The sequence below is a fragment of the Amorphotheca resinae genome (assembly GCF_003019875.1).
Source record: "Amorphotheca resinae ATCC 22711 unplaced genomic scaffold M430scaffold_12, whole genome shotgun sequence".
NCBI classification, from domain to species: domain Eukaryota; kingdom Fungi; phylum Ascomycota; class Leotiomycetes; order Helotiales; family Amorphothecaceae; genus Amorphotheca; species Amorphotheca resinae.
The window spans coordinates 62,152-189,360 of NW_020194482.1; the positions used below are offsets into that span (position 1 = coordinate 62,152).

General features: G+C 48.7%; 51 protein-coding genes across 51 annotated transcripts in view; 28 read left to right on the top strand and 23 right to left on the bottom strand.

The window, feature by feature from the left end:
• Positions 1-12,972: 12,972 nt before the first annotated feature.
• Positions 12,973-13,695, bottom strand: M430DRAFT_30853 (hypothetical protein; the record flags this gene model as incomplete). Its single annotated transcript, XM_024865986.1, has 1 exon — positions 12,973-13,695. The coding sequence occupies one exon, from the start codon at positions 13,693-13,695 to the stop codon at positions 12,973-12,975; it is 723 nt and encodes a 240-aa protein (XP_024717234.1).
• A 1,338-nt stretch (positions 13,696-15,033) lies between these two features.
• M430DRAFT_37095 (hypothetical protein) lies at positions 15,034-16,170 on the top strand. The gene has a single exon (XM_024867051.1). It carries the CDS (start codon positions 15,101-15,103, stop codon positions 15,974-15,976), a length of 876 nt encoding a protein of 291 aa, XP_024717235.1. The 5' UTR covers positions 15,034-15,100; the 3' UTR covers positions 15,977-16,170.
• Positions 16,171-16,602: 432 nt separating this feature from the next.
• Positions 16,603-17,802, bottom strand: M430DRAFT_108780 (glycosyltransferase family 25 protein; the record flags this gene model as incomplete). Its single annotated transcript, XM_024861233.1, has 3 exons — positions 16,603-17,406; positions 17,458-17,676; positions 17,749-17,802. The coding sequence occupies 3 exons, from the start codon at positions 17,800-17,802 to the stop codon at positions 16,603-16,605; spliced, it is 1,077 nt and encodes a 358-aa protein (XP_024717236.1).
• A 669-nt stretch (positions 17,803-18,471) lies between these two features.
• On the top strand, positions 18,472-18,810 carry M430DRAFT_22319 (hypothetical protein; the record flags this gene model as incomplete). Its single annotated transcript, XM_024864674.1, has 2 exons — positions 18,472-18,712; positions 18,767-18,810. 2 exons carry the CDS (start codon positions 18,472-18,474, stop codon positions 18,808-18,810), a joined length of 285 nt encoding a protein of 94 aa, XP_024717237.1.
• Positions 18,811-20,021: 1,211 nt separating this feature from the next.
• M430DRAFT_22321 (hypothetical protein) lies at positions 20,022-21,962 on the bottom strand (the record flags this gene model as incomplete). The annotated part of the gene is made up of 3 exons (XM_024864676.1): positions 20,022-20,739; positions 20,808-21,330; positions 21,392-21,962. 3 exons carry the CDS (start codon positions 21,960-21,962, stop codon positions 20,022-20,024), a joined length of 1,812 nt encoding a protein of 603 aa, XP_024717238.1.
• A 753-nt stretch (positions 21,963-22,715) lies between these two features.
• M430DRAFT_109331 (hypothetical protein) lies at positions 22,716-24,399 on the top strand (the record flags this gene model as incomplete). Its single annotated transcript, XM_024861271.1, has 4 exons — positions 22,716-22,886; positions 22,933-23,312; positions 23,360-23,788; positions 23,841-24,399. The coding sequence occupies 4 exons, from the start codon at positions 22,716-22,718 to the stop codon at positions 24,397-24,399; spliced, it is 1,539 nt and encodes a 512-aa protein (XP_024717239.1).
• A 1,065-nt stretch (positions 24,400-25,464) lies between these two features.
• M430DRAFT_146398 (hypothetical protein) lies at positions 25,465-26,371 on the bottom strand (the record flags this gene model as incomplete). Its single annotated transcript, XM_024863006.1, has 2 exons — positions 25,465-25,982; positions 26,135-26,371. 2 exons carry the CDS (start codon positions 26,369-26,371, stop codon positions 25,857-25,859), a joined length of 363 nt encoding a protein of 120 aa, XP_024717240.1. The 3' UTR covers positions 25,465-25,856.
• A 236-nt stretch (positions 26,372-26,607) lies between these two features.
• M430DRAFT_127710 (hypothetical protein) lies at positions 26,608-27,563 on the top strand. The gene is made up of 2 exons (XM_024862035.1): positions 26,608-26,938; positions 27,021-27,563. The coding sequence occupies exons 1-2, from the start codon at positions 26,691-26,693 to the stop codon at positions 27,391-27,393; spliced, it is 621 nt and encodes a 206-aa protein (XP_024717241.1). The 5' UTR covers positions 26,608-26,690; the 3' UTR covers positions 27,394-27,563.
• Positions 27,558-29,733, bottom strand: M430DRAFT_61349 (hypothetical protein). The gene has a single exon (XM_024868920.1). The coding sequence runs from the start codon at positions 29,722-29,724 to the stop codon at positions 27,616-27,618; it is 2,109 nt and encodes a 702-aa protein (XP_024717242.1). The 5' UTR covers positions 29,725-29,733; the 3' UTR covers positions 27,558-27,615.
• A 1,093-nt stretch (positions 29,734-30,826) lies between these two features.
• Positions 30,827-33,216, top strand: M430DRAFT_37100 (hypothetical protein). Its single transcript, XM_024867052.1, has 3 exons — positions 30,827-31,164; positions 31,256-31,463; positions 31,511-33,216. The coding sequence occupies exons 1-3, from the start codon at positions 30,886-30,888 to the stop codon at positions 33,121-33,123; spliced, it is 2,100 nt and encodes a 699-aa protein (XP_024717243.1). The 5' UTR covers positions 30,827-30,885; the 3' UTR covers positions 33,124-33,216.
• A 688-nt stretch (positions 33,217-33,904) lies between these two features.
• M430DRAFT_127715 (hypothetical protein) lies at positions 33,905-35,687 on the top strand. The gene is made up of 3 exons (XM_024862036.1): positions 33,905-34,205; positions 34,332-34,948; positions 35,004-35,687. Exons 1-3 carry the CDS (start codon positions 33,914-33,916, stop codon positions 35,547-35,549), a joined length of 1,455 nt encoding a protein of 484 aa, XP_024717244.1. The 5' UTR covers positions 33,905-33,913; the 3' UTR covers positions 35,550-35,687.
• Positions 35,688-36,043: 356 nt separating this feature from the next.
• On the top strand, positions 36,044-38,388 carry M430DRAFT_30863 (hypothetical protein; the record flags this gene model as incomplete). Its single annotated transcript, XM_024865987.1, has 4 exons — positions 36,044-36,394; positions 36,464-37,272; positions 37,320-38,082; positions 38,131-38,388. 4 exons carry the CDS (start codon positions 36,044-36,046, stop codon positions 38,386-38,388), a joined length of 2,181 nt encoding a protein of 726 aa, XP_024717245.1.
• A 906-nt stretch (positions 38,389-39,294) lies between these two features.
• On the top strand, positions 39,295-39,908 carry M430DRAFT_61352 (hypothetical protein; the record flags this gene model as incomplete). The annotated part of the gene is made up of 3 exons (XM_024868921.1): positions 39,295-39,303; positions 39,359-39,486; positions 39,581-39,908. 3 exons carry the CDS (start codon positions 39,295-39,297, stop codon positions 39,885-39,887), a joined length of 444 nt encoding a protein of 147 aa, XP_024717246.1. The 3' UTR covers positions 39,888-39,908.
• A 1,628-nt stretch (positions 39,909-41,536) lies between these two features.
• On the bottom strand, positions 41,537-42,055 carry M430DRAFT_181289 (hypothetical protein). Its single transcript, XM_024863797.1, has 2 exons — positions 41,755-42,055; positions 41,537-41,697 (listed from the first exon to the last, which is right to left on the bottom strand). Exons 1-2 carry the CDS (start codon positions 41,986-41,988, stop codon positions 41,638-41,640), a joined length of 294 nt encoding a protein of 97 aa, XP_024717247.1. The 5' UTR covers positions 41,989-42,055; the 3' UTR covers positions 41,537-41,637.
• Positions 42,056-46,089: 4,034 nt separating this feature from the next.
• M430DRAFT_53531 (hypothetical protein) lies at positions 46,090-47,571 on the top strand (the record flags this gene model as incomplete). The annotated part of the gene is made up of 1 exon (XM_024868389.1): positions 46,090-47,571. One exon carries the CDS (start codon positions 46,090-46,092, stop codon positions 47,569-47,571), a length of 1,482 nt encoding a protein of 493 aa, XP_024717248.1.
• A 1,625-nt stretch (positions 47,572-49,196) lies between these two features.
• Positions 49,197-51,016, bottom strand: M430DRAFT_146413 (hypothetical protein). The gene is made up of 3 exons (XM_024863007.1): positions 50,636-51,016; positions 50,459-50,579; positions 49,197-50,403 (listed from the first exon to the last, which is right to left on the bottom strand). The coding sequence occupies exons 1-3, from the start codon at positions 50,902-50,904 to the stop codon at positions 49,270-49,272; spliced, it is 1,524 nt and encodes a 507-aa protein (XP_024717249.1). The 5' UTR covers positions 50,905-51,016; the 3' UTR covers positions 49,197-49,269.
• A 165-nt stretch (positions 51,017-51,181) lies between these two features.
• On the top strand, positions 51,182-51,971 carry M430DRAFT_37103 (hypothetical protein). Its single transcript, XM_024867053.1, has one exon. It carries the CDS (start codon positions 51,346-51,348, stop codon positions 51,610-51,612), a length of 267 nt encoding a protein of 88 aa, XP_024717250.1. The 5' UTR covers positions 51,182-51,345; the 3' UTR covers positions 51,613-51,971.
• On the top strand, positions 51,956-53,402 carry M430DRAFT_146415 (hypothetical protein). Its single transcript, XM_024863008.1, has 5 exons — positions 51,956-52,290; positions 52,344-52,460; positions 52,526-52,660; positions 52,718-52,768; positions 52,816-53,402. The coding sequence occupies exons 1-5, from the start codon at positions 52,122-52,124 to the stop codon at positions 53,256-53,258; spliced, it is 915 nt and encodes a 304-aa protein (XP_024717251.1). The 5' UTR covers positions 51,956-52,121; the 3' UTR covers positions 53,259-53,402.
• Positions 53,403-54,345: 943 nt separating this feature from the next.
• On the bottom strand, positions 54,346-54,903 carry M430DRAFT_73453 (hypothetical protein; the record flags this gene model as incomplete). The annotated part of the gene is made up of 1 exon (XM_024869535.1): positions 54,346-54,903. A coding segment is annotated over one exon (558 nt), but the record flags the coding sequence as incomplete, so codon positions are not given.
• Positions 54,904-55,357: 454 nt separating this feature from the next.
• Positions 55,358-55,733, bottom strand: M430DRAFT_37105 (hypothetical protein). The gene has a single exon (XM_024867054.1). The coding sequence runs from the start codon at positions 55,712-55,714 to the stop codon at positions 55,544-55,546; it is 171 nt and encodes a 56-aa protein (XP_024717253.1). The 5' UTR covers positions 55,715-55,733; the 3' UTR covers positions 55,358-55,543.
• A 106-nt stretch (positions 55,734-55,839) lies between these two features.
• Positions 55,840-58,835, bottom strand: M430DRAFT_82743 (hypothetical protein; the record flags this gene model as incomplete). The annotated part of the gene is made up of 2 exons (XM_024869608.1): positions 55,840-58,504; positions 58,690-58,835. Coding segments are annotated over 2 exons (2,811 nt in total), but the record flags the coding sequence as incomplete, so codon positions are not given.
• A 754-nt stretch (positions 58,836-59,589) lies between these two features.
• On the top strand, positions 59,590-62,593 carry M430DRAFT_53537 (hypothetical protein; the record flags this gene model as incomplete). Its single annotated transcript, XM_024868390.1, has 5 exons — positions 59,590-60,669; positions 60,721-60,818; positions 60,869-61,209; positions 61,264-62,444; positions 62,510-62,593. The coding sequence occupies 5 exons, from the start codon at positions 59,590-59,592 to the stop codon at positions 62,591-62,593; spliced, it is 2,784 nt and encodes a 927-aa protein (XP_024717255.1).
• Positions 62,594-64,885: 2,292 nt separating this feature from the next.
• M430DRAFT_53538 (hypothetical protein) lies at positions 64,886-66,196 on the top strand (the record flags this gene model as incomplete). Its single annotated transcript, XM_024868391.1, has 2 exons — positions 64,886-65,352; positions 65,401-66,196. 2 exons carry the CDS (start codon positions 64,886-64,888, stop codon positions 66,194-66,196), a joined length of 1,263 nt encoding a protein of 420 aa, XP_024717256.1.
• Positions 66,197-66,418: 222 nt separating this feature from the next.
• Positions 66,419-66,909, top strand: M430DRAFT_181370 (hypothetical protein). The gene has a single exon (XM_024863799.1). The coding sequence runs from the start codon at positions 66,641-66,643 to the stop codon at positions 66,890-66,892; it is 252 nt and encodes an 83-aa protein (XP_024717257.1). The 5' UTR covers positions 66,419-66,640; the 3' UTR covers positions 66,893-66,909.
• Positions 66,659-67,804, bottom strand: M430DRAFT_127739 (hypothetical protein). The gene is made up of 2 exons (XM_024862037.1): positions 67,711-67,804; positions 66,659-67,625 (listed from the first exon to the last, which is right to left on the bottom strand). Coding segments are annotated over exons 1-2 (702 nt in total). The 5' UTR covers positions 67,713-67,804; the 3' UTR covers positions 66,659-66,925.
• A 421-nt stretch (positions 67,805-68,225) lies between these two features.
• Positions 68,226-69,469, bottom strand: M430DRAFT_127740 (hypothetical protein; the record flags this gene model as incomplete). The annotated part of the gene is made up of 3 exons (XM_024862038.1): positions 68,226-68,557; positions 68,620-69,137; positions 69,190-69,469. The coding sequence occupies 3 exons, from the start codon at positions 69,467-69,469 to the stop codon at positions 68,312-68,314; spliced, it is 1,044 nt and encodes a 347-aa protein (XP_024717259.1). The 3' UTR covers positions 68,226-68,311.
• A 660-nt stretch (positions 69,470-70,129) lies between these two features.
• M430DRAFT_22337 (hypothetical protein) lies at positions 70,130-71,790 on the bottom strand (the record flags this gene model as incomplete). Its single annotated transcript, XM_024864677.1, has 3 exons — positions 70,130-70,650; positions 70,700-71,043; positions 71,342-71,790. 3 exons carry the CDS (start codon positions 71,788-71,790, stop codon positions 70,130-70,132), a joined length of 1,314 nt encoding a protein of 437 aa, XP_024717260.1.
• A 128-nt stretch (positions 71,791-71,918) lies between these two features.
• On the top strand, positions 71,919-72,364 carry M430DRAFT_181386 (hypothetical protein). Its single transcript, XM_024863800.1, has one exon. The coding sequence runs from the start codon at positions 71,927-71,929 to the stop codon at positions 72,257-72,259; it is 333 nt and encodes a 110-aa protein (XP_024717261.1). The 5' UTR covers positions 71,919-71,926; the 3' UTR covers positions 72,260-72,364.
• An 847-nt stretch (positions 72,365-73,211) lies between these two features.
• Positions 73,212-74,011, top strand: M430DRAFT_53541 (hypothetical protein; the record flags this gene model as incomplete). Its single annotated transcript, XM_024868392.1, has 2 exons — positions 73,212-73,481; positions 73,535-74,011. The coding sequence occupies 2 exons, from the start codon at positions 73,212-73,214 to the stop codon at positions 74,009-74,011; spliced, it is 747 nt and encodes a 248-aa protein (XP_024717262.1).
• M430DRAFT_37109 (hypothetical protein) lies at positions 73,888-74,542 on the top strand. Its single transcript, XM_024867055.1, has one exon. The coding sequence runs from the start codon at positions 74,018-74,020 to the stop codon at positions 74,234-74,236; it is 219 nt and encodes a 72-aa protein (XP_024717263.1). The 5' UTR covers positions 73,888-74,017; the 3' UTR covers positions 74,237-74,542.
• A 730-nt stretch (positions 74,543-75,272) lies between these two features.
• M430DRAFT_37110 (hypothetical protein) lies at positions 75,273-77,531 on the top strand. The gene has a single exon (XM_024867056.1). The coding sequence runs from the start codon at positions 75,397-75,399 to the stop codon at positions 77,044-77,046; it is 1,650 nt and encodes a 549-aa protein (XP_024717264.1). The 5' UTR covers positions 75,273-75,396; the 3' UTR covers positions 77,047-77,531.
• A 333-nt stretch (positions 77,532-77,864) lies between these two features.
• Positions 77,865-78,642, top strand: M430DRAFT_37111 (hypothetical protein). Its single transcript, XM_024867057.1, has 2 exons — positions 77,865-78,180; positions 78,318-78,642. Exons 1-2 carry the CDS (start codon positions 78,003-78,005, stop codon positions 78,512-78,514), a joined length of 375 nt encoding a protein of 124 aa, XP_024717265.1. The 5' UTR covers positions 77,865-78,002; the 3' UTR covers positions 78,515-78,642.
• A 417-nt stretch (positions 78,643-79,059) lies between these two features.
• M430DRAFT_37112 (hypothetical protein) lies at positions 79,060-80,297 on the top strand. Its single transcript, XM_024867058.1, has 3 exons — positions 79,060-79,175; positions 79,320-80,221; positions 80,281-80,297. The coding sequence occupies exons 1-2, from the start codon at positions 79,068-79,070 to the stop codon at positions 79,890-79,892; spliced, it is 681 nt and encodes a 226-aa protein (XP_024717266.1). The 5' UTR covers positions 79,060-79,067; the 3' UTR covers positions 79,893-80,221; positions 80,281-80,297.
• On the bottom strand, positions 80,019-80,757 carry M430DRAFT_53546 (hypothetical protein; the record flags this gene model as incomplete). The annotated part of the gene is made up of 3 exons (XM_024868393.1): positions 80,019-80,221; positions 80,281-80,467; positions 80,590-80,757. The coding sequence occupies 3 exons, from the start codon at positions 80,755-80,757 to the stop codon at positions 80,019-80,021; spliced, it is 558 nt and encodes a 185-aa protein (XP_024717267.1).
• Positions 80,758-81,926: 1,169 nt separating this feature from the next.
• Positions 81,927-83,582, bottom strand: M430DRAFT_37114 (hypothetical protein). Its single transcript, XM_024867059.1, has one exon. The coding sequence runs from the start codon at positions 83,475-83,477 to the stop codon at positions 82,128-82,130; it is 1,350 nt and encodes a 449-aa protein (XP_024717268.1). The 5' UTR covers positions 83,478-83,582; the 3' UTR covers positions 81,927-82,127.
• Positions 83,583-84,325: 743 nt separating this feature from the next.
• M430DRAFT_37115 (hypothetical protein) lies at positions 84,326-85,831 on the bottom strand. The gene is made up of 3 exons (XM_024867060.1): positions 85,254-85,831; positions 84,943-85,203; positions 84,326-84,578 (listed from the first exon to the last, which is right to left on the bottom strand). The coding sequence occupies exons 1-3, from the start codon at positions 85,481-85,483 to the stop codon at positions 84,485-84,487; spliced, it is 585 nt and encodes a 194-aa protein (XP_024717269.1). The 5' UTR covers positions 85,484-85,831; the 3' UTR covers positions 84,326-84,484.
• A 572-nt stretch (positions 85,832-86,403) lies between these two features.
• On the top strand, positions 86,404-88,961 carry M430DRAFT_109128 (hypothetical protein; the record flags this gene model as incomplete). Its single annotated transcript, XM_024861255.1, has 3 exons — positions 86,404-87,493; positions 87,546-87,725; positions 87,778-88,961. 3 exons carry the CDS (start codon positions 86,404-86,406, stop codon positions 88,959-88,961), a joined length of 2,454 nt encoding a protein of 817 aa, XP_024717270.1.
• Positions 88,962-89,013: 52 nt separating this feature from the next.
• On the bottom strand, positions 89,014-90,523 carry M430DRAFT_37117 (hypothetical protein). Its single transcript, XM_024867061.1, has 2 exons — positions 89,356-90,523; positions 89,014-89,291 (listed from the first exon to the last, which is right to left on the bottom strand). Exons 1-2 carry the CDS (start codon positions 90,324-90,326, stop codon positions 89,234-89,236), a joined length of 1,029 nt encoding a protein of 342 aa, XP_024717271.1. The 5' UTR covers positions 90,327-90,523; the 3' UTR covers positions 89,014-89,233.
• Positions 90,524-91,118: 595 nt separating this feature from the next.
• Positions 91,119-93,424, top strand: M430DRAFT_127757 (hypothetical protein). Its single transcript, XM_024862039.1, has 3 exons — positions 91,119-91,675; positions 91,805-93,122; positions 93,219-93,424. Exons 1-3 carry the CDS (start codon positions 91,300-91,302, stop codon positions 93,226-93,228), a joined length of 1,704 nt encoding a protein of 567 aa, XP_024717272.1. The 5' UTR covers positions 91,119-91,299; the 3' UTR covers positions 93,229-93,424.
• A 606-nt stretch (positions 93,425-94,030) lies between these two features.
• Positions 94,031-94,874, bottom strand: M430DRAFT_127759 (hypothetical protein). Its single transcript, XM_024862040.1, has 2 exons — positions 94,768-94,874; positions 94,031-94,694 (listed from the first exon to the last, which is right to left on the bottom strand). The coding sequence occupies exons 1-2, from the start codon at positions 94,790-94,792 to the stop codon at positions 94,096-94,098; spliced, it is 624 nt and encodes a 207-aa protein (XP_024717273.1). The 5' UTR covers positions 94,793-94,874; the 3' UTR covers positions 94,031-94,095.
• Positions 94,875-95,081: 207 nt separating this feature from the next.
• M430DRAFT_61372 (hypothetical protein) lies at positions 95,082-99,456 on the top strand. Its single transcript, XM_024868922.1, has 3 exons — positions 95,082-96,586; positions 96,638-97,758; positions 97,813-99,456. Exons 1-3 carry the CDS (start codon positions 95,488-95,490, stop codon positions 98,992-98,994), a joined length of 3,402 nt encoding a protein of 1,133 aa, XP_024717274.1. The 5' UTR covers positions 95,082-95,487; the 3' UTR covers positions 98,995-99,456.
• A 1,568-nt stretch (positions 99,457-101,024) lies between these two features.
• Positions 101,025-102,721, top strand: M430DRAFT_53554 (hypothetical protein; the record flags this gene model as incomplete). Its single annotated transcript, XM_024868394.1, has 3 exons — positions 101,025-101,261; positions 101,320-102,488; positions 102,562-102,721. 3 exons carry the CDS (start codon positions 101,025-101,027, stop codon positions 102,719-102,721), a joined length of 1,566 nt encoding a protein of 521 aa, XP_024717275.1.
• A 362-nt stretch (positions 102,722-103,083) lies between these two features.
• Positions 103,084-104,596, bottom strand: M430DRAFT_45116 (hypothetical protein; the record flags this gene model as incomplete). The annotated part of the gene is made up of 7 exons (XM_024867740.1): positions 104,543-104,596; positions 104,222-104,496; positions 103,603-104,169; positions 103,510-103,550; positions 103,430-103,461; positions 103,210-103,379; positions 103,084-103,136 (listed from the first exon to the last, which is right to left on the bottom strand). The coding sequence occupies exons 2-7, from the start codon at positions 104,403-104,405 to the stop codon at positions 103,084-103,086; spliced, it is 1,047 nt and encodes a 348-aa protein (XP_024717276.1). The 5' UTR covers positions 104,406-104,496; positions 104,543-104,596.
• Positions 104,597-108,457: 3,861 nt separating this feature from the next.
• M430DRAFT_181570 (hypothetical protein) lies at positions 108,458-108,672 on the bottom strand. Its single transcript, XM_024863804.1, has one exon. It carries the CDS (start codon positions 108,655-108,657, stop codon positions 108,484-108,486), a length of 174 nt encoding a protein of 57 aa, XP_024717277.1. The 5' UTR covers positions 108,658-108,672; the 3' UTR covers positions 108,458-108,483.
• Positions 108,673-109,538: 866 nt separating this feature from the next.
• Positions 109,539-110,990, top strand: M430DRAFT_37122 (glycoside hydrolase family 12 protein). The gene is made up of 4 exons (XM_024867062.1): positions 109,539-109,760; positions 109,816-109,865; positions 109,916-110,295; positions 110,349-110,990. The coding sequence occupies exons 1-4, from the start codon at positions 109,616-109,618 to the stop codon at positions 110,746-110,748; spliced, it is 975 nt and encodes a 324-aa protein (XP_024717278.1). The 5' UTR covers positions 109,539-109,615; the 3' UTR covers positions 110,749-110,990.
• Positions 110,991-111,306: 316 nt separating this feature from the next.
• M430DRAFT_181576 (hypothetical protein) lies at positions 111,307-111,969 on the bottom strand. Its single transcript, XM_024863805.1, has one exon. It carries the CDS (start codon positions 111,694-111,696, stop codon positions 111,337-111,339), a length of 360 nt encoding a protein of 119 aa, XP_024717279.1. The 5' UTR covers positions 111,697-111,969; the 3' UTR covers positions 111,307-111,336.
• Positions 111,970-113,712: 1,743 nt separating this feature from the next.
• M430DRAFT_146462 (glycosyltransferase family 2 protein) lies at positions 113,713-115,705 on the top strand (the record flags this gene model as incomplete). The annotated part of the gene is made up of 2 exons (XM_024863009.1): positions 113,713-113,904; positions 113,966-115,705. The coding sequence occupies exons 1-2, from the start codon at positions 113,863-113,865 to the stop codon at positions 115,703-115,705; spliced, it is 1,782 nt and encodes a 593-aa protein (XP_024717280.1). The 5' UTR covers positions 113,713-113,862.
• A 1,630-nt stretch (positions 115,706-117,335) lies between these two features.
• Positions 117,336-119,778, top strand: M430DRAFT_146463 (hypothetical protein; the record flags this gene model as incomplete). The annotated part of the gene is made up of 6 exons (XM_024863010.1): positions 117,336-117,558; positions 117,676-118,121; positions 118,243-118,975; positions 119,041-119,210; positions 119,274-119,583; positions 119,643-119,778. The coding sequence occupies 6 exons, from the start codon at positions 117,336-117,338 to the stop codon at positions 119,654-119,656; spliced, it is 1,896 nt and encodes a 631-aa protein (XP_024717281.1). The 3' UTR covers positions 119,657-119,778.
• Positions 119,779-121,768: 1,990 nt separating this feature from the next.
• M430DRAFT_146468 (hypothetical protein) lies at positions 121,769-123,823 on the top strand. Its single transcript, XM_024863011.1, has 2 exons — positions 121,769-122,571; positions 122,622-123,823. Exons 1-2 carry the CDS (start codon positions 122,002-122,004, stop codon positions 123,651-123,653), a joined length of 1,602 nt encoding a protein of 533 aa, XP_024717282.1. The 5' UTR covers positions 121,769-122,001; the 3' UTR covers positions 123,654-123,823.
• A 690-nt stretch (positions 123,824-124,513) lies between these two features.
• Positions 124,514-125,398, bottom strand: M430DRAFT_30893 (hypothetical protein; the record flags this gene model as incomplete). Its single annotated transcript, XM_024865988.1, has 5 exons — positions 124,514-124,653; positions 124,705-124,888; positions 124,994-125,023; positions 125,146-125,191; positions 125,355-125,398. 5 exons carry the CDS (start codon positions 125,396-125,398, stop codon positions 124,514-124,516), a joined length of 444 nt encoding a protein of 147 aa, XP_024717283.1.
• An 837-nt stretch (positions 125,399-126,235) lies between these two features.
• Positions 126,236-127,209, bottom strand: part of M430DRAFT_109416 (hypothetical protein) — a gene marked incomplete at both ends in the record, with an annotated part of 1,402 nt that continues 428 nt past the window's right edge. Inside the window, 2 exons of the mRNA XM_024861274.1 lie at positions 126,236-126,282; positions 126,355-127,209. The exon at positions 126,355-127,209 is cut by the window's right edge and continues 171 nt beyond it. Of these exons, the coding sequence (XP_024717284.1) occupies positions 126,236-126,282; positions 126,355-127,209 (902 nt within the window). The remainder of the gene's footprint in view (positions 126,283-126,354) is intronic.

Consider the following 127,209-nt stretch of genomic DNA (forward strand, 5'->3'; position numbering starts at 1 on the left):
TACTAATCTATTAGCTACTATCTACTAGCTAATTCTTATAGTTTTATCTAGCTAAGTACTACCTAGTAGAGAAGTTATAAGAAGAGGAGTAGCCTTAGCTAGTAGCTAGTGTCCTACTAGTACCTTACTAGCGTCTTGTTAGTATGTTTAGTATTACTAGGCTAGAAGGTTAAGTTCTAGTAAGGTAGTAAAGAAGACATAACGCCCTAGTAGTACTATAATAGTATAAGTACAAGTAGTATTAATTAATTGATTAATTTATTTATAAACCGATCTAGGCCGAAGGCCTATATAGTAGCTAACTAAGTAGGTTACTATACCCGCTAACTATCTATACCTAATAAGAGAATACTACCTAAAAAGCCTAAGAACACCTAAAAAACTAAATACATGTCTAAGTACTAGGCCGCTTGTCCCCTTAGCTCCCTTCTATACCTACTCCTCTGTCCCTTAGCGTTACCCTTATTAATTGCTTATCTTCTTACTACGTTACCTTTATTAATCGTAGTACCCTTGTCTTTGTTTTAAGTAGTTGTAGTAACTACGCCTAGATTAGTAGTTAGGGGCTAAGAGCCCTCTGTTTCTTATAAAAGGATCCTACTGTTTCTCTACTATCGCGTAAGATATAAAGAGGTTTTAAAGAGAAAAGAAGAGTGTACTATATATAAGTTAGTAGTAAAAATATAATACAAAGGGTAAAGGTATAAAATGTTATGTAGTTTAGACGCTCTTTAGTACTTACGTAAGTATAAGAGTAACTAGTCTTAGTATTACCTATCTTATTAGTTAGACAAGACGTATTACTATTATAAACCTAACTACGTGTAAGGCGATTAAAGTATCCTTAAGGATAGTCTGTAGGTTAGTAGAGTAATAGTTTAATTCTCTTTAGAATTTACTTCTTAGCTTAGTAAACTTTAGGTACTTAATTAGAATATAGAATAAGGTTTACCTCCTTTCTATATTATATTAATTACTATCTAGAGAGTCGTATCTAGGGACCTTAATGTCGTAAAGGAATACGGCTAGTCTAATCTTTCTAGTCCTTATTTAGAGAAGTAGTAAGCTCTACTATTTTAAAAGTCTGTCGTATAGTTTAAGGTTAGCCTTATATAAGATAGGGTTAATCTTATAGTTTACTCTTCTATAGTAGTTATTGTCTTATTCTTCTCTCTATCTCTTAGTCGCTTTCTCTATAATCTACTACCTTATTAGTACTATAAGGATTAGTTATAGAGGCGCTCTCTCTTAAGGATAGATTAGTTAACACGCGCCTTCTTTCTTCTATCTTATTAACTCCTTTACTATAGTGTCGACTATCTTGTTCCTTAGGATACTAACGTGTATAAGTATCTAGTATATTAACATAAGGCTTAAGATTTACTAGAGTAGTCTATAGATTTCCTTTAGTAAGTATTAGGCTTCTTGTAATACCGGGTTAGTAATCGTGTATATAATCGCCTAGTTGTTTATAAAGATAAATGTTTTATATATCTACTTGCTATCTTATATTATTCTTAGTACTATTAGGATCCTATATACCTCTCTTATATAGACTATAGCTACTGTCTTTAGTCTAATGTAGGTCTTTTAGAGTTCTCTAGTTTTTAGACAAAAGGCTACTAATCTAATCTTATCGTTAATCCTAGATCTGTTAGTATAAAAATAAAGGCCTGGTTTCTTTAGGATCTTATTATAGTAGTCTATAGCCTCCTTTAGGGTAGAGTAGATTATAGTTAGGGTATTAAGCGTTAGTAACTAAGAGAGGACTACAAATCCTGTTCTAGTTTCTAGGTATTAGAGTCTAGTGTTATATATACCTTTAAAAGTTACCTTATAGATTACAAGTAGGCCTAATTTTCCTATTAGATTACTAGGGGTTACGTTAATAAGGGCCCTGCCCTAAGGACTCGAGTTAATTCTAATAATAGTATAGTATACTTTTGTTCTTATACGTTTTATAGCTAGTTCTAGAAAGAGTTCTATATCTAGAGTGTTACTTACTGTCCTCTTGTATACTCTTAAGGCCCTAAGGGCTACCTGTCTTTATAGCTTTACTATTACGTTAGCTATCTTCTTTTATTATAGGTTATACTAGACTAATATATAGTATATAAAAGTTAGGAGTACTATAGCCTTATAGACGCTTTAGTTGTCCTTAAGTATTGTGCCTTATATTAAGCTTTCTAGTTACGTAATTAGGTTTATTTTCTAGACACTCTTCTTTTAGATTTCCTTAAGGTAGTTAGTAAATTAAAGTTTGTTATCTAAGATAACTCTAAGGATTTTAACTATCTTCTCTAGCTTAATAACTCTACTTGTTAAGTTTAGTAGTAAGGATTAGCGTATCTCTCTCTATACTCTAGTTCCTTTCTTAAAGAAGTATACTAAGTAGAATTTGTATAGTATAAAGACTAAGCCTACTAACTTACTCTAGGCGTCGTAGTCTTAGAAGGCTTTTACTATAGTAGTATAGTTCTTGTTTCTATCTTTTCTTACTACTAGAAAGTTTACGTCGTCTATCTAGCTATATATATATATATTATTGTCTTATACTATGTCTAGGAGGTTAGCGTTATAAAAGAGGTATAAGATTAGGTAGATTAGTAATCCTTAGGGTATTCTTACTTTAACGTAAGCCTTGTTTAAGGTAAAGCTAGGAAGTTTAAGTAATGTTGTCTTGTTCTTAAAAAAGCTTACTACCTAGGCCGTCTATTTGTCTCTTAGGTTTCTTTTAGCCAGGTTATATAAAAGTCTGTTGTATAATATATAATTAAAGGCTCTTAAAACGTCTAGAGAGAGTAACGTTATATACTTCTTGTTCTTTTAAGCGTCGTAGATCTTTCTTATAATTATATAAAGTACAAGTTTATAAGAGAGTCCTTTCTTACTACTAAAGTATGTGTCTAAGAGTAGGTTATATTGTTCTACTATTACTATAATCTAAGTAGCTATAATTAATTCTAGTACTTTTCTTATTGTATTAAAGAGGGCGATAGGCCTAAAGGACTTTAGTATAGTAAGGCTTTCTTAGTTCTTATAGAGTAGGATAGTAGTAAAGTCCTTAAAGTACGCTAGGTAGTGTCCTAGATCTAGGCTTATATTAAAGATCTATACTAGTGTCTTTATAATTGTTAGTAAGGTTAACTTAATAACCTTGTTTATAATTTTATCTAGGCCTAGTACCTTATTGTTTTTAAGGTTATTAATAGTAATTATAACTTCTTAGGTAGTAATCTTATAGTATTCGAGTTCCTTTAGGTAGTTATTATCTTGTTCTTAGAATTACAGAATGTTACTAATGTCTACTATAAGTAAGAGAGAGAAGAATAATCTCTTAAGGGCTTCTACTTTCCCTTTTATTATTTTAACTAGCTAGTCTCTTTCTTAGGTAGTTACCTTAAGTATAAGGATATAGGCTTCTCTTAGGGTATTACGGTTCTTAAGGCCCTTAACAAGTCTCTAGAGTTCCTATATATTACCTAACGTACTTACTACGTGTTTCTTTTACCTGTCTCTCTTTATCTTTCTAATAGCGTATTTTAGCTAACGTTTAAGGATCCTATAGGCCTCTAGGTCCTCTTCTAATCTTGTTTATAAGTGTTAGCGTTTAGCTCTTCTAGTAGATATCTAGAGTTCTTTAAGTTCTAGAGTAAATCCTAGGATAGAAAAGGCGTAGATCTAAGCGATAGGTACTACCTTATCTATTACTTACTAGATAATCTTAATTAGGGTCTAACATACTATATCGACTTCTTCTTTAGTTAGCTCTTAAGGGAGTTTAGGTTTAAGGATATTAATTCCTTTCTTAATTACGCTAATAAGGGCTGTAGTGTCTATTTGTTACTAGCTCTGTCGTTAAGGGGCTTTTAAGAAGGGCTCTTCTTCTATAGTCTAGGTAAAGGCAGACTTAATAAGTATGTAGTTAGAGAAGTAATCGTCCTAACTTATAGCTATTACGCTAAGTTGTTCTGTTACAATATTATCGGCCTAGACTAGGTTAATTGTTAAGTCCTTATAACCTTCTGTTATTACTATTCTTATAGTTGTCTTATAAGGTACTAGCTAGTAAAGTCTAAGATCTACTATTACCTTTACTAGGACTCTTTCTCTTTAATTTAAGGAGTAGTCTTCTTAGTTAAGGTAATGTACGTTAAAGTCTCTAAGTACTACTAGTTATGTTTCTAGTGTTTATTTAAATAAGTAGTCTCTTAGCTATTCTATAACTATAGTTAAGGCCTCTTTTACTAAGTCTTTTATTTTATTTGTTTTTATAAAGTTATTAAAGTCGTAGGGCTTATATATGTTAAAGACTATAGTTACTTAGCCTAAGAGTCTAAATTTAATACCTATTACGTACGTTATTTTAAGGGCAATACTTTATTAACTTTATTAAACTATATGTCTATTAACGTACATTACTATTTAAGCTATAGCCGAGTTTAACTTGTACATAATAGGCTAGAAGTTAGCCGTATTACCTAATCTTAGTAGTACTAGTAAGGGTCTATAATTGTGTATAAACAGTTCTTAGAGCGTAATAACGTCGTATTTGTTAATACTATTATCCTTAAAGAGGCACGCTATTATAGTTTAGTTACCTACTATATTATATTAGAGTATATAAAGAGTTCTTCTTAAGGGATTAGAAGTCGTTATATCTAGTAACTTTCTTAGGTCGTCTAAGGGTAAGGTTTAGGTTTAATGTATTGTTAGAAGAGTTTCTTTCTTATAGCTAGAATAATCTTAAGGTATATGTTCTTGTTAATTCTAGTGATTTAGTCAGCGCTCTAGTAAGACCGTGTCTAATAGTCGGTAATTTGTATAGTAAGAGAGCGTTAACATAAGATTCTGTAAGGTAGTTAAATTTATTAGCCGCTTATAATGTAGTCTAAGGGGTTTATACGTCTATAGAGTTCTACTATATAATAGTAAGGGAACTAAGTAGTAATAATAGTAGTAGGCTTAGTGTTAATGTTTCTTACGTTAACCTCTCGTGTATCTGTTTTCTCTTACTTACTTTCTTTACTAGTAATTCTGTCTAGTCTTCTCTTAGCCTCTTAGGGGTTAAGGGTAGGTTTAGTATAGCTATAAGATTTAGGTCTAAGTCTTGTATAAGTTATAGCTATCATATATATTAACTTGTCTATATCGCCTTCTGTCTTACTAGCCTTAGGTAAGAGATGTCTCTAGACTTTATTAAAGTTACTTCTAAATCCTGTTAGCTTAACGTTCTTATCTTTATTACTTGTTCTAAGAGGCTTACGTCCTTAGACTTTACTTAGGAAAATCCTTCTTATAAGGTATAAAGGTAACTTAGTAGGCTTAGCTTTAGCTTTAGTTTAGGTCTTTAGTATAAGGCCCTTTTTATAGTCGTTAACTAGTAGTCTATTAGACCTAAGATTAGTGTCTTGTCTCTTAACTACACTAAAATCCCTTAGATTTTCTTATAGTACTTTAAGACTTTCCTTAATCTCTAAGCCTCTATAGTAATTTCTATAAGCCTTGTTTTCTCTTCTATCTACTTAGTTAGTAGTCTCTATTTACTACTTACTAGTAGTACTTCTACCTCTAACTATAAGGTAGTAGTATCTAAAGCGTCCTTCTCTTAAGCTAGGGTAATAGTAATGTTAGGTATATTCTTAGTTAAGGGTGTTGTCTAATAGGTTAGGTTCCTTACTATAGTACTTACTGTCTAAGGTCCTTTAAGTCGCTAGTTCTATAAGAGTTTTTATTAGGCCTGTGTCTAGATCTATAATATACTATCTTCTAGGCCTACCTTATCTAGTAAGTCTTGTATAGAGATTACGTTCCTTAGTAGCTTTATGTCTTCTTATGTCTAAGCTATTGTAATTTATAGTAGTAGGTTGTCTTAGAGTCCTAGTATAACTAAGTTCTAAGGCGCTAGAAATTATAAGTTAGTTTAATTTTTAAGGTTAAGCCTATTACTTATATTCTAATTAAGTTTCTTAGGTATTAGCTTATATAAGAAGGAAACTAGGTACTTATATAACTTAGGTTGTCTCTTAAGTTTTGTACGCCCTCTCTTCTTAACGTTATAAGACTTACTCTATAATGTATATAGTTCTTTATAGATAGCGTATCTTATAAGGTTCTCTAAGGAACAAGCTAGTAATTTATGTCCCTCTCTAGAGTACCTAGCGTAAATCTTAATAGATATAAAGTATTAAGATCTACTATAATTATATTATTAATACTACTTGTACTAGAGGAGTCTTCTTGTCTAGTTATAAGGTTTAGTAAGGTAGTGTTCTTTTTTAAAGATAATCCTTTTGTCTAGGGCTAGGTTAGCGTCCTCTAGGTAACTAAACTTAATAACAATAGAGGAGGCTTTCTTTTAAGAGCTAATATATTAACTAACCTAGCCTATATAAGTAATTACTATCTCTAGGTATAGAAATAGGTTCTCTTGTTATAGTAATTAAAGGGCCTTTACCTTACCTATAGTTGTTATCTTAATTAGTAATACTAGAATTTTATAAACTATAATACTGTATATATTTGTTATAATTATTACGCTAGTACTAAAGGCTTATAGCTATACTAAACTCTAGCCTATCGCTTTCTCTCTATCTTCTCGTAATTTAAAGTATATGTCGACATCCTCTAAGAGAAGCTAGTATACTACTACTACTATAACTCTAGCTTTGTATTAGTTAAGGATTCTGTTAATATAGTCGTATATAGCTCTAGGAGCTCCTTAGTAGATAGTAGTAATAGCTTAACTATTAGCTTTTAAGGGCATATATACTCTAAGGATAAGGTCTTTTAATTCTGTTGTACTAGTATAGTTAGCGTTATCGTCGTTATAGTCGCTATCGTTAGTATATTAGGTAGTACTATAGTCTTAGATTTGTAATGTCTTAATTAGGTTCTATAAGCTAGCCTAAAGAGATTCCCTTACTAATTTCTAAATAATCTCTTTAAGTTAGGTAAGATAGCCTTAGCTCTATCTTATAAGATTAGTGTTTTCTATAAGGTATTTAGTATTATCCTTAATGTTATAGATAGCTTTAGTAAAGCTTAATATATCTATCTAGTTATAGTATACCCTAACTCTCTTTATAAATCTACTAATAATTTTAAGAAGCTTTAGTTAATTAGTAGGTTTCTATCTCCTTAGGTTACGCTCTATAGTAGTATACATAAGTTTAGTATAGTTAATTTTAATGTTAAAGGCTTTCTTAATAAGGTTTTTATATAATTTTTTACTAAATATAGGCTATAGTATTAACATATTACTAGAATATAGGCTTAACGCGTATGTATTAATAGCTATAGTAATAAGGAGTCGCGTGCCGCTATTATTTTAATAATAAGTAATAAGATAAGTGTATTGTTTTTAAAAATTTAATATAGTTGTACAGAGATGTTTTTTAAGTACAAGTAGTAGTACATAGGTTTTTACCTAGCTCTAGTACGGTTTTACTACGTAATTTATATAGTATAGAGGTTCTATATACGTTAGGCATAGGTAGTAAGACTAATAATAATAATAATATTAATATTAATATTATTATTATTATTAAACCTAAGAGCAGCTTTACTAGCCAGGCACCTAGCGCTACGCCAGCGTCCTTACAAGACAGCGACAACGGCTACTAGATCGTTACAACTAAGAGACTACAGACAGGCAGTAATAAGAAGCCTATAGTAAAGACTCTAGTAAGGTAAGGGCGCCCTCTTATTAGGGTACTAGACATAGTAATAGTCTAGAGCTACGACATTACTAAGATGTTAAGCTAAGGAGCTAGCTAGGGGTCTAGCGACCCCTTTATAACGTAAGACTTATAGATCCTAGACTCTTAGTAATAAAATTAATAATAGTATACTAGAACACTATAAGAAGGAATAGCCTTACCTTAATAGTACTTAACGATAGCTATAAAGCTAACGTTATAATAATTTAAGAGCTATAGTATAATATTTAGATAAAGACAGTCTACTACTTAGTATAGGCAAAGTACTAGTAGGTCTATAAGAGTAAAGGCTGTATAGTTATCTACGTTTATAAGTAGTACTTACCTCTTACTTAAGTAGTAGAGACAGGTATTAACTAGTACTACGTTACTTTATAAGGTATTACTATCTAGTTAATATACTTACTAATTCCTAACTCCTTAGGCTAGACTAGCCCTTTCTAGTAGCTTACTAAGAAAGAACTAGAGAGGCTATAGATAGTTATAAGCGACATAAACCTTTATTACTTACTCTAAGATAGAGCTAGTAAGACTACCCTTAAATTAGAGACCTTTCTTTATCTAGCCTATAGGTAGTAGCTCTTACTATACACACCCTAAAGAGAGCTAATATAGTAGTAACATAATAAACAAGACTTAATAATTAACTATACGTAGGTTATAGTAACGCTCTAGTATACCTATTAAGGTAACCTAGAGTATAAGAGATCTAACTACTATACCTAGCTAATTAAGGTTATTACTTAAGTAAGGGATTACTAAAAGAGAGCTATAAAGGTACTAGGATAGAGCTAGACCTTAATAGACTAAGAACTAGTAACGATTAAGGCTAGGAGGCTCTACCTCTTCTTAGAGCTACTAGACATACCTTATAAGGTTAATAAAGTAGTTAACTTACTTACTTCTTAGCTTATACATATTATAAACATATCTACCTTAAGAAAGAAGGTTAACTAAGGGTATACTAAGCCCTAGTAGAATAGTAAGGTCCTTAAGGCTGTCTAGTAAGTATAAGTAGTACGCTATTAATACACTATTACCTTAACTAAGCTCTACTAGCGTAACCTCTAGTAGGCTAGTACCTATTAACTCTATATAATCTAAGATATAAAAACTAGGAGCTAGTATAGTACCCTTACTACTACCTTAAAGGACTAATAAAAACTCTAGAGTCTTAAGAGGTAGGCTAGGCTCTATAGCTATATACCCTTAAAACCGGCCTTACTCTTACCTCTTTAAGGTACTAATAAGAAGGTACTAGCTATAAGCTACTATAATAAAGTAATAGTATTAGGCTAATAGTTCTCTCTAGAATTAATAGCTAATCTTAGTAATATCGTTTTAGACCTTTAGGACAAGTAGTACTAGTGGTTTACTATTAACGACACTATAATAAAGGCAGATATTACTAACGTTCTCTAAAAGACAGGTACTTAAAAGGCGCTAGGTCTTAACTTACTACTTACTAGCTTTCTTAAGGTATATAAGCGCCCTTTAGCTAAGCTCCTTATAGTAATAGCGACTATAAGCCTCTAGCTAAGGTACTTCTTTACGTAGTTTAAAGTAGTAAAGGTAGTAGTACTATATAAGCCTAGAAAGACCTTTAAGTAGTAACAAACTACTAGGGCCTATAGGCTAATATTACTCTTAAATATAATAGGTAAAGTAATTAAGTTAGTAATTAGCTAGCGCTTTACTAATACCGTAAAGTTATAAGGGCTCTTCTTAGAAACGTAGATAAGAAACCGGCTATAACACTTAATAGACCTTATAGTTAAAATAGTAGTTAACGCTACGTATATATCGTAGAGCTATAAGGCTATAGCGTCTCTCTTTTAACTTAATATTAAAGGCGCCTTTAATATAGTAAACTATATACGCCTTCTCTATACTCTCTAGTACTTAAGGTTTCTTATATAGGCTATATAGTAGGTATATAGCTTTCTTACTAATTAGACAGCTAGTCTCTTCTTTAATAAGGAGGCGGCGCTATCCTAAGAGGTTACTATAAGGGTACTATAAGGCTTGTCCTTCTCTCTTATCTTCTTTCTCCTTTATACTACTAGCTTATATACGCTACTATAAGGTTATATAAGCCTTATTATAGTAAGGTTTACTAACGACCTTAACTTCTTAGCTTTTAGTAAAGACATAATAAAGATATACTAGTACCTTAAAAGGGTATAGTAAGTATATAGCTAGTAGTTACGTATAAGAAGGATAGAGTTTACCTTTAAAAAGAGTAAGCTCTTTTACCTTACTTATATATATACTATACTAATAACGCCTGTCTACCTTAATAGCTAGGTTATACCCTTAGTTTAAGAGGCCTACTTTCTAAGAGTTTAGATAGATTAGAAGCTTAGATAAAAGGGTTACCTTAACGCTATTAAACAAAAGTTTACTACCTAGTAGTTTATACTTATAAGGCTTGTTATGTCTATATAAGGATATAGCCTACTATACGTAAAAGAGATCTATATAAAGGTAATCTAGAGTACTATAGTATATAGTATAAGGGTCTAGTACTACCCTTTTAAGTAGTAAGCTAAGAGGATTATAAAAGACCTTACTATAAAGTAGTTATAGTACCTTTACGTCGTTATAAGGGTGTACTAAGTAACTCTTGTCTAGTTCCTTAAGTCTAAAATAGCTACGCCTTTACTTAACCTCTACCTTAATAAGTAAGTAGTAGACTTTAAATAACGTCTTAAATGTATAAGTAAAGATAAACTTATATAGTCTATCTATAATAAGGTAGCGACCTGCCTTTAATAACACTAGAGACGCTACTATAACGCTACTATAGTACTACCTTATACGTTACTTAAGTATAGGGTAGACTAAGCTACGTAAGTAAAGGGATAGTATAAGGACTCTCTTCTAGAGAAGACCTTATAAGAGAACTAAAAGACATAATAGGCCTAACATAATAGTTTACTAGTACACTACTAGGGTACTACCCTAGCCGCGCTACCTGTCCCTTTAGTAGATACCCTTAAGAAGTACTTACTCTTCTATAAGTATAAGAGCTTACTTTTAACGTAGATCTGTACTAGTAAGGTTAGACTCTAGGCCTTTTTTTTTAAGCGTAGAGTACTAGACGTAACGACCCTCTAGTGCCCTTATAGTAAGGCCCTAGAGACAGTAGCTTACCTAATCCTTAACTACTAGTAGCTTAACTAATAGCGATAGGCCTTATAGTAAGCGCTCTACCTAAGGGCGCTATAGACGTTCTACGACTTTATAGTAGTAATAAAGAGAGAAAAGAGTATACGTATACTAATTCGTTAGCTACTATCTACTAGCTAGTTCCTATAGTTTAGGCTAGCTAAGTACTACCTAGCTAAAGAAGAGAGAGAGTAACCTTAGCTAACGGCCGGCGTCTTACTAGCGCCTTACTAGCGTCTTATTAGTATGTTTAGTATTACTAGGCTAGAAGGTTAAGTTCTAGTAGAGTAGCGACAGGGTTCTAGCGCCTTAACGGCACTATAATAGTATAAGTACAAGAGGTAGTACATAGGTTTTTACCTGGCTTTAGTACGGTTTTACTACGTGATTTATATAGTATAAAAGTTCTATGTACATTAGGTATAGGTAGTAAGAATAATAATAATAATATTATTATTAAACCTACTTAAGATATAAGCGTTAGATTATATAAGGATTAACTAATTATTAGTAGAATCGTTAAACGTCTTTACTATAAAAGAGCTAGCCTAAAGAGGCTTACTAGTATAGACACGCTTACTAGTAGACTAGTAAAGTAAAAGAGAGTAGTTACGTCTTTACTTTTATAAGGTTATAGTAAAGGTAGTGTAAGGTATCTTAGAAAAAGAGGTAATTAAGGGATATTAAAATTACTTTAGGTTTTTAGATTTAGAAAAGAGAGTTTAAGAGTAAATTAAGAAAGAGAAAAGGTTATAAGTAAATTAGTAAAGAAAAAGGTAAAGAGGTAAGATATTTATATAAAATATAATAAAGACTTCCTTACTAGTAAGTAACTAAATAAGTAATAAGAACTAAACTAGATTTAGTATAGAATAATAATTAGGACAATAATTAAGATAGCCCTAGGCCTATATTAAGACAAGCCTATATAGTGTCTTAGCTAACAAATAAAGGCTATACTTAATACGTATACAAAACTAGTACCTAAGGTAGCTATAAAAGTAATTTATAATATAAAGAGAGAAAGAGGCTTATAAGATTAGAATTTTTTATCTTAAGAGTTAAAAGAATAGTATATAGACAAACAAAGAGTAACCTCTAGATAAGAACTAGAGTAACTATAAGTAGTTATTATTTTCTTACTTTTAATCTAAGAACAAAGTAGAGTACTAAGAGTAGTCTAGTACGTATAAGGTAAGCTATATCTATAGTAATATTTATAGGCTTATATAAAGGAGATAAGGATATAATAAAAGGACTAGTAATATAATAGTGCCTTAGTAAGAGGGTTTTATTTTCTTTCCTTCTTATAGAACTATATATATACTAAAACTTAGATTAAACTCTTATAGTACCTAGCATAAGTATTTAATAGAGAAAGATGTTACTACTAAGGGTATTTAAAGAGCTTAGAATTATATAATAAGCGTTATAAGAATCTTATTAGATAGGCGTTTATAATAGATACTAATCTAATTCAATTTTAAGCTAAGAAGAAAAGAAGAGTAAGAAGAGAGAAAGTACTATCTATAGGTTACCTCTTACCTTATAAACAGATTCTTGCTTAGCCGCTTACGTAACTTGTTCCTTACGTAATTTGTTAGTACGTAACATCTAGAGTATCACGTAACAGATCGTGATAGTAGTAAGCTAGCGCCAGCTCTACTATACTTACTATAAGTAGTAAGAACAATATATAAAGTATAAAAGATAGGTAGAACCTAGGTTTTTCTTTTATATTTATAGTTTTCTTAGGGTTTAGTTATAGGTAGAAGTTCTGTATAGCCTTAGGCTAGGTTAGCGTAACAGTTGATAATATATCGTAAAAACAAAGGTAAAAAGATAGAGGTTCTATACTATCCCTAACCTAAAAACTACCTACACTCTTCTAAAGGATTTAAGGTCCTTATATCTACTAATAAAACAAGTGAAGGGAGCCTAAACAACTTATACTTGACTCCTAACGCCTTACAGGTGCCTATTTTACGCTAACAATTAGCCAGGAACCGCCCCGCCCTGGACGCGGCCCCGTCGCGGGTCTAAAAACAGAGGAACCGCCTATGGGGAGTCGTGGCGCAGCCTACAGCTTGTGTCCAGCAGCGGAGACTTGACCGGTACCATCGATCTGCATAGAAGAAGGAGGGCTCATAGGGCGCTGGTGGACGATGGGAGCTCTGCCAGTAAGAGTCCTTACAGCAGTCGTCATTGCTGTAATCATCTGGGTGCTCAAGTCCTGGTCTGCTTGGGACCATGTTCGGCCGGCAATTTTCGTCCCGACGGCAGCTGGGCTGGGAACAGACATGTAGCCTTGCATGTTCGTGAGACCGGCGGCCCTGACCTTCGCCTCGAACGGGGTCCAGTCGCCGGCGTCGCTGGTCGCCTGCATGTGCAGCAGCCAGCGGGTATTGACGCTGGTCGAGCCGGCCGGTGCGTCACCCTTGATGACAATACCGAAGCAAGTAACGAGTCCCTCGGTATAGAGACCAAGGGGGATCGATCCGAAGCCGTCGTGCCCGCCTTGAAAAACCTCGACACCCAGGAATCCGGCTGGGACCGCGCGCCTCTCGACGTCGCGCTTCGTGCCCTTGCCGTGTCCAGCAGCCAAGTCGGCCCAGGCGGCCTTTGTTCCCTTGACATTCTTGAATGGGCCAGTGCCGGCCACCAGAGGACCTGCCGCTGGTGCTTTGGCAGGAGTTGCTGGTTTAGCAAGAGCACGCTCGGCTAGATCCGCGCCGTTAGGGATAGTAGCAGCGATGGCAAGGCTGGCAAATGCCATGGTGGTGAGAAACTTGGTGAAATGCATGTTGGCGAGTTCAGGGATGTAGAAGATTGGTGGAGGATGTTATTGTTATTGGAACTGAAATTGGAAAATGATAAAGAGAGAGAGGAAAGCAGTGGAAATTGGATCGATCGGTTTGAACTTGATCGGGGATAAAGGGCTGCTGATGGGGTGGGGAGTGAATTGCCATGGCTGTTGTCTGCTTTTTTTTTTTTTCTTTTTTTTCCTCTTTTCTTTCTTTTTTTTTTCCAATAAATTTGGTGTGTTTTGTAGCGCCGGCCCTCTGAGTCTTGGGTGAAACAGGAAGATCGGTGCGGAAGTAGGATGGTTGATGGATGTGTATAAGGACTCAAGGAGTCGGTAGGATTTTGCGGCTCGGATTGGCAGCTACCTAATTTTAGAGCTGCCTGAGTAAGCGGGGCGCAGGCCGGGAGGCGCAGGAAGGACGCGAGGAAGGTTACTTGGTCAGTAACGAGGGGATAAGAGAGAGTTCCTTGGAGAAAGGAAATAATGGTACGGTGCTTAAGGTACTTTCCAATTCCTTACTTTGTTTCGAATCCCTAAGGTAGTCCTACCCAAGAAAAGTAAGCGGGCTTAGTAGGGTACAGTGATATTTGAGTTTTCAGTGATTTGTTATGCTCTTTACGGGTTTTACTACTACTACATACTGACCAACCCGTGCGGCCAGGAAGTCTACTACGTATATAAAAAAGCCCAGATAATATCCGACGGAGGAGGCTTCATAGGTCAATAACCCGCCTCACTAATCGATATGCGGCAATACCTGTTGCCACAGCCGCTCTGCTGCGGATGATTCGCCCTGTCTGCACTACGTTCGTACCTTGATTGTGGTCCTTGTCCTTTCTTTGCTTTATTTTAGGACTTCTAAGCCTCAAGGGAGGCTTTTAGCAAGATTCTATTCCGGCAAATTCATCCATGGGAGGATTACTTCCTTGAGGCTCCTTCATGGCTCAGATACTCAGGATGCGATGAGGACTGTAGATACCAAGGAAGATGGTGGTCAATTACACGCCAGATCAAGAGGACAAAGGAAGTATACATCAGTCGTCAAATCTGCTTTCTTATCATCAGCATCCTCATAGTTATCTTCACAGTTCTTAGACTTCAAACACTGTTGCAACACTGAAAATTGCTTCCAAAAGAGCTTCGCCAGCAGATATGGGAGTCTGCGCTGCAACGTTCACGCATCATTCGCCTGCATCTCAAGGACCCTAGCATTGTTCCAGCGCCAACGACCGACGCAGCAGAAATGAGCCGGCTTGCCAGCAATGGCGAGCGTTTCTGGGCTACTGCTGATGGACACCAAACCTTGAGCAAAATGTTTCGCGTTAACAGGGAGGCAAGAGAGGCAGCTTTGTCATTTTACCGGGTCCGTTTCCCCTGCTGGCTCAGGACAGTTGCGGGAGGCATGAAGCCCGGAATTCTCTATTTCAACCCCGAGCACGACTTCCTTCGAATCACCCCGGAATGGTCGGTGAAGAATACACTATTCAACTTTTTGCACCTCTTAAAGACGACTTACGATCCCCGGCACATCGGCCTCCGCAATCTGGTCGTCTCGGGGAATGACCTACGAGCAAACGATTTGGAACTAATAGAACCTTCCGATCCGGATCTTGACAGAGGCCCCAAGGAATCTTTTAAAGGTCTTCTTGAGAATCTCGATGAGGTCTTCTTCTTCTCGACCACCCATGCTGGCCGCCAGATCTTGGGCACCCATAACGGCGTGCCAACGTCTGAAATTGTCTATAACCGCTCTTTCCCGATACAAGTCAACCTACCGACTTTTGATCGTTTGCCTCGCGATCCGCGTCATATTGGCGAAGACTTGAAACAGGTATACATTGGGATGAATGACCATCGAGACACAATTCGCCTGTGGCACCGTAGACTCGACCAATTTGGTATTACCGCTCCTGGCATCAAGTATAAATGGTACATAGCTTTTGAGCCACGGGAGGATGAACGAATATCAGACGTCGAGACCGCAAGGAAATTTCTACAGCAGGAAGACGACTTATGGAATGGGGTTAAGCACTCTGAGCACCCTCCGTTCGTTCAGATGTCAGACTACAAGTTCCCGGTAGGCGCGCAATCCGAACGATACAAGAATGAGGACCTAGAAACGGCTGTAAAGCCTGCGTTTGGGTTTTGGCTGTTTCCCATTGATGTGCTGGGCTCTCTGGAAGAGACAGGCGGTCCAGATACACCGTTGTGGGACTTCTCGAAGAACTGTCCAGAACTTGGAGTAGTAAGCTTGCCTGAGAGGGCTCAGACCGGTTGATGCAATGGAAGCAGTAAGAGGCTGAGACTGAGTAGTGGTAGCATTACGAGTGACATCGTTATTGTTGACTCTTCTAAAAGCAGAAAGAAGGAGTCTGTGCATACGACACAAAATTCATTAGACAGCGGTTGCTACGAAGAGAAACTAAACGAGGACCTTCGAAACAGAGCAGTAGCAAATTCATTGTCAGTCGTATACTGTCATTCTTTAGAAGTCTGCGTTTGAATTATTGAATAAATATAGGGCGAAATACACCTGTGATGCACTAATGTTCAAGTCTACTTACCCGCTACAGCCACGAGCAAGACACGGTCAGCACGTTTGTGGAATTCAAGTCTACGTACGTTCTATAGCCAAACGATTAGCACGTGTATATCCTCTTCCCTATCCGAGAACCGCGGCCCGACCCCGGCCCGACCCGCCGCTAGTCCCCGCCACCGCTTCCTATTTTAAATAGTTTCTGCCAGTAATCTTATTTTCTTTCACGTGCCGCGTCGCGTTTGTATTAAATAGAACAAGATGTATTCATTCTAGATCCTTCTTATAATATTCCTTCTACTCTGAAAGGTGTTTTAGTCCGTCCTGTCACATGCCTTTTCTCCCCCCTCCCTTTCAGTAACATGCATCTACGCAGCATCAGGCCATTGATCTACAAAGTCCATCCTCCCTTCTAACAAAATATCCCAGTTCATCCGCGTACTCCATCTTAGTACATCCGTATGTGCAATCTCCCTGTAGCCTTTACCATGATCTGAGATATCGCTTTCAGCACTCCTTGACCCAGCTGGTCGATGGTGGATAAACAGCGATGGTTGCACCGTCAAACAATTGTGATATTTTCTTCCCTGAGAGCCCTCGCAGAATTGTCTCAGGAGGATGTCATATGGCGCTGTGACATCCAAGAGCCCGATAGCATGTAGGAGCTTTCGAGCACCAGCTTGGGTAATAGCGTAGCCGAGAGAGCAGATACCTTCTTGGACATGGTGCACTGCTCGTGTATGATTCGCATATTCATTTTTGAGGTCGTCGACAGGAGAAACGGTTTTCAGGTAATGTCTTTCAGGGACAGTTGGGTCGGAGTTGCGGATCACGCGTCCCTCGGGGATCTTTTCGGCAGAGGGAAGTGATGAGGATGGGAATCGCATGCCGCAGTGACCAACCGAGATAAAGTCCCAGTTATCTCCATAGGGGGAGTGTTTGGGTGGTATAGTAGATGGGAGGTTGTCGAAGGAGAGGTCGGAAGCGGGTACAGAGGAGGCATCCGGGGGAGTGGGATACGTGGAGTCCGCATACAAAGAGGGAGAGTGCGATAGGGGTTGTGTAAGGGCATGAGATGAAAGTGCAAGGTCGTGGAGCTGCTCTTTTATTCGCACGTCCCAATCCGCGTCGTCTTCCAAGATCAGAGCCGTTGATTGTTTAGTCGGACCATTCTATTTCGCAGACCATTAGCTGACTGTGGCAGCATGGAAGAGGGCAGAAACGAACTCTTGGATAGCATTCATATGTGCGCGCCAGCATCCTATTACCGGGTCTGCCATGCGACTATGCCCCTCTAAAGATGGAATCGCTTTATCCAACACGGTTTCTCCACGTACCCCATCTACAAACTCAATATTCATGTTGCTGAGAGCCGCTGATAAGACCATTCCATCTCGACGGTCTGTTCGGGCTCGCAATCCGACGACAAAGATTTTCTCAAACTGTGCCGTGCGCGAAAGGTCAGTTCGGAAGGCCAGGCGAGGAGAGACGGGGGAGAACAGAAGATAACTAACCCCGAGGGTGGTATTGAAGACATCGTTAACAATATTGGAATCGGAACCTGCCATTGAGAGGAAGTTTGAAGCTTTGGCCTGAACACTCGAGCGACCGAACTGGACGAGCAGGAAGATGAGGATCAAGGAGACGCTGACCGCAATAACAACGGGATTTGAAGGCCCGCGCATGAACATTTGACGGAGCATTTTGAAGACTGCAATCTATACATGTCTTCGTATAGTGTCATATATAAAAGATCGGGTGGTGCGCTGGAGTGCGCAGCGCATGGCGGAAAAGCCAACGGCATGACTGCCGAGGGGAAGGATGAAGAGCTGGAATGATGGAGAATGATCCTAGTTGCGACGGGCGCATGGTGATGGGCCGGCTTTTGGCGCCACCCCTATAATTATTCCTTTTGCGCCCAGCGATAAGCGCTTTGCATGTCATCTTGAGTGATCCGCCAGTAAACGCTCTCCCCTCCTCGATTAACGCTGTGCCGCCAACATTATTTGCAACCCCCCATATGGCAACATGTTACAGCTTTTGATACTCATAAATTCTACAGCCAGTGCTGCATGCAGGCTCTGGGTGTACCCGTCGCTTACTGTTGGTTCTCCCCCCAAAAATCTCCGAACTTCGAGTCCTTATCCTTTTCATGTGTACCGTTGTAAAAGTCTTCCCTTATAAAATCCTCCCTCTTCGCATTTTGTCTACACTTCCCGTGCTGTTAAATCAGCAAGATGATGCTACTGGCTCTGCTCCTCTTAGATGCTGTCAGTTTCGTATTTGCACAAAGTGTTGGTACTTTTTTCAACCCGCCCGCAGCAGTAAAAAACCAGCCTGACTTTTCAACAAATCCGGTATGGACGGTCGGGGAGACTGAGGCAATCCAATGGACGACGACGTACTTGAACTATACGATTGCACTGTGGCAGCAAATCTTAGATGAGGATGCTGCTCTGAGGGGTCCCTCCATCTTCGGTATATTTGCGACTCTTCCTCTTTGGATCCTCAGAACCAACTGAACAATTCCAGAAACCGAGACGGGAGCAGTAACTCAATTCAACTGGGCGGTTTAAATTTCCAGTTCGATTTGACTAAATCCTCTGTGTTCTTCCTTTGGCTCCAGTATGGGCCCCTGTCCGTAAATGGTGATGGGTCAGCCGTGTCCCTCACTTCTCATTACTTCAATATCACGCTGCCTTCTTCCTCGAGCAGCGGAACTTCTTTGCCAACACCCAAACCTTCATATTCTTCTTCAGTTGCGCCACCAATGACAGTTACAACCTCTACAGCCTCGAGTTCGTCGACAGATCCACCGTCGACCACATCGACTCCACCATCAATCACATCAGCCCCACCCTCCAGCGTATCGACCAAATCCAGCGGGCTTTCAACGAGTAGCAAGATTGGGCTTGGGGTTGGACTCGGGATTGGTGTTTCTTTGGTGGCTGCTATTGGCGTGTTCGCGACAGTTTATCTTCGCAGGAAGAGATTGGATTCACAACAGCAGCCACAATGGATGGTTCCTTTACAAGAGCGTAAGGCGTACTCGCTCCCCCTGAGGCCTGTGGAGATAGACGGCACATACAATAACCACCCGGCAGAATTGGGCTGATCAGGTGGGTCTGTTTTCAGGTAGGGGACCTTTGAAATGGTGGGATATGTGGCGCGAGAGGGCTTTCTACGTACACCTCTGTACATAATCAGGAGTGGATAACTATAATCATTAAACAGCCCCGTAGACTTACCATCAAAGCTTCCTAAGTCCTCCAGAGATTGGTGTTCGAGAAGCTGTAATGCGCTGTTGAGTCGTTCCCGGATATGTCTAAGAGACGCGCCGAACCGCACAGGCATCCTATGCTCTAGGTAATCGTCGGCACGAGAATAGCGCAGGCGCATGGCTCGGCCTACCGCACGGGGGACTTTTGCTTTTCGATTATAAAACTGAACACGGGCAAGACAAGTTCCGATTACGACCCGTTATTTTCGGATTCAATAAACAGCTGTCTCAAATGTCCCAAAACTGAGATTCCGGAGGTTAGATGAGGTTATCCGGTTTATGTTCTCGCTCATTGTTAAGCCGCCGTATGATGAAACAAGGAAATGACTAGATCTCTGAGTCCCTTGCTGAATATAGGGTATTCTCAGATGAGTTTTAGTCATCACTGCTTTGCAAACAATGGACAAGCCCCCAACTCTTGCCGTGGTCTTATCAACCTCACTGGTTTTGCGCTCGCTGCATCAAGCCCTCTGTCTTCCTGGACGCGGCCAGCACTATATATCACTCTTACGCAATGAGCAATTTAACGTCTAGCATTCTCAGTTCCTGAACCCAGTCAACAGTGTCTGTAGCAGTGCGCATGGCAATGCTTCTCTTCTGCCATATCACTTCCAGTATCTCCATGGCACTACGAATGTAGCCCCATGGTAGGAGCTCCCACAGCGCATGAAGTCGCGTCATCGCCCAGGCTTGTAGTTCCAGAACCTTGGTCTCTGCGCCTGCAATAAAAGTGGGCCAGGAAGTGGACTTAAAGAGAGCGTCCCCAGCAGGGATGAAGGAGAGGTGATGGACGATGTCTGACACCAGGTGTTCGAGATTCTCAGGAATTTCAGAGGCCAAGGAAGTAGATAGAAGAAGACGAGAAACGTAGATGCAGACGGCCGCTTTGTGTGCGGATGCGATATGTCTGCGATTTTCGAGATCGCTGTGCGGCGATATATGCTGTAAAGCCGTGGCCCAGGCCAGGGCATCAAAAGATTGAGCAGCCTGCAATAGAATAAAAGCCTGCTCTACCTGGCAGCTAGTCTTCAACTGCATAGTTGAAGTTCTGGGGATAGTTTGTAATAACTGCGGCGCAGAGAGTACTATCTGAAGAAGGATTGCCGGGCACGAGAGATAGTTGTTGGCTTCTGCATATCTGAGTATCGAGACAACATCGAGAGAGCCGCAATGCGGTATTTCTGATGCCCTTGAGCATGCCACAGTTGATCCAAGGATGTCATATCTAACCCGAAAGACTTCTATTAGCTAATCGTTCTTTTTGTCTAGGTTGGATCATGAAGGGCGACGTACACCAAGTAATTTGAAACCAAACACCTACGCAGCGAGGTCATCGAGGAATTTTCGATATTAGGCAATGGTTCCAAACACTCAATGAGCCTTCTGGCCCCATTGATATGCAATCTCCAATCATCTTTACCAGAGTCGATAAGCTCGAATTCGATAAAGAGGAGTACAGATGCCAGAATGATGTCCAAGTTTACCTGTTTTATTTCGTTAAGAGCACGATTAAGGAGTTGAAGAGCACGGTGTTTAGCCATCAGAGCGTCTTGATAGGCATGGGTTGGTCGATTCTCTGAGAGTCTCGTAGAAACGTAATCATGCATTTGGATGCTTTGATCGGGGTTGGGCGAAGGTGACGGCATGACCTTCGTCAGTATACTTGCCCGGGAAGCATTCGAAATGTGGAGGGCCGAGATTGCAATAATGATGTAGAGGAGCACCGCATGCTCTGTCGTTAACGGGATGAGATCACGGAAGGGATTCTGGTTGGGAAGATCGTAGATCACAAGATCCTTACACACATAATTACTGACTTGTATATGGTTTAGTACACAGACCACTGGTATCAAGTGCGGTTGGAGCGACCAACTTACAATGCGCAAGATAGGATTTGGAATCTTGATCCAAGTCTTGGAAGAGCGGATCGGTCAGAGACCAATATAGAGTCAATTCAATGGGTTTGTGAGACACCTGAGCGTCTTGTTCTGCTTGGCTGATTAACTGCATAGAAGTATCTGCTGGTGGAGGGGTAGCAGATGCCGAGGCGCCCGAGGCTGGAGTAGCACGTTGAGCGAATACTGCTCCTGGATAGTCGGAATAGAGAGCAGCGTTCCTGGAGGATACCACTACAGGCCCTACCTTCTGGCAAGTGTTGGTCGAAGACAGAGAACCAGGTGTGGCCGGTGCCAGCTTCATCTTCTTCAGCCTCATGTCCTCAAACGTCTTCCCCATCATCTTCCCACGGCTTGCCACACCTTTGTTCCAAAGGAACAGCCCTTGATATCCAAGGCATTCTTGGCCTGTCTGATTACACTTATTGCAAACTGGAAGAGATCGATCACATCTCAAGCGTTTCCGCCGGCAGGTGTGACATGGTTTTGTTGGTGTCTCGAAACTCGCCATGCGGAGGCCAAGCCCTTCTTGTAGGTGTGAGGAGGCGTCCATGGGCAAAGAGTGAGAATGATGTCCAAGAGTTGACCTGAGCGAGAATCTCGGGACATTGTGCTAAGTGGACCTCACGGTCCTCACATACAGCACGTTTTGAAGGTGGGAGCGTCGGGTGTGTGAGAGCCCAATTGACGTTGGGTTTAGGTAAGGTAAGCGAGCTGCAGCGCCTGTACCTTGGCTTCCCCATCCGGCTTAGTGGTGTTCCAGTAGACTGAGCTAGTCCTTCTGCGGTAAAAGTATGAAAGAGCCGCAATGAGGGCGGGCTTAGGTAAGCGAGGTGCAGGAGTTGTACCTTGGCTCCCTATCTAGGTTTAGTGCGTCTTCAGCAGCCTGATCGCTCGCCCTTTTGATCGGGACCGTGTTCACCTCCCACAGTCCACTATTCTCAGATCCAGTGAAAAGGGCAGCCAAGCGGCAAAACCTACAGCTTGTACTAAGCTTTGCTTTGTCATTGTTCTTCCTCCACATGTTGAGCTGTTTATTTGGCACAAAAAGTCGCCATGGCCTTTAGTGAGGATATAAAACCACCCTTCAATCCTGTCACCGTACAGTCCAGTTCTTTACACAACTATATCTCTCTGAAGTGAAGCTTGTGCCACCTCTGTTTTGCATCTTCCTTCACGTCACCGGCTCTCCTCTCATTCGTCTCCTTGCCAAAAGTGGGCACTACTTCCAATCCCACACGCAGTGCACGCCTCCACGCCCTATTACCAATTACTGGTCCAGCAGTTGGGGTATATTGATAGAGCCATGATTGACAGTGTAACGTCTACGGATTGGCATGGCAGTCTGAGTTGTGCCATCTCCCACCCTGAGCAGGCGGAGATCGAGAGGCTAGGGAGGCAGCGCCCGGTCGTGTTCAAGACATTGTGGGCTGAAGTTGGATTTTGTTTTTCCCTGCTCGCATCAATGTTTATGGCAGTAAGGGCTCCAAAATGACTAAACTGTCCTTTTCTCACCTTGGCAGGAATACTTCATCAGTGGATTCAATATAATCCTTCCGACTCTCAGCACTGCACTTGGGATACCTTTAGAATCACGAACGTGGCCTGCGAGTGTCTTCTCTTTGGTCACCGGAGCTTTGGTCCTACCTTTTGGTCGCCTTGCTGATATATATGGTGGCTATATTACTTTTATAGGTGGGATTATATGGTTCTTCATCTGGTCACTTATTGGGGGTTTTAGTCAAAATTACCTGATGCTCATTTTCTGCCGTGCTCTGCAGGGGCTCGGGCCTGCAGCATTTCTACCTTCTGGAATAATGCTACTAGGTAGTATTTATAGGCCAGGGCCTCGGAAGAATCTCGTGTTTAGTCTATACGGAGCTTGTTCGCCTATAGGCTTCTTGTAAGTATGAGTCCCCTCTTCCACTTCGACTCTATTAACATACTTAGCACAGGCATATTGTTTGGCGGCGTCAGTGGGCAGTACTTGCCATGGGGCTGGTATTTTTGGCTCGGGGCGATTCTTCTATCTCTGGTGTGCTTTGTAGCATTACTTACTGTTCCTTCTGGTCGAGTGGATCATAAGGTTGAAATGGACTGGTGGGGCACATTTTTGATTGTACCAGGGCTACTGTTAGTCGTGTACTCGATCACCGATAGCTCACACGCTCCTAACGGCTGGGCAACGCCATATATTTACATCACCTTTCTCCTCGGCGTCATTGTCCTCGGCGGTGCCTTTTACGTTGAAGGTTGGGTTGCCGACACTCCACTGCTGCCTTTCGACATGTTCAGAGTCAAATGTATGAAACCTCTGGTTGTCTCCCTATTTTTCACTTATGGCGTTTTTGGTGTTTATCTTTTTTATGCCAGTTTCTTGTAAGTTGAGCCTGAATAATGTTTGTTCCTTCCTAGCTGATTACAAGTGCAGTGTAGAAACGGTATTGCATGTTAATGCTCTGCAAACAGCGACATGGTTTGCGCCAATGGCTGCAGGAGGCCTTATCCTTGCCATGGCTGGCGGCTTCACTCTCCATCTTCTCCCGGGAAAAGTCCTCTTGGTACTTTCCGGAATCGGCTTTATCGTCAGTGTATTGCTTTTTGCAATTATCCCAGAAAACCCAAACTATTGGGCATACATCTTCCCTGCCATGATAGGTGCCACCTTAGGAGTAGATGTTACCTACAGTGTTAGTAACGTCTTCATCACAACGAACCTTCCGAAGCACAGGCAGGGGCTTGCAGGAGCCTTGATCAATAGTGTGCTCTTCCTGGGCATCAGCTTTTTTCTGGGGTTTGCTGATCTGGCTGTGACAAGCACTGCTCACTTGGGGCTAAGAGGAAGTTACAAGGTGGCCTTTTGGTTTGGCGTCGGCTGTGCGGCAGTCAGTCTAATTTTGATCACACTATTCGTCGATGTCGGAAGAGCAAAGAGCGATCTAACGATCGAAGAAAAGGCCGAGTTGGAGGCTGATTTGACAGGTAGGTAATATGTACTTTTCTAGTGGCGCAAAGGGGACGATGGTGCCGAATATGAGAAGCATGGATGATGGACTGAAGGAATCCATGTAAGCCACACGTACCTGTTGAACAGTTGATAACAATTCACCGGAATCAATTGATTCAATACACCCTCTCTTCAATCTCTTCCAGAACTGTGACTTACAACCCAATCACCACCAAATAGCATGTGTCAATTTTTGAGTTTATCTTTCATCTCGTCTTCACAATAGAGCCATCCATCTATAAGGGTAGGATGGAAGGTCAGTTCGACGGATACGGTTGTCTGAATCCTAACTACAGACCTGCCGGAGGCATTTGCGTACAAGCCACAAGAGAATAGACCCCTCCGTCCAGCATTGGAGTAGCCGTAGCAAGCGCCTTATTAGTTGCAAATGCCCAGAATGTACTTATGTAAATGTTTTGCGTCTGTGCCGGAAATTGGAATAATGTGCGTATCTGTAATATCGTGAGTGTCACTCAAGTAACGAAAGTAAGAGAAGTGAACAAGAGATGGAGGATATCATTAACAATTGTTGGCAAGCAAATTATAAAGGTACAGAAGGGGTTTTGGAAGAATCCGTGAACAATTTTAACATTGAAGCAGTTAGCAGAGACTAATCTTGACTTACTTACACATCTCACTATGGTCATGCAGAACTTCAGTTATTGTGTAGATGATTAGGAAAATCGCTAGATAGTAGAAAAACCTAAGCTCCATCTGTGTACTTGTTTCGATAATGTATAGGTGATTCTCAAACTCATGCAACCGTCGAAACTGTGCCGAGCTATCGGCGCAGCGGGGAGGCCCTCTCCGTGTAGTAGGGGAGATCAAAACCGGCAAGTTAAGTCCATCCACTGCACACTTCACTGATCATAATACAAGGCCCGCCACCAAGAAGGAGCCTCACATCTGGTCCCTCATCGGTGAACATACTATGTCCGAATATTGAGTATAGAAAGCGGCGCGCACGGGGAATTAGCGTCCTATTGTGATCGTAAGGAGATTATATCTATCCGGGCCCTTTTGACCTTGTCATAATTCGTGATTGGTGCTCGGAACGTCTGATCTCTGGGATTCTTTTTTATTTTCGCTTGAAGCCTATGACGGAAAGCAACAAAAGCAACAAGACTCGACAACGTAGCAAGCAGATAGGACAATACCTCCGTACATGTGCTGTGCAGAGAGGTTGGCACCCAAAACGGCTGGGCTTCTGAGACCTGACCAACAAGAATGCGGTTCTGCAGGACCTGTGCATTTTAGCACATGAGACTTTGAGTTTGCTGTGGAGGCACCACATGCTGTATACATCACTTTGATCTGGATCCCAACATTTGATGGATCCACCAATGAGTCTGTGAAGAGATGTATTGAATGTCCCCCAACCCCAACTCCATCCCATATGCGCGTATATATACTGTACAATCCCCAAGGTAGTGGGTCGGCCTATGAGCGCTGCTGGCCCCCGGGGCCTAGTTGGCCCGGCATCTCTTGTGCTCCTTCAGCCTTTAGCCTCTCCAGTGTCTGATTCCGTTGATATTCCATAACTCTCCGCTTCTTGAAGTACGTGACCTGGAGATACCCACTGTCAGTCTCGTTCTTGCTTCTCCAATCCACCCGCACCAAATGACCTGATTCTTTCTTCTGTGACTTTGGGTTCCCAAGAGGCGAACTGCCCATAGGGATGTCCTCTTCCCCTCCACGGGTAGCTAGAAAGCACTCACCCAACTCGACGCGCAATTAGCCTCGAAGCCTCTCCCTTCTGCAGCGCATGTCTTTGCAGCTTTATCTTTTTCTGAAATGCTATCGATTATCCCATTCTTATCCAAACACACAAAGTATGCATCTCTTGCCTCCCAACATCTGGCGCGTTGGCTTCGATCGGGAGCTATTGGTGTGCCATCGGAGGAGATTTTCGGCGCGGGAGGAGATGCCTCTTTTGATAAACCGAAGAGGCCCATTTTAGGATATGGTGAGTTGGTACGAGGGGCTCGAAGACGATCTGTCGGTGACCTATTAAATATTATTTTATCCAGCTGGTGTTTGTGGGAAACTTACAGCTTGATTGTGTTTTGCCGTAAAGTAAATCGACTCTCGAGCTACGCCGTCATTCAGCTTGCTCGATCAGCACGTGACGGCAGAAAGGTGGCGGTGAGCCAGACCTCAGCCAGCTAAAGAACGGCAACTCCTATTACTCGAACATCATCCAACTCTTCGATCGATCATGACAATGCAAATGATTCCTCGCTAGGGTTTTCGACTTTTCACATTATACGTCTCATGGCACGACGTCGCCGACCCCCGAGACCTGGTGCGCTGACCGAGCTCCCTCCATTGAAGATCTTGAGCCAGATCATTCTGCTGCAAACGATATGGTACACAGTTGGGACGGGGCTGATATTATTCACGGCGCTGGTCGCGGGGAGCCATTTTGATATGGATCTGGTACTTAGTTGGAGAAGTGTACGAGGTGATACGACAGTAGGCTGGATGCTGGGCTTCGTTTGGCTCCTCAACTCGTTCCTTGGGTACAAAAGCCCTCCCCCTTTCCCCCAAGCCCTTTTCAACTCGAGGTTGACGTACATTAAAATATGCTAACATCGTCTTCAGAGTAATTGCTATCCTCTTCTTTATATCCCGCAGTAAACTGGTGCCTGACTTCGCTCTCACACTCCACTTCATCCACTTCATTATTACATCCTTGTACTCGCATTCGATTCCTCGAAATTGGCTATGGTGGGGGCTACAGATTGCCAGCGCGGGCATGATGACGAGTCTAGGCGTATGGAGCTGCCAATGGCGAGAGTTGCGGCCAATCGCGTTTGGGGGGTCGAGTAATACGCAGGCTTCCGGAGAGACTGTCCCGCCAAGTGATGGTGACGAGGAGCAAGGATCTGGACGTGGCAGAGGGCGAGGGAGGGGCAGAGATGGTGCAGGAGAATATGAAATGGTGGGAATGAATGGAGAGATTGGAATGACTTGAAGCTTTATCATACTTCTTGAATGGGAGTACATACCTGGTGAATGGCATTTGAAGGCGTTTCTGGCTGCTAATCTTGTATTTCTACTGTCCTGTTGAACGCATGGATTCCTGTTCGGGCCAGTTAATGGTATGGTGATACCCAGACAGGTTCAATCATCCTTTGTCCATCCTTTACAGTTCTTTTACTACTAATGATCCTTGATTGCAGACTCGTGAATTTTCTCACAGATACGTTCTTTCCCTCCTTTTCCCCCGCCCATCCCACAGATGTTTGCTTGGACCGACCGGCAACCCATCGATCTCCACACCTTCATCGCCAGTCCTAAAGATTTGGGTCCCACTCATGCTCGTCCGGGACAGTCTTTGTTTCCGTGGCGTAGATCCACTCGACGTACTTCCACGGGCGTCGGCATTGGGATGAAGTGGCGACATATTCGCGGTCGATTTGGTCTGTTCTGTAGGGCAAAGTGTGCTACTAGCAGAGCCTAAAATGCTTGTATCTAGATTATGGTCGCCATCTTTGGCCTTCGTGTCATCTACCAAATCCTCGGCGGTGTACATCTCGGAAAGCAGACTCCTCCTCCCCCGCCGTGCTTGACTTCTTACGACTGATGGTGATGGGCTTGAGGAAGTCGAATTCAGGTTGGGATGTTGAGCTGGCCCTATGTCCGATCTTTCCTGGCTGTTCATACTACCAACCGAGATCAAATTAGGGGAGTTCTGGGTTCGAGAACCGTGAGAAGATTCCAAGGAGGCCGGTGGATCTAGAGATATTGAACGCTGGCCCTGGGCAGCATTTACATGATCTCCAGTCAATGCCAACGATGCCGCCCCGGCAGGGGGATCAGTGGGTGTAAATTTTGGAGACGGGTTTCGAGAATCTATCGAGAATGGGCTGCTCATACCACTCTCGTTCGGACTGAGATGACCGCTTACAGGCGAATTATAGTGTGGGGTGCTGTCGCAGCTATTACTGTCCATATGTCCACTTGCTCGAGCTCGACGTCTTCGTTCCTTGGCGTCACTGCTCATCCTCGGACTTGACACCCCTGAACTCGACGTTATGAATCGCTCCTCGGATGCAGTGGCTGGCATTTGAGAATGCAGGCTGCCGCCAATACGTCGTCGAAAAGTCCGCCATCTCTTTACCACCAATTTTTTGACAGGTTGCATGAGGACGTGGTGAGGCTCGGAACGAATGGCTGAATGCATACGGTCGTTGGTTTTCGGGGGACGGGTAGAATCCTCTTCATGGCCCCCCTCCGAGATTTTTTGGCCATCATCAGCTACCTGTCGTCGATACCAAGCCGTTGCTGTGACTGTTGGATTCAAATCGACATTGTCTCCGTACGGTGCCAGGTACTCACCGGTGTGACTATCCAAGGAGCAACTTGTGGCCGAACCTTCGGTGACGTGCAGCGCCCGATGTATTCTACGAGGCCTAGATGAAGGCTCGGAGGTCCCAATGACTGGAGTTTGTCCGCCTGGCGCAGTGGGCGGTGGCGATGGATGTGGAGAAGGTCCATAATACGTGCCTGACCTGGGTTGTACAGGTGAAGTGTTCCGAGCTTGGTGTCCGAAACATGGTGAGTATCGATAGCCAGTATGCATTCTGAGAGAGCTGATCATTCGAGAATCCGGAAGGCTTGGAGTTCTGTCCTTGGTTGACATGATATAAGTTGGTGACGGGACACGGGTATTGGGATCAGGGGGGAGAGTAAAACATGAGCTCAAGAGTCGGACTGCGACCATATGCGCCATATCCTCAACCGTGTTCGGATCAGCTAAAAAACTGTCAGATACTGCTCGGCGCCTGGCTGTGTATTCTTCCTTTGGCCCATCGTCAACCTCTCTCCAGGTTCGTGGGTTTGTTTTGTTTGCCAGATTCTGTCCGAGCCTATTCAGACGTTTATACTTGGATTCGGGAGACCACCAATATGGACGACCTGTGCGACACACATACTGCCACTCAAATATTTCCTGATCGATAATGCCCCCAGAGAGTTTCTCGGCCTCATTATCTTCAGCGTTATATTCCTCGCAGTCTGCGTCCTTGTCCGATGGTCCATCCAATCTGCGAGCAGAGTTGTTGCTGATCAAGGACAGAGAGCGATCGCGTCGTTTGGGTCTTTTCCCCTGAATCATGTAAAGGACATCGCTGTTTTCCGAGTCGCTTTTTTTAGAGCGTCTTGCGAAGGACTGGGATTCTCTGCTCTTACCAGAGGCCCGGCGAGGTGGAAGGACGAGGCTTGGGAGGTCGCATGTGCTTGGTATTCGGCGCAAGTCAGGCTGAGAATCAATACGTTCGCCGAGATCATTTCGACTATTCATGCTGTTGAAGGGGAGGATGCATCAAAGACGGAATGCATTCCCAATAAAAATAAGGGTGGTTATTCTAGGTGAGTCGGAAGAACATGGCGGTGGAAGTGAAAAGGCAAGATGGCTTGCGAGACATTACTTTACCATGAGCAAAGTTTGGCATACTGACATGCTGTGAAGAGTTGGGTAGTCACGTTATGCCCTGCAGAGAACCGACAGCCGCTGCTTCCATCAACAAGGCAAGGTAGACATAGGAAAAGCGCACTCGACCTTCAAGATCTGGCATCTCAGATAACAAGGCCATAGTATATCGGTGTCAGTAAGCCGTGAGGGAGTAGCCCGGACAAGGTGGTAATGTGAGAATCCGATTTATGAATCAATCGCGCTCGCGTCATCAAATCTTTGTCCGCGAAACTGAAGCCGAGCTGAGCTCTTTGTAAGGAACCATTCATGGCTAAGGTAAACAGCGGGTGGCTTCGGCACCTCAAAGTCAAAGGTCGGGTCACCGGGTATGCACTGAGTATCCGAATCCCGCCGGGTAACCGGGTAACCGGGTACCTAGGTAGGTTCAGCCGAGATGATGACATATATCCGGGCGGCTCTTCGCCGAAGATTGCGGACCGAGTCTCTTACCCGTCCGGGCCCAGATCCCGCGTCTCCACTGGCCCCGCTTCATGCAGACGGCTATCTCTACACCAGCAGTACCTATAGGTGTCCATTATGATTCCATTCATGATTCCACACACACACACATCCCACTCTTCAGCCCATTTTCCCTTGTCTGCTGCCCGGCTCGGATCATCGTATCTGGCCCGGACTACCTTGATCTTTTCTGTGTCGATAGGAGAGCTTCCGTGGGATATCGGCCCTGACACACGCACAGATGAAGGCCATGATAGGGCCATTATTTGTACAAGTCACCTCGGAGCTGAAGGTGCCCCGCGTTAACTCTTTTTGGAAGGCCCATGCGAGGGTGACACTAGGTGAATCGGGTATCGAAAACCTAGTATCCTCGATATCCGAAATTCCGAATTACCCTGGATCAATTGCCCCGAGCCTTATCGCAGAGCCATCTATATAAGGGGCCCTTGCCACATCCCCCCCCCCCTCCCTTCAAGTTCACCTCCATTTTGATTCTTGAAAAATCAAGCCAGACCGTGACCGCTCTGCACAATGTCTGTCCAGAATGCTCCCGTTCCTCTTCCTCTTGTTGGAGGCAAGAACTCGTCCCTTCAACATCCTCTCGGTCCATTGACGGCCGCTGAGATCTCGGAAAGTGCACGGCTCATCAAGGGATTATGGCCTTCGAACACGGACATTCAGTTCAAGAGCATCACTCTCCGCGAGCCAAACAAAGCGGACCTTACCCCATTCTTGGCAGCTGAACATGCCGGTCAGCCAACTCCTAATATTGAGCGGAGGAGTTTCGTGGTTTACTATATCCGAAATACTGTGAGTGGCTTCTCAAACACTGATTCGAGTAGCAGTTGAGACATGAATAATCCCCCCAAGATTCCTTGAACCTTCTTTAATATTTGGACAGGATAAGCTTCATGAAGCTATTGTCAGTTTGAGCCTCGGCAAGGTGGAGAGCAACCTTCGACTGGGACCAAACATTCACAGCAACACCGATGGTGAAGAGATCATCAGAGTCGAACAGATTGCCTTGGAGGATGAAGGGGTGAAGGCCGAGATCGCAAAACTTCAACTTCCAGAGGGTACTGTGATCATCAGCGACCCTTGGATCTACGGTAAGTCAACGTTAGGAGCACGAGCGAAGCCACTGCTGACGTTACAGGCTCTGATGGAGTCAATGAGGGTCTTTTCACGGATGAAAAGCGGATGTTCCAATGCTTCCTCTACATCCGTGATCCAAACAACTCCAGCGAAGCGGACAGCAACCACTACGCGATGCCGCTCAGCATTTCACCAGTCATCAGTGCTGAGACTATGAAAGTTACTCGGATTGATATCCTCCCCACTGGCGCTGACCATACTATCAAGGAACCGTCTCCTTACAAGGTCCAACCGCCCAACGAGTACATCCCAGAGGCTCAGACTCTTCGGACTGATCTGAAGCCTTTGAATGTTGTCCAACCAGAAGGTGCTTCATTCCAGATTAGCAATTTCAGTGAACTTGGGCGCACGGTCACTTGGCAAAAATGGAGTTTCAAGGTTGGCTTCAACATCCGAGAGGGAATGGTCTTGTACGACGTTCACTATGCCGGCCGTCCCCTCTTCTACCGACTCTCACTGTCAGATATGAGCATTCCCTACGCTGACCCCCGTCACCCATTCCACAAAAAGGCCGCTTTCGATCTTGGTGATGCAGGAGCTGGTATAATGGCCAACAACTTGCAGCTGGGGTGTGACTGTCTCGGATCTATCCATTACTTGTCGGCTGTTCTCAATGATGACAAGGGAGAGCCGCTTGATATGCCAAATGTTATCTGCATCCACGAACAAGACAACGGCATCGGGTGGAAACACACTAACTACCGAACTGGCCGTGCTGCGGTAGTCAGAAACAGAGAACTGGTGCTGCAGTCCATCATCACAGTCTCGAACTACGAATACATTCTTGCCTTCCAATTCAATCAAGCTGGAGAAGTCATGTACGAGGTCCGGGCAACTGGAATCCTCTCAACCCAGCCTATCGACGAGGGTATTTCCGTCCCATGGGGCACAGTCGTACACCCAGGCGTTCTTGCCTCTCACCACCAGCACATTTTCTCTCTTCGCGTTGACCCCATGATCGACGGACCCGCCAACCGTGTTGTCTTCGATGAGGCACATCCCATGCCACGCTCTGATTTCAATCCCCACGGCGTCGGTTATTCTGTTTCCCAGACACCGATCACAACGTCTGGAGGCTACGATCTGGATTTTGATGCGAACCGCACTTTCAAGATCCAAAATGCCGCGGTGAGGAACCCCGTCAACGGGCAACCAGTTGCCTACAAGATTCACGCTCCTCCTTTCCAAAAGATACTGGCGGATAAGGATAGCTTCCACTTCAAGCGGGCTGAATTCGCCGACCACAACATCTACGTTACCTCGTACAAGGACGACGAGCTATATGCGGGAGGGAAGTACACCAACCAATCTCGTGGTGGAACTGGTGTCCGTAGCTGGGCCGATCGCAAGGATAACGTGCTGGATGATGACATTGTTGTCTGGGTCCAATTTGGTATCAATCATGTCCCTAGGGTTGAGGATTTCCCCGTCATGCCTTGCGAGATCATTAAGGTCTCGTTCAAGCCGGTGAACTTTTTCGAGAAAAACCCCGCATTGGACGTCCCGCCCAGTGTGCAGAGCTTCAATAAGAGTGTGCTTACCAGTGCCAATGGCGAAGCTGCTGTGGGGGGTGCGGGTGGGGCGTGCTGCGTGAAGGAGAACAGCAAGTTGTGAGAAAAAGAGGGGAGGTAATATCGCGGTTAGGTTTCGGAGGAGTTCGGATAGGTATGTATACCAGGAGAATGGCTAGCTAGTGTAGCTCAAAGGCATGCAGAAATAATCGTACTCCAAACCTTCTTGGTGCGTGTCTCGTGAAAGCTCTTGACCTCTCTTGGAGATTTTTTCATCGGTTTTATAGGGGGGGGGGGGGCTTTAGCGAAAAGACGGCAGGAAGAAGAAGCCCCTGAACATCGCCGTCAAAAGCTTAACCAACTTAACCTTAGATAGGTCATTACTAATCGGCCCCATATTACTCCGGTAGAGCGGTGTCTCCCGAATCCCGACTCTCCAACCTTGTCGTCGAAGGGCGTGGACCTCAACCGCCGAGCTTGCTTCCAACTGGTTTCCTTTGCCGAAATGGACATTCACCAGTGGTCACGCACCGCCGGATCAGGATATACTACGTAAATCACCTTGAACAGTGCAGGTCTGTCGCCGATGGGCAGAGGCCTTCCTCGCTAAGAGCAAGGAGTTGGCAAGCATCCTTCACCGTTGTTCTGCTGTTATCTTCGTTTAGGGCAAACAGATATGATTCCCTGCTTCAGAATTTTCTTCTTCTCATTATTACTTCGTCTGTCTCACTCGTTCGTGGACCTTACTTGGCAATTGTTCAAGCCAGCTTTCATGCGTTTGTTGGTTGTGTTGTGTCGCAAGATATCTCGTTCGCATTTCCGATACTCGCCCGCAAAATACCCCACTCTTCTATTCCCCAGCTGAAGTTGCTCTCGAGACTTAAGAGCCTCACATGCTGGCGAAGATGGGATCTATCCAGAATCCATCGGGAGGTCCTTTCGAAAAGTATGATGAAACCCCGTCTGTGCATTCAAGTGACTTGTCAGAACACAATGGGTTAGACATTGAGCAAGCACCTATCTCGGTGACCCAGAACAGAGATATTGAGAAATATCCTAAGAGCCTGAATCAACCTCAAGATGTAGAAGATAGTGGGAAGGGACCAGTTACAAGGACGAGTACAAAGAGCAGTTGGAAGGATCCGGGGCCGCCCCCCGACGGTGGTTTGCGTGCGTGGACTCAGGGTGTGTATCCTCCTTTTCCTTCCTTCCTGTCTTTCTTTCTTTCTTTCTTTCTTTTATTTTTTCTTTCTTTTCCTTCCTGCAAATCCCACTATACTCCGTAGTGGAACTTCGCTGATTCGGTGATAGCTGCTATGGCTCACCTCGTGCTCATGAATACCTGGGGGTTCATCAACTCCTTTGGAGTCTTCCAAGCCTACTATGTCACAGCACTCAACAAATCACCATCAGACATTTCATGGGTTGGCTCGATCCAAGTTTTCCTTCTCTTCTTCATAGGAACATTCACCGGTCGATTCACAGATGCTGGATATTTCCGCCTGGTCTTCCTGACCGGATCTCTCGTGGCTATTATTGGGGTCTTCATGACATCCTTATCCACTAAATATTGGCAGTTATTCCTGGCCCAGGGAGTCTGTTGCGGTATTGGATATGGATGCCTGTTTTGTCCCGCGCTGAGTTTATTGAGTACGTATTTCTCGAAGAAGAGAAGCTTAGCAATAGGGTTTGCCACTTCAGGGAGTGCAACCGGTGGGATGATCTTCCCTGCCATGGTGAAGCAATTGCTTCCCAGGATCGGATTCCCTTGGACGATGAGAGCTATGGCCTTTATCCAGCTCGGTTGTTTTTGTCTTTGCAACATTGGACTGAAACCAAGGGTTCCCCCAAGGAAGACGGGGGCTCTGGTAGACTGGGCGAGTTTCAGAGAAGCTCCATATGTGCTGTTTGCCACCGGGATGTTCTTCGTGAGTTTATCATCTTCTGCACCAAATAGGATAGGAGTTCTGATAAGGTGGACAGAATTTTTGGGGCATTTACTTCGCATTCTACTACCTGACATCTTTTGGCCGCTCGATAATCCACCTTCCGTATTCCGACTCCATCAACCTCCTTATAACCATGAACGGTCTTGGAGTCCCGGGTCGCATCATCCCTAATTTTCTTGCCGATCGATTATTGGGACCTCTGAACTCGATCTGTCTCGTAGTGCTCATGGCCTCCATGCTATCTTTCTGTTGGATCGCGGTGAGTTCTCGTGGAGGACTATACGCGTGGACAGTTGTGTACGGCTTCGTCGGAGCGGCGATCCAGAGTCTCTTCCCAGCAACCCTGAGTAGCTTGACGACGGACTTGAGGATGGCAGGTACCAGAATGGGCATGGTTTTCAGTATCGTGAGCTTCGCGGTGCTCACTGGGCCACCGATTGCTGGGCAACTGATCCAAAGGAAGGGCGGTGAATACATGTATGCGCAGATATTTGCAGGAGTGGTTATGCTTGTCGGGTGTGGGTTCCTCGTGGGGGCCCGAATGGCAAAGAGTAGGGGGCAGCTATTGATGAAGATGTGAGGGAGGAGGGCACTTGTGATGTATCTTTGGCATTGTCCATCGGGTTCAGGATGTTTGGATAGAGGATGACAGGATGACAGGATGACAGGATGACAGGATGACAGGATGACAGGATTATAGAATTATAGAATTATTGACCTACTTACTAAGGTACTTTATATATATACTCGAGTAGGTCAGCTCTTGTTGTTTCGCTTGCGCCTCGCCGTTCTCCTCGCTTTAGCCGGACCATGTCTTCAGCCTGAGATGGATTGATATAGCTGGACAACAGAGAAAGACAATCCCAATGCCGCAATCCCGCCAACGGTCTCGCGTTAGACATCTGATGTTGATTGCGGCATCAACGTGGGCATCCAGATCGAGAGCGCGACGCAACGCGACGAGCTGGTAGGATCATACAATACAATACCTACAACCGGACCCCTCGATCCCCTCCGAAACCCCATCTCCCAGCCACTCTCCCGCCGACAGACAGACACGGCCACGACCATAAGATGTCGGCCTACACTGCGCCCTCAAACAACTATCCTCCTGATCCTGCTCTCCATCTCGCTCTGCGCGATGCAGCTGGGCCGCAGAACGATCAATTGGCCGCCCAGCACGGCTTGACGGTCGCGCAGCCTTACCACTACAATGTTCAGCCTTCTCAGCAGTCTCCGTACGACAACAGCCCGTCGAACGGACATCCAGGCAATGTGCAGCACCAAGGGGCACCTGGGCCTGCACCTCCACCTGTCGCGTCTGCGTCTGCGTCTGCGTCCGCGTCCGCGTCTGCCAGCGGGGAGGGCCAGAGGGCAAACCGTCTTCGCAAAGCTTGCGATTCGTGTAGCATTCGCAAGGTGAAGGTGAGTGAGTTGACGGCTAGAGCTCCAATTCACGCGTCTCGCAGATACTGATCTTCTCCCCCTCTACAGTGCGACGAGTCGGGCCCGCCATGTCGAGCTTGTCTGGCTCTGGAAATCCCATGTACCTTCGAACGACCCAGCCGGCGGAGAGGTCCTCCAAACCGACACGCAGAAGCTATCAAGAAGCGCAAGCTGGAATCGCCATCTGCAGCATCTCCAACCTCCTCCCCGAATAATGTCGCTGCTACTCTAGCATCCTTCTCCTCGCACGCCGTCCTCAATGCCGAATCAATATGTCCCTTTCCTACCCTCGAACTCCTCGTGAACGATTTCTTCACTTATATCCACCCTCTCGCCCCCTTTCCCCACGAACCTTCCTTCCGCGATGCTTTCGTATCCCGAGAAGACCTTAAGAACCCCTCGTTCTTAGCATTATTGGCGTCGATGGTCGGCGTTTTGGTAGCCTCCTTCCCCCGGAGGCCACGACTGCATCTGAAAGCCCAGCACCGCGAGCACCTGTTCCCAACCTCGATCAGCTTGGTTGAGCGATGTCATAAGGTGGCCGTTGAAGCTCGAGGAGCGGGATATCTCGACAAGGAGTTGTCAGTTTATGATGCTGTCACGAGCTACTTCCTGGGCTTGGCTGCTGCATACACGTTCCAACCACGACAATGTCGACTATATTTCGGGGAGACTCTGAACATATCAAGAGCCCTTGGAACCCATAAGTTCAAGAAGGATCCAGGGTTTCTCTCAACGAGAAATACATCTGTACCTTTTGGGGAAGCTGGTGCATATGGTGGACAAGCACAACCAGTCGATTACATCAGGCAAGAGATTGGCAGGAGGGTGTTCTGGATCATGATTGTTGGTGTCAGGTATGTACGTGGTTACCTTTTCCCGAGCTTCTACTGACAATCTATAGATCACTGCAACAGCTTGGTGCTACATTCGGTGAACTCGTCATACCTCCTCCGACGCCTAGTGAGCCGTATCCACCCTTGCCTTTGGAAGTCGACGACGAATACATATACGTTGATCATGTTGATCCTCAGCCGGCAGGCTTAATATCGAAACTGACGGGATTCAACCTGGGAATACAGATTTACATGTCCCTTGACCCTTTGGCGACGATGGAGCTGGCATATGGCATTGATGAGGTGTTCGACTGGAATCGCCAGAAGAGAATCCTGGAAGAGTGTCTGCGGCAGGTGAAGCACGTATTGGACAATGTCCCAAGAGAATTGATGCTTACTCCTGGCTCGGAACCTGGTCAATTCAAATCGCCAGACCGACCATACCTCCCGTCAATGGCAGACTATCCAAGCGTAAGATTCAATGGTCGTGAGATGGGTCACTGGCCCCAGGAAGACCCAGAGGTTCGGCGAAGACTGCAATACGAGATCCAGAAGGCGAATATTTATGCCAGTCAGCTCGGCACTCGGTCTTACATCGTGGAGAAGTATTGGAACCTTCAAGAAGCCCACGAAAGAGAAACCTCTCGAGGTGATTCACATACCTCTCCGGGTCCAACGGCCAGTGGGCTGGATAATATGCTCCCCAAGAGTACCACGTATGGAGAGAGTGAAATAAATGTTGCGGATGAGCGGGAAATCATTGTGAAGGATCTACTCCGTGTGCTTGGCAGCATCAGTCAAATCAACATGGAGCCGAACGGAGGCAGTTTTGTAAGTGACCGCATTATTGTAAAGTCCCATCTCTAACCCAATAATCAGATCAACAAAATCCGACAAATAGCCTCTACATTGATCGACTCGCCACAAAATCGGAAAGGCCCCTTAGCTCTGAAGTCGGAGGAGTACCTGGCAAGGTTCCTGGATGTCCTGATGAAGCTTGAGCGAACCAATCCGAGTCTGAATGGAGAAAATGGTCATCTGCAGGATGCCGAGGAAGAGGAGTTACGGAATTGGGCGGATCTACGGGAGCATCAGATGCGATTTTTGCAGTCGGGTGGATTCTTGAATGACGGTTGATTCAATGGTCGGTGCTCATGAAGGGGTAATGGTCACCTGGAATGGCTCGTCATGGCTCGTTGCAGGATAGCTCCGCTATAGGTGGTATCAAAGCCGCGAGCATGGCTCTTCATGGCGATAGGAGTTTCAAGGTCGGGAGGGAGGGAGGAGCGACAGGGTGATAGGTAGATACCTGGAACGTGATACGACAGCTACGTCTTGCCCGAGAGAAACAGCTCCTCGTATTTAAATGTCACTGTTCATGAATTCAACCGTAGCTTTCCGAAAAGTTCTTAATGGGATGAAGCTCGAATCGCTGTTCTGTTCCATGGAAATGGACTTGTCAAGTGCGAGGGATTTCTCATCTCAGTTCGCTTGCTAGTTCGGCTCCCAACGTGGGGGATGCATAGGTAAGGTATCATAGATTTGAGCCCGAGCTTTCGAATGCTTTTCTTGGGGCCAAGGGGCAGAAAGTCTATTCTTTTATCCTCGGGAGGATTCCAAGTCAAGGCTAGATGCACCAGATCTCGTCCGCTGGATGGATTCTGGCTAGTATCTCTCTATATGATTTCCGAGAACTGGGATAGTCTCGTTGATGCTGTTATCATATCTCGCTCTGTATAATGCTAGATCATTGGATTCAAGCAGCTATCTGATAGGCACAGACGAAAGAGGTTTACGGTTGTGAAAGCTAGACGTTGGAGAGGTGGAAGGATCCGCTTTTTTAATAGGGGGTTGTGGTATATATATATGGGTTGATTTATGGATATGGATAAAGTCTGATCTTGTGCTGAGGATAGTTCATGGTATTTTGTTCATAAAAAATGGAAGAAGATGGAGAAGAATGATGACATTTTGGTGAAATTAGTGACAGGAAAAGAGGGGGGGGGGGGTCGAAGAACATGCGATTTTCTTTTCTACCCACATATGTATAAGGTATGTAGAACCGTCTCTTCTGCAGTTCCGTATTGCTCTCTATATGCACATCTAGAACTATGTGAATATGATATTTGGTGTTTACATCGTCAAACTGCTCTTAGCTGGCTACTGCCCGCTTCCATGCAAGTATGCTTTATATGGGCGGAGGGATGGGTTGCCTTACAAAAACCGGGATAACAGGTAAGTCAAGACTAATCCACGAGCTCTTCGTCAGAGTGCTGACGTGCCAAAGGAATGGTTATCGGGGTATAAAAATATTGAAACCCTAAAACAGAGGGGACAACGGCATTTCCACACAATCCCAAGTCCGCGAAAGAAAGCAACTTCTGATCAGGAGTTATATCTGCACTTCCGGACCTGTCAATCATACTTCCAATGCTCTGGTACAGCTCAAAAAATCACGCTCCGCACTGTGCTCGCCCACACACCCCAGGCTCCTTCTCATAGAGAATCTCAGTCATATGTCCGGGGTCGCCTGCCGCCGGGCAGACGTATCGCTCCACCGCGTTGGGGAGTTCGCGGTTGCAGGATGCGCAGCGCAGTCGGATTGTTGTGCACATGCTGATGATGTGGGCAAATAGTCAGGATATGCCAGGAGGTTCCTTGGTGTGGATATTTGATTAGAGAGATGCTTGGACGTGTGGGTTCCGCAGGTGTTTCCGTAAGTCCGTATGTTTGTTTTGATTTTATGATTATTGGGGGCATCGAGGGAAGGTGTGGATGCAGAAGTTCATTTTACGGATCTCGAGAACGAAGACTCAGAGTAGGGTGAGAATGGTACACTTACTTGTTATTCATGGCTAGGGGAGGAAGGGTAGGAGTACGTGTGAAAGGGAAAGCCGTGTTGGAGAACCCCTTTGTCTATTTCTAGGCAAGGTTCAGTAAGGAAGAGGGTTGTATGTGAATAGACATTGTGGAAGAGAAGTTAAGAACAATAGAGACAGACCACTTCGAACCCTAAATACCAACCTCCTGAATCTGAGATCGCCCGCCCCCTTCCTATGACTTGGTAGGAGTTGCCGGCTCCACGTGGCAGGGTGTAAGAGAGCCTCGCCTTGGAGGACTTGATGGTACTTCTGGCATAGAAAACATGTGAACATAAAACATGGATTGGGAGTTTGGGTTCAGAGCGTTTGGAAGAGCTCGGAGAAGAGAGATTGATAGATTAACAATAACAGAGAGGTATATATATACAGCCATTCATGGTACTCCCAGGAGAGAGTACCTATTCAATAGAAGAAGATATTACTACTATAATTGCATTGCACTTGTCCTTGATGCTGGCAATCATAAATCTTAACGAGACGTTCATTCGGGGCTCGGATCAAGCTTGATGAAAAGACCGTGCCGCCCCTGCTTACCCAATCTCTTACTTGGCATCACCACAGGTCCGATATCGTTCACCAACCACCGAGACGGCGTTATGAATGACCGAGTCGCAGATCCGGTGCCAAGATGCGCATCACAGGGCTGATCTCTTTGCCAAGATCCAACTTTCTGACGTGTTGAGGAGATACAATATCGCGAATAATCCGTTTTGCCAGAAATCTCTCCTCTCTTGATATAGATAGGTAGCTTCCTGCGGGTGTATTTGACACAGGACTGGTGCGGGAAGAGCACGTGATCGCCAAACTCGCTATTTATCCCTGATAAGGTTATCAGATCGAGAAGAAGACACATCATGCAGCAGGGGTGAGGTTTTACGTTGTACTACTACCTAGCTGGGTAAGGGAGAATTCTTCTCTTATCTCGAGAGGGCGCTATTGAAGACGCTAGTCCTAGACGAGGCGTACCTTCTCTTAGTGCTACCTTCCGGAGCACGGCAGACACGCCATGGGGATGTTTAGGCTAAACGCTAAGGGTAAAGAGAGTGGAGTGCGGGCCAGGGGGGGGTGAGCTTAGTAGGCGAGGCCGCGTCATCCTCCGCCCTTGCTGGTGGGAAGCCGTTGGTGCGGATTTAAGCTTGTTACGACGTTCCGCGAGGGTTTGACGTTGGGAAAAGATAGGGTAAGCATATATAATCGTATATACGGGAATAACAACACGAATGCTATCGTAATATATACTGGATCCGGCAATGACCCTTAGGATTCCCGCTGTGGGTTCATGGATTGATATCCACGGTCGCATCGATGTCCATGGATGGGTAGGTAGATTCCGCAATACCGCAGGTAGGTAGTCGACACTGCAGTGTAACAGGCTCTGGGCCTCTCTTTTCGTGCAGCCACTTTCCACCAAATGACCTGGCTCGTCTAAGGTACCTTATTTCTCTCCCCAATATGACATTATTATTGCTCCGGATCTCGTGTACACAATAGTAGGATTCAGGCTTCAGCATCGGCGTAGAGCAAGGGGCGGCAGAATATCGGCTATGGCTATACCTCGGAAGTGCTTATGTCAAGAGCCTCAGTCTTTTGAGTTTTGGCATGCGGAGTACCACGGCCTTACCTTACGTGAGCACTTACTCCGGACAATAATATGATGGGCGTCCGACGGTCCGAGCTTCCCGAGAGGCTCTTCACGCGGCAAACCTTTAGGCGTATGGAGACTGGAGACTCGAGGACATGTCGAAAGGCTTAAATTTGCGCGCGTTATTATTCCCGTATGTGCTCCGGAGTCCGGGCCCACGAGGAGAGGAGCCGCACATGATGTCTCTGCGCGGGGCCAGGGCAAGGGCATCATGAGCAGGGCGGGAACTTGAAAGGCAGATACCTAGCGGAATGCGGACGGATTAGGTAGGCAAGGTAAATAGAAGATACCTAAGGTAGGTAAGATATGTGGTAAGGTTAAGGTATAAATGTGCAGACTCGCTCACGTGTCGAGTTCCGCATCGGGTTCAATACATCTACGTGGCGGCGATTGTCGGGCCGAGTCGAGCCGGGTTGGTGGCGCCGAGAGGAAGATGCGGCACGGACCACGGAGCAGAACAACGTCCGAGTGCCGACCCCCAAGTATAGGGACACACCAAGTGTGACTGGAGATGTGTTGCCCCTAACGGATCGGGAGGGTGTATATATATACACGTATATATATACACATATCTATGATGCAGTAGTACCCAGTCAAGGGCGAAGGCCAGCAGAGCATTACACCGTCGTCAGCAGCATCTACTACTTTGTTCCTCACATATCCACGGCCATCGAAAATTCCCACGGGCGGCCGGCTGGCGGTGGGCCCGTCGTAGCCGAGCCAGGAAAATCATGCTTAAATCAAGTTGTGCGCCAAGGAAAAGTTTTGCGCCGCCAAGAACCGCTAGGGGAAAGTTTAATCGAGGAAAACAAATCTCGACAGGGGGTGCGTAGAATTATATTGCATGAGATGAGATGATATTATATGATATTATACTAATGCAGATGCATAAAAAATAGGAGACGGTAGATGGAGGGCGAGAGTACATGGAACGAAAGAAAAAGAAGTTGAAACCGAGAAACGACGGCGATAGAAATACACACGCCGCAGGGAGATGCGGTGGGAATGGAGAGGCCGGGGGAGAAAAGCTTGCGTGGACGATAGGACCGCGCCGCACTCGTGTAACAAGATGGATGGATATGCTTTCTCTTTCCTCTCTCTTCGGTGGCTTTATCGAATTACATGGGCCTTCGATGCTTTCACACGCCGATCATGCGATGAGCATTGGGAGCACAACTGTTTCTATTCCGGCGGATCGACAGCACAAAATCTTATATCTCCTGTGTACAGTACTGCGTCCTCTGATACCTCTACCCGGTGCAAGTCACCGCAGTTATTGTTATTCCTCCTCGCGACTCATGAGAAGGCTCCTCCTTATGCTCCTGGTCGACTGCGCGTCCAGCTGCCAAACGAGCGATGGGCGATGTCATGCCGCTCCCCACTCTTTTCCTGCGTCCGGAAGGCAATCCGAGAGAAGATTGTAGGGGGTTTATTTTTATTTTCATGTTTATGTTTATGCCTATGTCTATGTCTATGATGATAGTTATGTTTCTTGTGCACTCCCCTGTGCCTGGTCTCTTCTGTGTTTAGGGTTGCCTTGATGTCTTATGTTTTCTTTTCCTCCTTTGAGAGTTTGACCTCCTCCTGACAGAGCGCTTCTGACTCGTGGAAGGGCGTGAGTCGTGGGCCGGATATGACGCGAATCTTGCGTTTAAGGTTGAGACATGAGGGGCCGGATGGCTTTAAGCTTCATTGATTATGACTTAGGTACTTGATGGCTGCGTCCCACTTTGCTTTTTTGCCTCAGCTAGCTCGCTCGTATGACCATCGATGGAGCCAATCATGCAAATGGAAATAAAAATCGAGGCCTTCGTTCCCGCGCGGTTCTTTTGCTTGCCGGATAAATGCTTAGGGGCAGGTGGGATTAATACAGAGTAGACCTAGGTAAGGTAGGATAATGCCACAGGGAATAGGGAATTAGGATGCTGACAGACACGAGGCGCGGGAGACGGGACAAAAGCGCCGCAAATAAGAATAAGCTCGCCTCAATCGGCGTATCTCTATCGACGACTCCTGTCAGGCTGTCAGCGTTGCCTCTCCCGACTTGTCGCGGAGGGGACTGTACGGTACCTGTTCTCCGGAGTCAGGACTCAGGACAGGAGGTGAGACAATAAAGTACATACCGTACCTACCGACTCCCTTCGTCTAAGGTTGTGCAAGGTAAGGTACCTTAGGGAAGGTGGTTTAAACTGGAGTCTGGCCCGCTAGGTGAACTCTTGCAAAATCTAAACGGCCCCCCTCCGGAGTTAAGGACCCTCTTGAGTCTTGCCCTGTGCACGCAGTAGTACGTGGAAAAAGGTAAACTCCGAAGCAGGGGGGAGAGAACGAAGTGTGGGAAGATCAACGTGTGGTGTGGGCACACATCTCCACTCCTGAGGCGTCCTGAAAAGTCATCCGCCGTACATCCAACAAGAATAATAATCATCAGATCAAGGACTACTCTTCAAGGGGCTTCCAACCCTCAAGGACCTTGTAGACGTAGAGTAGCATAGCCGCACTAGCACAGGGGGCTCTTAATCAATTTAGAGTGGGCCACCCCGGAGGAGAGATACTGCACCGTACGCCTCGATTCCTGGAATAATAACATCTCGAATCTCGATGCTTCGAGACTAACCTCTGCCAACCGATATAGAAGTGGACTTCGGCGAGGCTGTAGCGGCACGCCCTCGTAAACGCCACGGCCTCGGAAAGCTCTCCTTTGTCCTAGACCGTCAGACCTTCTTTCGAAGCCTCCCCAACCAACAGGAGAGGAGCCCTCTGTAGACGGAGAACGGGATAGAGAAAGGGAGACCGTGCCGTTGCCGTTGAACCTGCTACTCACACTCATCAACTACTACTGCTACGTTGCCACTTGACCTCCCTCCGTACTTCTTGGCTCTCCCTCGGTCTCTTGTAGAGCTGGGACTGGTTGGTTGATTGCCGATTATTGATGATTATCACTTGCACCCCCTGCACCCCCAAGACGGCCTAACAGGTGGGCAAATCCAACCAACCCGTTGCAGAGGATTCTCGAACCCTACCTAGTCCCGTTATAACTCGACGGTCGAATTGGCAGGGCAGGGCAGGGCGTAGCGGGAATTTACGACAGTCAAGACTCAAGATCCTCCGCCCCCGCAGCCGCAGCCGCAAACTCTAATAATAAGCAAGTCAATAAGCAAATAATAAAAATAAGGTTAGCCGTCCTCCAACCATGTTTATTGTTGGGCTTTTCTTTCTAATTCTCGCTCTCCGTTAACCGGTTGACATCCCTCGTGCTTTGTAGTACGAACTCTGGCCCGACGTCTGGAGATCCCCTGCTTATATTTTCACAAAGACAGCCAACCTCTTCTGCTCCTCTCACCTTTGAGCTTTGTCGAAGACTCACTACCTGTTGATCCGAGTTGTCTCGAGATTGCTCGTAGATCCGATCTTGCAGCTCTCGAGCTCTTCCCGTACCTCAGCGCAAACCCGGCATCTGTCTTCTATTCCCGGTCACGCCAATAGACAACCCAACCCGCTTGGCGTCTTGTGAAAGAGGCTCGGATTGATGCATGTGATAGAAAGATCCCTCTGAACTGTATGTATGCCTCTTTTCATCTCTCTTCTTTTTCTCTCGTTGCGAGTCCAGTTTGCAGAACACCGGTCTTGCCGTCGACCGTTGATCGCGTCGGTTGACCTCGCGTCATCTTCAACTCGTTCAATCAGACCCAACCAGCACTACCTGGCCCAAAGATTTCTCCATCAACTCAACTCAACTGCCCCCCAACTCCACTCTATCATCCTCTTTAAAATCTCTGCACACATTCCACATTGTGTGTGCCGTCGTCCCACCTCCGACCCGTCTCCTACTCTTCCCTGCGATCCTGGGAAGCGCAGTCTAAGCTTCTGTCACCTTGTGCCTCAAGCTGTCTCATCTTCGCCCGGACTCCACCTTATCCCAGAACTGTGCAATCGTGGGTCGGATCTGTTTGCTAACGAATCTTCTGGGGCATAGCCGATCAATCACAGAACGTCTCGTCGTCACGACTCGACCTGCGTAAAAGCTGTGCCGCACCGTCAATACTTGACCTTTCCGGACATCACGGTGCGGGAGCTGGCGGAGACGCCGCGAGACGCCGCGTAAAGAGGCTGGACACCAGAAGGATCCCGGGCGGGCAGTGAGCAGGGCAGTCCAAGGGACTTGACATTCCACAACAGCGCCCAGCAATTGTGGGGAGGGAAGGCCCTTGTTCCTTGTTCGCTTCAGCTGGGGACGGCGGCCTTTTCCCTTCGCAGTCGAGTATTTGATCTGCCCACCTCCGGGTAGATTGGGTGATATAGAGAACCACGAGCAAGATGGATACCTACTACGGCCATGTCCGGACTCCTGCAGATGCAATCAAGCTGTTTGAAGCTTGCCGCCTGGGTCTGCTACCTCGGGTCCAACGAAGATTATCAGAAAAGGAGAGGCAATCTATAAAGTCGGGATCAGTATTTGTTTGGGACGAGCGGGAAGCAGGAATGCGAAGATGGACAGATGGAAAGTCCTGGAGCGCCAGCAGAGTATCCGGAAGCTTTCTCACCTACCGTGAGATGGAGGGCAAGCGGGGAGGAGGCCAGTTCGTGCCACATTCATCACGACGGGGAGCAGGGAAGACTCCAGACAGTGGGCGGGGGAGTGATGAGGATCAAGATGGGGATGGGGATGGACAGGACGGATACAGATACAAGCCAGATGGTCTGATGAAGCAGTCGTTCAGCATTACCACCTCCACAGGCCAACACCTCCACCTCATCTCATACTACTCTCGACCACATCCCAACTCTCCCGAGCTCCCACAGCCTACGACCGACCCGCAACTTCGACACATTGTCCCCGTCAAAGGGATGTACCCAGAGTCCACGGTCCACGAGACTCCGGCGCCAGCACGAGCACCCATGCAGCCAGGTCCATACATGCAATCACCGCATCAACCCCCGATGCAAGCTCCCACGGGCCAGCGAGCTCCACCACCATACGGGTATTCCCAGGGCTACGCTTGGCCTCCATCGCCTGCTTCTACTCCTCCATTTCCGGGTCATTACCAAGGTCCTGTGTATCCGCAAGCCCTGCCACCTCCACCTCAACACCAATCCCCATATCAGCAGCCTCCCGGATCAGCTCATACATCACCATACCAGAATATCCAACAAAATCCTCATCACCACCCTCCTCCCCCAACGTCAATGGCCCATGGACCCCCACAGCCAACCGCGTTTGATCGTGCACCTCCACCACTCTCGGACTCATCACTTCCACCACCGCCTCCCCCATCTCAGCACCGTGGCGTGAGCAATGCAACCCTCCAGAACACAATGCCCGCTTATCAACCAAACCCGAGTCCTCGCATAGCCCAAGCACGGATCATGGCAGAGCAACAAGCAATCGCGCAGAGAGCATTGCAATCAGCCTCCATGGCCGATCCTCGCCTGGCACTACCACCGACGTCTTTACCACCAGTGAACGGGATGACCAGATCCTCCACTCCCCCACACAACCACGTCAACGGACAAGCGAACACCCCCCAATCTCCTGGCCGGGGCCCGTCACCAAACGGAACACCGAAACCAACCACGAATACATCGCAAGCTCAGAGCATACCCAGCATTTCTCACCTGGTACATGCAACGGATTCCGTGTCGGTGATGAGCGACAACAAGAGCAACAGCAGTCGCGCTGGTAGCCGAAGTCCGAGGGAGAATGGAGAACAGAGGCCGAAGGACATCCCGCACGAGAAACTCAACATCCGGGTCGAGGACCAGAGGGCCATTCGGGTCCTTGATAAGTTTGCCTTCTGACCCACGTCACCCAATGGAGGAAGCAATCTTGTTGCGACCTTCTCGAAACGACCTATTTTTATGAAAATTTCCTGGCTCTAAATAATGCTACAGAGCGGGGGTGCCAGAGAAAGAAACCATACTGTTTTTGTCTGCAATTTCTTCTTTTTCTCTTCAGACATTCTTTTGCTTTGCTATCTCACTTCGGATCCTTTGATTGTACACTACTACCAGATCTGCAGCGACGATTTGGCAACGCATTCTTCGGGGAGGACTGCCCCCGCACGGCTGCGGCTTGGCTTGGCTTTACTTTGCATTGCGTCTGGCGTTGGGCTTTCTGCTATGGGGGGGTTTTGGGGTGGGAGGGGGAGAACACAAAAGTGGCATCTTTACAGGTGCACCGGTCCTATGACAGACAACACGTAGGCACAGATAGCTAGAGCGAATATGATAGATACTGATACCTCTGTCTTTGCTCGACTGGGTTTAAAGCAGGATACCGCGGCTGCGTGATGCACGTGTATGTATAGCCTATGTTTATACACCGAGGGCCGTCCCCTCTCATTAAAGGTACAGATGCACACGGCCATGCAGAGTCTTATACTGCACGGCGCCACGCATCACCTCTCTCCACATCAAATGTCCTTTGGCTCAATTACCAAATCAACGGGTAGTCCTCAGTACCTATGTTTAGTTATCTTAAAATAATCCTCTTGTTTCTTATTATTCTTCTTTACACCAGGGATTATCAAAATTAAGTATTTTGACTACGTAGGATATTACAGATGTATAACAAGGGAGAGAGAGAGAGTGCGTGGGTTCTTGGGTAGCAGCACATGTGAAAAGGGAGTTTGAGGAGGCCTCGGATAGGGTAGAGATGGAGATGTACGCAAATCGATGTACATAAAGCGTTGGGAGCTGTGTGTATATATATAGTGATGCTATTTTCATAAGACTATATTAATGACTGATAAATTAATAAAGTATTCAAATGATTAACAGGTATGTAAGGTATGTAAGTAAGTGACATGAGGCAAGGGGATGGATGTTCATGCGCGGCGGCGGCGTCACAAGCGCTGCCGCCGATGCGCCACAGAGGGAAATCCGCGCATGATGGAGGAGAGGACAGAGGAAAGAATAGGTAGACCAAATCCCAGAATAACTCGATTGGAGATCAAAGGGGGGAGGGGACGGGGGGAGGAGAAGAACAAAAAAGGCCTTTTCTTTTTTCCAAAAAAGAGAAAAGGGGAAAATAGATGAAACAAGGAGGAATTCCCAACTTGGCGCAGAATCCTGTATGCCTGTTAGCACGTGCTGGTTCTAACCAACGTCAAGAGGCGGACAGGGCAGATTCCACTCCACATGGCTTTTTCACTATTTAAGCTATTGTGGCATTTCTTTTCTTCTCTTTTCTTTTTATAAACGCCCAAAATAAAGGCTTTGCTGTGCCGTGGGGATTGCTATTTCTATTTCCTCCTGGCTACTACCGCGGCGGGAATGTGCTGTATGCCAGATTTGTAGATCTTCGTTGCCGAAGGATCGGCCCGGGTTTGGTGGATGGATATTGCGGGTTCTTCACTTATGGGTCAGGAGATCATGGACAGAATAGACACCTGGTGTGGGCGCGAGGCTCGGCAGGATTTGAAGGGGTGCGTTGGGATCCTGAATTATAATACATACATTCTCTATCTATAAGTACATGGCGTGCTGGCTGCTTAACTAACAGTCACATCGGCCTACCCACCGTGGGAACGTCACGATCTCCCTGATGTTCGGCACCCCCGACAAGTATCCCAACAGTCTGTCGAAGCCAAGACCAAATCCGCCGTGGGGAACACTGCCCCAGCGTCGGAGGTCAATGTACCATTTCAAAGTCCCGAGGTCTTCTGCGGACGATGCATTGGGCGGGATCAGGCCGTGTTCCCGCATGCTAGAAAGGAGCGGCTCCAAGCGGTGCTCACGCATCGATCCCCCGACAATCTCGCATACCTCGGGGACGAGCAGATCGAAACAATCGACCGTCTCCCGCGATCCGTCGGTTGATGATGGGAGCATGTAGAACGGTTTGATGGCTTTCGGGTAGTTGGTGACGAAGACCGGTTGGCCATTACCGACCGTGCTGGCAATGAATCTCTCATGCTCGGCTTGTAGACCAGATCCCCATTTCGGGACGTGTTCGAATTTCTCCGAATGCGGTTCAAGCAGCGATATGGCTTCTGTATACGTTATCCTCGGCCAGGACTCACTCATCATGCCTTGCCACCGACGCTCCAATTCCTCGGATCGCTTCGAGGCCTCCTCCGCCTGATCGCCGGATCGTTTGCCGTGTAATAACTCTTGTCCTACTCGCGAGTTGTATAGTCCCTTGGTCAGGTGTCGGAGCATATCCTCAACCAGGCTCATGACTTCTTCCATTTCCTCCACGAAGTTGACCTCCGCTTCGAGCATGTAGAACTCACTCAGATGCCGAGCAGTCTCGCTCTTCTCTGCTCGGAAGGTTGGAGAAAGCGTCCAAACGCTGCCCACAGACTGTGCCAGAGCTTCTAGATGCAATTGACTCGAGACTGTTAGGTATTTCGGTGATCTGAAGAACGACCCATCGCTTTCTGCCGTAGCTCGCCCCTTCTCTGCCGTTTCGACCGAGAATACTTCTCCTGCACCTTCACAATCCGAGGATGTAATTATAGGAGGATGCGTCTGTGTAAAGTCCCGGCCGGCAAAAAAATCCGTAACCTGTGCTATACTTTGTGATCGAAAACGAAGCAAGGTGGAGTTGAAAGGGGTTCGTGTCCGAAGGTGTGGTATCGTCCGAAGGAACTCAGGCGAATGGTATTTCTTCTGCAATGGGAACGTCTGGACCCGCTCAGTATTTTCTTCGGCCAAATTTGTGACTCCAGCCCTTACATACGGCAGAATCGGCTGATCCAAGAATATCCAATCCTACAACATGGAGCTCGTGGCTCTGGGCTTTCGGATTCGGCGACGGTCTCCAGGAACCGGTAAGTCGCACGGCCGTCCCCGTCGATAGACTGCGAGAGACATAAGTTAGTGATAGAATACGAAGGGTGGAAGGGGGTGGCCAGACTTTTGAGCTTGTTCGGGTGTGAGAAGAGCCTGGAGGGGCTCGAGACTCGAGCCGTCCCCGACTGAAGCAAAAGACCTCTGTTTCTGGTTCCTGATTGACCGGATAAACCCATTGACTGTCACATTGTCTGGGTCTGGCGGGGGCGTATCCAAGAGATGTGCCACGGACAGAGGTGCGGGCGCATAGCTTCTGGGGGAGGAGTGGAATGCCCTGGAGCTGCGCAAGGCCCGTCTGACATACGGCGCCAGACGCGGCTGCACCATGTTCATGCGGCGGGAAGAGAGAGGGCGAGAGGCGGGAGTCAAGTCAATATGCGATCTGGCAATGGAGGAGGGAGAAGGGAGAAGGGAGAAGCAAAAGAGGAGCGAGATTGAAGATAGAGGAGGGAAGCAAGGCTGAGAGGCGCGGAAGAAGAGAAGGGCGAGGCGCGCCTCGGTAAAATCCCTTTTCCTTTTGACGCGGGACGAGGCGACACAAGCGAAGGCGTCTCCCGCTTTACCTTTACTCACTCCTCCCTCCTCAACACCATGCCATACCATACCAGAAGTCCCATATCTCATATCTCAAACCTCACACCTCACATCTCACACCTGACCTCTCATCCTTCACTGTCTCACTGCCGTCCCCTCTCTTATGATAAGTCAATCATATCACCTGAACCCCCCCTTTCAACCCTTCAACCCTTCAACCCTTTAACCCTTTCAAGTGTTATGCTGTCCACCCCTCTAGAGGTCTTGCTTCTGCTTCCAACTCTCTTGCAAGTTGCTCCCCCTTCCAGCCCCAATGTCCATTATGTGTCTCTCCCAAAGACCAGTGCCGACGCGTGGCGAAATGCTGAGATTCTCCGCGGGAGGCGTATCTGCTCGTTCCCTGTTACTCCAGATCCTGTCCCCCGTTGGAAGCCCTGGTGGGACTCTATGACCTTCCGTGCTTCATGCATTTCAGTCACGCCCGTTTCTTTGCAAAAGGCAAAATGACAGATCTCCCTCGCCAATCTGGGTATCACCTGCTAGGGGGACACAGATCGATCTGAGGACCCGGGCGCCCGCATAAGTGTGATTTCTCTTCATATCCAGGCCGTTGTTTCTCAATCTATTCGTGGCCCAACTCCTTGCGTCTTCCTGCCGTCTTCAAGAAGCGAGATCAATAGGGTGATTGATAGGTGGCCGGAACCCTATATTGCGCTTTAGGCGCGGGGAGTGCAGAACGGACTGCTTTTGAACCGGTTGTCTTGTACGCGGGTATCACTTCTATGCTTGTCTTTTTGACCAAAAGGAAAGGAATGCTGGCCCAAGCGTTCCTGTGTCCAGTCCCCCTTCTGTTGCATCATCTCTACTATATAATGCAGACCCATGTCCTTCGAATCTTTGAGATGGATCGCAGGTCTTTCAAGAGTACCGCGTCCCTCGGCAGTTCTCGCTGCCTCCAACAAGCCTGCTGCTCATCTCCACCCTTCCTCAGTGCTCGCGTGGTGTAACCCTCCGAGATGCCCGCCTCCAAGCCAAAACCGTCAGAGATAGCTGCGGAAGCCAAGAAGATATATATACCCTATGTCCGCCAGAATTTTGGCGCGCAGTGGCCAGCGACCTCGTTCTTGTGCTATTCAGAGACTTTGGTTGCTCAGCCTCCCGCGATGAAGCTGCCCATTCGATTCGGTCCGTACACTAGCACCTTTCATCTGTCTGCACATTACTTACGTCGGTTACAGCGTTTTACGACCGCGACCCAGTTGATGTGGCTCTTGATTGGGCTCCGGGAGAGAATGTCCCAATCCCTGTGATCATGCCGGCGAATGACAAGAGACCAGGAGGTGATTGGGAAGCAGGTTGGGCCACTTCTTCGCATTCGCTACTCATTTTTCGCATTTGGCACTGGGCTGACGGAATCTAGGAGTTATGTCGCCCGAGGAATGTCTCTGCAGAAGAAGCAACCTGTATGGGACGCTCACGACGCCAGCGGAGGGAAACTACGCATCCTCGAACTACCCCATTCCTCCCAAAGCAGGTATTTTTTCAGAGAAAGTCGGTTAGTCTCTCGTAGGTTGATGATCGCGTGGTCAGTCTTATCTGATATTCTCCCAAGTTGTTTTCCGGAGTGGCCCAGAGAAGTATGAGGTGTGGCCCGAAATGAAAGGTATGCCGCGCAGTCACATTCCAGAGTTCTCTGTAACACAAAGCCAGTTCTGCCTATCATATCGGTCTGCCCGGTCAAGCGGCCCAAACTTGACAGCTCCGGCAAAAAGTACTCTTTCAAGCAAGAGAAGGAGCTTATGAGAGACAAGATTCGCACGGCTCTCCGCATTGCCGTCTACTACGGTTATCCCAACCTCTGCATTGGGAGTTTTGGTCTCGGCCCCGGCTTCCGGAACCCACCAGAGGAGGTTGCAACTATGTGGAAAGACGCCTTCTTGAAAGACTCGGAATTCGTGGGCCATTTCCACGATGTCGTCTTTGCCTTTGAGCCCGAATGCGCCACATCTAGCTCCGGCTCGTCCAAGTCCTCTGCGTCGAAGTCAGCATCCAAGAGCTCCTCATCGAAGAGCGCTTCATCCTCGAGCCGCGACATCGATATATTCAGGGATGTCTTCAACCCCTCTAAGATACACGGCGCTTTCAAATCGTGAGCTGGAATGGGAGTATGGGGTTTGGAGTCTGGGGTGCGGGGATTCGGATGGGCTTGTTGGGCTTGGATGAGAAGGGAACATTTCCTTCATGTTTGCATGGTCATTAATTTTTAATGTATTTATAATCTAATGATATGGCGGCATTACTCCTTCGCCCTCACCCCGCCACTCATTGGTGTAATCGGGGCTGCAGGCATCCAGGTGCAGGACCGATCTCCAATCTTCCGTCTGACCCGATCTGAAAAGGCGCTCGTCTTGCCGTCTCACAGTCTCACAGTCACACAGTCCCCAGCGGCATCTCGAAAGCCCTGCCTTTTTATCCTCCCGTTTCCATTACCAGGTCAGGCCCCCCCACATTCCAACGAGTTGCGGGAGCAAGCAAGTGAGCACCCCAAATCCATCGCCTGCACGGCGGCCACCTGCACCAGCGGCAGCTGCATCCTCTCCCGTCACGCACTCCTCCTCGAGTCCTGTGCGAGGGGAGAGAAGAAGCCACTGGGTGTTGAGGGCGGGAAGGCCGAGACACGACAGGCCTCTGGAAGACTGCAGTTACGCGCCTTGGTCTCACGGAAGGATGGCAGGCGGTGGGTTGTAAGTTGTAAGTTGTGCGAGGGTGTTTGCTGGCTGGTGAGTGCTGCATGTGGCGGCTTTGGGGAGTTGGGAAGGGAGAAATGCTGGATGGGTGGTCTGCTGTTCTATTGTCCATCTTGTCGTTTCCATGCCCAGCTTGGTCTTGTGGTCAGACTCGGGGCGGAAGAAGAACGAGAGACAGATTATTCTTGTTTGATCATGTGAGGCTTTTAGATGGTGTTCCTTCACATATATTCCTTCAAATAACGATCTTGTTTTTTTCTACGTTGGTTGAGATATTTAAACCTACCTATCTTTCTATGCGAGGACAGTGAGACAACCCTTTTCTGCCGATTTATATTCTCAGCGAAGACATTTAAATCCCCATAACCAAGATGAATTTTAAGCTGACTACTATATCTATCCAAATATCACCGCTCGACATCCAGGATTACCAACTGCGATATAGAAGGTCCGCGATGCCCACCGACCACTTCCGTGCATCATTCCCCTAATCCTTCGTACACCAAAGCCAAACAACCGGTCTCTCCCCCGGTGCCCCAGTCCTCGACTTATCCCAGCCAAACTCCGCAATCTGTTTCTTAACCCTATCCTTATCACCCCCCGAAATCGTTATACCCTTGACCCATCTCCCATTACCGGCCTCCTGAATCTCATGCAACTTATTCTTATTCGCGTCGCCATTCGTGCATCCGAGGTTCTGCATCAATTCCTTCACCGTGGTGGTACAGGGCACGAGAAGCTTGACGTGGTTTGTGCCATCCCATGACCAGAGAGTCTGCTGCCATGGGGGCGTCGGCCCAGTCTTGAAGACATGGATCTTGGTGTGTTCGCGCGGGAATGCGTAGTCGTATCCTGGGGGCAGCCCCACGCCGCCGGTGTGGTTTCGAAGATGGATGCCAGGAAACCCACCATTGCGCAGAGGGGCCGTGGCTGGATTGGGTAGTCCACCCCAGCCTTGAGGGAAGAGGGCCGCGGGCATGGGCTGGGCGAAAGTTGGTTGTGGCAAGGCAAATGAAGCTTGCGGGGGGAAGAATGCGGAGAATGGTATGCCGGCTGGCTGACCTGGGGGGAAACCGGGAGGTGGTGGCCCAATGTCAAAGCCGTGGAAGGTATTGTATCCTCGTCCGGCCATGGCGTTGGGATCCGCAGCTGCGCTGGTAACGTACGGCGGCGGTGGATGAACGGAGGCAGGGATGAAGCTCCCAACGGTGGTGTGAGGACCTGGGCCCCGTCCGTGAACGGAGTTCCAACCAGATGGTGAGGCCACAGCTTCGAGTTGTTGGATGTAGAATATGGGCTGGTTGTGGATATTATAAACAGTGATGGAGCAGAACCTGACTAGGTTAATGATATGTTCAGGGTCGTAAATGGCGGCGTAGGTGAAGATGATTTTCCGTATGGGATATGGCAACGGGAACTCAAAACTGCGTTCTTCGAAAGACGCCAGGTTGTCTTGGTGGATTTGGTTACTTGATGATCGGTGTATGGGAACGTGTATGTATGGACGTGTTGTGATAATGGGACTGAATTTAGGTTGAAGGAAGATGGAAGTGACAGAAAGTAAAGGGGAAGAAGTAGTAAACGCCCGATGACTATCTATTCAGCCGAATGATTCCCATCATCGATTGAATGATGGGGAAATTGCGACGGATTCAGACAAACCCTGATTCACAGCACCATTTGTACCACTCTCATTTTGAGGCAGCGACGGATACAAGAACAGCAACTATAGGGGCGTGGCCTAGAAATACCAGTTCAAAGCCATCCTTGAGGCTATAGTTGATAGATAAGTACACTGATGTTACAGAAAGCGCCCAGTATGCAATGCTCATCCAATCGACACGGAAAAAATTACCTTGCATCGCGGTTACCCACCGGCTACCACAGCCAAGCCTTCGTATATCTTGCTCTTGACGGCATAGAAGGTGTTTCCTTGGCCTCCTGCCGATATTCCAATGCTTTCAACTTCGATCCGACCTGTACCGGTCTTCCGTACAATGACAGAGCCGTCAATAAGTAAGATTCCTTCGCCCCTAAATTCTGCGGTATGGCCAGAAGATTGCATTATTTTTCTCAAATCAGCCAGACGAAGATCACCAACGTGCAGAGGCTGGGCCACAGACCGAGTTGCGGAAGCCATGCTAGATGGAAGGACATCCAAGGTTGGCATTTCAACCCGAGACGTCGCAGCATCAACAGCTTCGCGTGTTGGGGTTTCCTCGTCCTCTCCCTTGAGCATCTTCTGCTTTTTGTTACTGCCTCCGCCATCCAGTTCTGCGTCATTCCTGGGTGATTCTAAACGACCTGTCACAGTAACGATCCCAAGACCCTTGACCTTCTGCCATCGTATTCGTTTTACCAGCGCATCTGTTAATTTTACCACCCAGGCATTCGTATCAACGCTTGCGTCGACTACATCCCCAATCTTTGGAGTGTAAACGTCCACCGCGGTCTCCGTGGCACTTCCGATCTGAGCGGCGAGGAGTTTGCGACAGTCATTGGCAAGAGTCAATGTTTCGTCTTTCATGCCGCTGACAAGAATGAGCTTGCGAGGTTGGATCAGTGGAATCAACATTTGCAAACTCCGCTTGTCGTGTAATCCAGCAAAGTCGATGAACGCGAGCCGTAGATTGACGCTCAATCTTTCGGTGGAGAACTCCAATCTGGAAGGACCAATTATCTCCTCTGCTTCATCCTCCAAGCTGTCCTCATCGTCAAACCCAGGAGCCAAATTGCTAAGATCTGTCGAATCAGGATCATGCCGAGGCCCTTTGCCGATTTGTTGTCTCTTGTTACTTCCATTGGACATCCGACGATCGCTTCGTACTGCAACATCATCCCATTTCCGTTTCATTCCCAGAGTATCTTTTGTGTCGTATCTTCCTGGTTGACGCATATCCTGACCATCAACCTCGTCCCGCTCCTCAGCTCGGAGGAAGTCTTCAGGGCGAATCAACTCCCCAAAATCATCATTTCGTTTCCTTCTAATGGCCAAAGGAAACATTTTTTCGCGACCCTTCTTCCCCCGGACATCGTAATCGTGGACACCTTTCCGCCGAAGTAGAATATTGATGCCAAGATCCTCATCGCTCAACCCAATCTTCTTCCGATTTGCTTGGCCCATCGTGGCAGAGATGTTAAGAGCCTTGCCTTGCTGCTCGGTTTCGGATTCTTCCGAGTCAGAAGATGAATCAGATGATGCATCGTCAACCACATCAGCCGAAGAATCAAGTGCTGTAGATCCCCCATTTTGGAGTGTTGTTTGTAGTTGGCGCTGAGTTGCCAAGTACTGCTGGTACACAGCCAAGTCATTGCCTTCTAATGCCACTCTTTTCGCATCCCGAATTTCAATCTCCTTCCCACCAGCATAGACCTGTTCTAGGATATCCCCATTTGCGTTCGTCTCGGAGGCCAATCCATCTTGACGCTCTTCCCACCAGGACCACAGGATTCTCGCAAGGCCAATTCTCGAACCGCTTTGCTCGGGAGGGCACATTCTCTCAGTCAGAATGACAAGATTGCGCCTATCGTCCGTAATTCTCCGTAAGACCTCTTTCGAGAATCCCCACTCTAACGATGTATCACTTGCTAGGATGACCTTCCCAACTGAGCGTCCGAGATTATCCGTCTCGTTCAGTGCTTGATCGATCTGTCCCTTGCGCTCGAGCAGCCGCAAAAATTTGAAATCAAACGGACCAGATTCCGAACCCTTCCCTGCTTGCTCACCACCCTGCTTTGATTGTTGACCACCGGCCAGCGCCTCAAATTCTCGAATGATGGCATCATCCATCCATTCAAGCATGCTTCTTGTATATCGCATAGTCGCTCCGATGTTCTTGCTTGCGAGATAGAGTTTCGCGGTTCTCAGAGGGCTATCGTCATCTTTGTCTTCTGTTCGCCAGGCGTGCTCCAATAGATAGGCCAGTTCTAAGACGCGCGCGCTGGAGTCCGTGGGAATGAGAACAATCCCTCCTTTACTGACAGATGACTTGATCATATCCAGTAGAAGCTCATCTCGCTTGGTTCGTCCACCTGGTAGCGCCACTCTTTCACCTCCTCGACTACTACAGATCAATGCCGTTGGCTTCCGCAGTTGCTCAATGACCTCGGCTCCACCAGCACCTGCTCCTCCTAGCCATGCCGCACCAGCCAATACATTTTCACGAGCCTGGTTCCAATCCACTGCATACACAATTGATTCAAGTCCATGCTGAATATGCCAAATTGTCCCTCCTAATGTATGCCCAGCGTTGTAGGCCGTAATCGTGAGACCGTTGAGAGGTGGTGAAAATGGCGAAGGTAGGGGTTGATGAGGTTGCGAGTATTTCAGTGGGTGGATGAGAGAGAAGTATGATGCGATCTCTTGGCTAGTCGGAGGTTGCAGAAGGATGTTGGAGTCTTGGCTGGTTGAGATTGACTGTGAATAGGAGTAGGACGCCTCAGAAAGAGCTTCCTTGGGAATGATGGTCGAGGCTAGAGGGGTCGAAGTGTAGAGATCTTGGAGAAGTGTTCGCCCGAGTGATATGACAGGAGTGGTCGCATAGATCGGTATTCGCGTGAACAGAGGGAAGTGCTTGCAGCAATGGGCGAAAGCTGCTAAGTGTGCTACTGTCGCATGGGTAAGGAGGATAATGGAGAGAGTAGGGACTTGTCTAGAGATCGCAAATCAGTACCTGTTCGAAGACCACACAACAGAGGGGAAGGGTAATAGCAATGGTGCACGCAGACAGGGCAAGGCAGAGTGGCGGATAAATGTGTCTTCATTGATGTCTGCTATACATTGCTTCTTGTATGTGTCCTTCGGCCATCAACACCAACAAAGGGAAGCTCAACCTACTTCTCAAGCTCCTTCAACTTGGCCACATCAAACGATTCATCCCAGCCGACGTCAATCAAGACCTTGACACCTCCATCTAGCTCCAGCAGCGACTGCGAGGCAGACGATTCGGACTGCGCTCCCAGCAGCGAGCAGAATGTGAACATGTTGAGCGGAGCAACCTCCTTGTTAGAGCATCTGCCACCGGGTCACCTCCTAATCGCATGCTATCGAGTGAGAGAGAGCCGGATGCGCAGTGTGCTCGCGGTGAGATGCGATGCGCCTGGCGTGAATATAAGGATGTTGAAGGGTTGAAGGTTTATGTAGAGGGAGGTGGGAGTCTGGGAGAAGAGAGCGAAGGGGAGAGATCGCGTCGTGCAGGGATCGTCTCTTAGCGTGGATGCACGTGCACGTCGAAGGGGTCGCGGATCTGTGATGCTGGATCGAAAAGGTGTCAACACCACCAAGCTGCCCATAGACTCCTTTGCACGCGACATTCTCCCTCTTTCGATCTTCTCTGTTCTGCATATGATGATACGAATCTCCTAACGGCTTGAAGCCCCCCCAACAGTACCTACACGCCGCATCTCCCCCACCAGCCAGAGTGACAGCGCCCGTCGATCCAGACCGGTCTTCGAGATGTCGGACTACCCACTATACCAATCTCTGGCCCAGGGAGATCCAAACAATGACCCAAGAAACCGGGACCCCTATGCCCAGCCAGCTCCTCCTCAGTTCCAACCTCCAGTCGGCCCCTCTCCTTACCAACAACCCGGCGCAAACTACAATGCCCCAGGGTTGAATCCGCAGTACCAAAACGCCCCAGTGGGAGGCCCCACGCCATATGGCCAACCTCAGGACCAAGGATATTTCCCACCATACCAAGATGTACAAACACAGGATGGGGGCCTGGCAGCGCAGATGGGCGGTCTTGCACTGGGAGAGGCGGCATCGCATGGAAGGAAGAAAAAGAAGGATAGGCATGCATACCATACCATGGAGGGGTCGTCAGGACCTTCAGCAACATTCAACGACATGCCTCAGCATGCGGACATATCCCCGCCATACTTGAATGCGGATCCTTCGTCGATACCGACCCAAGCAGGCCAGTTCCTGAACTCGAGACCCGTCACACCCCTGCCGTCACAATACTCTGCCCCTGCGAACCCACCATTCAACCCCGCAAATCTAACGTCCTCTACACAACAGAATGGCACCGCAGCTGGCTTCTCTGCGAACGTGCAAACATCCGCGCAAGGCCGTGTCGACCCAGATCAGATCCCCAGTGTGCCCAGATCGAGGGACACTATTGCACAATATTACCTCAACCATGTATACCCAACTTTCGAACACCATATTCCCCCACCAGCTGCCGTACCATTTGTTGCCTTTGACCAAGGGAATGCTTCTCCGAAATTTACTCGTCTCACACTGAATAACATCCCATCCACCTCTGACGCACTCCGCTCGACTGGGCTACCTCTGGGGCTTGTTCTACAGCCACTTGCTCCTTTGCAACCTGGCGAGCTCGAAATCCCAGTCTTGGATTTTGGTGAGGTTGGTCCACCAAGATGCCACAGATGTAGAGCTTATATCAACCCTTTCATGGTATTCAGATCGGGGGGAAATAAGTTTGTGTGCAATATGTGCAATTATGCGAATGACGTCCCTCCTGAGTACTTCTGTGCTCTTACTCCACAAGGCGCCCGTGTTGATAGGGAGCAGAGACCGGAACTGATGCGAGGAACTGTCGAGTTCTTAGTCCCAAAGGAATACTGGAATAAGGAACCTGTTGGGCTAAGGTGGCTGTTCTTGATTGATGTCGGTCAGGAGGCATTAAATAAAGGCTTCTTGACAGCATTTTGTGAGGGGGTCATGGCAGCCCTCTATGGTAAAGGAGATACCCCTGAAGAAACTGGCGAAGTCAAGCGCAAGATACCGGAGGGATCCAAAGTGGGTTTCGTTACGTTCGATAAAGATATACATTTTTACAACATGAACGTGGGTCATATGCATCAATTCATGATATCCAAATGCTGATTGGTTGTACAGCCTGCCCTCGACCAAGCACAGATGTTGATCATGCCCGATATCGAAGATCCGTTCGTGCCTTTGAGTGACGGGCTCTTTGTGGATCCTTACGAGGCGAAGTAGGAACCTGCTCCGATATTGTATTGTCGGTAGTTGCTGATGATTGTAGGTCAAATATAATATCACTGCTAAGCCAGCTCCCAGCATTATTTTCGAAAGTCAAGAATCCTGAACCCGCGCTACTTCCCACTCTCAATGCAGCACTGGCGGCCCTGGAAAAGACAGGGGGAAAGATCATCTGTTCTCTATCTGCTTTACCAACCTGGGGGCCCGGCCGGCTCTTCCTGCGCGATGATGGCAAGCAGCACGGTGGAGATGCCGAGAGAAAACTCTTTAATACGGAGCATCCTGGCTGGCGGAAAACTGCGGACAAAATGGTAGCAGCTGGAGTTGGTATCGATTTCTTCCTGGCTGCCCCAGGCGGCGGATATCTAGACATTGCTACAATTGGTAAGTCCCTTTGATCATCGTTTTAAAGATGTCTCTGTTCTGACATAAGCCCAGGACATGTTTCTGCATCCACCGGAGGGGAGACATTTTATTACCCAAATTTTGTTTCGCCACGTGACAATGAGAAGCTGTCTCAAGAAATAACCCATACTGTCACCCGGGAGACTGGATACCAGGCGCTGATGAAAGTCCGTTGCTCGAATGGTTTGCAAGTGGCTTCTTATCACGGAAACTTCATCCAACATACATTTGGAGCAGATGTTGAATTCGGTGTCGTGGATGCTGATAAGGCTATGGGTGTTCTCTTCAGCTATGATGGTAAGCTAGACGCCAAACTCGACGCTCACTTCCAGAGTGCCTTGCTTTATACGACAGCAAGTGGTGAGCGAAGGGTCAGATGCTCGAACGTCATCGCAAGTGTTACCGATTTTGCCAAGGATTGCATGAAGTTTGTGGATCAAGACGCAGTCTGTACTCTGATTGCAAAGGAGGCAGCAACAAAGATGAGCACAAATTCATTGCGCGATATTCGAGGTGCATTAACAGAAAAGAATGTTGACATCCTCGCCGGATATCGAAAGAATTTCTCCGGCTCTCACCCACCTGGGCAACTCGTTCTGCCCGAGAACTTGAAGGAGTTCAGTATGTACATCCTAAGCCTCATTAAGTCTCGTGCTTTTAAGGGTGGACAAGAGCCCACGGATCGGCGTGTGCATGATATGCGGATGCTTAAGAGTATGGGAGCCCTGGAACTCTCTCTGTATCTCTATCCCCGAATGATCCCGATACACAACCTTGCTCCAGAAGATGGTTTCCCGAATGCGGAGGGGCATCTCCAAATGCCACCTTCAATACGATGTTCGTTTTCTCGTGTCGAAGAGGGAGGGGTGTATCTGATCGATAATGGTCAGAACTGCTACTTATGGATGCACGCTCAAACCTCCCCAAATCTCCTCGTCGATTTATTTGGTGAGGGAATGGACAGTTTGAAGGCGCTGGATCCTTACTGCTCTTCGCTTCCGGTCCTGGAAACTCATTTGAGCGCCCAGGTGCGGAATATTATTGAATACCTGAAGACGGTGAGAGGGAGCAAAGCTCTGACTATCCAGCTTGCACGGCAAGGACTCGATGGTGCGGAGTATGAATTTGCGAGGTTACTGGTCGAGGACCGAAATAATGAGGCGCAGAGTTATGTTGATTGGTTGGTGCATATCCATCGGCATGTGCAGCTGGAGGTACGTTCCCACTCATTTATCCGTTCGACGATGTATTAAATGGGCGATGCTAATCGTGGAAACAGTTGACGGGACAAAGAAAAAAGGAAGATAGTGGTGATAATTCCATCGCTTCAAGTTTTGCAGGGCTGAGACCTCCGTACTGGTAGGAGGCAGAAATGTATCAAAAGGATGGGTAGTCATGGAGCACACGGAGTGATGGAAGGTGTGAATACATTTAGCGTGCATAGGAAATCAATATCTGCACCACCGTTTTGTGGCACCACTTCTTAAATGCCTCAACTTCAGGGTCTAATCAAATGAAGCACAGCTGTGCCGTGATGCAGGAAAGTATTAGAACGCATTTCCCTCAGAACCAGCCTTCGTTGCATCGTCTCTCTAACGTTGTTGCTATTATCCTGTACATTCCCACTGAATCATCTGGCTTCGCTCCCCTCAGCCTTTGCCCACTCCTTTCACCATGTCATCGGTATCTTCAATTCTAAAATTTCACAAGGCGCTTGCTGGACGCTGCAGAGGCATTACTCTTAGGTTTTCAAAAGGTAATGAGAAAGAGGAACTGATGTAACAACTATCAATGGCATGTCCTACCTAAGCTTATGGTAGGATGACCAGGAATATGCGATGAATAGAGCAGAGCGGTACCAGCAATCATATACAAGGTTAGTAACAAGCAGTTCTAAAACTATTTCAGTTCTTCATGATGGTAAATCAATTATAGGCTAAATATACCTACATAGCTATTCATGAGTGTTGGTTCGGTAGCTGAAAAGGTGCAACAAAGCTAGGTGGTTATTGAGCCTCCGAAATCATAACTGAAATTTCCTGAATGAATAATACTACATATATTATGTGTGAATTGATGTGGTAAGTTACTAAACTTCGGTTTTAGCTTAGATGTCGACACCTTGGGACCTCCGATGGGGAGCAGTTCAAACCCAAATCTATATTTACCCTTTATATATAAGCTTGGTCACCTTGATAGACTAATTGAATCCATGAGGTTTTACTCTCTGGTACAAGAATGAATAGGTCTTGCATTGCAGCATCTGGCAATATAAAATCCACTGCAGTTCAACGATCAAGCAACCAAGGAACAGTTCTTATTCCTCTAATCGACTGAGACGCAAAACGTGCCTGCCATTTGGGCAAGTCAACTACAAGTCTATTTCTTCTGGTTAAGTTCAAGTAGAGATAAAGTCTAACCATTATCTAGGGAGGCATACGGGAGGTACCATGGCAGCCTTACCACCCGACCCAACATCATTCCCCACCTGCATGACACGAGAATCCCTCGCCGTGAGCATCCACAATCTCGAAATCTACCGACAAAACGAAGGCCTCACAGCCCACCATGCCGAATACTGGCTTATCCAAGCTTCTATAAACGAGCTTAGAGCCCAAGACTGGGAGATCAGAATGTACGAAGCGGAGTTTGAGGTCGATGAAAGGCTTCGAAGAATCACGGAACAGGGGGTGAAGGTGTGGAGGAAGAATGTTAAGGTGGCGTTGAAGACGAGGAAAGGGATCTTGGAACATGATAGGCTGATGCAGCAGGTTCACACGGTATTGGCACAGCTACAATTGTAGGAGCATGGGGCTGGAGTCGCTGGATGGTAGAGCTTGATATTGTGAGCAAGGTCAAGAAGGGAAGGAAAGAAAACTAAGAGTAAAGAAACTTGGACCAGTGCAAGCAATTATTGCATTGATATGGTCCAATTATCTGATTTCTGGAGTCTTAGAATAGAATCAAAGAAGTCAAATTATTTCCGGCAAGCTTGCTATCCCTTGAATGCTATAAACCACCTTGAGAACTGCCCCCCTGGATACTTCATCTTATCTTTCCAGTTCAAGTTCAATTTCAACCTAGGCATTATCGCAAATGCAACTTTACGTGCCATGAAATCGGGTGAAATCGCCATAAATTGGTGGAGACTGTTTGTCTGCTTAAAAGCTTAACCACTCTTATTTTAAGGACAAGGACATCCTTCAAGTTATTGCAAGGAAAACAATTAGCCTTCCTGAGTGCTCAACTATCCCACTTGGTCTTAGAACATGTATCCGTAATATGAGCACAAATTTCGAAATGGCAACTGAAATATACCTTAAGGGTAAAGAATGATTTCCAGAGTTTCCCCAACTTCTTCCAATGGAGACAAAATAACCGAGTTTACTATAGCAAGACAAAGAGACAAGGAAAATTAGGTACAGGTACCTTTGTAAGGGAGATTCAATATTCTGTTGTGGGAGTGTCGAGGAGAAAAGGGGTTGTCGGCTAGCTGTTCCCGTATATATAACCGGCTAAATGTTTAACACCCGGTCCCGACCCGACGTCAGGACGCAGGACTCGGGGCCCGGCTGCGTCAGCCTTGTCATTCCAGCCAGACAACGCGAACAATTGAATTACTTCAACATACACATTCACCTCATAGCCCAATCCCATGACCGCCACAGAGATGTCGCAGCACCTTTGTAGTCTCTTAACGCACCTCTCCCAAAATCCCTACCCTCACGTCCCGAACCCCGAAAGCTGCAAGAAACGCGCCTCAGTCGCCGTCGTTCTACGCATCCGGCCCAGCTACGGACATTGGCCTTCTGCCACCGAACCAGTTTCCCTCGATCCCAGCCAGCCTCTCGCAGGGCAGCTCGAGAACTTCTTCGCGCAGCCGTGGGTCCAGAATGGTGATGCCGAAGTCGTTTTTATAAAGAGGGCCACGCGGGTCGGTGATCGATGGACCGGGCATGTGGCACTGCCGGGAGGGAAACGCGACCCTGAAGACGAGAGTGATAAAGCGACGGCGATACGGGAGACGTCGGAGGAGATCGGGTTAGATTTGACGTCCGCGGACGCTTTGTTTGTGGGGAATCTACCGGAGAGAGTCGTCAGTACTTCCTGGGGAAAGGTCCCGTATGTACCTCCTCCTATCTCGATGTTGAGTAGGTGCTAACTGGTCAGTATCATGGTCCTTTGCCCTTTTGTATTTCTCTACACGACACCCGATATCCCGCCGTTAAAGCTACAGCCTACGGAGGTAGCTGCCGCGCACTGGGTTCCTCTTCGAGTCCTCCTCTCTCCCTCAGTTCGCACATACGAATACGTGGATACATCCGATCGCTTTGCGCGGCAAGGAGGGTTTCTAGTGCGGTCTATAATACGCTCGTTATTAGGAAGAATGCGCTTCTCGGCCATTAGGTTGATACCGTCGGAATCTTTACATTGTAGCTCAAGCGCGGAGTTCTTTCCTGAAGTAGCGCATGCAGAGATGGAGCCCTCGCTGCCCAGTAAGCTTTTCAGGCTGTGTGTTGGGGAGCATGCAGCTTCTTCGGAAAAGACAAGACCATTGTTGCTTTGGGGTCTCACCCTGGGCATAATGGCTGATTTCCTGGATCAGCTGCCTCCCCACAATGCGGTTAAGCTTTGGTCTTATCCTACATTCACAACTTTAGATACACGGTTCTTTATCAACGTGTTTACAGCCGGTCTCAAGAAGAGAAATCAGGCCCGGCTGCAGAGCGGAAATCAAACCGCAATGGACAGTGAGACGGAAGCCGTTGCCACTTCTCAAGGCAATGAGGATAGTCTCGGTGATGGGACGAAAAGAAATAATGCGTCAAGGTCGTATGCTATGGGTACCATGTTAGAGGGCTATTACGACCTTGCTCGAAGGGGTGTCTGGGCTGCTATCGCGGCTCGATTGTTGGGATCTCTTGCGCTCATACTATACATCGTTCGGCGGTTCAGACGACGGTGATGAAGCTCAGAGATACGATACAGGTATGGTAGAATATTATCAAAATACAGTAGACGGAGAGAGTCGCAGGACATCTACAGAGAAATGAAGGCCCGCTGCTATTCGCGCGCCCAGGGTGATATTGATATCACCGAGACGGGACGGGGATGCCAGGCTTTGAAGCAAAATACCTGCAATCTTCCCCAGAGCCAGTAATGCAGGATTTCCAGCACCGTTCCAACACCGTTGGTTGTTTCGCTAACCCACTGCTACTGTCGGGCACATATCTCAATATCATGAGGGCTACAAAGTACAAACTAATCCCCGCATCTCGGCGGCGGCCCGACCCGCAGCAATTGACCCTCCTATCACGGACGTATATCTCACCGTCTGCTTCTATCGAGCATATAACCTCCCCCCCGATGTGGCCAAGTCATCTGTAGTGAAGCCTGGAATAAACAACAAATGCGCTGGGTGAGACTTCTTACCCATTCGAATCGCTTTGCATTCTACATAAATACATGTTTTGGGTATAATAACACTTTGATATCAGGGACCCATGCTCCTTGCTCCAAACGCCCAGTTCCGTCACATATGTCATTGAACTACATGATCCACATGTATCTTTGTGTTCCGTCATCAACCATCGCTGTGCTCGTAATCAAGATATGCGGATGTCCTCCCCAAAGTGCCGCCCGTCCGGTTCGTATAGCATGAGCGGCCCATAACCACAACGCTGAGATACACAGCTCATGCCTCTTCCCCAGAAACCAACCTCACCCCAGCCCCCGTCCCCTTTATCTCTGCCTCCTTCCTCATCGTCCTCCTCTTCTCAACCTCCGCCACCAGGCCCTTGAAATAAACCTCCGCCTGCACCGTCGCGCTATAGCTCACCGGGGTCCAACTCCACGCATTGCGCTTCTCGCTGTCCGCGCCCGCCGCCAGCAGCGTCCGCAAAACGAGGAGATGGCCATACGAGCTCGCGAAATGCAGCGCCGTGTTGCCGTCAATATCCGCATTGTTGAGCAGCGCGGCAGGCCCGCCCGGCGCAAACGTCAGCAGGATCTGCAAGCAGGTATCGTGGCCGCCGCGACTGGCCTCCATGATAGCGTCGCGGCCGCGGGAGTCGCGGCGGGCGATGTTGTCGGGGAACTCTTTGCATAGTAGATGCACGATCTCGGTGTGGCCGGCGGCGCTGGCGATCATGAGGGGCGTCTGGTGCTCCTCGTTCAGGCTGACGCCGTCGCGCTCGTGGCCTAGGGCGAGCAGGGTGCGGACGACTGCCAGATGGCCCAGGGAGCAGGCGAGGTGGAGGGAGGTGTTGGACAGGCCGAGGGGAGAGAAGTCGGGGTTCTGGAGGAGGTAGGGAGGGTGGGATTTGCAGATGCGGGAGACGAGGAGGGGATCATTCGCGTGGATTGCGCGGCGGAGGCGGAGGGAGGGGTCGATCCTGAAGTAGAGAGGAGCTGTCAGTTTCTGGGGATTCATGGACTGGACTTGGGAGTTGGTACGAGAGGGTTAGAGCAATTCCGTACATCGTATCAACATTTCTTTGTTGTCCTACTGCGGATTGGCAGTGCTTGGAGACAGGAAGTCCTGACTCGGCGGAGGAGGAGTTGTCGTGGTCTGAGAGGCGGTTCTGTTCTGTTTGGACTGATGTTGGCCTGATACTGTGGTGCCTGACCCTAAAAACAAGGCACGAAATAGCTCAGGGGTCGGTCAAACAACTCTCGTCTCACGACCCAACCATGTGTCGCAGAGCAGAGACGGAAATCAGACTCGTATCGTTTGGTCTGGCATCAGATGCCAGGATATCTGATCGACCCTTGAGATGCAATGTGAAAACCTTTCTAGATTTATAAATTCTTCGAGTTGGTGCGCATCGTTGGGAACTCAGCGGGCAGCCATCGAGTCATTGAGTGGGAAAAGCAGAAAGAAAGGCAACCACACCATCTATGTCATTAAGATTGCTATCAAGACGATTTATAGACAGAGCGTTGGGCAGATAAACCCGGAAGGAAATTAGAAAGTACATCAACACATTCGTTACTCCACGCAAAATTGGAAAACACCAGCAGTTCCACCACACCCCTCATCCATCTCAAATGATTAGCCTTTCCCTTTCAAACATGTAACTTATGCGATGAACTCCCGGCGAGCTCTACCTCCCCTTGCTCCTTGACCGCCCCTGCCGCCTGCTGCTCCCTGGCCGCTCTTGGCTCCTTGGTTGCCACCCTTACCTCCTGCACCACCGGCGTTTCCTCCAGAAGCATTTCCTGTCGACTTAGCATCAGCGGCCGAACTGGTGCTTGAAGCAGCGGATGCAGCGCTCGTGCTCTCGGCAACATCAGGGCCTGCCGCAACTGCTGACGCAGCCTCGGCCTGGAAGATAGATTAGAACATACTTTGCATACTGGGAAGTGGGAAGTGGGAATGTAACTTACAGCCGCTGCTTGTCCGCCTGAACCGTTGTTTGAGGCGGCGTTGGCGGTGTTGCCATTGCCGCTGACAACGAACTTAGTACAATCATCAGCTGTTCCACGTTGGGCAACAGGCATGAGGACAGGCTGGTGATTGGATGCAGATGCCATGGTACACACACGGTAGTTTCCAGCTGGGAGACCACCAGTCACGGTGGCGGTGAGGAGGCCCTTTCCATTACCAGCATCATTGATACCTTTGAAGAAGGCGAATTGCGTAGGATCGAGAGCAGTAGTGGGGTTCAAGCTGTTGCCCATGTCTTGGACAGTAACGTGGGTGTGTCCAACAACCTGTCCGTTTTGCAAGGCTTGGGGTGCAGAATAGTACGTCGCGTCTGCATTAGTAAAGGAACCAGCGACAAGATTGGACATTTGTACAGTGATATTGAATGTAGTGTCAGATTGAATCGCCTTGCCACCTGTCTGTGGGTTGATGATAACTGAGGAAACCATTGCTGTCTTGGCTGGAATGTCACCCATTGCTATGAACTATTAGATTCTGTCTCGCCTGGTGGAATTTGATGCTTTACTTACGGATACCATTACATGACCCAGTGGTGATTTGGAGACCGTTTGTCAAAGTTTTACCGGCACAGTTGTTGATGAAGTTATTTTGCGATGTCAAAGACTTGGCTTGCCCAACCTCAGCGGATCCGATCTCGTTACTCCCATCATTGAAAGATCCGCTTTGAATAGCATTGGGAGACAAAGTCGTTCCTGTTGCATCATTGTTGTTGTTGTTCCCTGCAGGGGAAGGCGAAGCATAGACAATGGCGGAGAGCGCTACCGCACACGAAAGCTTGGTGAAGAGCATTCTGTTTAGGTATTGGTGATTGGGGAATCGGGAAAGGAGACGACGGCGCAAGCTGAATTTTACAGAGAGCAATCGAGAATGAATGAATATAAACCGTTGGGGTGTGGTGGTGATAACAAGATGCACGGTCAACGTGATCTCCTTGACTGGCAAGATGAGAATAGAAGAGGGAACTTGAAAGAGAGGAGCCCGCCGAAAAGTGGAAGCAAGATAGAGAGAATGGGTGGGGATGATGCGTGGAAGAGAGGAGAGGTCGAAGGTTATGAAGGAGAGTACTTATTGTAAGTGCTTGGCATATTGGCCGACGAGTTTGGCCGGTCCTTTGATAGCGGGATAGGGCCAAGCGAGATCTTGTGAGTATTGGCACTGCGGATCACGTCGTCGCAGAAAGGCACTGAAACCGGATATGAGGATGGAGGCGTCGCAGACTTGAAGTACAGACCAAGACGGCGGGGGGTGCGAGATAAGAATGTGCCAGCATGAAAAGGGAGGCGGAAGATCATCGCGATCAGATACTTAGTCCAGCGCTCCGACAGTCCGATCTAATCTCGGACGGCACAGTTGTACATTATTACATCTGGCACTGGCACTGGCACTGATACTTGCAGTGCGGCGAAGAGAGAAAAGGGATTCAAGGGGAGCGCTTACTCCAGATCAGTCCTAAGCGGAAACCATTGATGTTTTGGACGCTGGGGACCACTTGGTCAAACCTGAAACCACGAACCCACAGGCGACAGTGAGGCATGAGGTCTGATCAAGACCATCGAGATGCGAAACCATCGTCCGTATCTTGAACAAGGCCCGGGCAATGGAGAGATGGGGATCAGATGGGACGGGGGTTTTGGAACCAGATTTTTTTGTGGGGAGGATATCCTCGATGTGTATATCAGATGGGAGGTGAAGGATGAGGTTGAAAGGAGGTTCGAACTCCTGATGAGGCTGTCGTTCCGTGAAGCGAGAAGCTACGGCAGCCGGGAATGACCTTTGACCCTTAAACTTCTTCTCGATCGTCTGTGAGATCCATCCGGGACCCCATGAAGTGCTCTTTTCAGGCACATCCAGATGTCTCTTTATCGTTTGATCAGACCTTGATCCAATTCCTACAGCGAGATCCAGTGATTTAACCTGTATGCACCCAGGCGCTTCTGCCTGCGTAGCCACGGAATACATCAAAAACAGGACTAAGCTAGAACAATAAGTTACGCTCCTAAGCAGGGCTTTCAGGTGTACGGATTGTGGTTTCGTCCTGGGTTGGGGATGGGAAGAAGGCGACGAAAACAACCTCCTCACCGGTTGATGAGACTTTGCCAGAGATGAAAAGAAGGCTGAAATCGGAGGAGGTTGTAAGGGCAGCAACAACCACATCGGAGACAGTAGTATCTTTGGTAACAGTGGAGGAGTTACTTAGAGCAGCTTGCGGCATGGATTGATGGATCATGCGCATATCGTCAAATGCGACAGCTTCAGACAGGAACAACCCAAGTTGGCTAAGAGCTGGGAGTGTGAGAATACGTCCCGGGTGAGGCAGTGACCTCGGAAGTTCAGTTGCGGAAGACGACTTTGCAAAAAGAGAACTTTAGATGTGGTAGAGAGAAGGAAAGAGGTAAGGCTGAGGTAAGTAAGCAATGTGATTTGGGGAGGAATGGATGTTTACACTCGAGGTGTATTATAACCTTACAGCTACTCGAGTCAGCGCACATTCAAATTTCTGCCATGTAGTCCTTTGATCCGGCCCTTGACTAAATCGACAATGCGGTTTGCAACATGTTCAAACTCGGTCAGCTCTGGTGAGTTGAAACGGGCCAGGTTCTGAGATAGTAATAGCTTGACCAAACACTGGAATTTTGCTGGTCGGATAGTTAACTGGCGTACGCAGATCTGGGAATTATGATAATCCTTTGCAAGTGGACGGAGGGCATCCCGCAAGATAGGAGCCTCATAAGTTTTGACAGGCTGAGTGCTAGACTGAGTGCTAGACTGAGTGCTAGAAAGAACGTCAAGGATAGCATGGTAAACCTCGTCTCCATCGTCATTATAATTCGTAGCCGTAGTCGTTCTTCAGGCAACTCAGCTACCTTTTGAGCCGCAATTCTTTTCTCCTTGTCAAAATCAAGTCCCGAGTCTTCTATATTTGCATCTGCTAGACTTTGGAAAAGCTGTCTTCTGTGATCGCAAAGAGTCCTGGTACGGACGACCAGTTTATCGATTGTCCCGTGGCCCATTGAAGATCCACAGATGCATCGATCCACACAGTCCGGGAGCATCCAAAAAAGAGCACCTAGACCTTGTTCATAGGTCATACGAGGTAGTGTATCATCCATCTCTCTTCCAAATGGAAAGTCACTCAGGTAGACCGCGCTGGGGTCAAGAATAGAATCAGCTTCAGCGAACAAAGAGATAGACGAAGGAGGACATGAACATGACAAGAAGTTGACGAAGATGGTCTCATCCCATTATATGATTCCTCTCGAGTCCAGAATACAGAGGGAATCAAAGTTCTCTCAGAGGGCTTCCTGCTCCGATGTCCAGTATTCGTTTACTTTATCATTCAGTCTTTCTAGAGCGCGGTCTTGGGTCATAAGCATCGAACTTTCCCACTCCTTGACCCTGCCATACGCGCTCTCCAGCTTTGGATTTGGGCTCATGTTCTCTGTTTGGAGTAGATTTTGGCGTTCATTTTTGGGGTCTGATCTGAGAAGAAGTGAAGTTGAGCCAGTGATGAGTGTGCATAAGAGAAAAATCAATAACGGTCTCAGGGTAGACCTGGAATCTGACTGCCTCTTGGACTAAATGCGCCGAGATCAGCCGCAATTCTCTATCCTCGGTGCCGTAGTAATCGCAATAAGCTATTTTGCTTAGAGGATGAAACGGAAAAGCACTGTGGTCAGCCAAAATATTGGCTTTTCTTTATTATAGAGGTATGTGTACGGATCATATGGCATGACCTGAGTTGCTGGTGTCATATAAGCCCTATATCAGGATATGACTTCCCGCTTGTCGAGCCCGGGAAAATGGGAGATCCCCCTGGAGTCCATGTAACAAATGTCTTTCGAAAGGCTATTCTCCTAGCTGAAAGCTCGCCCCGGATCCATTTTCCGTCGGCCCGTGGCAGGACAGGCGGGAGTAAAAGAGGCACAGAAGGCGGTCAACAGAAGATGAGCCATCATCCTCGGCATCTTGCGCTGCAGGTGAGGTGGTGTTAGGGCTTCACGTGACCCTCGTTTCGTGCCGAATTTTTTCTATTTTCTCCGGAATTTGTACTTTAATCTGCTCTACAACCCCTCAATTGTTGTAATAACATTTCTTATACCGCATTTTTTCTCAAGGCTCAGTGTCTTTGTCGAAAGCCGCCCCTCCTTACTAGAGCTTCAGTTGATCGTGCGTCCCAATACCGATCCAATCTCATACACTTCGTACGCCCTGGAAACAAGAAAGCTATCTGCAAGCTCTTTGCCGCTGACCATTGGAGCACAGAAAATGACTTCTCCTTCAGAGAGATCTGTCAAGCGACCGAGTAAGCATATGTTCTGTAGTTCTACGTTTTTTGGCTGTCTTTGCTTGCTTGGCGTCTTGGGTTTCCGTGAGGGCTCTATAGCTCTATCTAACCAAGGGGAAAATGACCTCGCACGAGTTTTCTTTTTTTTTTTCGACCCCTCCACCCCTCCATCCCAACTCTACCGACCCTCCTAGACAAGGAATTATTCAACATAATTCCAGGCAGATCTGCTGATATTTCATGATGATGCCAGGAACCCAATCCTTACCACCACCGGAACTTCCAAACCTCGTCGCTGAACAACATGTTCCAATCCCTTCAACCGACAAAGATACCCCGAGGATGATCGTTGTCCTCTCCAACGCCAGTCTTGAGACGTACAAAGCATCCCATGGTGGCAACAGACCCGGTACTCGAGATGAGAAGTATTCATTACTAAACAGCGACGAGCATATTGGGGTGATGCGCAAGATGAATCGCGATATCAGTGATGCTCGACCGGACATCACACATCAGGTCTGATATCTAGGTAATATAAAGCATCGCGCGCAACGCTGACCCCCTCGCAGTGTCTCCTCACTCTTCTCGATTCCCCGATCAACAAAGCTGGGAGGCTACAAATCTTTATCCACACTGCCAAAGGCGTTTTAATCGAAGTCAGCCCCACTGTCCGAATCCCACGTACCTTCAAACGATTCGCAGGTCTCATGGTTCAACTGCTTCACCGCCTATCGATCCGATCTGTCAATTCACAAGAGAAGCTATTAAAAGTCATCCCGAATCCGATCACTGACCACCTACCGCCGAATTGCAGGAAGGTTACTCTGAGTTTCGATGCAGAGTTGGTGCGAGTCAGGGAATACGTGGAGAATTTGAGGCCGAAGGAGAGCATTTGTGTGTTCGTGGGAGCAATGGCAAAGGGATCCGACAATTTCGCCGACGAGTTTGTCGACGAAAAGATCGCGATCAGCAATTACAGCCTGTCGGCCAGTGTCGCCTGCAGCAAATTCTGCCATGCGGCAGAGGATGTTTGGGGCATCATCTAGTCCACCATGTGGGCGCCGATTTTTGGAAAGAGAACCGCACGCAATACGATGATGGAATGGAAGAGAGAGTTCGAAAAAGGTGAAAGCGGGACCTCATGTGAAGCTTACGATCCCAACATCGTCTGCTCTGCGTGCTGGTCGCCGGGCTTGGGTGTCTGTGTGGCTCTGTCTCTGTTTTTACAACCAAAACATCAGGCGTTCAACATCAGATCCAAGACGCTTTAGTCGTCTTCGTGGACCAACTCAACTTGGCTCCACTTTCTCTTTTATCATTTCTATCTGCATCTGCTTCGGCTAGTTGCTCTTGGTAAGTATCATCGGCATATATCGCGGGAGAGGTATATGATCTGGCACGAGGTCGTTGGGCCGCGATGTCGAGGATTGGCTATGGTTGGCAGGGTGGGAATAATGGCCTCGTTCTCGAACAAAAGATAGCAATGCTCTGGACAAGAGTTGGATGGACAGAAATAAAAAGAATATGACAGCCTCGTCTTCAGCCCAACTCCGAACTAAGAGAATCCTATTATGCACTCCTTACCTGGTCATCTTGTCTCGTCACTGACCTTCCCCACAAGTGAACACACACAGACACGTCTGGCGGACCGTTGGACGTGCTGCGAGCGAGGGGGTTAGAATAGAGAGCACTGCCGTTCAGGCGACTCTCCTACGGACCTACGGTGTACACCGAAAGACCCTCTCAACCCCGGTCGCGTGATTCTATTCGATCAGAAGCGTCGCCTCAAGCTCATATATCAGAAACGGTCGGCTCTTCCGTGGCAGGGAGGTCTTCCTATTCGCTGATGTGGGGATAGACACAGCCAATCACCAGAAGGATTGGAATTTGAAGCCGCATATGCAGCTCCAGGACTTTGTCGAGCGCCAAACTGCGTTCGGGAACTCAAAGCATCAAGTCTCCACAGAGGAGTGGATGAGGGAGAAACGTGGCATACGGAGGATAACATCGCTGGTCCTCACAACACGGGATGATGTGTTCTGTTCCTGGCTTTGCCCAACATTGACCGGCCGGCGGATGATCCTGATTCCTGACACGCTCAACTGGTGCTGTCTGATGCCGTCTGGTGCTGTCACGACGACGGAGCCCCGTGAATGGTGATGGCGGGGTCTTGTAAACGACGAGGCCCTGCATTTCGTTGGTACACGCCGGCGGTGTTGTGAGCCATTGCTTTCTTGAGAAGTGATTCCCGCCTTACCGTCCTCTGCGTATATAGGTAGGTTTTTTGTGCACCCATCCTCACCGTTCGCACCCTGTGGCATTCTGCTCATCCTGACCTTGCCGCTCGCACATATCACAAGATCTTCGGCGGCTACTCCCCGCCCATACTCGGTAGTTATAAGCAAGACCGTTCGTCCCTCTCCGCGTAGGAATGAGTAGCGACGGGCACCCGGTTATCGAAGTCTCGCATCTCCCTTCTGCGGCGTCTTTCTATGCAGAGATCACTCAGCCGCTGGGCATCTCTTACCTGTCAGCCTTGCCCGACCGGCTAAACTTCGGCTGGGTCTCAAAACCCGTCGACGATAAACCACCCCAACCACACGTCGTCTTCTCCCTGCGACAATCCCCAGCCTCCTCTGCCCACCGCTGCCTCATCACTCTGGTAGCAAATTCTGCGGGTGCCGTTGAAAGCTTCTACAACAAGAGCGTGCTGTGCAACGAGGCGAACAAGGACCATACGCTTGTGCATTCCGGAGAGGAGAGCAAGGCTCGGACAAGGGATCTGGACGGCAATATGCTGGAAGCCGTCTACTCGGCACGAGCCCCGCACGCGCTACCCCGGAGAAGGACCATGGAGATCGAGACTGCGAGCACGCCAAAACAGGCACAACGCGTGCTCAGTTGGCAGCACGAAGTTGCGAGGAGTGTGGCTGCTTCTGGCGCTGAGCCTTCGCCTTCTCCAGCGGGTGAGTTTGGTGCTGAGATGGTGACTGTGAGAGACCGTGATGGAGAGAGAGAACCAATCCGCTACAGGCGGGTCGACACCTACCCTGCCGAGTCCCAGTTCGACACTGGGCGGGCTCCGCGCCTGATAAGGAGAGAAACCGTGCAGACGGATCATTATCACATTCCCGGCGACGAAGAGAGGAGCAGTGGGGGTGGGGGTGGGTTGACTGGCATGAAGCTCGTCGGTACCTTGCTTGGAGCCGCTGCCGGCGCAGCTGTGGCTTATGCTATGGTGCGATCAGAATCGCCCCCTCGTCAGTCCGGCCCACCACGACGGGCGAGCTACGGCGATCACCCCGTACCTACGCATTCGCAGGTATATTATGAGCAGCAGGCGGTGCCACCCTCGAGAGTGATGGAAAGGATCCCGGCGAGGAGCTCCATCAGCGTGGAGCCAAGGGAGCCCCAGTATTTGGCTCAATATACGATTGCTGGCCCGCCTCCGAGTAGGGTAAACGATCTGGCGCGGATTGAGGAGAGGAGTCATGTGAGTTATCGGAGTGGGAGGTCGGAACAGAAGTCCACAAGGGAAAGGAGCCGGAGCGCACACGGCTCACGCCATGAATCTCGAGCGCTTACGATCCTCCCCGCTCAATCGGAGAGTCCGCATGCAGCCTCTCATGCAGCCTCCCACGTCTCCCGCCAGAGTCAGAAGACCCACCGCAGTGACGAGAGACGCTCTTCTCATCACGGAAACCAAGATGGTGATAGGCAAAGCTATGTTTCGACAAGAAGTCACAGAACAGAGAAGGTGGATGCGAAGTACGATGGCGGGAGCGGGAGCGGGACCAGTACTACTACCATCACCGTGGTTCCAGCTGCAAGAGATGATAGAAAGAGTGTTATCTCTGCAAGAAATATCCCACTTCCCCCAAGTGTTGTCTCGGCGAGAAACATACCACTTCCGCAAAGTGCGGCCCAGAGCGTGGTCTCTGCAAGAAATATTCCTCTTCCCGAGAGCGTTGTCTCAGGCTCCAGGTATGCGGCGAGTGTCGCACCGAGCGATAGTGTGAGTTCGGTGGGGAGCAAGCGGGAAAGGGAGCGGTTACGGGAGCGGATGAGCCAAAGATGGTAATCCCAATATCGACAGGAAACCTGCGGGTTATGATGGGCCACAACAGTACCTATCGGTTGAGCATCGGGACTGGTCGGGATAGCACCTGGTGTGTTCTTGAGGGAGATCTTGGGAACGGTCGATGGTGATATTTATGAGAACCACATGAAGATTGCAAAGGAGGAGTTCGGATTTATGCATCATCTCTTGCACATAGATTCCATTCTGTGTACTCACTCCCCTTAGTTCTTGTTGACATATGATGAAGGCTCAGATCTGGCAATACTTTTTATCATTATTGTGTAGAATGCCAGCGCTTTCAACTCTTGAAGTTCGAATTTCAGTGTGTAACCTTTCCCCCGCCGCAATTCGGCATGTTCTGGATGAATGTCAAGGGAATCATATCTTCGTTGTGAGCCGTGATAGTTGCACATGGAAGTAGAGTGACGTTACTTACCATCTTGATACCAGTTCATCGGTATCTCAACGAGATTCGCGTTTCCGGTCTATCGAGTGATTTAAGATGGAATAAATTGGCCGACTTCGAGCTCCTTTGCGGCGCCTAGCCTGGCGGTATTACGGTCTAGTGCCAAACATTCCCAGATTCTCAGACGTCTGCAGTTTTCTTTTCTACATCTGTACTAGGTATTTTGGATGTTCGCATATTCATTCATCCGCGACTCAGCCTGCCCTTTAGTAGCAACACAAACAATATTGCCCTTTATCTCCCCATCCCTAGCCATCAAGACCCAACAAAATCTCCTGACGATCCGGCCTCCCCCCTATAACCCCTCCCACCCAGAGACCCGGGGGGCTTTAGCGAGCATAACCGAGTCCATCCAACCCCTCTCTCATTCGACCTCGGTCTCCCTCTCCTCAATACCTTATCATCCCTCCCTCCCAATCCCAGAACTCCAACAATCACTCTATCAAACCGCAATAAATCCCCCAGAGGAATAGAGAACCAAGCCTCAACCATGTCATCCTCCACGCTCTTCAACACCGCCGGCGCCATCTTCCTCCTAATCCCTATCGGCCACATCCAGATGTATTTCGATGTCCTGTCACCTGGGCTCCAGACACTCTCCGACTCGCCCGCCGCGTACGCCAGCAAAGTGAGCTGGAACCAGGCCAATGGGTATTTCCTCACATCCGGTACCTACCTCTCTCTCTCCTTCTATTCCCCCCTTCTTGTTCCTTGAAGTGTTCCTTCCAATATCCAACTCAACTCAGCGAATCATTTCCAATTTTTCCATCTATCTCGCTCTCCCAGCTCATGACATAATGAATAGCGCTCCTCTGCTTCAAGTGGGCGCGCCACGGCGTCGCGGCCGGGCTTGAGAGATATATCTTTGGGTTGCTGATGGCGACGCATTGTGTGACGGGGATGATGTACGCAAGGAAGGGGGTGCCGGGACCGCCGCTGGTGTATTGGAGCGCGAGTTTGTTGATGGGGATTGGCAGATTGCGGCTTCGAGGGGGTATGTAAGGTAAGGAGTCAGATTGAGGACATACGATGGTTGTTCTTTAATCCTGGGCTGTAAAAGATATAATTTATAAACCATATAATAATATATCTTGATATTGGGATTGTGTATCTACGGGTTAGGGGGGTTTGATTTATGATATGTGGTACTGCTGTATGAATGAATAGCTGGATAGAAAAAACGATTCTTAATAAAATTCAGTATTAATTCACAAAATCCCTCTTTTCTTTTTGCTATCTACAACCATCTCTTCCTACCTATGTACCAAACAGATACAGATAACAAAACAATGAATACCTTATGCTATCTAATGTAAGTCGTAAGTAAGGTTTGAACCCGACGATAACCACAAGAAAATAAGGTAGCGCTTCATCACATGCATGCAAGCACTTTACTTAGGTACTTACCCCCGCAATCTCCACATCCCCGGATTTCCCTTCAAACAACACCTTGCAAGGCAGCTTTCTCCGCCATCCTCCTCATCGCCCATCACATCCCATTCCATAATCAGCGCTCCCACCTACCTACATACATACAATAAATACACTACGCACCATGACATCTCCAACACCTAATCTTCCCAATGAATCGCATCTTCTCGAGGACTATAACTTTGTGGTCCTTGGGCTTCCGGGGGTTGGAAAAAGTACTTTCGTAACACAGGTGAAAGAAGCTCTAATTACCTACTTAGTTAGAATGGGATCCGTGTGTGTTGTTTATGTGTTGGAGATGGAGATGATATAATATAATCAACACCTAACCTACCTAACTGACTGACTGATTAAACTAACCACGCAAACCTCCCAGTTCACCACCACTCACCACCCGGCCCAAACATCACCACCCCCGTCCACCCTTCCCCATCAACAAATCCAACTCAGCGTCGATAATCAGCCCTGTCAAATCTCTCTCTCTGAAGCCGGTCCCAGCTCTTCATCCGTCGCACTCAGGAAAGAATATATCAGTGCTAGCCAGGCAGCGATATTGATGTATTCCATCACGTCGAAGGAATCATTCGAGAAGATCCGCGAGATATGGGGGGAGGTTAGGGAGGTGAAGGAGGAGATGGGGATGTGGGAGCCGTTTCAGATGGGGTTGGTGGGGAATAAGATGGATTTGGAGGGGGAGAGGGTGGTGGGTGTGCACGAGGGGATGGGCGTTGCTGAGACCTTGGGGTGTGCATTTTGGGAGGCGGAGGCGGAGACGGGGAGGAATACTAAGGAGCTCGTTGAGGAGCTGGTGAGGAAAGTAAGGACGTATAGGGATAATGAGAGAATCCGGTATGAGCAGATGAAGGAGGAGGCGGAGAAGGCAAAAAAAGAAAAGGTGAAGAATGACAGGAGGAAGAAAATGATGCCGTGGAAGAGACTCTTCTCTTAAGTCCATATATGATAATATTGGCCTTACTTTGCCATCTGTGCTGACTGAAATGTATAAAATAAGTCCCTTGCTACCATCAGCTCCCAATTGGTCCTGTACCACTTGCTGCTAGCTGCTACAGCAGCTTTATGCTCCATTTGATTGATTGATTTCCTCTTCACTCTCTTCCATATCCTCCAGTCTCTGCATGTATGCCACATCCTGCTGGGCCAATTTCCCAAATGTGATCTCATCGATTTTCTGCCCAGCCCTCCAAACCTCGAGCGTCCTATTACCGAAATCGATAAAGTAGGCCCATTCACAGAAGAGACAGTCATCGAGGAATTGAACTGCCAACAGAGTCAGTATATAAACTTCTTGAAATGGGTAACAGATATTGTAAACTTGCTGTTTTCAGTCTGATGTTTCAGATTGCCCTTCAAGATTTCAGGCAGTGCTCCGGCTCCTTGAGTCTTATGTAAAAGACAATACCAGTCCCCGAGAGTCCTCTCACCGACTGCAGGATTGGAGTATCCGAGTTTGGAGTACTTCTCTTGGAGCTCAGGGCTGGGAGGGTCTGCGTTTGTAGGAAGCCACTGTTTGTTCTCAATTAACCAATGGGACAGGAAGATTAGAGGTAGGAAAGAAAATAAGGGCCAGGAGGGCTGATCTTTGCACGATTCAATAGTTGGATGAATGTATAGAATGCTATACTTACGGTGATTTGACGCAGATTTTCTTCCATAGTAGCATAGTCTTCAGGCTTTAGACCATTGATAAAGTTGACGATCTCCTGACCAAGACCAGTGGGATAGGAGTCAAAATGGTTGTAGGCAGCGTGACGCTGCGCTTGAATGATAAGCCCTAGAAGACCACGGGTACCCATGATGATTGATGTGGACACTGTTTGAGTTCAAGTTTGCCCTCAGAGATAGGAAGTGTAAGGGGCGGGATGGACAACACAAGATGGTTGGATCTTGGTTGAGCTACGGAGATGTCAGGTAGGGAAGAAATAGAAAGTGAAATCCAAGCAGAGATGAGGAGATATAATATATTTTATACCTTAGGTAGCTAAGTAGATAAAGAGGGGGAAGGCGCGAGGCGCGCGACACCAACATACCAAAACGCCAAAACACGTGAGCCTTCATGCAAGCAAATCTCAAAGTATCAATAAACAAGTCACCTGAACTGACTCTCCAGGGAATAACATGCAACATTTCTTCTGATATCCAATCATTGTTGCCCGGCCTTGCATAGGTATATATGTTGGCTGCACAGAATCAGGCGCCAATACTGCAGCCTTGTCGCGCGTTGCCGAATATCAGAACACAATTCTCAAGTGAATGACCTCTACCCGCCTATCTAGATAGATATCTTTCAAACTTATGGAAATAGTATATTAGGTAGCAATACAGCGAACCACGATTTAGGAATAACAACTGATCCACCAAAGCCCCTTCGTATGGAACCCAAGTTGCCAACACAAGACCCCTTCTTGCTCTTGTTCTCCATTGAGACACTGAGGAACTATCTAGTTCTTGTGATTGACTGTCAACAGAGACTTCCCTGATACAGTATACTGTATTTTCTGCACACCATCTCCCATCTTCTGAACATATTCTATCGCAATGAATCACCGCCTGAAACTTCAGACGATTTTCGGCGGCGTATATGATTGCTTCGCAAGGAGAAAAGAAAATGACACGGCTATTTTATCGTCGTATAGATAATGCTCGCAACGAAAGTGGATAAAATGACACGGCTATATCAGTTGGCAACGATTAACTATCGTTTCTTGAGCGTATGTCTTGAGACATATTCACGGCAATTCAAGGCAATCAATTCTTAGGAATGTCTTCTGAACCCTTGTATCAGAAGGAACATTACACGTAGATCTACCCTTTGATCAAGCAATACCTCATTCCGTCGTCTGGATAGAGAGAAAGTCAGTGGAGACTGAGGGCATCTTATACTTGTGTCAGCTGTAAGCCTGTAAGCTAAAGTATTTACCGGTTTGTGCTCGGTTAGAGACAGTAGCGAAGGAAGATAGATCTTTGCCATTACTGATATACAATGCCGTCATCTACTCTTTGATTGTTCAGGAGGCACGAGCATTGATATGTCTGCTGTATTCTTCATTTCAGGTTATGGCAGAATTGTCCATCTCCACTTGGTGACTCGGACCAATTCGTAGATGGTGATGAGCCTTCGACGTGCCAGCACAGACTTCTATTTCTCATACGCTGGGCAGGAGCTTCATCTCCCTAAAGGCCCAGTTATACTCCCAACCATGACCGCGATCTCTCTCTCCCAAGTCACTTCCTGTTTCTCCTTTCCATCCCTGTTAGCGCCCCCCGGCGCTTGGCATCCTCTAACCACACATTCCCTCACCGCATCGCCTACACTCTTCTTATTACTTCTCAGTGTGCGCGCGGCCACACCCCCTCTGTTGATAATATCCACCACTTTTGGACTCAGACCACCAGCCAATGTCCTCCAGAAATATGACGCCAAGCTTCCCGTCTCTAGACTCTGCAACAACGGCTCCAAGAAGTTTTTAGGAGGCAAGGTGGAAGAGAGGATCGGGTGGGCAGGAGCGGTAGTGGACGATAGGAGAGACTCAAGGGCAAGGAGGTTTTGACAGCGTGCGGAGACTTCGAGAAGTGTGCGGTCGAGTGTAGGCAGTGCGGCAAGGGAGCGCGCGAGAGAGGCGAGAGATGAGGTTAGGGAGGTGCGGAGGTAGTCCTGCAGAGCCCCAATAAGTAAATCTGGTTCCCATCTCTCTTTTTTTGAAGTCGGATGTGGGACGGTGGAGAGTAAATATAGAGACTGTAGCGCAGAAGTCGTCCTCGATTTCGTGTCAGTCGTTTGGGCATATGTCGTTGTGTTGGGACCCGATGAGACATTCGACATGGAGAACTCGCGGACCACCTGCTGGGACTTTGAAAGCACTGCCCGCTCTGCGGGAGAGATGATGGAGCTCCGCAATGTTCGCACAACATCTACTCTGTCCAATCCTGCCCCCTCTTCACCGACGCCGTTCTTCCCAAACAACTCCCGTAAACTGAGCAAAGTATACGAGCACCTCACCAGAGCACCATGATCCTCCTTTTGCCCTGCTCCCCTACCAGCATTGCCCGACCTCCCGATCTCGGCAACTTGTATCTCCAGTTGCCTTCCTAATTGCAAACAGCGTCCCACACTCCGCCCAAGCCGCACCGTCTCCCATAATCTTTCAGCAACAGCCCTAACCTCATCTGCCGTCTCGTATCTCACCAACACTTCCTTCTCCAGTCTTTTATAACCATCATTTAAACTCTGTACTTGAGACTCGATTTCCTTGACAATATTCTGGGAAGAAGTAGTCTGTTCTTGGGTATGTGAGAGGAGGGGCAAAGCGGATTTGGTGGTCAAGGTATCAATGTGAGTATTTATTTCTTGGGCGTCGAAGAGTACGCGGGAAAGGGGAGTCGAGAGATCGAGAGGGGTGTCGGAAGCATTGTTGGTGGTTAGGACGAGGGTGTTGGCGAATTGGGAGGGGGAGAAGGTCGGCGATAAGAAGGTTTCGTAGTCAATGTAGGAGCTGTCTTCTTCGGCGGTAGTCATGATGAAGGGTTTGAAGTCAGCCTCGCCATTGGTCTAAAGAGAAATGGCGTGGTAGGAGGTGAGGTGATGGAATGGAATTCTGAGGTTGCTAAGAGTTGACAGTTGATGGCGCGCGCATAGATAGCTCTGATGAGCTTCAAAAGGCGTTGTGCCTGAATGATGCCTCAGGCATTAAACTGCACCCCTGGTTGGCGATCTTCCCCGCAACGCCACTCCAGGGGAACTAGTACAAATCTGTAGACGACAACAACAAGATGCTGAAGAATTGTTTTGTTAAGGACATGACAAAGATTTTGTGTACGAGGCCTTTATCAAAGATTGGGTAGAGGTTTTGCGATATGTGATGTACGACAGAAGTTATTCATTTAAGTAAAGAATACCTTAGGTAGTTTCTAGTAAACGTTTGTACAAAGAGTCAAAGACTTGACTGAGATGTGCGATGTGCGACAAAAGACAGAATTCATTACGTGATCATGTCGGCTATAGCTTATAGATGCAAAGAGTCTACAAAGATCACTCTGCAAAGAATTACGATGTGCGACAAAAGTTGTTTATTTAATAGTAAAGTCTGTACAAAGACTTTGCAAAGATGTGCGATGTGCGATAAAAGCACGTGATAGTATCCTGTGCATAGGTACCTACCTAGGTATTGTATTTTGATATACCTATCTGTATAGAAATAAAGATTTTGCCTTTGTAAAGGCTTTTTTAAGAGCTCTTACATTAAAGAGGCACACTTAACCGCCAGAGGGGTCAGGGCTCCTGGTATATATCACCATCACAGCCTTTAAAGAGGCCTGCAGAGAACTAATGAACATATCGTCCAATATTGTTTTAGCGAGAAAGGGGAAGAGTCAAAGACCTATGGGAAGACATGTGTGGGGGCACCCATGATCATGGGCGGTCTATGTTGGGCCCCTGGGGGGTTTTTCAAGCCCTGAACCTTGCTTACAGCTACAGGCACGGAATAATACATGCATGATACAAAGAATCCTAATAACCATATACTAAAAGTCTGCACTACGGCCACCACTCCTGGCTTTCTTCTTATCACCATGCCTCTTTTTCATTTTGAGCCGTGCTAAATTTTCCGATTTTTTCCTGGTCGAGGAAAGTTAGCGAATACTCTCAAGGAATTGGCGCTGGTGCACTTCGATCAAGGCAGATGGCGCAGATGGTCAAGGTGTATGAGTCGAGGTTTCACCGTTTCACTTTATGTCGCCGACTTGGCTGACCTTGCTTCAAAGCTGGCTTCTTATCGGAGTACCAGAAAAATCCGCTATATTTCTTCATTCTGCACCAGATCTGCCTGCACCTTATTGTGATATCTCTGCAGCGCTCTCAAATTTCTGGGCAGACAACGAATTCTGAAGCTCTCCTCTAGGCTTCAAGAGCCTGTGAGATGAGTGATAAATCAAAGCCCAGAACGTCTGATCAATAGATTAGGAGAATATACGATGCTTACAATTGATCAACCCTTTCTTTTTGCTCAGGGGAGGTTACACCAGGAACACTCTTCTTGTAGATCTGTTTGATCTCCTCCATAAGTTTGCGATGGGTGTCTTCCGTATTATCAGTCTGACTTCGAGATGTGTCACTTTGAATAGAGATTGAATCAGATGATGGTACATAGTATCTGCAGGAGCGCAGCTCGGAGATCAGGACCTTTGGGACGTAGCGCTGAAGGGAGCTAATGGCCCAGACCGTGGTGGCTTTTGAACTAGTCCTTTTGAAACATTAACAAAGCTTGAGCAGATGTTTGAAGGGGCAACCTACTTATTCACTTTCTGCCCCCCTGCTCCAGATGCTCTAGAGAAAGTAGTGCGTGAGATTGATTCTGGAATCGTATTCTTGTTGAAGTTCGAAAACCATCTGCGCGCTGCATCGAGGTCGGCTTCGTTTGCATCAACAGATTGAGACGCATATCCTCGAAGATTCTGCGTAAATCTTAACTGCTCTGAGAGAGGTTTCCAACAGAGGGACCTGAGAGCTTGACTTCGAAGCATGGTGGTGGTGCGATCAGTGATCAGCGATCGTCAATTGAGTGGATATTTGATAACAGAGTACTCGTGGCTCTTATCCGTAGCAAGATCTGAGGGACAGAACGCAAACGCAAGCACTAAAGCAGAGAAGCTTAAGGATTCAACTGTATTCTCCTTCGCAGCAGCCCCTCAAGATTTTAAGCTCTCGTCCGTGTCACGGGTCTCACTCCCCTGAAGCACAGGCAACCCGGCAGTTAAAGAGAGATTGAGGTGCCCCATGTACAAACTGTTCGCTCCCGTTCTACTCGACTGTCACTGACCGGCACAAAGACATTGTTTGAACCTCTGTCATTGAGTCGTGAATCGTCCCCGCCAAACAAACACATATGAAGGTCGATTTTAAGGTTGTCGCTTAAGTTATATTAAGCGACCGCCTCCACCCGATGCAGGAATTTATCAGTCAGCCATCGTCGAACTTCGTTCTGCCATCTTTCTTTCCACTTCTCTCATCACAACTCCCATCCCCCCTTCACTGCCACCAGATTCGCATTTGATACCAACACTGCTTTGAGCAGATGTCGGTCCCTCAATAACACTGCTCTTTTGACCCACCCACCAGCAACAACTTGTCCGCCTGGCAGGCTTCCCTCCAAGCCTTCCCGTCAGACCACCCCACTTCCTCACCTTTACTGCTTTTCCCTCCCTTCCACGTCAACTTACTTAACTTCCTGACACCCATCTCTGCTCTCCCTGATTCCCCCATGTGGGTTTCATCACATTGACCATCTTGATATCCCCCCTCGTCATCTGGACCGGCGGCATACATGACTGAAGCCCCAGAGTTCCATACCAAGACCCTGTCACCCCTCTCCCCAGTCCCTGTCCATCCTCCGGAGCCGTCGAACATTGCTGTCCTCCGGAACCAAACCGACCCAGTCTTCAACATGACTTCGACGCATATTGACCCACCCCAACCCGCTGTAGTTGCTCCTGCGGACTCCAATTTCGATCCCATAGCATCAGCCAACCCTCCCGACTCTCCAGCTGACTCGAGCTTTTCCGACGCGTACAAAGAGGAGACGAATGGAGAAGATGGAAAACAAGACGGGATGGTCAATCAAGACACCGTCAGCGATGACTATGCGATGACCTTTGATACCGATGGGGAAGAACACTCAGATAGTCAGGAATTGTCGCAGAGGAGTGGGGAGCAAGAGAGCAAGCCTTTACCTGTTTCTGTATCAGTCTCCTCTACTGTTTCTCCCGACGTTCCCATCGACACGCCGCAGCTTGGCCCAGACGCCGGAGCTCCCCAGTCCCACTCCATCCCCACCCATATGCCAGCTGTTGATGCCACAGCTCCCAATTCTTCTGAAAATACTGCTGCCCAGACTCGAATTGAGACGACCAAACCCACCGTCCCTATCTATGAGGAGATTTCAAATGGCGAAATAGACATTCAGCAATTGTTGGACAACATCACTGCGAATGCCGAGAAGAATGAAGCGGCTTCTGCTCTCAACACCCCTCCATCTGCCAATCCTAGCAATGTCTCCCTCCCCAAAGTTGGCACCGGCCTCCCTGCTCATGCCAGCCTTCCACCACGCCCACAGCTTCCACGTCCAAACTACCACGATGACATATCCAAGTATCATGCAGGAGCTGCATCCTTCTCCCAACCGCACAATACGTATAAACCACCTCCCGGCGTAAACGTCCCTCTTGTTGCTGCTGGTGCTCCAGGCACATACACTGATCCCAGAAATGGACTGCCCCCTCCTCCCACCGTCTCCTTCCGTCAGCCTCCCCCATCTACTGGCAGCCCTGTCAGCCCAGGCGCATACCCACAGACATCTCGATTACCCGGGCAGGATGGGTCGACCAGGTCTGACTTATCTGGGGATGTTAGTGATGCCGATGCGCGATGGGGACCTGAGATTCAGAAGCTATACGACGAGTTTCTGGCCGAGGAGCGAACCTACGTAACAGAGGGACAGTGGGATCGATTCCCTGTTGGTTCGCGATTGTTCATAGGTAAGCAATTAATCTAGGACTTGCAATTAAGTATTCTAACTTGAACAAACAGGAAATCTTCCATCGGACAAAGTTACTAAACGAGATATCTTCCACGTCTTCTACAAATATGGTCGTCTTGCTCAGGTTGCAATCAAACAAGCATACGGTTTTGTTCAATTTCATGACAGCGCTGCATGCTATACTGCTTTAGCTCGTGAACAGGGCGCAGAAGTAAGAGGACGCAGAATGCGTAAGTCCAGCTTGCCAGTGAGGTATCACTCATCAGCGCTAACAGTTCTCAGATCTCGAAATATCAAAACCACAAAAGAATACCCGGAACGCGCAATCTACGGCGGCTGGAAGATCGCGCTCTCCAGATTATACTAGGGGAGGGACAGGAGGTAATCGGCAGGGGCAGCCTGGTCGGGGTCATGATCGCTACGATTCTCGCTCCAACGCACCTGTCCGAGATGAATATGGCAGGATATTGAGAGGGCGTGATGATTACCGACCTGGAAGATCGCCCTCGCCAGTCCGGGGCAATTTCCGTGGCCGGGACGACTATGGAATTCGCGGAGGCCGAGATTCTTATGATGGACGTGACAGGCGTCGCAGTCGCAGTCGATCGCGGTCACCATACAGCCAACGGGATAATAGATATCGGGAGAGACCTTCGAACGGGAGACGACGTGAGGCGAGCGAGGATGCGGAGCTTCAGATACCTCGGCGAGAACCCCCCAATGTCCCCGATGTTCAGATTATTCTTATGGACCAATTGGATCGAGGATTTGTCAATTGGGTCGAAGGCGAGTTAGCGGCTCGTGGTCTGAAGGTTGAGATCATGTTCCTCAGTTCACGATTACCTCTGGAGACAGTCATCCGAAGACAGATCCTTGAAGGTGTCCATGCCGTTTCGCAGCTGGATATGAGAGCACAGAACAGCAGCAAGATCTCACTCCAAGTATTCGATCGTCAAGGTACCGACAATGTCAGATTTGATGAGTATCAAGACCTAGAGCCCAAGATTGCTGCTGAGCTTGTTCTCCGTGCAAAGAATGCTTCGGCTTCTGCGCAAGCACAGCCTACGTATGATTCTGGATTCGTAACAGGTCAAGCTTACCAGCCGCCTCCCGCCCAACCAGCTGCTCCCAACCTGGCAAACTTGGTGGGCCAACTCGACAACACCACGCTCCAGAAGCTTCTTAGCAGTATGAGTGCACCTCAGCAACAAACTGCACCTGTTGCAATGGCGACAAATCCGGCGGTCGATCTTGCTGGACTACTAGGTGGTCTCAAGGCCCAGCAGCCCCAGCAGCCCCAGCAGACCTACCCCCCAACTCCGGATCCGTATGCTAGCCTTGCAGGAAACCCGGCACTGTCATCTTTGCTAGGAAACGGTGTTTCTCAACAACAACAAGCACAGCCTCAGCAATCTGCACAGCAAGTTCAGAATATTATGGCTCAGCTTGCTAGATTTCGGCAGTGATTTTCTTTTCTTTCCTTTCTTCTTTCCCTGGGAATATCTGGAGTTCTCTAAGCGCGGGGCTTTTACAAAGAAAAAGGGGCGTTACGGAGGGCATACGTGTTACATTATCTGGTGGATTCATTGGGAGGCTGCATGTCATGTCCTATGCTGATGATACGGGTCTGGGGGTCTATGATACAAGATTGACTTTTCCGTCCTTACTTTCCAAACGCCGCTCTATACCCCATGATAGTATACCAAAATTGTACATAGAAGAAAAGAGATCCGACAAATTATAGAATCGTGCCTTGTTTGGAATTTTCAGTGACACCTATTGGCCATACAGATGGTCTATCGTGCATTAGTATCCTACCCTCCTTTTGACGTTTCGAAGGTAATAAAGGAGCATGCCTACCGTGTGAGTAACAACCTCTCCACGCTCACCATCTGGCTACTCTTCAACCACGCCTCCAGATCAGCCCTAACCTGCTTATCTGACCGTCCCAGGACGTCAATACCGCGCTCCACACACGCCATCCTACACTCTTCATCCTCCATTTCCTTGACTCCTCCACTGTTCCTTATCAGCTCATCATCCATCTTCAGATATTCGACCCGTCTGGCCACTCTCCGTCTCAACACCCAGGTTGGCAACCCAGGTAATCGTCCGCCAAGCCAATCCCACAGATTACTACTAAGCCCCAGACTCCAACTTATATGCAGCAACTCCATTCGTCCGAGGCCATCTACGCCTCCTTTCTCAGGTGGGGCAGAGGTGAGGTTCCGGAAAGAAATAGCACGTCGCGTTTCCAGCCTCCTCCGATCAGATTCGATCTGCTTAGGAATGCGACAAGTCCACGGCACAATACTGCTGACAGCGACGACCACCAAGGGCGTCAGCTCCCCACACACCGCAAAGACGAGCGCGAAGACCGGCACCCGTTTCACATCATGCCAGTTCCGGACCAGCAGCTGGAAATCGCTGCGGGTCAGCGCGCCCGCGTCAACGGCTGCTTTCAGCGACGAGGCATGCGCGTCGTCGAGGTGTTTCTGCACAGCGCGCGCAGCTTTGAAGTTCGTGTAGATGTGCTTGACGCCGGTCTTGTAGAATGCGAGATAGGCTTTCCCCAGCGCCAGGGCGTAGGCGGGGAAGAAGGGCTGGTCCTTTGCGCGGACGGGGAGGGCGAGGGGGGCTGGGAGGGTCGAGATTGGCCCGTTGACTTTGGAGGGGGCTTTGGTCGGTGGTGGGGATGGGGATGTGGTGGTGGAGGAGTAGCGGAGGGCGGGAGGAGAGCTGGTGCAGACGGACGAGCAGCTTTGCAGGTATTGGCACCTCAGTCCAGCAGAAACGCGCAGATTCATCTCCCAAAGGTGCCTCGGCGCCATCCTTGGTCGACGTCGAAGACTTTTCCCGTTTCTACGTCAAGCAGAGCAAAAGGGCGAATCAGTAAGCAATCCTCCGTCTTCAAGTCTGTCGTTTCGAATGCTGCCGGATTTACGCGAGTGAGACGCGACTATGGGAAAGGAGAGAAGGCAAGCTTTTTCATATACTGTGCTCCATATCGTGGCCAGAACATCTCAGGATGGATAAGGTGACCTACAATTCAACTAGGAGTCCCCGGATTTACGAGTGTAAAACAGGAAGTACAAAAACCTACAAGTACAACAGCCTTTCCGCATCCTTTCTCCCACTTACTAAGACATTGCCGTCGTCAATTGCCTTTTTCAACATTGATATCAACGTCAACCTTCCAACCAACTATGGAATCCTCATCTGCGGATCAATCTGATCAGTTCCTTGTCTTTACAAATGTACCAAAAACCCAACGTTGGATGATGAACATGATCCTGAATGGTTGGAAAGCAGCGCTCGCTACCACGCTTTACCACGGCCCTGTCACCAATCCAATCTCATGAATAATACGCTTTCCGCGTATAGTTCATATTCAAACGCGAGGTCGCCCTCAGCGAATCAATATCAATATTACCAATATCTACTAATGGAACCCTGCACGAGAAGTTTTGAGAAGAAGGCAAAAGGGGTGAGATAGGAGTCGCGAAGCCACTGTGGCGCGAAGGGTGTGGCACTGGAATGCTAAACCCCTTTGGGGTAACTGCTTACCGAGTGATATACGGCTTCCCGGGTTGGACACTTTTCAAGATCAATTCCTCGTGGAACTCCAATGAAGACAAGAGTTTATCTTCAAACCAAAACCTTACAATGTTAATGCTTTGAGCTGACCTGGATTCTCCGCATTTCCTGATCAGACAGAATCGCTGCTCATTTTTCACCATTTGAGCCAACCTGCAGATTTCAACTTGATATCCAAAAATATCTCATCCCCGCTTCCACTGCAGTATGACTTGGCCTTACCATCTGGTCGATCTCACTGCCGAGCAAAGACATGAGCGCCGGTTGCTCCTAGATCGATACGGAGTATACGCTCAGCTCTCCGCTTTGATACCCATCCTAGCCTATCAATTGTACCGGCTAGGAGCATGGGTATACTCTGAGAGGCAGAGACCCAGAGTCAAGTACACAGAGGTTCCAAGTTCCCCGGTGGCCAAGAAACGTAGACATACCACCTCGGCGACTATCGTGAGAAAGTGGAGAACCACATTGTGGTGGCTGCAGGGCGAGGTTGCGCCTGGATGGGGATTAAGGGGTCACTGGATTGCGGCAGGGTGTTGGACGACTTGGTTGTTGTTCCTTTGCATTCATAAGACTGGGGATGGTATGTCTTTTGCTCATTTGGAAATCCTTCCATTGGCCTTGACCACTGGGCCTTCCCCCCATGTCATCCTCCATGTACCCTTACTTTGCATTGGGACTCCCTGAAGCCATCACTAATTTGTTCTTCTAGACTATCTACATATAACCAAACGCTTTGGTCATATTGCAGCTTCACAGTTCCCCCTCCACTATGCGCTGTCCATGAAATCGCTCTACTCGCCTCTTGCTTTCGTGTTCCAGTCGTCACATGAGCAGCTTAACCCCTGGCATCGACTTTCTGGAAGAATCATTTACTTTCTTCTACTCAATCATGCTATCTGGTACATCAACTTTTTTGTCCAAGCTGGCATTCTCTACAAGCGTCTCACTGCCTTAGTTGTCATCATTGGGATCGTGGCCTTTTTGATGATCACAATCCTTGCTACGACGAGTCTTGAAACCATAAGACGTTGGAGCTATCGAGTGTTCTTTGTGTTCCATGTCATAATCGGCGTCTCGGTCCTGCCACTCCTCTTCTTTCATGCTTCAGAACTACGCCTCTACACGGTCGAAGCCCTTGCCTTGTTTGTCTTCGATATTGTTTGCCGGAAGCTTGATACTGTGACCGGCTTTGCTACAATTGCTAAAATCCCTCACACTAAGCTTCTCAGCTTGAAGGTTCCAGTTCCAGCGTCAAAGCTTCCAAGATTCAAAGCTGCTCCGGGTCAACATGTCTATCTGTCGATTCCACCAGAAAGTGTCCCACCGAACAAGTCACCTCTATCTATCCATAACCTTCTCTTCAACCCCTTTACGATCGCCGACGTCTCATCAACAGATGTCACCCTCATCTTACGCTCACTCCACGGCCCTACAACCTTGGCTCTCGATACACTCTCTGGACTCTCCAAAGCTAGACCTCCAATCAATATCGAAGGCCCCTACGGAACCACACGCAAATTCCCCAACTTGGTCGAAAAATACGACAGGATTCTCCTAGTCGCGGGTGGAGTAGGTGCTACTTTTGTCTTGCCTATCTACCGCGACCTACGGGACCAGATAGAAAGTGACTCTAAGAGTCCGGATCGACTGACATTCATCTGGTCTATGCGTTCAGCTGCCGAAGCTTTCTGGGCCGTTGAAACCACTGGGAATGGTTCGTTGAAAGATGATGAGCATGTTAAGATTTACTTAACAAGGAGTAGCGCAGACGATAGGCGACATGACGAACCGGCTGATGGAAGCGTGGAGTTGGATGATTTGCAAGCAGTTAAAGAGCCTTTAAAACCTAGTGGCGGGAAAGAAAGGCCGAACCTGAAGAAGATTGTGGATGATGTTTTCAGGGCAGGCAACCAAGAACGGGTTGCTGTTTTGGTTTGCGGGCCGACAGAAATGGCCAGGGAGCTGAGGAAACATGTCGGTAGTTGGGTGATGAAAGGTCGGGAGGTTTGGTGGCACGACGAGAGTTTGTATGGAACCCCTCACCCTCTCTTTTCTTTGTTCATTCTATCCCCGAGTTTTCCCCTCCTCTTTCCACGAAGAAATGCTGACATTGCGATCTCTAGTGGGTGGTAGGTACTAGTTGTGAGTACAGAACTAAATGATACAATATTTCTAAACTGGGACTGCAAAGCCTACTAGGTTGGTGGTTTGAACTTTTAACGGCTATGCCGATGATATCTCGTAAGTCTCGAAAATAGAAAAGTTCGGAACAGAGGTATTCCCCATCTCGAACTGTCGAAGGAGGAGCTTTCCCTTTTCATCTTCTTCTCCTTTATATCCAAGAATCCGCCAGCCGCTGTGAATACTGTAGGCTTAATCCTCTAAGTGAGACAAGACGTCGTCAAAATTAGAAAGCCCCCCCCCTCCACCTCTTTCTTTTTTCCCCCTCTCCTTCAATCTTCCATCTCTCTCGAAAACCAGTAGCAAAACCATGTTTTATTTGTATCTTATTAACTTATTAAAAATAGAAAAGCGCACATTGTCCCTCTTTCAATGGTACCTGGGGCAGATCCTTCACTTCGAGAGAAGAAAAAAAAAAGTTCAGATGGGGTCCTGAGGGCTATTTTGGATTCCGGAATGAAAAGAAGATGCTGAAATGGGACGTAGCAGTGGTGGGCTGGAATTATATCGGGTTCGTGGACTCGTTGTGGGAATAAGGGAAGGGATTGTAAAATCTATTTATACGGCCAACAAGCAGATTTTGAATGAGCGGGTATGCTAGGTAGAGCAAGAGGGGGAATCCATTGATGTGAACTTTCACGATCACCGCTGCACGAGCTAAATATCAAACACATCAACGGTGTTATGAAGACGGTGACATGGTCCTTATTCGTTTTTAAAAGTCTGGAGTGGCCTATATTCCTGAAACAATGACATCCAAGCCCCTTTGCAAAATGGAACCCCATCCAACGCCTAGCAAATCCATCATATCGTAGCACATCAGTCCACTCTCTTCTTGCGCTCCCCATCCACATCACCAGCACTGCTGGCACTGGGGGTTCGGCCATCCGCCTCATCCGTCCCCGTAGCATGGTCGTCCTCATCCCAAGGATCCTCCGCATTCTCGTCCCAATTATCAACCTGCTCATCCAGCGTCGGCTCGGGGGCCACACTCGTAATGCCGGACTCTTGCGCCCCGACGACGCCCTCGCCCAGCTCCACATCCCGCTCCTCGTCCCCGGGCACCGCCTGGTATCGTCTCGCACGCTTCCGCTCCAGCATCCGGGTGTGGTACCACGTGCTCAGACCCAGCGCCGCCAGCGAGCCCGCCAGGTTGGCCACGATATCGTAGAAGTCGAAGGCCCGGCCATTGGGGAGCAGGCCCTGCAGGACCTCGGAGCCAATGCCGAGCACGAGCGTGCAGACGACGAGCGTGAGGTTGAGGGTGCGGCGCCGCGTGGTGTCGAGGATCCAGTAGAAGGCGGTGGTCAGGATGAAGAAGGTGACGCAGTGCAGGACCTTGTCGTTGATCACGGCGTCGACCTGGATGGCGGACAGCCCGGCGTAGCCTGCGATTGCGAGCAGGGAGAGGAAGGCTCCTAGAGGGGGGAGAGGAAGACGTTAGTTAGCTGGAAGGGCCGGACGAGGCTGGACAGGAGGAGAGCGACGAACCGGCAAAGGGCAGCCTTACGCGCATAGTGGCAGCAGAAGCAATTGGTACCTTAACCAATGAGCGCCGCAGTCATCAGAGTCGGGGGGGAAGAGATTGATCCTCGTGTTTTCTTGCAGTGGAGCTCACAGCAGAAGCTTTCGTTTCTCGTTTCCACTGTTTCCAGAGCTGCGCTTCACTGGGAGGGGCGCACGTGACCGAACTCGAAGCGAGGGGATCACGTAATGCGGCTGGGACGAGCGCGGAGGAGAGGCCAGGGACTGGCGAAGAGGACGGGAAGAGCGCTGAGAATTGCACAAGAATAATAGCTGGCAAAGAGACGGTCGACATTGTTGTAGATATTGCAGAATAACCCTCCTCTGTCGATTGCCTCGATTTTGCGGATTTATTGGTGCTTGGGGTTCCCCCGGATTGCCCCTCGATCAACCCCCATGGTGCTCCTATGTGTGTCTGGAGAGCGGCTCCGCTAGTATCGCTTTCCCTTCCCATTCTCGACGACAACCGCTCGCGCATACCAAAAAGTCGAGCACTTCACCATCACGGCCTGCACGCCAACCCATCGAGAAACCATCGGAAATCCGCGGTACGGGGTGCCCCAATGAAGGACATTCATTAGAGGCCACTTTGAGGACGAGCAGACGCTTTTACGAGGCTTCGTGCTTTGTCGCGATTACCATCCTTCCGCGCTCGTCTCCGCGCTCGTGCGCGTATGGGAGGGGGAGATGTCGTCGAGACCTGGTCCCTCTGGCCCAACCATTCCCATCGGTCAGCAATCATGGCTCCCTCCAGCTCACCTGGCGCATCCCAGCAAGAGCTTTCTCCAGCGCGACGCGACGCCGACCAGATCGCATACCCCCAATCTCTTCGACGATGCCACAGTGGCTGAACCGGCCGCCGTACCATATGATGGAGACAATTCGGACGAGGACGAGCATCAGCGGGCCTTGTTCAAGGAGCTCTACCGGCGCAGCGAGGCCAAGATAGCCGCGCTGTTTGGGGGCGGCCGTGCCGACGAGCAGACTCCGCGCGAGGACGACTTGGCGCAGCCTGGTCAATTGGGCGATGAAGTCAACGCGGCCGAGCGACCCAAAGAACAAGCCCCCAAGAAGTCGGCGCGAACGATTGATGAAGATAACTACGACGACGATGACGACGACGAAGACGATGAAGATGGCGCGCAAGCGTCCCCGCTCAAGAGCAAGGGCAACAACGCCCTCTTATCTCCTTCGAAATCACGCAGTTCTCCCGTCTCGTCCGATGTCTCTCCAACCAAACAAGGCGAGTCGGAGAAGGAAGATGCATCGCAGGAGCAACCCAAGTCATCCGAAGACGCGCGAAAACAGCTGGAGGAGGCAAAGAAGGCCACTGAGGAGGCCGCCAAGCGCTCCTTCCACACCCTGTTCTACACGCTGGAGAATGATCGAATTGCTATGCTGGAGCAGCAGAAGCTGGAGGAATCCGAGAAGCAAATCGATGCGGAGATGGATAATAATGGCAATACTAGTAATGGGAACGCTAACGGCGAGCACCACGGTACATTGAGTAGTGCCAACCTGGGCGCATCAAGCCTGACGCTGAAGCATCTCATTGCACGGATTGACCTGAAGCGCGAGAAGGTCCGGGCATCAGATGCTGAGCTGCGGTCTTTGATGAACGAGGTCCGGAAGAATAGGAGTAAATGGGCAAGCGAAGAGAACGTTCACCAGGAGGAGCTTTATGAGGCTGCCGAGAAGGTCTTGAGTGAACTCAAGGCGATGACAGAGTACTCTGCTCCCTTTCTGACGCGGGTGAACAAGAGAGAAGCCCCTGACTACAATAACAGTACGTCCCTAGTTAGCCTCTTCGCAATTTACAGCAGCTAACATCAGATAGTTATCAAACACCCCATGGATCTTGGGACTATGACCAAGAAGCTCAAGACGCTCACATACAAGTCAAAAGCGGAGTTTGTTGCTGACCTCGACCTCATCTGGTCCAATTGCCTAAAGTATAATGCGGATGTGAACCACCCGTTACGGCGCAACGCCAATGCGATGAGAAAGGAGGCGGAGAAGCTAGTCCCTCTGATTCCTGATCTGGTTATCCGACCTCGTGCAGAGGTTGAGGCTGAAGAGCGCCGGAAGCAGAATGGTGGCGAAGACGATGCAGTGGACGACAGTGACGATGAGCCCATCATGTCTTCCAGAGGACGTAAAACAGGCGCTAAGGGATCCTCCAAGGCACGGAAGAATGCTCCGGGCCGCGAAGAAGGGACGCCCGGTGTGGACCAGAAGCCGACACTTCAGCTTAATGGTCTCGTTGGCAACCTCGGTCCGGAGGGCTCAGATGCCGGTATCGATGGCAGCAATGGGTTTGGAACGCCGCCAGTTGGAGGACATGACTCTGTAACCCCTGCTGGTATGCCCGGCGTACCTGGCAGCCAAGCTGATGGAATGGATCTAGACGGGCCGTCGATAAACGGGCTGTCTTTAGGCCAGAGCGATGTTCGAGAAGATGAAGAGTACAAGATCTGGAAACAAGTGACGAAGAAAGATCGTGCCTTAGTAGCAAAGGAACGCAATCGACTTTTCAAAGGCGACAGACTTAATCCTGATGAGCCCGCTTTACTTCGAACCAAAGCTGGTATGAGGAGGTGGCTCCGTCAACAAAAACAAGCCCAGGAAACCCCACGCTCAGACGGTGCAGTCAAGAACACCGCTCAGGAGACATTAGCCGAGAGAATGGAGGGTGAAGACGAGATAGCTCTCCCTGACTATTATGATACCTTATCAGCTATTCCCGACATCCCTGCCCGACTCCAGTGGGTGGAAGATGCTGAGGGCAATGTCATCGATAGGGCAGAAGAATGCCTCCGCGTTGTCCCTCCCGGCCACTTCACCGCACCCAAAAGCTTTCTGACTGCAAAAGTTGAAGCAAATATGAGGCAGATGCAGGAGACGAGGAAGCTTTGCTCTAAGATTGGCGTCATAAAGCAGATGCAACTTCAAGCGCAGGTATGTCTTGATAACAGTAGTTCCATCGTACGCCGCCACTAACCATTTCCTTAGATGTACAATAATCAGTTTCCTAAGTATGAGCCTGAGCCATTCGTTGAGGCGGATATTGAACCTCACGTTACATCTGACGATGGACCTATAATGTCCACTTGGGTTTGCAAGGCTGCGTTATCGCGGTCAGTTGCTAAGCTTTGTTACCATGCCGGTTTCGAAGAACTCCAGCCTTCCGCGTTAGACGTCATAACGGATATTGCTGGGGATTTCTTTGGAAAGCTTGCTCGGACGTTCAATGTCTACCGCGAAGCTCCCAAAGTACCAGCAACGAATCCCGAGAGTGGAAAGAGATTTCAGGAACGTTTCACGAATGAAGAAATCCTCCTCCATAGTCTCAACGAAAACGGTCTCGACATTGAGAGCCTCGAAAGCTATGTCAAGGATGATGTCGAGCGACTTGGTGGCAAACTTGGCGTCATGCACGAGCGCATGAAGGCTCATCTCTCGGACCTCCTGCGTCCTGCTCTAACAGATGCAGGACCCGATGGATCTGGAGCCTTCGACGACGGCAGTGAGCAGTTCGTGGGAGGTGATTTCGCTGAAGAACTAGGTGAAGATTTCTTCGGTTTTAGGTCGCTTGGCTTGGACGCTGAATTCGGAATGTCGAGTCTGTCTGTGCCCTTACATCTTATCAACACCAGACTGCACAATACATACGCTGGACCTGTCGCAGCGGCGCCGACGACCGAAATATTCCCACCTCTTCCTCCCCTGGAGCCGGTTACCAAGGAAAACCTCCAAGATCAAATCGGCCTTGTTAGGAACTTCTTCCTCGCGAAATTGCACGCAAACAATGATGAGCCTTTGCTGGAAGATGAAGAGCTGCCGGTCAAGCAACGTCCGTCCCGGCCTCGTCTCGGCCCAACGGGCAAGATCACCAGTCCCCGCAAACGGCCCATCAAAGAACAGGGGGGCAACGCCAAGAAAAAGAAAAAGCTTGAAAACGGTGTGGTCATAGATCCAGCTTCTGGCCCCAAAACTGGCGTGAACGGCGGTAGCCCGAATTCCAAAGCCATCACACCGGCCAACACACCGGCGAAGAAATTGAAGCCGAGCTTACCGAACGGAGGAGCGGTATCTATGGAGAGTGTGGAGAGTAGTCAAGGCAATGTCAGCCAGACAGAAAAAGATGATGCTTCTGCCGTGGGTATGATGAGTCCCGAGAGCATCGAACGGTAACCACATCATAAACGGGGGAAAGAGGTGGAGATTTACATAAAAAGCAACTCGTATTAGAAGGATAGGCGTTCCCAGGACAGTCACTCGATTCAGCCATCTCGAGATCCAGTCTTTTCCTGGCTTCACGCTCGTTTTCTGAGTGACTGGGAAGTGTATATGGGCTGGCAGAGACGGGGTTCGGGTTGCATTACCTACTTAATTTCGGATTCAGTCGCACGTGTACTACGAGGGACAAGAGAGGTCTGGTATTGGCGTTTGGGAACGGCATGCATGTATGGCTGGTGGGGATCAGAGGGAAGAACAATTGCATTCATGAATATTAACTGAAACTACTGAATTGAGATGAGGAAGAACGGGGGTTGCGCACTCAGTGGTAGCCGCGAGGCAGAGAACCAAAGAATGCAAAGTGAAATAGGAGGAGGGCGGATGATCTGACGAATGGCTGTGTTTCAAGTGTACCTTAACCTTTCATGAGAGGAGGATAGTAATTGTATGATTGATATTCAAAATATATTGAGAGGTCTAGGATGAGTTGTGAGTGAGCTTGTGAGTGAGCTTGTGATTTAGCAGGTACGCAAGGTACCTAGGTAGATAGGTATTATAAACTCTTTGTACCTGAGTTGTTGTCCCAGTACATAAATTGTCCCAGCCATCATCTATACATCACAGCCACCTACCTTACCTACCAGGTACTTTAACAGCTCTACAAATATGTACAAAGATGCTACTAAAGAGTTTGTAATGTGTGACACAACTTCTGTTTTTCACGTGATATAACAGACAAATCTTTGCACCTAGACTTGTTTTTATACAAAGTAAGACTTTACCTAAGCTGTACAAAGATCTATCAGAGATCTTACAAAGGTTTTTGTGATGTGCGACAAAACTTACCTTACCTTTGGTTTATTCTCTCCTCTCACGTGGCTCCTCACGTGAAAACAGAAGTTTTGTCGCACATCGCAAATCTTTGTAAAGATCTTTGTACAGCGAAATCTTTAAGGTAGGTTTACAAAGAACTTTGCGATGTGCGACAAAAATCTAGTTTCTCACGTACGTAAGATGCGTTTTTGTTGCACATCGTAAAATCTTTAAAACTTCTTTACATACCTAGCTTTTGTTAAGTTTGAGATAGATAGGTAGGCATGAGTTTTGTTGTTTGTACATCATGGATCTTTGTAGGGATCTTTGTACAGCTTAAAGGCCTTTGTATAGAAGAGGTAGTTTGTAAAGATTTTGTAATGTGTAACAAAACTTATCTTTGTTTTTTTTTTTCTTGCTACGTAACAGGAGAGACAAAAGAGGTCTTGTTTTGTTGTACATTATTACAAAAATCTTAAGAGGATCGATCTTTGTACAGCTGGTATAAAACTGACTTGGGTATTAATAGGTCAATTGCCCATGTTCTATGGTTTTGGATTCTGTGAAATTAGAAGGGGAAGAGTATTTTACTGGGATAATGATAGCAGAAAGAGGGATATGCAAGTCTATTAAAATACCAGGGATCTAGTCTTGGGATTTGAATAACGAGGCTTGTAGGAATGATTGTCTTCTGCTATAGGAATTAGAGTAGGAGAAGTAAGAAGGACAGGTTCAAGCGAATTATCTTACACTTGTACATGTATCTTTATTACACCCTTCTCTTCTGCCTTCGCTCTCCTAGCTGTCATACTCTGCAATGCTTGCCAAAGAACATAATTATCGATTTTGTGTATTTAGAATCAATGAATATGCAAAGCATTAGGTTCAGGTCTTGCTTGTACCTAATTATAGTGTGGCACACGTACAGGAAATCAATATCGAAATACAGGTGTATATAAGAGAGCCTACCCACAGCTCCCGACAACTACAATACAAGTGATACCTGAGTTTACCGTGTAGAATTAAGCTTAATCGACACGAGAAAGATGTGCAAGTTTAATTTAACCAAAGCGGAGAAAGTCTAAACCGCCCACTTTAAAACCGGGGACGAAGACCTGGATAAAGGTCCGGACCGACCCCACCTTTTCAACCAGGAAAAGCAAAGAAGAAGAATGGCTTCCCTCACTGTCGCTGACGAGAAATCTGCATCAATTCCCAATGCAGCTACAGATATTGAAGGTGCTGCCAGTCCCGCGGCGGAATATAAAGACAAAGATATCGCCATCACGATAGTGGGGGAGCAGGGCCATGCCATTGACCCCGCGGTCGAGGCGCGAGTCGTGCGCAAGATCGACCTGTTTCTGGTGCCCGCGATGGCTCTTGGGTATGGATTGGTGTATTACGACAAGGTAAGGTATGTCTGAAAGGAAAGCAAATGGATGCAAAACAAATTGCTAATCAGAGCAGGCCATCCTAGGCTCTGCCGTTCTCTTCGGCATGACCAGCGATCTCTCCCTCACGACGCTGGATTACAGCACGCATCCTCCATCCCAGGATACGTCCCGCCTGAGCTGGGCAACGTCGATGTTCTACTTTGGAATGCTGGCAGGCCTCTATCCCATGACCTTCGCGCTGCAGAAGTTCAACATGGGCCGCATCATTGGCAGCTTGGTCTGTCTGTGGGCTCTGATCTGTATGCTCACCGCAGCCGTGACGAGCTGGCGCGGCCTCTTCGCGCAACGCTTCTTCCTGGGCTTTGTGGAGAGCATTATCCCGACCGCCTATATGTGCATCATCAGCTCCTTCTACACGCAGAAGGAACAAGCGCTGCGACAGAGCTGGTGGTTCTCCTCCACCGGGCTGTTCACCATCATCGGCGGCGCTATCAACTATGGCTTTGGGCAGATCACCGGAGGTTCGTTGAAGAGATGGCAATACATCTACCTTCTGGCCGGCTCACTCACCTTCATCTTCGGGCTCTTCTGCTTCGCCATCCCCAGCTCCCCCGTGTCCGCATGGTTCCTGACTCCCGAGGAGCGCGTCGTTGCCACCGAACGCCTGCGATACGGCCAGACGGGAATCCGGTGCGTGACATTCAAATGGGCGCAGATCCGCGAAGCCCTCCTCGACATCAAGATCCTGCTCGTGTTCCTGCTGATGGCATCCGCATACACGGTGAACGGGGCCGTCAGCGGCTTCGGCCCGCTCATCGTCAGCACCTTCGGCTACTCGACGCTGGACTCCATCGTCTTCCAGTTCCCGCTCGGCGGCATCTGCTTCATCTTCATCCTGCTGACGGGCTACCTCTGCAGCCGCGTCCCGAACATCCGCATCATCCTGCTGGTGCTCTGCTGTCTGCCCGTCCTTGCCGGCTGCGCCCTCATCTGGAGGAGCTCGTGGCATCACCACGCCGCGTCCCCCGTCGCCGGCTACTCCATCATCGGCTTCTTCGGCCCCGTCGTGAGCTTGATCATCACTGTCGGCATGGCGAATGTCGCTGGCCAGACCAAGAAATGCTTCATGGCCGCCACCATCTTCGTCGCGTACTGCGTCGGTAATATCGTCGGCCCACAGCTCATCAAGTCCGAGACCAAATCTCGCCACTATCCGGAATTGTGGCTCGGTCTGATTATCTGGTGAGTCGAGTCTTCCCCCCCTTTGAACTTAATCCACGACTTTTGATGAGCTTCTAGCTAAATATAGTCCCAGTTATTGCATAACGATCGTATCGGCTGGCGCGTTGTACTTCGTGCTGGCGAGAGAGAACCGCCGGCGTGCGACCCTGGAGTTGAATGATGTCGACAGAGATAAACTCGCGTTTCAGGACCTGACGGATAAGGAGAATATCTACTTCAAGTATATGCTGTAGGTCAATTGGGCGACAGGAATATGATAGTACATACCCATCATCTATGTATGTATGATTTTAATTTCAAAATCAGCAGATCCCCTCATGGCTTTAGCACGCGACAGGAAACCACCCCCTGAATCTGAGAAGCGAAGGAAGGCTTGTGTGTGAAAGGGGTCGGATCATTGTCTAGAAATGGAGAGAAGGAGAGAAGGGGCGCGAGAAAAGTTCTGTTGTTTCTATGTCGTTTCTGTCATCTCATCATACATATATCCCAAGGATACGCCGCCGTAATTCCCATCTCCTCGGCCGTCATCAATAATCAGCGTTAAACCCCTTATTCCCCATCCCCAGTTCCATCATCACAGACCCTGCCATATTACTTACAGCTTAGAACCCGACCCCTCATCAGCCTTAATCTCCACCAACATCTTCCCTGTTCATTATCAGCCGCGTCCCACGCATGAATACATGAGGGATGAAGAACGAATCCATTGAAAATAACGTACCCGTATTTATCCCCTCGAACAAACCCAGCAATGCCTGCTCAGCAGCTGCTAAGCCGCCTTTCACGATCGTCTCTTTACGCTGAATTTTACCCTCCGCAAGCCATTGCGCAAGCTCCTTGCGAGCGGTACCGTATTGCGCCGCGAAATCGAGGACGATGAACCCCTCCATTCTGGAGAACAGGTTAGTTAGGAGATTTCAGGAGTGGATGGGAGAACTGACCTTATCCGGTTGACGATGACTTGAGTGAGGTTCTGGGGGAATGTCAGCTTTGATCTAAAGGGTGGTGGGGTGGGATGTACTCTTGGCCCTGAGGGAATGGTTTTGTTGTATTGGCTGATAGCTGTGTTCGAGGTTAGCTGCTTTCAGAGGTTGAAGGACTGAGGAGTGCGTACCACCACACATGACGAATCTCGCATGAGGCTTCGCCTTCGCAAGCGCAAGCTCCAAGATCTCGCCCCCTACATTGTCGAAGAAGACATCAATCAGGTCCGTCGTCTTCTCATGAAAACTCTCCGCGAATCCGGGTGCCTTGTAGTTCAACGCCTCATCACACCCTAGTTCCTGCAACCACTTCACCTTCTCGTCGCTACCCGCCAGACCTAACACCTTCGCCCCCTTTATCTTGGCAATCTGGCAAACCACACTGCCTGTCGCCCCTGCCGCTCCCGACACCACCACGAAATCCCCCGCCTTGACCTTCCCCACCTCCAGGATTCCGAAGTACGCAGTCAGGCCCGTCATACCCAAGACGCCGAGGGCGTCGGTCAGCTTGCCGTTCGGCGGGAGCTCGAGACGGGTGATGGATGTTGCGTCTGCAATCGCGAGCTCGGTCCAGCCAGTCACGCCTGCAACATAGTCGCCCACGGCGAACGACGCCGCTTTGCTGGCGATGATCTTGCCGATGGCAGCCCCGCGCATACGCTCGCCGAGCTGCACTGGAGGCAGGTAGGAGCGTGTATCTGTCGCGTCGTCAGGATTGGAAGCACGGAGTGAGTGCGGGAGGGGTATCACCCTTTAACCAGCCGCGCATGGCGGGGTCGAGGGACAGGTACAATGTCTCGATAAGGACCTGGCCATCTTTCAGATCAGCTTCTGTAAGGAGCGGATCCGTCTTCAGTCTGAACGTCTCGCCGGGGACAATGTTAGCCGTAGGGCGCTGGGCCAGCACGACGGTTTGATATGTTGATTGAGACATGGTGTGTTTCTTGGACGCGGAAGGGATTGCCCCTCTCTCTTCTCGCTCCTGGCGGGACCATTATTATATGGCTGAAGCTACTAGGCGGGCACTTCGTAACTTAGCAAAAAAGTCGTTCTGATTATCAAAGAACCCACAATTCTTCTTTATTCCAGATGCCATCTCCGGGTCATGTCGTGGACCATGATGTCCGAGGAATGCTGCAGGGGCGGGCGGACCACCTGCTTTCGGAACCTCCACCGAGGGGCGGGGAGCCTTGGGCGGAGCTGCTCTTGTTCTAGATCAATCCGATCAAAATGCAGAAATATCCCGGATCCCCCGCTGCGAGCTGAGCGGAGGAGTTTCCTCTTGACTTCTCCGTTCCCGAGGCCATGGGACTGTGCGACTGCGGGCTGGTAGAAGAAGCTGATAAAGAGGCTACCGATGTCATGGAAATGAATATATGAGGCTGGAAACCTTATCTCCGAAACTCTGCTGTACAACGGTAGATCGAAAAAAACGTTCGCGTAGACCTATCTATTATTAGGCGCATTGAAACAAAAGCTGAATCTACAACTCGAAAAGATGGTAATGGTGTAGAGAAAAGGGGTGATATACCCCATTTATTGAACGAGCACAAACTTTCATGCGAATTCTCAGACAACCTAACGCTCGCAAACCCACCTTAAGGTGGAGGCGAGGGGCTCTGACCGTTGACGTCGGCTCGGGTCAAGTCCCAAATCGGTGTAGATTCAACTTTCAAGAAATCCGACCAAGCTGACCACTGCCCGGTCTGTAGAGCCGTTGACGCATCGGAGGTTGAGAGGCCCGAACCATTCCCACAATGTCGTCCTCTCCTCCGGCGCTTTGTGTCAAGCTTTGCACCCCTTTTGTAATAGCCTCCCGTACTTCCCCGCAAATTCCACCTTACCAAATAGTCAAGCGTCGGCAACGGCTTGATCAGGGACGAGAAACGTCTCAGCAATCCCGGTATCTTCCTCTAACTCTTCAATCAAGAACTAAGACTGGGGATCAGTCAGGGCTTTCTATCATGATATTCCCACGCGCAAGTCAAATCATGAGAGATATCGGAAGTAGCCGTGATAAGGCTGGAGGGCTTTCAACCACGTGAGGGATCCCTGTCTAAAATAAAAGTAAAGCAGGATTGGTGATGATCCTCATAGTGATGCGGCCGTCTTTGAGGGAAGGAAAATGGGAAATCTTACCTGAGTCTCTCTCATCTCTTCTTAAGGACCGGGATAGCAGTATCCGTGCTTCCGCTTAGCATACCCAACTCTACAAGTATTCAAGACCCGAAAAGGTTCAAGGAGCTCTTCAGTACTTTGCCTGAGACTTTAGCCTTCCCTCTTTGCAATCTTTCCTCTGAAAAGTGCCTCCGGGGCTAGCATATGTCGTTCATGACCGTCAAATGCCTTGCCAGAGAAGACTAAGCGCTTAGAACAGAGTGGACCACATAATAATTGAACGAACTCGTGGACTGTGTTATATTCGTCATGAATGGCGTCTAAACTGTCGTGGACATCGAAAAAGTAACCATTGTCCTCGTTCCATGGCGATGGGAGCGTAAGTGTGGTAAGTTCAGCCGGATTTGCGACAGTCTACAAGATGCTTGTCTGGCTTTCACTCCGTGGTGGCTTCTTGAAGACAGGATTAGCAATTTTTAACAGTGCTTGTATTTCATCCCAAGCCACTGCCCGTCATGGCTCGCGACTTTACTCTGTAGTCTTTCAGGTCGCCATCCTTCTTTTTCACCATCTATCCCAGAGCCGTAAACTTCGCATGGAGTTCCCCGTTTTCAGTTTCGAGCTGAGTATGCTGTCTGTTCATTAGAAAGAACTTTCCGCACCATCTCAATATCTCCATCCGTCGAGAGAATCTAGCCATCATGAGCCTTCAATGTTCGTTCTAAGCTCCTGCTTTGGAGGCCTCTAAGTTTTTCACTCTCAGCTGCCGTAGTTCTGCATACAAGCCTATAAACCCAGTCAACTTCAACAGATAATCCACAATACCCTGACTGTGTCCGGGGAGCTGAACAGAACTGACTCGTACGTCCTTATTTAGCACATCATCCGAGATCCGCTAAATGCGCGCGGCGGGCAGGCCGCGGCCTTGACTTGGTTGCCGATACTTGCTCATAGCTGCTCTTCAATGGTCGTTCGAAATCGCCAGTTGGAGAACCGTGACAGTTCGTAAGCAATCGGAGAGTCGAAGACATCTTCATCTCCAGCAGTACCAGGATGTCCAGAGAAGGAGCCATTTCGTCGGGATGTCTGCCCCACACCGCAACAAACGATACTAGAGACCATAGATTGGAGCAGGAGTTGAAAGTGATTCTGCTATAGGTGGAGTTGAGCGGACATGGAAGTCTCGCCCGACGAATTGGGATAGTCAGAATTTAGGGGCATCATTTGGATCTACCGATAGCACCTTCTATCCGACGTTCTAGCAATTCTCGTTGCCTGCCAGAAAATTCCATCCTGTTTCCACGTGGACCTGAGAGTTGGATCGTAATCAATGACGCTGGTACCTCCAAGTCCTGGGTGGCAGGAAGGGGTTTAAGTACCGGCAGTCGGGGGAGGAGACGATCGCCTCCATGTCGATGATTCAAAATCATGTATTCGCTGGATTCAATCGCCGCTGAGTTCTCAAGCATATCTCCACATTCTGGAGGCTCTCGAAACTGGCTGTGGGATCCCCATGTTTTAAATCACTGAACTTTCACTTGTACCGGAGTTGAATGTGATTCTGGCGACTGCGCCGCGGCCAACTGGATCATTGACCGAAGCGCTCTGGCAAATCCGAGACTATCGTAGTGTACAATTCAGAGTTCAAGGCTGACCACCTCGGCCTCAGAAGAAAAGGAAAGAGAAGAGGTTTTGAAAAATACACATTGGTAGGACCGCTTGGCCATTAATTCAATAAATTGTTGCTGGGAAATGGGAAGAACCTGGGAAGACCGTCAGGTAAGGTAGGGATGCTAGCGCCGATGTTTATGTCAGCCATCCCATGCATGAATTATCGTATGCCGGCGCTGCTTTTGGTATATCTTTCGTCTATCACTGCCTTTCCTCCATGATTCGCCGTCACAAACCCACATTAGCATCGCGGATCTCAAATGTTTCAATCCAGACCGCTTCTTACCTCTTCTATCGCTGCCCATAAATCTAAGCGTATTATAAATGTGGTCCTGCGTTGTATGCGTCTTGTTCGTTACCTTTTTCGTGAAAGACACAGGAGCTGGGGTTATGTTGAAGGGTTTACCAGGACTTCAGAAATAAACGCTCTGCTTCACTAGATGGCAGGGAACCTCGAATACTCTGGCCTCCAAGTGTGCCTACCCTTATCTATAGGGTCGTACCAAGTGTAGTAGCTAGCATCACTGAGCTCAGTAAAGCTTAGAGTTGTCGTGGGCGCCGGTGCAGAGTTGTGTTTCGATGCAACTGCGTGCGTGTGAGCACTTGCTCTTGTTTGCATCTATTAATGAACGATGAGGGGTTGAAGATTTGTGAAGAAGTTGGCGAAGTAGGGTTTGATCGTTCTGCAGAGGGAGAGGTCGTTGCGAGTAATGGGTTCCTTCATGGCCAGGCGTACTGTACTGCCTTCGGGTTTTCGAATCTTAGGCCATTTCAAAGTCCGATTCCGATGCTGCAAACTGCTTTGTTGAAGGTTGTAATGTGGGGAATTGCTATCATGCGCATGGTTTCTGCAGCCCAGAGATTGAGAACCCACCAATGCCGCCCACGTTGGAGATATTGCTGGAAGCCGTGAATGAGGAAGTAATGAGACCCTGTGGTATCACTGAGACTCGTTTTGCTCTCACCAAACAACGCATGGCTTTCATCAGATAAAAATCTTCAAATAATATATATCGCAGAAGCATCAGTGTTCTATCCAGCACCCTGCGTACTTCCACTCTATCATGTTTCGGTGTTTCGAAACAATCGCTTGGGGATCGTGTATATCCGAGCGTTGGGTTCCGCGCATCGGTCCTCAAACAGAACCAAAGAAATAAGATAGTAAGATTGTCATGAAGTATATCATGTATGAGAGCCGTCGAGGCCCGCCTTGGCTCTTGGAGCTAAGACCAGTTTCCCCTAAGAAAGGAATCTCTTCCAGCAAGGTGACGATAATGAATGGCGATGAAAACAATATGGGAAGCCAAGAACATATGGAATGCAAAGTTCAAGATAGAGGAGAGTTCGATATGGGAGAGGCATGACGAAAGGAAGAACGTTCTTCCCTCGATCGCCATTTCAGAATGCGATACGTTGCTCGAATGGAAATCTGAGGAAGCAATTGCGCCCATCTGCTAGAACGTACTTGCAGGTCAGTAAGTAGATAATCTTCAGTAGATTTTCATTCTACAGACATTGCACGCAAGCCTTGGCCAATCTAGTGATTATGGTTTCTGGGGTGATAAGCTCCGAACAGCTGTCTCGACGACGATTCAACCCTTCATGGCTCTCTGTGTACATTCCATACATTCTCAAGCATATCTCTGTCGGAGAAAAGCATTCCCACTGGGATGATAAGAATAACTCCTGACTCGTGGGGCTGTGACCGTGAGGGTGATGGGGACGAGGACAGAAAAAGGAGGGCAGGAAACGACATGAGATATGAATTGTGACTGTCTTTGCGCCGAGATTTTTGGGGCAGCGTCCTTTAATGCGGGAAGACATGAGCCAATAATGCTACCTTGTAACCCTGGTCTGCGTACGTATGTTGTAGATATGAAGAGCATGAAGGAGAAAGAGAGAAGAAAAAGGGAAAATGGAGGAGGTCGTCGCCCCGAAATTTCAAGCGAAGAGCTAAATGAATAGAGCTTTATCCCTGCCAGGCGACGAGCTACGAATACAACCAAAGACATGAGAGAACTCCCACAACTATGCGACTCGCAAGCAAAATTCCGAAGAAACACTTCACTCCTGATCAGCGTCGAGGGATCAACAGCTGGGCATTGATAATAGACAAGATGATATCACTGAATGCCGCAGCGGACAGCCAACGCGTAAGCGGGCTGGGCAAGCTACAGAACCAGCCAACGACGGCGCTCTGAGCTGATTTTGCTAGAATATCTCGTGAAAGGTTCGGAGAATAGTTTCTCTCGACATCTCCTCTATTTATATGGGTCTTGGTCCTCTCCTTGCCAGCCTCATCTTCTTCTCCTTTCTCTCCCTCTTGAGTCTTTGTATACAACCCCCCTTGGACAGATGCCCACTCCATTGGCCATGTACCCAGCACTCTCAATTCTCAAACTGGCCGTTCTGTTCGGCTTGGCATCCTCAGCATCCCCGTCTGATGTGGTCTTGTGCGGGAAATACGAGAATTATACCACCCCCTCAGGTGCATTTACGTGTAGGTCTACCGTTTATCCACGAATAGTTCCTCCCACTCATCGCCATTATTCTAGTCAGCACGAATCAATGGGGAGCCGATGGCTCGGGCGAAGACTGTATCACGGTAGATCGCGCCCTGCTAGTTTTTCGACCATATCCTGACATTCTTTTCAGATCTTCAACAACGGCACCATGTTCAACAGCACCTGGAAATGGAGCCACAACCCGCAATCTGTTCATTCGTTCCCGAACATCAATCTGAACTCGGCAAAGCTGCCGCTTCAGCTCTCCAATCTCTCAGCTTTGAACATTGGCGCCTCCTGGACCATGGCACCTGCAAGTCGGACCAAGAAGAAGAGTCTTGCTGCTATCTCTGCCGCAGCTGACGTTGTGGTCGATATGTTTGCAGATCTTGACCCGACACGGGCCGACAGCACCACTCTCCCCCAGTACGAAGTTATGATCTGGTTTGCCGCTTTTGATGGGAAGAAGCCCATCGGGTACAGTTCTTCGATAACGAACCCACCGACGCAAACTCTCAACGATACAGACTTGTATGTGACCCCCACTCTCACGAATATATGAGTCTATCATTGACTACGAGCAGTTCATTGTACATGGGGCCGAATACCAACGGCCAATATGTTTACTCCTGGCTGGCGTCGTCCAATGTCAACAATTTCGATACCGATATCTCGCCGCTCCTCCACTATCTCTGGCGGGAAAAGTACATCTCCGAGTCCAACTATCTAGGGGTCGTACAGTTCGGGAGCGAGACTTTCCACGCCACGTCGAACGTGACTTTCTCCGTCCGCAATTTCAACATGAGTATTGAAGCCGGAACTCCAAAGCCGACCACCTCAGCAGCGACGCCGAGTAGCACCTCCAGCAGCGCGCCCAATCCCAAGAAATCACAGGCGTCTGGAAGATTCAACCCGAGCTTAGCGCTGGTGATGATGGTGACGACTATCTGTACTATCTGCAGCTGGGTCATCCTCGGGACGTAAGGTACTTTTTTTTTCCTATCCAGGAACCCAATCGGTCGTGGGGGTTAGGAGGATCTACGGAGTCGGGACAGATTTAGAGTACGAAGACGATAGCGAGAGAACTGAGGAATCTGATCTACGCCAGCGCAGGGGGCAGGGGCTCCTCGCAGAATGCGATACGTAAATGGGTCAGCAGTGCAGCACAGCTAGGTCTCAACAATATTTTACGAGTACTTAGACGAACGGCTATGTGCACTACTTGCGTCCGTATGAAGTGTCAAATCACTCTGCATCGCTCCCTGGCTTCAAGTCCTCATCGGGAGGCTCTCGCCAGGATCCCGGCGCACAGGGATCGATCAGCTAGCCACGGCGCCGATCTGGGAAAACCCCGTTGGCCCATTGCCGGATCGGGAGCGTCGGGAGCGTCTTCTGCATCGTTTTTTCTCTCAGTGCCCTACTTCAGTTTTGCTAGAGGATTTCACACGTTCCCGGCAACATACCGACCTAACTCAGAACTATGCCCTACGGAGGTACGAAGGACCGGCTGATAGGTTAGGGGTCCTGGGGCTGATCACTGGCGCCGGCGCAAACTTTGATTAAAGTTAAAGTTTAAGGCGAAAACATAGCGGGAACCAAGACCCTCGGGCAATTATTACTGGATATGATATAGCGTGTGTTTAGTACGACGTCCTTTATCCTATATAGGTAAGCCACTGCAGAGCAAAGGATTCGCCGGCAGCATTGGGAGCCACGGAGTACTGCTGGGGAAGTATGGTAAATGCTGAGGCCAGGGGCAGTATCAGGGACAGGGTGGCAACCCACGTTTCCGCGATCCCTAGAAAACACCAGGAAAAGCACGGCGATCATATAGGCATGATACGTCAATATGAGAAGCAATTTTAACACTCCTGATAGGCCATTGGTCGGGATCGACTCAGGAATAGACGGACGAATGAAAACTCTTCTCATATCTCAGAACCCATGACGATAACGACCTACCCCAGGAACGCCCCCCTATCTGCCAAGGGTCCAGATTCCAGATTCCTAGATGGTCCAGAGCAGCTCAGATAACAAAGGGCAAAAGGCTTAAAGGGGACACGACAGTGGCTTGTTCAGAGAGGCCTGGACTGATTCCTATCGCAGTCCAAATCACTGGACCAGAAAACACAGGAATTCTACAAAGAGTCATTGAATGATTGGAGGAATTTTTAGCTTCGGTCCTGCATTCCGGCGGAGCAGACTACTGGTTAGTATTCCCCGTAAGGCGGATGGAACCCGTGGATTGGATGGGGTACGGGGTGCACTTCGAGACTTCGAAGGTTATCTGAGACTGCAAGCCTACGGAGCACAAAATTTCGCGCGGCGTCGAGAGGCGTTCTTCGGGCGTTTTCTGGGCGCTTTCTGGGCGTATTCTGGTGGTCACTGTTCATTCCCTTGGTAACGAAGGCCGTTGTTGATGACGGCTAGCCGTCAGCCTCACTTGTCTCTTCTCACCCCATGGCATCTCTCATGACATGATTTTCAATGTGCCTGGACTATGCTATTTTGAAGAATCGGCTTCTCCCGTTGATCCAGACCGCCCCAGACCCCTTATGACATATCTCTTAACCAAGCGCCGCTCAACTGCAACTATTCGACTCTCAACTCTCGACTTCAAATTTTCAACCCGTCAGCTAACTCTCGGACCTCTCCCCGATTCTGAGTTATGCCGATCGATGACCCCTTCTGGCGTTTTATTGAATGTCAACCAGTCTGCAGCTACAGACATACGAAGTACCGTACGTGGTTGCCGGAAAGTTCCTGCGAATGATCAACGCCGAAGTTCGTGACAGCCTGGCGTCGCACCCCTAGGTTATCGCCAGCCGACTGTCGTTCGCGAGGGTTATCCTGGAGGCTATGGTCCCTATCTGATCGGCTTGCCTTCTTACATACCCGGCCCGACCGTCTCTTCTCGCCTACCTTGCTCGCCTGGGCGATGCGGTAAGGCAATGCATGGTGTACATGGCCCCCCTGCCCCCAATGCTCTCCAGCGTGGGACATGGAACCGTCTGCTACTGATACTGATACTGATTTGTAGACCGCCCTCACTTACATATCCAACACACCTGAGTCCCGCATGCTTCTACATACATACTTCTTCTGCATACTCCGTGGTATCGCATCTCGAGATTATTGAAGAGGATCTCTAGATTGCAGCTCCGCGATCTTCATGTCACCTCTTGGCACGGCAGAATGCACCCAGTCCTACACCGCAGAGACTTCATGGGGCCGGTACTGTACAGTAGGCTTTTGCCCCGGCCTCTAAGCCTTGCGGGAAATTCTCCGGAAGCTAAGCTTCGAAACCCAGTCGCTTTTAGAGTATCCCTCTAATCCGTAGCCGCCAACAGTCCCTAGCATAATCCTTGGTCCCGTCCGTTTTAGTATTTAGCTTTCGAAAAAGGAAAGACAGGGGCCACTTTTCATGTCAACTCCCTACCCTACAGGCTACAGAGTTACCCTCGAGTATACTGGGTGCACCTTTGGCCTTGCTCTCATCTGACGACAAATCTTGCCTAGAGAGTCAGAGTCAACATCTGCCCTATGCAACATCTAGGCCCTCAACCAGCTGCTTCCGGAGGCGCCATGGATGCGCCGGGTGGATCTCACGTCTCTTCAGCTTGCCCAGTCGGGCGGTTCTGCGCGACGTGGCGCGCATGGCTCACGGAGGCAGAGGCCCAAGGGAGGAAGATGTTGACCGACAAGATGGGCTAGGGTAGCTTGAGTCTATTATCAGACGAACGCAGGAGTTCTGGGCGCTCAAGACCCCCCAGTGCGTCCTCTGTATATGGATGTGATGGTATACCTTCTGCCCCGTCTGAGCAATTCGAGTCCTTGTCTGTCAACACCAGAAGAATCATATCCAACATGGCCGAACGCGCGGGCACGAATGAGCTGGGAGCACCTGCCTCTGATGCCGCTGAGTCTTCGACTCCTCAGACTCCCCTCTCTGAAACTCGCAATCCCTTCGCTGATGCAGGGGCAATCTCGAGCTCGGGCTCATCAAGTCGTTCGGGATCATTGAATGAACGACATGGTGCTCCGCGAGCGGTCCTCCATGAGGACCTGCGATCTGAGCCCCCAATTGTGGCTTTTGCGATGCCTCCGGTGACATCAGGATCTAACCAAGAGGATGCCATTGTGAGTTTTTGAGAGCCCTGAAGAGGCTACCCGGCATATAGTCATGAACTGACATTTACAGCTGCCTGTCTCTGCCCCCGAACCACAGGAACCGGAGTTTTCTGAAAAGGTCGAACATGACCACCAGAACCCAGTCTTGGGCGCTGCGCCTGCTGCGCTGGACCCGGAGAAGCAAGAGATGGCTGTGCCAACTGCCCCAGCGAAGAAGAAGGGATTCTTTGCAAGACAATATGCGCTTTTTCGAGCCACATATGCTCCCGTGGAAGATGCTCCACTCATCTTGCCCTCAGGACCAAACGACGAAGAGAAATACAGCTATCTGAAGATGAATCGGGTCTTTCTCTACGTTATTGGAGTTTTCTCCTTCCTCAGCTTATCGGCAGGCATGTGGCTGTTCGTCATCACCTCGCCTGCCTTCTACTGGTTTGGCTTCTTCGTCGGCCTTCTCGAGATCTACCTCATCATTTCATATACCATCACAATCGTGGGGAAGGATTACGATTTCGAAGGACACAAGAAGATCCTGGAAGACCATCCCATCACTGATGAGAATGCCCCTACGGTGGATATATTCCTGCCTTGCTGCAAAGAGCCTCTTGAGATCTTGGCGAACACATACAAGTATGTCAAGGCGCTCGAGTGGCCCGAGGGAAAGATCAAAGTCTATGTGATGGATGACGGAGCAATGGATGAAGTGAAAGTGCTCGCTGAAAGCTTTGGCTTCAACTACAGCGTCAGAGACGACCGGCCGCGGCTGAAGAAGGCGGGGAATCTCCGCTGGACATTCGCACGTTCATATGGCGATTTCTTTGCCATCTTCGACGCCGACTTCTGTCCCAGATCCGACTTCTTGAAGGAACTTGTCCCACAGCATCTCGCTGACGACAAGACGGCCATCGTTCAGAGCCCGCAATTCTTCCGAGTCAGTGACGACCAGACGTGGGTAGAGCAAGGCGCGGGTGGTATCCAAGAGCTCTTCTACCGCGTGGTGGAGGTCAACCGCAACCGATGGGGCGCATCCATCTGCGTTGGCAGCAACGCCGTGTACCGCCGCGCAGCCCTCGTTGAAGTCGGTGGCACTGCAGAAATCGGCTTCTCAGAAGATGTCCACACGGGCTTCTACGCCGTCAACCGCGGCTGGAAAGTCAAATACGTACCGCTCTGCCTCGCATGTGGCGTGTGTCCCGACACGCCGCAGGCCTTCTTCTCGCAGCAGATGCGCTGGTGCATGGGCTCCACGACGCTCCTCACGAACCCAGATTTCTGGCGTTCGAAGCTCAGCATCGTGCAGAAGCTCTGCTACATGTCGGGCATGATGTACTACTCCGCCATCTCGCTCAGCATCTTCATCAACCCGCTGCCAGGAATCCTGCTGCTCTGGGTGCGTCCCGAGTTCTTCAAATACTACAACCTGGCCTTCGCCATCCCGTCCATCTTCTACTCGCTCCTCGCCCTGCGCTTCTGGGCCAAGGCCAGTTATTCCCTCAACGTCCAGTTCATCATGGTGATTCAATCCTACGCCTATCTCACCGCTATCAAGGACCGCCTCTTCGGCCGCGCCCTCGCCTGGGTCCCGTCCGGCGATAACAAATCTCATCGCAATACCAAGTATCGCAACATGCGCATCCTGGCCTTCTGCTGGATCTTCACGTATCTGGGCTTGCTGGCGGGCGCGCTCGCGTACCGCTCCGTCACCGACTCGGATTTTCATGTGTATAATGCGGTCCCGTTGCTGGTGCTCGATAGCATGAATCTGTTCTTCGCGCATCGGTTCCTGTTCTGTATCAAGAAGAAGCAATAGCAGATAGATGAATCTACTGGTGATGGGGAAGGAAGGAAAGAAGGAAGGAAGGAATCATGAAAGCTTCTTCGTCCGGTCTCTACTGCCCAAATTTTGATACTATCTATACGTAGAAGGAGGGAATTGGGCTAAGGGGACTAATAGTTAATTCCTGGGTATCTATAATGTAGACGCGATTGTTCATAGAATTCCTAAAAAAAATTTCCAACATCTATCCATCTGATCAAGAATGAAAGAATGAACGTCTGAACTGCTAGATCACATGATTCCCCCCAATACCTATCTTCCTCCGCACCAGGAACTATAGTTCGTGAATCAGTAAAAAAAAGTTATCAAAGTTCCAGCGAGCGAACTACTCCGTACACTACGTGGGAACTAAACAAACGACCAACAGACGCCACCACACGTGTCCGCAAGACCGGCGTCCGCTAGGTAGGTAAGCTACATACAAACTACCGTAGGGCATTTTCCCAAGGCATGTCTCAGCTGTCCCACGGTCTACTCCGTAGGGACGCTACGGTAGCTTGACATTTCACGCCTCTAATAGCCCAATGCATACTTCCTCCGCAGCTTAATCCCTAGCTCAATGCATCAAAAGCTCAGCAATTCTTCTAGACCTCTTTCTTTTTTTAGGGAAAGGAAAAAGATCCTCCGACGTATAGACTTCGTTTTCTTGGGGGGTATGGTGATGGGACTCGGATTTCTTATCGGGGAATTGCCAATTGGGAAGGCGTACACTAGTAAATGGCTTGGCGGACCGAAGAGTTGATTGATTAGAGATTGATTAGAGAGCAACAGGCAGGGTGGTACTGTACAGACAGGAAATACCGACAGATTGTGGAAGTGCTTGTACGAGCTGGGCCCGTTCTACAACAGTAGTGTTGCAGGGCAGAAGAACTATCTAGCTGTGCGCCTTGTGCCACATGTGATGTACGGGGGGTAGAAATGACAAGGGTAGGGCGCAGGAGCAGGGGATGTTGATCGCCAGCCGGGTCGAATGGACTTACTAACTTAGTACTTCATCAGGACCCTAGTCCGGGATCAGGTTAGGGAGTATGAGAACTGCAACGTAGGGAGGAGAGAGGAGGAAAAATAAGTTATTTCTGAATAAAAAGAAATAAAAAAATAATATTGAGGGATTTTGAAAAAGAGTAGGGAGCGCAGGGATAGGGGGGTCTAGATGATAGGGTCATCTTTTGGCGCTGATCTTTCCTATCCACCTCCTAACCTGTATACTCCGAGTCCCGAGCTGGACATGGCTCGGTTGGATAGCATGGCGTTATCATATCGGGCATGATGAGATGGGATAGGAGTGCAGAGGTTGGGCCAGACGGACACGGAGAAGGAGACGGGACAGAGGTCTGGTCTGGTCCTGGTGTTGTGTTGGGGATTCCTGCCTAGTGGTAGCAGTAGGAGCAGAAGTAGGATGGACGACTAGCCATCTGGATCCAGCCCTGCGCACCCCTCGTTATCTGTCAGTCTGCTTTGTGGCTTTTGCTATATAGCGTACCGGCAGCTTTGCTCTTCCACTGGTACAGCATCGTGTGTGAATTCTCTATACTCCGTACTTACAATATTACTTTCAACCATTCTTAGAGAGATATCGAGACGTGCTTGGCATCTGCTCAACATGGACTCAGCATCTAGCACGGCATCTGACCAGATCCTTTCTGACTCTCAGAGCCCCTCGCCTGAATCCACAAATGCATCGACGCCGTTCAGTCCCAGCGTGGTGGACTTTCCGAAGCTTGCTGCGTTAACCGCTGATGAAGTGGTTGAAGAAGTGGTGGCGGTTGTTCAGCCAGAACAGGAGGGTGTGAAGAACATCTGCTGCGTTGGCGCGGGGTATGTTGGTATGTCTGACTCCCTCATCACTCCTTGCCAAGTCCAACCCCGAGAGGCGTAACTGAGATCCTCGTCACCCACGAGAGAAGATGTAGCACTCAGGAGTCTCACTAATAATTCCACAGGAGGACCAACTGCCGCCGTCATTGCCTTCCAGAACCCAGGCATTCGGGTGACAGTCGTCGACAAGGATGCCGCGAGGATCCGCAAATGGAACTCACAACATCCTCCTATCCACGAGCCGGGCCTGAACGAGATCGTGCGAGTCGCCCGCGATGGCACGAACGCCGCAACCATCGCTATAGAAGGCGGGGATACCGTCGAGCTCCCGGCTCGGCAGTCCAACCTCTTCTTCTCAACGGACGTGGCACGTTGTGTTTCCGAGGCCGATATTGTCTTTCTGAGCGTTAATACTCCCACCAAGTACACCGGTATTGGCGCGGGCGCGGCGACTAACATGGTTGCATTGGAAGGTGCCACCAGAGATATCGCCATCGCTGCCAAGCCGGGTGCAATTATTGTGGAGAAGAGTACGGTGCCTTGCAGGACGGCTCAGATCGTCCGAGATACGGTACGTAGACGCCTCATCTTGCTCTTCCACGTGTTGTACGCCTTCTCTGCAGGTACCATCGGTGTGCCTGTACATGACTGTGTAGCATCGAGGTAATGTATCACGTGCTAACATCTCACAGCTTGAAGTCCACAGACCAGGAGTCCCTTTCGAGATCCTCTCGAATCCAGAGTTCCTTGCAGAAGGGACTGCAATTAAAGATCTCCTCAACCCGGATCGTATCTTGATCGGGAGTTCGCAGACGGAATCCGGGCTCGCAGCAGCAGCCGCTCTCAAAGACGTCTATGCTGCGTGGGTCGATCGCTCTAAAATCGTCACGGTCAACCTCTGGTCCTCGGAGCTTTCGAAACTCGTGGCAAATGCCATGCTTGCGCAGAGGATTAGCTCTATCAACAGCATTAGTGCGATTTGCGAGCAGACCGGTGCCGATGTTGATGAGCTCGCCAAGGCCATTGGCCTTGATATGCGTCTGGGCCCAAAATTCCTGAAAGCTGGGCTCGGCTTCGGCGGCTCCTGCTTCAAGAAAGATATCCTCTCCCTTGTCTATCTCGCTCAGACGCTTCACCTCGATGAGGTGGCCGAGTACTGGACACAGGTCCTCACCATCAACGAGTACCAACGCAACCGCTTCGTCCAGCGAGTCGTGCGAAATCTGCACGGCACCCTCATCGGTAAGAAGATCACGATCTTGGGATATGCGTTCAAGAAGGACACCAGCGATACTCGCGAGTCGCCTGCGGTCGAGGTCGTCAAGACCCTGCTGGCGGACAATCCTGCCGAGATTGCCATCTTCGACCCGAAATGCAACCCGGAGAACGTTAAAGACGAGATCAAGCATCTCTTCGCCACTACCGGTCTCAAGCTGCTCAAGCCCGATGGGCCAATCGAAGGTATGAATCCCCTTTTCTCTCTCCTCTAGACACCGCTGACTCGCACAAAGTCTACAAAGACGCTTATGATGCCTCTGCCGACTCCAGCGCCATTCTGATCCTCACCGAATGGGACCAGTTCCACTATCCACCACTCACACAAAAGGATTCTGCATTCCACAAATCCGACGCTCCGCCTCAGCTGAACAGCACCAGACCGGTAATGCTCTCCCGCTCTCTCTCGGAGCTCGACGTTCTCGACATGGCCATGAAGCGCAAGCAGCAAAAGCAAGCGACCCTCGAAGCCGAAGCAGCCCTCGAAGCCGACGCGGCACTTGCTCCAGCCCCCTACGGTGCCGAGCAGCGCTACCTGCCCGAGCCGCCCTGCGCGGAGGGGTGCCGCGACTGCGAGCGCGGTAGTGTGGAAGAGGTGATTGCAAGCGAGAACGTCGAGTGGGCGCGAATCGCGTACGGAATGAAGAAGCCAAAGTGGGTGTTTGATGGCCGGGGTATAGTCGAGGTTGCGGAGATGGAGAAGTTAGGATTTCGCGTTGAGGCAATTGGGAGGGCAGGCAGTAGGAGTCGCTTGCATGGTATGTTGCCATATTCCTTCTCCGCTATATTTTCTTCGCTAATGGCGATGGACGTTCAGGCTTTGATGCATAAATTGCTCTTGACTTCTTCGTCTTGATCGAGAAGTCAGTCGATCTTAGAAGAAAGAAGACTTGTTGCAGAGAGTGGGCGAAGAATGGAGTATAGGTGCTGTATGGTATGTTACGGCTGGAAGGATCTCGGGATTGCTGTGCTGGGCCAGCCCTTTTATTGTTTCCTTTGTTTATCTAGTTTTGAGATTGTCCAGTTATTCCTTTGTTTCGAGAATTAATGAGTCTCCGAACTAGATGGATTATTTGTAGAAGGATGGTATAAGAATTTGGTAGATGAATTAGAACTCTCCTTATCTTCAGCACCGCCTATTAATTTTGCAGGAATCCTTATCCTATCTTTGAGTCATAGAAGAAGCTTCAGAATCCGTAAAGAGCGTTCGAGAAAGCAATTCTTCCTGCGTAGATGGGCAGGCTGGGTTTCGACGGCCATTAGAATGCCCACATAGACTCGTTGAATCAAAGACTGGAGCATGTTGCCCTATAACGGTACGTGAATGCCCGTTCGTTGACTTTCCGTAAGACAGCTTCCCTACTAGAAGGTATAGTCTCAGGAAGCGCAATCTTCGTACTGCCTGATAATGATGTCAATCGGAAAATTCCCTCTTGAATATCGCATGCAAGGGGCCTAAAAGGAATTGGAAGAAAAATGATGCGAGCTTAAAGACTTGGAATTTGCCTGCCCCAATCCACTGGGAGAGGGGTAAATGTACCAGACTCTGCACTACAGATATTCAGGTCCAGAACGAGTCGGAAAGAAATCAGCTATCGAGAACGGAGCATTTCCAGCAATGCACAGCATCCAAAGTGCGTGGACAAGGGACTGGATTTGCGATAGGGGCCCGTCTTGAGGGTGCCTTTGGCGATGTCGTCCAAGTCAACACCGACGAAGACGGCATTGAATTTCCTCAACCCAGGGATAAATCCTTGCTGAAGAATGAATCATAAGATACAAGAGAAGATATAGTTAGGCAGAATCCACGACACATATTACGCAGTGCTGGCTCACGAGGAGGTCAGAAGAGTTGATGATGAGGATGGCAATGAGAAGGAAATTCGACGTCGCTTGTGAAAAGGGGTCGTCGGCTATCGGCAAGGTATATCGGCTATGTGTCACGCGACTTTGTGACTGAACAAGGGATCATGAATGAGGCGCAGGAAGGATCCCATTTTGCAGCTTTGAAAGCAAGGGCATAGAGGTCTGCAGATGATCTGAATGAAGGAGGGAACTGCAGCCCTCCCATCATGATATCACGTGATTATCAGAGCGAGGATTCAGATTCGGATTGACCTGACCCTAGTCCCACAGATGAAAGATTTATACTATACAGTAGTGCAACATGGGTTATATGTATTGGGATTCTGCTGACAACGCTCTATTACCTACTGGACTTGTGACAACCGGCAGACATGATAGGAGAAGGAGTTTTGATCGAGTAATACAGAGGAAATACCGTAATAATGATCGAGTAAGGTAAAGACGTGTATTACATAAGGACGGCTCGTCGTCGTCGGAAGTCGCCTAAGTGATGCCTCAGGCAGGAAGACGCATAAATCATCATCACTTCTTGTCTGAAAAGATAGAGACATATACGTTCGAGAGGAAAACTTGAACACCATTATGTTCACAGTACAGCATTTGCCAATCGTCGATCGTCGAGTTGACCATGGAGATAGACGTTGGAAGAGATGAGATGAGATGTCGGCTCGGCTGCTCTCCCATCTTCGCCTCGTCGTGCCGGCTCCAGCAAGGCCTGGCCGGTGGCTCCCGGGGCAAAGAGCGGATCCGTCAACACCAACACCAATACCACCAGCCTTCCGCCCTAGCCTCGCAACCCGCGAGCTAGAAAACACACAACCGTCCGATTCTGCGCGCCTTTCTGCTCTGGTCATGGCTCTGCCGACTCAGATTATTATTCCCGCGGCAGCGAGACCGGGAGCCATAAAGGAGAGGTAAGGTGGTAAGGTAAGGTAGGCAAGGAGCGGGCTGAGGCGGATATGGAGGGGCATTGTGGATACGAATGTCTTCCAGGCCATATCTGCACCCCACAAGATCAGACCCTGGCCTCCTCAGTTTCGTTCTGTCAACGTTTGTTCCTCTCCCCTCTCTTTCTCTTCTCTTATATCCTCTGTTTCTTGCTGTTATTCCCCCCCTGATCTCCAGAAAAAAGCAAAGAAAAAAGATTCCCTTACGGTATCTGCCCTGATATCAGCCTCGGTCCTTATCTGGTCCCACCCCTCGACGCCAGCGATAAGCATCTTCCGCCTCTAAACCTACCTATTTATATCCTGGAAACGCCTTGATTCGTCTTTCAGCCTCTTCCGGCCCCCTCGTTGAACCCCCTTGCGATGTCTGCCACCGATGGCTCGACCCAACAGTCTTTCCCCCCAACTCCCACTCACACCCCACCCCACGACTCCAGCACCCCGCTGGTTGTCCTGGTCTCGACTCGCGCTGTGATCTTTGACAACGAGGACAACCTTGTCGTTTCCCCCGCTACCCTGACTCTCTCCCCGCAGACCGGCACCATTGTCTCTATCCTCCCAACTATCTTGCCCGCGTCAAGTTTTCCGCCAAATACCACTTACATTGACCACACCCCGCATCTCCTACTCCCAGGGCTTGTCGACGCGCACGTACATCTCAATGAGCCGGGGAGGACAGAATGGGAGGGCTTCGAGACTGGCACCAAGGCCGCCGCGTCTGGAGGGGTTACAACGGTCATTGATATGCCCCTGAATGCCATCCCACCCACCACAACCGTCGCGGGGTTGAACGAGAAGATCAAGGCTGCGCAAGGTCAATGCTGGGTCGATGTTGGATTTTATGGAGGCGTAATTCCGGGGAATGCCCACGAGCTTCTCCCGCTTGTGGAGGCGGGTGTGAGGGGATTCAAAGGTTTTCTTATAGAGAGCGGGGTGAGTAGCCCCCGCCGTTCCAAAGATCATGAGATTGACATATGTGGTAGGTTGATGAATTCCCAGCTGTGTCCTCCGCCGATGTGGCACTCGCCATGACCACCCTCGCAAACACGCCCACTACCCTGATGTTCCACGCCGAAATGATCCCACCCTCCACCGATCAAACCTCCCTCCCTCCAGTGTCCCCCACGGGATCCCTATCCTCCTACGCCACATTCCTATCCTCACGTCCTCCCTCATTCGAAACCTATGCCATCGAAGAGGTGATCTCGCTTGCACATCTAGCCCCTGAATTACAACTACATATTGTCCACCTCTCCGCCATCGAAGCCATCCCCTTGCTACGAAAAGCGCGCGAAGATGGAGTCAAGATAACAGCAGAGACCTGCTTCCACTACCTCGCTCTCGCCGCCGAAGAAGTTGCCGAGGGCGACACGCGACATAAATGCTGCCCGCCCATCCGCTCCTCCTCAAACCGCGACGGTCTCTGGGCCGAACTCACCCACCCCAACTCGGTAATCCAAACCGTCGTCTCGGACCACAGCCCCTGCACGCCGGAGCTGAAACTCCTCCCCTCGCACCTCAGCCACGGGTGCGGCTCCGGCCCCGTGAAGACGGTCAACGGGACCATCCTAAGCCAAGAGCAAGCCGACGCTCGCGAACGCGGCGACTTCTTCTCCTCCTGGGGCGGCATATCCTCAGTCGGTCTAGGGCTCCCCATCCTCTGGACCACAGCCCAATCCCGCTCCCCCTCCCTCAGCATCGTCGACATCGTGCGTCTCTGCGCCGTCAACACGGCGCAGCAAGTCGGACTCGGCCACCAGAAAGGCGCTCTCCGGCCGGGCCTCGACGCCGACATCTGCGTCTTCGACGACACGGCGCCGTTCGTCGTCGGGCGCGAGCAGCTCCTCTTCCGGAACAAGGTGTCGCCGTACCAGGGCCGGGAGCTGCGGGGCGTCGTTAAGGAGACGTGGGTACGGGGTACGAAGGTGTTTGAGAGGGGCGCCGTGAATGGGGGGTTTGTGGGGAAGGGGGGACAGCCGATTGGGAAGTTGTTGTTGGAAAAGAGGAGGGTGTGATGGGTTTCTCCTTCTTTATACTTCGCAATCGCATATCTCATAGCCATCTATCCTATCCTATCCTACCTATCTACCTATCTATCTATGAAAGCATGCAAGCATATAGGACTCCCGCTCGAGCAGGACTATAGTAATCCATCTACCCAAATAAAACCAAAAAATTCCATCCCACCATCCATCATCATCATCATCCATCCATCTCCAAATCTGGATTTGTGTAAAGATTCCATGCTATGTATGTCTGTGTGGTTAAGGAATGAATGAAGAGAGTCACGCGAGGTTGGATACATGGCAAGTTGATTAGGTAGGTAGAGAGGAGAGGAGAGGAAGGGGAAAGAAAAGTTGGGAGAGGTTTGAGGTTTGAGATTTGAGATTTGAGATTGCTGGGAGGGGGGGAGGGGGATCGGATTGGATTGGTTGGTTGGTTTGTTGGTTGATATAATATGGATTGGGTTGGGCTTTGGAGAAGAAATGGGTCGTAGCTGTGGGATTGCAGTCGAGATTTCAATCATCCTGCGACGTAGGCGATGTATACTTGACCACCAAGGGAAACATGCAGACAAAATCATGATGCGTAAGGGACAGCGGTTACTGGAAGAACACTGCCCATTAAATGCAATACGGTCATCTATCCCGCCCTTCCTATGTTATCTCTCCCCTGGCTGCCCCTACATCCCCAGGCAACCATCCTCCAATGTCATGAAGCACGGCCACGCAGCGCACCCTCCACCCTCTACTGCGTGCCTCGTAGGGAAAAACAAACAGGTCCATCCATAGTTCAAGTATTGACGCCAGCTAAACCGTTAACGCGATCGAGAGTAGGAAAGGTCTGTCCACCATCATTCAACGGAGCAGGTCGACTAGATCGCATATTTACGGGTCCATTCGCGAGCAGTGGCTTCGTATCGGCTGCGGTCGGTCTTGTAGACGTGGGCGATCTCGGGGACGAGTGGGTCGTCGGGGTTGGGGTCGGTCAGCATGGAGCATATGGAGAGGAGAACTACGACGGGTCAATGTCGATAGGTCGTAAGAGTGGGATGGGGGGGGTTACCTTTGGAGATTGTCAAGGCTGGGGACCATTGATCACGGAGGATATCTAAACAGATAGAACCGTTGGAGTTGATGTTGGGGTGATAGATCCGAGTGGTGAAGTTGACCTTTGGTGGCTTGAAGGGGTAATCGGTAGGGAAGTGGATCGCAAGGAAGAAGACACCGCCAGAGTATGGTGAGTCCGACTACCATCGAGGTCAGCATTGGTGATCGTGTCATTCTCGGCCTCTCCGCAGGGATCGATCGAGGATTCCCCGCATCCACGGGCAGGCTGATAAGGCCACACTTACAGGTCCCATGATGGTAGCTTGCCAGTGAAACTATCGAACGCATCCAAGTCAGTGTATGTTTGTGAAGGTATTTTGATACCTGCGACGGGGGGGTCTCATGGGATGTGGGCTGGGAGGTGGTCGGAGATGGGAGCGGGAAGGATGAGACGTACCAGATCATCTCCGATAGGGCCAGCAGAGCAGGAAGACGGTGGGTCACTACAGCACAGAAAGAATCAGCCAGATGTCCATGTCGAGGTCGTCGAAGTCGAGTCGTAGATGAGGTTATTGATGAATTTGCAGTGACCCCGCTTGTTGGCCGACGACAAGACACCCCACTTCGACAAGGTGGGTGGCGGTGAGGGAGAGGCTCTGAACGTACCGGCCGAGATCCGTGAGTTCCTTGTTAATTCTCTTCAGCGCCATGTCTGTGGTTGTGTGAGGATTTGGGGAGTTGTGGTATCTGGGGTGGGGGGGGTGGTGGGGGAGTCGAGGGTGTTTGTGTCGAGGACAGGAAGCCGGGAGAGAGCGAAGTTCTATCAGCAGTTGTTAGACACTAAAACAGGCGAGCGGCTACGCTGACGGGAGCGAGGGAGGGGTGACGGGGGGAAGGGAGGTTGGATTGAGGGCATTTGCAGAGGATGGGGATGTGCGAGATATTGAAGGGAATTTATACCAGTGGTGTATGGTATTCACTATCGCGAGAAGAAGTGGGAGTTGTGGTGTTGGAGGTTTTGGTGTTGAATGGAGAATTGAAAGGATCAAGGGTTGGGCGGCTTTGAAGGGAAGGGAAGGGAAACGGAAGGGTGGCCTCAGGCATCAATAGTCTAGCGAGGTGATGACTGATGCATCGAATTATTGTCAAGACAATTACATACATACCTTATGTGTATATCTACATATATATAAATATTGAAAAATATATATAGAGATCTGTCTCAAGAATGAAGAGAGGGAATGTGATTCCTATCTCAGATCTCTCTTCACATTCATCTTCCCCTTTGTCCCCTCTCAACTACCCATCCGGATGCATTGACCATGACGTCTAAACCTTCCGAACGCCGCCGAACGCCAGTCTGGACTCGATAGCTCCAGTCCAATAATGCAAATCTTCTCGATTCATTACCGCCTCACATTATATGGTTGGTCAGGTATATGGTTGGGCAGGGAAAGAGAGGGTTTCAATCTTGACATGTTCACATTAGATTTATCTGCGTATCTTGTCTGTCTTGTCTTCCTTCTATATCCTTCTAGACCCTTTACCTATGCAAACGCTTGAATTCCCGTAATCGCCCGTCCGAGGATCAGACCTGTGGCTGTGTCAGCTCACGTACCAGATAGATTCCCAAGGAAGAGAGAAGAAGCAAAAAGGTAGAACTTACTGTGAATATCTGACTGGCCTTCATAAGTCTGGGTAACGAATAAATTCGCCACATGCCTTCCAATCCCGTACTCGTCGCTCACGGCATTGCCACCAAAGATCTCTTGCAGCACCCGCGCATTGTGGAGAGCCCGGTCGCAGTTCTGTCTCTTGATCATACTGATCATCTCGGGCGTGGCCTTGCCCTCGTCCTTGAGCCGGCCGACTTGGATGGCGGCCACCGTACCGTAGGCGGCATCCGTGACGGCGTCCGCCAACTTCTTCTGGATCAGTTGGTACTTGGCCAGGGGGTTCCCCTTGAACTGCTTCCTCTCCAAGGCGTATGTCCTTGCCCGAGCGATACAGTCCTCCAAGGCACCGGTCATGCCCCAGGCGATACCGTACCGGGCACCATTCAAACATGTGAACGGGCCTCGCAAGCCCTCAACGTCAGGGAACATGTTCTCTAACGGTACAGGACATTCGTCGAGCTGGATCATTCCTGTAAGCGAAGCTCGAAGGCCATTCTTGTTCTTGATAGCAGGTGTCTCTAATGTCCCAGGTGGGCAATCCTTCCTCTCGACCAAGAACCCCTTGATCTTCCCCGTCTCACTGTACTTGGCCCACACCAATAGCACATCGGCTATAGGAGAGTTCGTAATCCAAGTCTTGGCCCCTGATATCGACACGTATCCCTTCTTCGTAGGGTGGGGTTTCGCCACGGTCTCCATCGATCCCGGATCACTTCCATGATTGGGCTCCGTAAGGCCAAAGGCCCCTAGCAATTTCCCCTGGGCCATCAGAGGCAAGAACTTCTCCTTCTGCTCTGCCGTCCCAAACTCGTCAATGCCCCCCATCGCCAGAGACGACTGGACGG

Excerpts from the sequence above, each read along its gene's own strand:
- M430DRAFT_61349 (XM_024868920.1), bottom strand. The coding sequence starts at position 29,724 with ATGAATAGTCGAAATGATCTCGGCGAACGTATTGATTCTCAGCCTGAC.
- M430DRAFT_127710 (XM_024862035.1), top strand. The coding sequence starts at position 26,691 with ATGGCACGACGTCGCCGACCCCCGAGACCTGGTGCGCTGACCGAGCTC. Across the intron at positions 26,939-27,020 it reads CTCCTCAACTCGTTCCTTGG|AGTAATTGCTATCCTCTTCT; the intron begins GTACAAAAGCCC and ends CATCGTCTTCAG.
- M430DRAFT_37110 (XM_024867056.1), top strand. The coding sequence starts at position 75,397 with ATGAGTAGCGACGGGCACCCGGTTATCGAAGTCTCGCATCTCCCTTCT.
- M430DRAFT_37122 (XM_024867062.1), top strand. The coding sequence starts at position 109,616 with ATGCCCACTCCATTGGCCATGTACCCAGCACTCTCAATTCTCAAACTG. Across the intron at positions 109,761-109,815 it reads CCCCTCAGGTGCATTTACGT|TCAGCACGAATCAATGGGGA; the intron begins GTAGGTCTACCG and ends CCATTATTCTAG. Across the intron at positions 110,296-110,348 it reads ACTCTCAACGATACAGACTT|TTCATTGTACATGGGGCCGA; the intron begins GTATGTGACCCC and ends GACTACGAGCAG.
- M430DRAFT_127757 (XM_024862039.1), top strand. The coding sequence starts at position 91,300 with ATGACTTGGCCTTACCATCTGGTCGATCTCACTGCCGAGCAAAGACAT. Across the intron at positions 91,676-91,804 it reads CATTCATAAGACTGGGGATG|ACTATCTACATATAACCAAA; the intron begins GTATGTCTTTTG and ends TTGTTCTTCTAG.
- M430DRAFT_181386 (XM_024863800.1), top strand. The coding sequence starts at position 71,927 with ATGATTCCTCTCGAGTCCAGAATACAGAGGGAATCAAAGTTCTCTCAG.
- M430DRAFT_37115 (XM_024867060.1), bottom strand. The coding sequence starts at position 85,483 with ATGCTTCGAAGTCAAGCTCTCAGGTCCCTCTGTTGGAAACCTCTCTCA. Across the intron at positions 85,204-85,253 it reads GGGGGGCAGAAAGTGAATAA|GACTAGTTCAAAAGCCACCA; the intron begins GTAGGTTGCCCC and ends ATGTTTCAAAAG. Across the intron at positions 84,579-84,942 it reads AAAGAAAGGGTTGATCAATT|GAAAAAATCGGAAAATTTAG; the intron begins GTAAGCATCGTA and ends TTCCTCGACCAG.
- M430DRAFT_37117 (XM_024867061.1), bottom strand. The coding sequence starts at position 90,326 with ATGGCGCCGAGGCACCTTTGGGAGATGAATCTGCGCGTTTCTGCTGGA. Across the intron at positions 89,292-89,355 it reads GAGAGGTTGTTACTCACACG|ACCATCTGTATGGCCAATAG; the intron begins GTAGGCATGCTC and ends AATGCACGATAG.
- M430DRAFT_37112 (XM_024867058.1), top strand. The coding sequence starts at position 79,068 with ATGACATCTCCAACACCTAATCTTCCCAATGAATCGCATCTTCTCGAG. Across the intron at positions 79,176-79,319 it reads AAAGTACTTTCGTAACACAG|TTCACCACCACTCACCACCC; the intron begins GTGAAAGAAGCT and ends CAAACCTCCCAG.
- M430DRAFT_181289 (XM_024863797.1), bottom strand. The coding sequence starts at position 41,988 with ATGATGCCCTTGCCCTGGCCCCGCGCAGAGACATCATGTGCGGCTCCT. Across the intron at positions 41,698-41,754 it reads GGAGTAAGTGCTCACGTAAG|CACTTCCGAGGTATAGCCAT; the intron begins GTAAGGCCGTGG and ends TCTTGACATAAG.
- M430DRAFT_37095 (XM_024867051.1), top strand. The coding sequence starts at position 15,101 with ATGAAGCCCGGAATTCTCTATTTCAACCCCGAGCACGACTTCCTTCGA.
- M430DRAFT_37111 (XM_024867057.1), top strand. The coding sequence starts at position 78,003 with ATGTCATCCTCCACGCTCTTCAACACCGCCGGCGCCATCTTCCTCCTA. Across the intron at positions 78,181-78,317 it reads TGGGTATTTCCTCACATCCG|CGCTCCTCTGCTTCAAGTGG; the intron begins GTACCTACCTCT and ends CATAATGAATAG.
- M430DRAFT_127759 (XM_024862040.1), bottom strand. The coding sequence starts at position 94,792 with ATGCGCGTAAGGCTGCCCTTTGCCG. Across the intron at positions 94,695-94,767 it reads CGTAAGGCTGCCCTTTGCCG|GAGCCTTCCTCTCCCTGCTC; the intron begins GTTCGTCGCTCT and ends TCCCCCCTCTAG.
- M430DRAFT_146415 (XM_024863008.1), top strand. The coding sequence starts at position 52,122 with ATGCCCGCCTCCAAGCCAAAACCGTCAGAGATAGCTGCGGAAGCCAAG. Across the intron at positions 52,291-52,343 it reads GAAGCTGCCCATTCGATTCG|CGTTTTACGACCGCGACCCA; the intron begins GTCCGTACACTA and ends CGTCGGTTACAG. Across the intron at positions 52,461-52,525 it reads AGGAGGTGATTGGGAAGCAG|GAGTTATGTCGCCCGAGGAA; the intron begins GTTGGGCCACTT and ends GACGGAATCTAG.
- M430DRAFT_61372 (XM_024868922.1), top strand. The coding sequence starts at position 95,488 with ATGTCGTCGAGACCTGGTCCCTCTGGCCCAACCATTCCCATCGGTCAG. Across the intron at positions 96,587-96,637 it reads AGCCCCTGACTACAATAACA|TTATCAAACACCCCATGGAT; the intron begins GTACGTCCCTAG and ends AACATCAGATAG. Across the intron at positions 97,759-97,812 it reads AGATGCAACTTCAAGCGCAG|ATGTACAATAATCAGTTTCC; the intron begins GTATGTCTTGAT and ends CCATTTCCTTAG.
- M430DRAFT_146468 (XM_024863011.1), top strand. The coding sequence starts at position 122,002 with ATGTCTGCCACCGATGGCTCGACCCAACAGTCTTTCCCCCCAACTCCC. Across the intron at positions 122,572-122,621 it reads GTTTTCTTATAGAGAGCGGG|GTTGATGAATTCCCAGCTGT; the intron begins GTGAGTAGCCCC and ends CATATGTGGTAG.
- M430DRAFT_37109 (XM_024867055.1), top strand. The coding sequence starts at position 74,018 with ATGTGGGCGCCGATTTTTGGAAAGAGAACCGCACGCAATACGATGATG.
- M430DRAFT_181370 (XM_024863799.1), top strand. The coding sequence starts at position 66,641 with ATGCGCTGGGTGAGACTTCTTACCCATTCGAATCGCTTTGCATTCTAC.
- M430DRAFT_37103 (XM_024867053.1), top strand. The coding sequence starts at position 51,346 with ATGCTGTCCACCCCTCTAGAGGTCTTGCTTCTGCTTCCAACTCTCTTG.
- M430DRAFT_181576 (XM_024863805.1), bottom strand. The coding sequence starts at position 111,696 with ATGAGAAGAGTTTTCATTCGTCCGTCTATTCCTGAGTCGATCCCGACC.
- M430DRAFT_127715 (XM_024862036.1), top strand. The coding sequence starts at position 33,914 with ATGCTGGCGAAGATGGGATCTATCCAGAATCCATCGGGAGGTCCTTTC. Across the intron at positions 34,206-34,331 it reads TTTGCGTGCGTGGACTCAGG|CTGCTATGGCTCACCTCGTG; the intron begins GTGTGTATCCTC and ends ATTCGGTGATAG. Across the intron at positions 34,949-35,003 it reads TTGCCACCGGGATGTTCTTC|AATTTTTGGGGCATTTACTT; the intron begins GTGAGTTTATCA and ends TAAGGTGGACAG.
- M430DRAFT_181570 (XM_024863804.1), bottom strand. The coding sequence starts at position 108,657 with ATGGCGATCGAGGGAAGAACGTTCTTCCTTTCGTCATGCCTCTCCCAT.
- M430DRAFT_37114 (XM_024867059.1), bottom strand. The coding sequence starts at position 83,477 with ATGACTACCGCCGAAGAAGACAGCTCCTACATTGACTACGAAACCTTC.
- M430DRAFT_146413 (XM_024863007.1), bottom strand. The coding sequence starts at position 50,904 with ATGAACATGGTGCAGCCGCGTCTGGCGCCGTATGTCAGACGGGCCTTG. Across the intron at positions 50,580-50,635 it reads ACACCCGAACAAGCTCAAAA|TCTATCGACGGGGACGGCCG; the intron begins GTCTGGCCACCC and ends TGTCTCTCGCAG. Across the intron at positions 50,404-50,458 it reads TTGGATCAGCCGATTCTGCC|ACGTTCCCATTGCAGAAGAA; the intron begins GTATGTAAGGGC and ends GAGCGGGTCCAG.
- M430DRAFT_37105 (XM_024867054.1), bottom strand. The coding sequence starts at position 55,714 with ATGCAAGGTAATTTTTTCCGTGTCGATTGGATGAGCATTGCATACTGG.
- M430DRAFT_37100 (XM_024867052.1), top strand. The coding sequence starts at position 30,886 with ATGTCTGTCCAGAATGCTCCCGTTCCTCTTCCTCTTGTTGGAGGCAAG. Across the intron at positions 31,165-31,255 it reads TTTACTATATCCGAAATACT|GATAAGCTTCATGAAGCTAT; the intron begins GTGAGTGGCTTC and ends ATATTTGGACAG. Across the intron at positions 31,464-31,510 it reads CAGCGACCCTTGGATCTACG|GCTCTGATGGAGTCAATGAG; the intron begins GTAAGTCAACGT and ends CTGACGTTACAG.